Below are 144179 nucleotides of genomic sequence, written 5' to 3'. Positions count from 1 at the left end.
CAGTACAATACCAGTTTCTGCTAAGTCGGTATCACTGAGCGACTCCAATACAAGGTCTTGACAGCGGGGCCCTTGTTGTTGGGTTGTGGGTCTGTTTAACATATAATTCATACACATTTTGAAAACAATTATATATGGGCTCCCAGGCAATTTCAACTGAAGTTTGATTATATTTATTTGTAAAGTCTTTCTCACCTTGTATCTTCACTTGGTATGTTCTTCTGAGCTGGCTGAACCATAATGACTCTTGACCAGTGGCGTGCACAGGTAGACCTGAAGTGGTGCTGAAGCACCTGCCCTTTTCCCCTGGCCCAATCAAGTGCCCTTTTGAGAGAAAAGAAAAAAAATAAAAATCTGAAAGTTTTTATTTTTATTTTTTTACAGTGTATGTGGCCCATGCCGACATCTATACATGCTCAACGATTAAAAACGTTTGACAATAATGCCCCAATAAATATGCCCCCCCTCCTCCTCCGCACACACTTCCTTTGTCAACGTGCAGAGTGGACACAAACGGAGGCGCGTTGCCGCAGCAGTTCACAGCTGCTGCACACACACACCTACTCCCCAGCCTGCCCTGCCCCATCAGCGAGGTAACAGTCAAGAGTGTATTGTTTGCCCCCTAAGCCTCAGTTGCCAAGCTATAACTTGCATTTATTTGTCTCTGTTTTAAAGTAGCCACTATCATGCAGCGCCACACAGCTGAGCATAAATTAGCCGACTGTCCTGCTTAACAAGCTAGCCCCCCCAAAAAAAATAGGCCTAGTAGATATGACGTGATGAACACAACTAATGTCGGCGGAGTTTGTCATTGGTACAGCATGTGAATCTATCAGTATGCTGAATATTTAGTGTTGTTTAGGTTAACTTTAGGCTATATAATTAACACATACAGTAATTTATTTGCTAAATGACAAACAGGCAATTCCCAATGTCGGGCCGTAGTTTTTTTTGCATTTCTTAGTTAACCCACTAGTGCAGGGGTGTCAAACACTGATTGATTGGCCCGTGGCACATTTTAAAAATATAATGTAATATGGCGCTTTTAATTTTTAAATAATTTAAATGCACTCATTATATTACAGAGAAATATGTCCCATAAAAGAAAATGAGCAACAAGCCCATCCCAGAGGACCCTGCATAATATTTTATTTTAAATTAATATTATTATGGAAAATCTATGCGTCCTTCTCCAATAGCTTCTAATTCATCTGACACAGTGTCTCCATTTTTTTCATACAAAATTCCTCAGATTTAGCCTCTTAATTTCCCTCTCAAAGTGCACCAGATTCATGCATTTCGCTTTAAAAACTTAAAAAAATCTCCCGGGGGGGGCATACCCCGGACCCCCCTAGGAGGGTCGGGACCTCGGCTGGATACTATTTTCACCCTGCTGGACATTGGACGCAAAGGCAGAAAACACTGGGTGTATCATTGGCATATAAACAAGAGGGGAAATGTGTCTGTTTAATGTGCAAGGAAAGTGTTGCCGTGAAGAAGGATTACAATTTACGAAGACACTATGAAACTAAACATCAGAGCAGCTATGTCCTGATAAATGTGTTATTTTTGCAAAGTGGCCCGGCCCTTCATAGATTTTTCTGCATGTGGCCCTCAGTGAAAAAAGTTTGGGGACCCCTGGTCAAGACCATAAGTTATTTCTATGTTACAAGACTTGCAGTAATCTTGTATTTACCTTAATAGGATATTATTAGTACAGAGATCAGGGGCCTAACGAAGACTTCAAAGAGAGAATTCGGGATAAGGGATTATTTAAAAAAATCCGAAACTGACTTTTTTCTTTCTGCTTTTTGGTAATTCTGTGTCTCCAAATTATTCCAGAAAATATTACTAAATAGCCCACATTGACACAGGTGATTTAGCCATAGCTTTCTTCTCAAAGTGCACCTGATTGATGAATTTTACTTTAAAAGGTTAACATTTTTCTTCCGGGGGAGCATTCCCCTGGACCCCCCTAGAAGGTCCAGGGTCCCAAACACAGTCTCCCAAATTCCTTTGAGAAACACTCTATGTGTGGCCGGGTATTAAAAGTCATTGTGTATTGTGTGGAATTGTCCGAAAGAATAATAAATAAATAAATAAATAAATAAATTAGGCCAGGGGGGGATTTTGTACAAGTACCCTTAAAATGATTTGGTCATTCATCGATAGAATATATTGTGCCCTTTTTTTTGCAATGAGCACCTGCCCCCCAAAATGTCTGTGCACGCTACTGCTCTTGACCCAGCGTGTACAGAGCATCTGCTGGAGGGTTCACATGTAAGAGAGGTTCTACAGGTTAAAACAAGTATATATAAACTCACTCATTGTGCTGTAACGGTGCATATGACAATAAAGCTATCTATCTATCTATCTATCTATCTACCTGCCACTTTATTAGGTACAGCGGTTCAATTTCTTGTCAACACATATAACTTTACAGCCAATCACATGGCAGCTACTCAATGCATTTAGACATGTAGAGGTGGTCAAGACAACATGCTGAAGTTCAAACCGAGCATCAGAATGGGGAATAAAGGGGGTTTAAGCGACTTTGAACATGGCATGGTTGATGGTGCATGGCAGGATGGATCCATGCGTTCATGTTGTTTACGCCAAATTCTGACCCTATCATCTGAACTTACCTAATAAAGTGGCCGGTGAGTGTATATGCGTATATACACACACTCACATGCACTAAACTATATTGTGCTCCCCTTAAATGTGTTGTTCAGTAACATTAAGCTAATCCCCCCAGAGTCCGAAATGTGCTGATTGTAGAGCAAAATTGTTTCATAATGGCAGTACAACGAACGTGTCCTTACTGGCACATACTACAACTGAAAAGTCAAATGTATCACCTACCTGCGATCAGCCTTGGTCACTGTATTGTTCTTGGTGTGGCCGAGTACTTGATCCACGGTAGATGATTTAACGGCTGCAGATCCATTGCTACCAAATGACACATTTAGGATTTTATGGTACATACTGTATTTTTCACACTAGCCAGTAAAGTAATAAACAGACTTAAACACACACACACACACACACACACACACACACACACACACACTTACTGAGTGCTGAGGTATCTCCTTGTAATGAAAGGATGGGCCAGGATTTTCCTTGGAGTGATCCTGTTTTTGGGATCCATCTGGAGCATTTTCTTCAGCAGGTCGACACAAGCACTCCTTTCGGCAGCCGCCTCGCTATTTTTCGGGTGTGAGGTCTTATACTACATTTAAAAAAAAAAAAATCAGACCATTACATTCATTCAAAGCAGCCACAATAACATCCAGGCTTATGTAAGAAAACTGACTGTTTTTGGTGCTCTTCTGCAGGCATCATCATCTTGAGAACTTACTGTTTTCAGCTTCCCCAAAGAGGAAAAACGGCGATGCCTGGTGTCCACTGGCTTAATTTTTGTGTCTCTCTCAAACTCGGCTGGCGTCTATAAGAAGACCAAAATGTTCTTTTAGTATCTATTCCGTCAGAGTTCTATTCCATCTCTTATACTCTACAAATGCTCCTGTTTGGCCAGGGTGGAATATACCTTGAATGTCCAGTCCTTGCAGCAGTAGTACTTTTTCTTTCCGTTGTAGAATAGGTATGTTTTCTTCCCACGATTGAGCATATTTTTATTGGGTGTTCCGATGAGGTCAGTCATGAAACGTAGCTGAAGAAACAAAACACATCATAACATCATTATCGACTACTTTGTGATGATATGTTAGCAGCATTACAATATCGGACAATTTCTCTAGCCCAGACATAACTAGTCCGGGCATCCCACTTGGTTACATTTGAGTTATGTGATCCTATCCTGTAGCGCCACCACATGGTTGACATTTCTGGCTTTGATTGAAACGTCCCACCGACAAAACAACAGTAGGTAATAGTTTGAATTTGTGTACAATCTTAATGTTTTACTCAATACTGGCAAAACTAAGGGCGCTCATCAGATTTAGCCATACATTTAAGATGTCCTATTTACCATATGTTAGCATGCTAATATGGTGAACATGTTAAACATCATGTCTGCTTATCACTAACATTTTAGCATGGTCATTGCGAGCGTGTAAACAGTAGCTCACAGAGCTGCTAGCTAGAAAGTCTGTGTCTATGTTTGGTGTGGCTGCTCTTGGAGTAAGCTATAAATACACGTCAGAAACAATATAACATACATTAAGAACTGCGTAAAAGTGAACCAGGAAAAGTACTTACCAGATCATATTCACTTTTTGCTGGGAAAAGTGAAAAGCCCAGGAGCATCTCCAACATCACTGAGCCTAGAGACCAAATATCAATGGCCTCGGTGAATGGGACGCCCAGGACCACTTCAGGAGCCCTGAGTTTGAAAGAAAAATGATTAAACATTGTCATGTTTAAGGCAGAGGAAAATACACCGTGGCATTTGACTTGGCAAACATCTTTCAATAATTAAGTGTCCCCTTTTAAAGACCTGGCAGGGTTCAATGTAAAAGAAATTCCCAACTGGACCGCTTGGCCAGTAGATTATAGCCTTTTACTGTCCCCTTGTATATTTTCACTGGCCTGGCAGCCAAAAAACATAAAGTTTGTCTGAATGTTGGTGATTATGATATGTACTGCATTGAATTTCCCTTTAGATTTGTTTGTTTTCTTTTAGTTAATGAGATGAAATGTTGATATATTACAAATGATATACAGTTAACCACTTTGTATTTTACAAAAACGCACAAACTGCCCAGCCGTCAGTGGCCCTGGCAGGCCAGTGATTGGCCAATCAACTAGCCCTGCATATCACTTTACTGGCCCCGGGTTATGGGTTATGTTGAACCCTGCCTGGAAGTGAAAACCCAGCAAACACACCCTAGCAGAATGGTGTTTACATAGCCACTGTCAGCAAACTTGAACTGAAGCATTTCTGATAAAAAGGTGTAAAAGGTCTCACCTATACGGAAGGGGCTGAACACCTAGTCCTGGTACGACTTCCCATTTCTCCAGAGCCAAGCCAAAGTCAATGAGCTTGACCCTGAACGGCTGTCTCTTGTGATCCACCAACATTATGTTGTCAAGTTTCAAATCGGTGTGGATCAGCCCGACTTCCTTCAAGCCAAGAAATGCAATGGCCAGCTGCAAAGTAAAGTCAATCACAGAATATAATAATAATAATAATAATAATAATAATAATAATAATAATAATAATAATAATAATAATAATAATAATAATAATAATAATAATAATAATAATAATATCTTTATTTACATAGCACCTTTAAAAGCAGTGGTTTACAAAGTGCTTTTACTAAACTACATAGGAGCAATTGCAAATTAAATGAATACATAATCAAAAAAACACATATACAATTAGATAGATACACACACTCATATATACACACAATAAATCAAATGAGATCAATAGGTGCTGGATGTGAGTAAAAAAAAATAGTGCTTCAAATTCTACGTTCTATCCGTTGCTGTGTCCTTACATCTTGGATGATGGTCCTGATGCCATTCAAAGGGATCCGGGCACATTTGGTCTCAGTGATGTGATCGTAGATGCTCATGTCAAGAATCTCAAACACCATGAAGGTCCGGTCCATCTTGTGGAATGCTTCGTGGCACCTGACGATGTTGAAGCGATCAGGGTCCAAACATCTAAGCTTCTTCAGGATGGTCACCTGGGGATAAATCACACGTTTTGAAGCAGCTATGTGTCATCAACAGTTTATATGATAGAGTGTTTTGAGGATGACTCAGGCTCACCTCCCTAATCTTGTCCTGCTTTGTATTTCTCCGTTTGAGGACCTTAACGGCCACGGTCTCTTTAGTGTCTTTTTTTAGACATTTGATGACATGTCCAAAGCAACCATGTCCCAGAACTCTCAGCATCCTGTAGTTTGCTGAGATTTGGTTTTTCCTGATAGGTAGATTTTCCATTTCTGCGAAGAGAACTGAACGCAAAGTGTGTTCATGTTATTTGCTATAGCCTGCAGACAATTAAGCATTTAACAAAACATTGTAACATCTTAGTGTATGAGTGCCCGACTACTTCAAACAAAGTGGAACTTAAACAGTCGTTTTCCTTGAAAATATGGCCCTATATCTAACAGATAATGGAAACCGGCGGCTATTATTAGAAAGGTGGCTGTACACATGTCGAAAAAGCGAATTTTTGTTATTTAAAAACTCCTCCTTACTCATTTGAATGAGGTTACACTTTTTGTGTTCAGACAAAATACTTGTATTTTTCTATAGTAGTTTCCAGTAGGCAGTAATAACATAATATAAGCCAAACTATGTCCAATGTTGATTTGAGATGAACAATTTCCCAAATACCCTGTCACTCAGCAGATACATTGTGGTCATTTACAGCTGCTCTTCCTCCTACCATAACGTATTGATAATTAAACACTTAATTTAATTAACATTCACATAGACACTATTTCAGTCAACGTTCTTTTTGTGGTTAGAAGTTACAGTCTAGCTCGACCTCAGACACTTAGCTATCATGTCTAACAGACCATTTGATTTACCTGTATCGGTTGAAGAATGTACCAAGTTGTTGAGAAGTTCTCTTGTCGGTTGGATTACTACTTGGATTGGTTTGGTTCAGAGGTTGTGTTAATAGGTTGTGTCTCGTCCAGTAGATTGGAGTAGAATGACACCTTTTCCACACTGTCTGATGCATGGAACTACTGTAGAACACAGTAGTTCCATGTAGTTCTCTGTCTTTATGATCTGTGCTTGAACATTCCAAATTCCGATCCAGAATCATGCCCTTTGATCAGTGTCACTCTAGCAACATTGGATTATTTTAAAAGATGCAATCAACAAAGCAATTAAAAACATTTAGATTCCTTTGGGTTGGATTGCCACAATGTAAAATAAAATGCATTTAAAATCGTACTTACAGTTAGTGAAAGTACAGAAGTCTTATCAGCAAAAAATTCAAAAAGTATCAAACTCAATGTACTAAATCTAAATGATTCCAGTGAAGAACATATTTTAATATACTATATGACTTTATTAGCACTTACCTTTAACCACTTTGTATTGGTAGTAAATGTATTCCAGTGATACCCAACCTGAGGGCCAGGTACATCTCAGTAAGTAAGTAAGCTTTATTTATATAGCACCCTTCACAGACAAGGGTCACAAGGCGCTTCACAATACACATTTTTTATACATACACTCAAACACCGATGGCAGTAGCTGCCAAGCAAGGCGCTGTCTGAACCATCGGGAGGAATTTGGGGTTCAGTGTCTTGCCCAGGGACACTTCAACATGTGGGTAGGCGGGGAATCGAACCTCCGACCCTGCACTCCAGAGGCAGACTCCCTACCCACTTCGCCACTGCCGCCCCAGTGGAAGTGGCATTATGTATGTGAAGTGAATTGAGTTCTGATACACACATAACTCAACAATAAGATCGTTTGGACTTTCAGTTATCTTTCCATTCTGATGAATAAAGTTTGTTTTTTTGGTAGATTTCTAAAGCGGAATCCTACATTACCCATCATCCTTAGGGCTGGGTTGACAAATGGCAGTTGAAACTATTTTGACTAAAATATTTAAAATATAAAAGAACGTGTCTACTTTTTCTTACATGAATGGATGGGTGGATGTATTTATAGAGAGCATACTTTATTTATCCCCCAAAAGGGAAATGTCAGTGTCCCAGCCACAGTAATAATGTAAACAGTGTGAACGTTACATTTGCAGTAGTCCGTTGTAAAAGGATCTATGCTACTGTACGTCAGGGTCTGACACACACACACACACACACACACACACACACACACACACACACACACACACACACACACACACACACACACACACACACACACACACACACACACACACACACACACACACACACACACACACACACACACACACACACACACACACACACACACACACACGATCATTCTGGGACTCCACCCTGACACAGTATGTGGATGGAGCTCTGCCAGTCATGCCACTCCGATGCTTTTATTTTAAACTCAGACCCTGCCCTACCAAAAGACTGTCTCTATGCACTCCCCTAGCAATGGAAGAAAAACATGCAATATATCAGCCTCACTGCTAAGAGCTGTGAAAATGGAACAGTTGTGTTATATTTGCGCTAATCACAGAAAATGAGAAATGTGACATTATGGATGCTAAATGTAATCCATGCCGGTGATAGCTCATAGGTCCAAGTAGATAACGGTAAAGTAAATGTCATGAAACCATGTGACCACATACCTCGGGCAAAAGATCAATGATCCATATGTTTTTGGGTTGTCTGTCCATCCATCCGTACATCTTACTATCCGTACGTCTATCCGTCCAACGCTTTGAGGGATTTTCTTCAAACTTTGCGCAAATGTCAACTCTAATTCAAGATGAACTGTTTTTATTGCTTAACACAAGGGGTTAATAACCGTCTGGCTGTAGATAGTGTCAATTTGAATGTATATAGTTCCATGAGGAATTTCAAGCTCACCACCACAATACCTGATAGATGTATCAGACATGATCATGCTTTGAAAGATATTATTTCACAGTGCTCACATCTTCCTCATTTGGCTAAATGAACTATACAGTTGCATCCAGGAACATTGTATTCCACCTGATCTCATGACTGGTGTGGCTGTGTTCCTGTGGTGTCATTCACAGTGATATGGAGATGTATTTGGTAGATGTGTGGAGCTGAAAAGTCTTTCATACTTTCTTTATGTTGGCTTCACAATCAACAATCTCCACCGGAATCAGAAACACAAGTAGCCCATATTAACAGAGCACGGTTCTCATCTTCCTATCCACCACAGCACCAATATGGAGTTAAATATGAAAAACAACCCCCTTCTCCCAAAAGAGTTCAAACTAACAGTCCACCATGAACCATACCACCCTAACCTTGCCGAGCTCAGGCTGGCATTCCAGTGGCTTCTGACTCGCCCATGGCAAGAGCTTCTAAATACTGTTATCCTCTACTGTAAACGGAGAAGTGCTGCAAACCTTACATGTGACCTGCTGCATTGCTTTATTCTTTCACCTTTATTTAGTTTTCATCATACACCTCATCACTATCATTCAAAAACATACATGTATTAAAGATGACTACAAAGGCAATATTGATCCACATTGTGATTCGCTTTGGTGTGATACTGGGTTGGAGTAAAGCAGACTCAAACTTAAACTTTATTTTCTAGGAGACAAGATTCAGACTTTGGATCACAGTTTATTAGATTAGATACAGCAGCTCTTGCATTACTTAATCCAAAACTCAAAACAAAAGTGTTGTGTCATATTCTAGCAGGCCTGCAGCTCAGCAGTACTGTACCAAAGTAGCCTCCGGGGGCAAAAGCATTTAACACCTTTTTATGGAACACCATTAATTCCTTGGCAAGGAGCATCGTGGCCTATCAGATAACGTTACTTGTATGCAGCCCTTTGGAGTAACTTTGAGGATCAGCTATATATATATGGAATCATCTCACATAACTTCTCCTAATGCCTAATGTCTAATCACTGCCCTGAGGATAACCTCCCTGCTAAATGAAGCACATGAATTTCTGTGCTGATTTTTATAGATGGATATTAAGTTAGTTTGTGGATGTAAGGGAGAAGAACCACGTTTTTTTTTTCGCGGATGAGACTGCAGCCTCTTTGGGTAATGAGTCGGCCTATATACACTGTATACACTGGAGGATATAGTATATCCATTTACATTATGCATGGCTCACGGCAAAGGTATTTAACAGTATGTAGTCCAGCGGGAAATACTGTAGGATGATGATTTAAGAGAGCCACTTTAATTCCAAACTATATCTGTGTAATGAATTACATGGTATGGGAAAAAACTGTTACATTGACATGTGTGACCGTGACTATAGTCTTAAGTCTGAGTGCTCAAGCGAGTTGGTCCTTATTGTACTGTGTCGAAAATAATTTGAAAGGTCTTTAGCACTGTATTGAGTTAACGGGACAGTGTAGGTTGCTGTTCGAAATATTTTCAACGTGTTAAATTTAGCTGCTCTATTGCTGCTTGTATGAGCTCAGCTTTGCTTTCTTAATCAGGTGAAACACAGGAGACTCTCTGCCTTCCAGCGTATCAAGCAGTCAGCAGTAGTGGTGGGAAGTAAATAAGGTCATATACAGTATGCCATGCTCCGTGGTTCCTCAAAATACTATTTCTAAAACTTGTCAATGTCTTTTGTCAGTGTCAGTAGTTGTCCAACACCCTGAACATAGCCTGAGCCAAGGATTGCTTTAGCTTTGGCAGAATTTACTTGAAGCCAGCTTATCGCCCTCCTCCATAGCCTACCTGAACTTCTCCTACACCCAGGATTTGGCTTCAGTGACCACCGAATTTCACAACACCTATTGGCATCCCCAGAATCTGCTGATACGTCCACAATGGATGAGTTGATCTTTTGCCAAAGGTGTGTGTGGTCCCATGGTTTCATGACATAAACTCTTACATCATCTTGTTTGATCTATGGGCATCATGCAGGTGTTCTGGTATGAAGAAAGTGGCCCACTTTTAACTGGGGTCTGAATGAATGAATGAAAACCTTTATTTATACAAACTCGAAAGGCATTGAGGTTCCCCTCATTTACAACGCCGACGAGCGCACAACAAACACAACAACAACAACAACAGAGTGACAGAATAAAACAGAGAAACACAAAATCCTAGCAAGATAAAAAGATCAAAAGAAATAAAGAATTACAATAAAAGAGCTTAAAAAATTAATTCAGTTAAAACAAATGCAGTGGTGATGGTGAAAATTAGAAATCATAGATTTCTAGATAGGGTCTAGACAACCATTGTACAACATGCCAGCCACTGACCAATCGGATGACACATTTGAGCATTCGTGGAGCCTAATGGGGACAAAATAAAAGTTTGCAAGTAATTGACAAGTAAAAATGATAGTAGTGTATCACACTGAATACCTAATGAGTGTTGATTAGATTAGGCTATTGCCCTTTATCTGAAAACTGTAGATAGACTATTACAAGCCTGTACTTTCCTAAATCTTTCATATTAATTTCTAGGAAAAACAAAGAACCAACAGGAAACTTAATTGTTCACATATTTTGAATAGAATGCTAAAGTAATAACTGATTGGCCTTTTCAGCTGAAAGAAAAACACTGATTTAAGCTAGAACATGCTAAAACATTCAAGCTTCCTTTCTACAGTAAGGGCCATGTGTAGCGTATGAGCAGAACCAACTTTCGGGCTGCTTCTAATGATGACTCGTTTGACAGAAGAACTATCAAAGTATTTGTGGATGGACCTCTGAAGATAAATGGGCCATCATCCAGATAACCAATCAATTGTCCCATTTGTGCTGTTATGTCATTAAGGTTTTACATTTAAGAGTTTATATATTTATGGATATGATACAATCAATTCTGTGACTGTGAGCATGTTAACGAGGGGCCGCTGGTGCAGAATATAGGAGAGAGCTATTTGATTTATCTGGGTCCAGAGAGACTGTCACAACGGTTAAGTAAGCTGAGGCAAAGAGCCAAAGAGAAAAGTATGGCAGTCAGTAGTTTATTGCAACATTTAAAATGGTAGTAAAATAAATAAATAATGAAAATTCTGTTCCTATGTGAGGTCATGGTCTGAAATTATTGCAGGGGGGGAAACATTAGCCCCTTTTACACAGCCAGTGAAAGCCGGGAATATGCCGGCCTTTCGGCCCTCCGCCCTGCTGTATAAATGCGACCGTTGCGGAACGTTGCGGGAAGAAAGGTGCAAGAGATAGTTCCGGGAATTTTACTACCTCGGGGGGCAGTAAGATTGCCGACACAATCTGTTCCGCCTCTCTGTATAAATGCGGCCAGCTTGTTGTTGAGGAACAGGGGGGCGTTTCACGTTCCATAGCCTACGTTCTAAACATGCGACCATGGTAGCAGTTGAAGGACGTGGGTTTACATTAACCACGGCGGCCCGTAAAAATCACCAAATAAAAAGGAACGGCGTATAATCTAGCTGATCATAAGGTCCGCTGCTCAATCCAAACCCCCACGCTTCATTTCGCAGAGTTTATGAGTCTAGTTCTGCCCGGGGGAAGTTGTACAGTGAATGGGAAAGCTAGGCTAGGCTAAGCTAGGCTAGGCTAAGCTAGGCTGCGACAGGATCGCCACCGCTATTATTATCCTAAATCTGAGCGTATATCCACACTATATTTCTGTCTACAGTAACGTGACTTCACACACTGTGTGTATGTGTATGTCTGAATGGCAGAGCACTGCCCCCAAAGAGACTCGCTCACAGCCAACCTGTCACACAAACACACACACACACACACACACACACACACACACACTCAGACACACAGACAGTTGACGCAGTGAGACGAGTGATTTTGTCAGTTTGGTTAACTGTCCCAGAGATGTTGGACTCAGCGTGTCGCGAGATCAACCGGCACATCACGGGGACAGTAAAATACGGCCCTCTTACTGCAAGTTCCAGCACTCATCTGCTCTCAATTCACCTGCCAGTGTTGTTGTTGTAAAGCAGCTGACCGGCGCGGCGCTAAATGTTTACGTCACACCTGACGCTGCTTACAAGCACCTCTTTCATTCCGGAACGCTGTGTAAAAGGAGCTACTGATGCGCCGGCATGCCGGCGTTGCTTGGTTCTGTGTAAATAACACCTAACCAAGCAGAGCCGGCAAATTGCCGCTCTTTCGTTCCGTCAATATGCCGCAATCTCTGTGTAAAAGGGGCTATTGTGCACATAGTTCAACACATCTTTCTTTAGTTGGTACTGGACAGGTCATTATAAAATAAAAGTAATTATGACATCATATCTGTGCGACATTGTAGTACTCCCAAGAAGGTTTGAATGACAAAGCATATGAAGCATGTAGCCAGCAAATGTAAATGCATTGGCACCAATGCAAACATACCTAGGTCTAAACATTGTTAAAGTGACACCCTGAAGATAAATTGTCCAGTTAGGTTACTTTGTGTCTATTTCAACAACACTTTGCAGTCAAACGTCCGTCGATTGAAAACATTACTAATGTGCTCATGCTGATAGGAAATGTGAAAAGGCTACAGTTCCACACTATCATCTTCATATAAAGCACAATTTTGCATTTACATGTCCTTATTAGGACATTAATTAAGACCAGCCTGACCTTGCCTAAATCCCTCCCATTTAAAACTGGGGTATGTGATTTCTGATTGGTAAAAGTTAACATGAGCTGACACTTTGACCAATCAGAGCGAGTTTCCGATTCTCTGTTCTTATTGGCTGTTGGGACTGTCCATTCACTTTGGCACGACTTTGTTGATGTAGAGTGTGTCAGGGAGGGACCATAGGGGAGGGACCAAAGAGAACAAGTGGAGCAGTTGAGGTATTTGGATTTGAATCTCCATCCCGACTGCCATTTACTCCCCAAATCCTCCACCCCAGCTTTTACACACACACACACAACATTCAAAATAACCTTTATATTATTTATCCCCTTTTCCAGTGTTTGTCATACTTTTTCCACCGCAGAGCTCCACCTCAATGTCATCTTGCAAGTGCAAAGAACTCGTCAAAACATTTCAAAATCCAACATGAAAGTGAAATATTAAGCGTTAGCCTTTGAGGTAAAAAGTTAGTTTTTCCAATCGTCTCGGGACTCAAAGCAACGCTCAGTGATGATACATCCACACGCCACGGTTAAGTGCCAAACTACAGTGTAAACTGATCAAAGTTTAATGTGCTCTCAGTGACTTTGAAATTATTCATAGCACACTGGTTTGTCCCTTCAACACAAATCTGTTTTGCTGTCACTCTGTGTGATTGTGTGTGTGTGTGTGTGTGTGTGTGTGTGTGTGTGTGTGTGTGTGTGTGTGTGTGTTCCAGTCTGTGGCAATGCAAGTTTGCATACAAGTAATGTGACACTGTATCCCATTTAAGATATGAAAAATTCAGACTTTTGTTAAAGGGGCTACTGGTAAACAGTTCTTAAACAGTCTCATTTTTCCTCTGGTGATCATAAATGACATGTAACAGCAAATGAGATCATCAGTGCAAAGAACGCTATATTGTATAGTTTTTCTTACTGCCTTTTTCATGGGTTCCTCGCCCTGGAATTATAGCTGGTATAGTAAAAACACTACCGCATCAGTACAAAGGGGGTGCAAGAATGAACAAAAACTGAAAGTTCCTCGGAGCACCTTTAAATATATAAACAATCTTTCAGATGGTTTAAAAAGTGTATTCCTCTCAATAATATGACTATATTCCATCCATTAACATACAACACTAAGGACTTTTTGATGTGGCCTTATGTGGTAATCCTATTGTATAGTGTCTTGTCTATGGTCTTAGTTTGTGTTCTTTTTTTTTCTGTTGGTAGAGATATGTGGTGTGGTATGATTGCACTGTATCACTGTGATTATGTATTGTTATATGTGTGATGTGACCTTATGCTGAGTCCTACCATCATGTACCGAAAACAAATACCAATAACCCTGGATGTGTGGCAAATACAGATTCTATTCTATCCCCTCCACTCAGGAAGACACACCTGAAAGAAAAAACTGCAAAAAAAGAATGGTATGAAGTACACTCAACAATATAAACGCAACACTTTTGTTTTTGCTCCCAGTTTTCATGAGATGGACTTAAAGATCTAAAATTCATTCCAGATACACAATTGTACCATTTCTCTCAAACTTTGGTCACAAATCTGTCTAAATGTGTGATAGTGAGCACTTCTCAGATAATCCATCCCACCTCACAGGTGTGCCACATCAAGATGCTGATCTGACATCATGATTAGTGCACAGGTGTGCCTTAGACTGTCCACAATAAAAGGCCACCCTGAAATGTGCAGTTTTGTCTCACAGCAAAATGCCACGGATGCCACAAGCATTGAGGGAGCGTGCAATTGGCATGCTGACAGCAGGAATGTCAACCAGATCTGTTGCTCGTGCATTGAATGTTCATTTCTCCACCATAAGCCGTCTCCAGCAACTTCGCACAGCCATTGAAGAGGAGTGGACCAACATTCCACAGGCCACAATTGACAATCTGATAAACTCTATGCGAAGAAGATGTGTTGCACTGCATGAGGCAAATGGTGGTCACACCAGATACTGACTGGTTCTGAGTCCCCAGACCCCCAATAAAGCAAAAAAATGCACATTTCAGAGTGGCCTTTTATTGTGGACAGTCTAAGGCACACCTGTGCACTAATCATGATGTCAGATCAGCATCTTGATGTGGCACACCTGTGAGGTGGGATGGATTATCTCAGCAAAGCAGAAGTGCTCACTATCACACATTTAGACAGATTTGTGAACAATGTTTGAGAGAAATGGTACAATTGTGTATCTGGAATGAATTTTAGATCTTTAAGTCCATCTCATGAAAAATGGGAGCAAAAACAAAAGTGTTGCGTTTATATTTTTGTTGAGTGTATTTTCAGATGTTCCAAATCCAAACATATACAGTGAGTACAGTAAAATCAAATCAGAGCAACATCTGACAAATATCCACCTCATCTAACAGATGGCCTGAACTAAACATTTTTTTTTAATTCTGCAACTAGCAATGTCAAACGACTGAAGGGCAGGCGGTTCACCATTGGCTGGGCATCTGATTACGTGAGCAGGCCAATTAAAAAGAAACATCCAAAATTCTATTTCTATTTTATCAGTCATTTTGGATGGAATTCAATGATGGATCTACGAATGACTGATAATCCGAATTGAGTTCTGATGTGATTTTCTGATTTAATCATGATTTTGATTCTAGATTGTTCTCATTGTTTTAACAAAAAGAGTTTCTATACGATTTTAAAGGTGCAGGGCGTAATATTGGAATGTTTGGCGTCAAGATTGTAGATGTTAGCGAATATTTGCTAACCCCTCCTTTTGGGAGAATTTACAGAAGCTATGCTTCAAGGACAATAATCTAGTTTCTAAATTCAACAAACTGCACTTAAAGGTAAGAGCTTCTCTTTCATTTACAAGTCTTTCTCAACCAGCAGGGTTTTTCCCCCATTCCATTTCAATATCAATATCAGCTGGTAACTAACAAGCTCCTGAGGAAAGAGCCAGAGGTGGGAGTCCACTAGCTATTAAACCATGGCTCTGTTATCTTAAAGTCAAACAATCTTTGTCAGTTTGGCTCAGGAAAGTGCCGGTACAGTGTGTTCACTTCTAGATTCTGAAAGCAAATAAACACTGAAAACAAAGTGTGGATAGGATCAGTGTTGGTAATGAGAGGATCCAGCAGCAAGGTTTTTTGTTGTTGTTGCTTTCCATAGAGAGAAGCCTTGTGGGGGGCTGATAAGAGGAAGGCCCCTCCACCACACTCTACTACTCCGATCATGTGTCATACTCGCTGTTTGGGACTCCAGCCTGGGTTTCTCTCTCAGCTGAGATGTTTGTTGGCCCTTTATAAAAGAACTTCACGTCACACAAAACACAAAGCCCCACGGCGGCTATGGGCCAAATGGAGCCATGACTCAGCACTTTTTACTGCCAAAACCTCACAGCAGCTGATTGCACTGATGGATTCCCTCTCCCTACGGTCACAATGCTTGATAGCTATGGAAACATGCAGATTTGGGCCATGATACATATAGCAATTCAATATCCCAGATATACTGTATGAAGAATGTTATATTTTTATATATTTTTTTATACAAATATACGGTTTCTATTGAGAGGATACAGTGCTGTGTGAAAGTTTGTGAACCCCTTGAACCTTTTGGAATTTTATTTATTTTATCAGTATTTTTTATATGAAATAACAGATGTTTGTTTATCAATTCAACATTTTTCTTTTCCAGAAATCAATTGTTAAAACAGATAAACCAAATTATTTGACATGTGTTGTATGTGCAAAAGTTTGTGAACCCTGAGCTGCATTGCTTAAATCGAGCAAGTAAACACAATCAGATGGGCCAAATTGAGTCATGAAATGGACCAATGTAGTGAGAGATCTTTAGGGAAGAAATTGGGCGGCACTAGATAAAACCATAGATAGTAAATAATATGGATGTAGCATCCAGGCTGACCTCAGATATTCACACGGCATCCAATAATCCTGGTTTGTGCACGTCGCCATTTTGTGAGGGGGGAGGGAGATAGCTGACGTATACCTCCGAGGCAAAGTGAGGGACAACGGGCGGAGAGCTGTCACTCAAGAGATCGCGCCAATACATTTGAACCTCCAAAAGAATAAAAACTAGCGTGGTCCAAAAAAAATTCACCCCCCTCAGTGTTGTCATGGAGATATGACCTAAACATACAGACTAAAATGGTTTTGGGGCCCAGGCTGTAAATAGATTTAATAAGACTTTGAAAACGGCCTGTCTAACAAGTGAGTCAAAGAAAAACTGCTCGGTCTTGGCACCACCCCCCAGTGGCACTTCCGGTTACTACAGTTGTGGTCACTTCCTTATTGGATGCTGGTAAAAATCGCTGAGGTGGGGGCTTGGATAAAACAGATATAAAACCAGGTCAGTTTAGGCTCACCAAAGTGAACCCATACAGGTCAGACATGCTAAAAGGGAAAATAATCTTTGAGGATCTCAGGAATAGAGTTTTGATGTTGCACATTTGTCTGGGGACAGCTATAAATTATTTAAAACAAAGTTTGAGCTCCATCGGTCCACCGTGAGGCAAATCATCTACAAATGGAGAGCTTTAATAGTGAGTTAACATCTGCCTAGAAGTGGACTTCCTTCAAAAATATCCTCAAGCGCCACAAGAAAAGTGATTTTTCGGTTAAAAGCCAACCCAAACATTACATCTAGTGATTTGCAGACATCTCTTGCAGCATCTGGGACAGATGTGCATGGTTCCACAATAAGAAGAAAACTCAGTCAAAATGGCTTTCATGGGAGGGTTGCTGAAGAAGCCTCTGCTCTCAAAAAATAACAAAACTGCTTGTCACAACTTTGCCAGAGAGCACCTGGAGATACCTGAAGAATTATTCTGTGGACAGATTAGTCCAAAATGTAACTGTTTGGTCATAACCAAAACTGCCATGTTTGGGCAAAAACGCAACTCTGCCTACCACCAAGAGAACCTTCTCCCAAGTGAAGAATGGTGGTGTCAAATGGTCTGCAAATCTCCAGATGTAATGTTTGGGTTGGCTTTTACCTGAAAAATCACTTTTCTTGTGGCGCTTGAGGATATTTTTGAAGGAAGTCCACTTCTAGGCAGATGTTCAGTCACTCGTAAAGCTCTCCATTTGTAGATGATTTGCCTCACGGTGGACCGATGGAGCTCAATTTTTTTATATGAATTTATAGCTGTCCCCAGACAAATGTGCAACATCAAAACTCTATTCCTGAGATCCTCTGAGATTTTTTCCCCTTTTAGCATGTCTGACCTGTATGGGTTCACTTTGGTGAGCCTAAACTGACCTGGTTTTATCTCTGTTTTACCTTGTGCCACCCAATTTCTTCCCTAAAGATCTCTCATTACATTGGTCTATTTCATCAATCAGTTTGGCCCACCTGATTGTGTTAACCTGCTCGATTTAAGCAATGCAGCTCAGGGTTCACAAACTTTTGCACATACAACAGTTGGCAAATCATTTGTTTGATGTCTTTTAACAATTGATTTCTGTAAAAGAAAAATGTTGAATTGATAAGCAAACATCTGTTATTTCATATAAAAATACTGGTATTGATAAAAATGAATTAATAATGGTTAAAATACATAAAATTCCAAAAGGTTCAAGGGGTTCACAGACTTTCACACAGCACTGTATAGTGCTATTTCTATGGTGAACATCTGCAGGAAGATTGAGGGCGATTTTCACCTGCCATATTTGGTTTCGATTCAAATGAACTCTGGTTCGGTTCCACATTAGGTGCGGTTCGTCAGCAAATGTGCTCTGGTGTGCACTAAAAGCAGACCCAACAAGTGTACCAAACTAACTCTGGTACGGTCCGCAACGCTAAGCAACATCCAGGGTTTGATTCCCGATCAGAACGTTGCAAATCTAGTGAGGGCCGTTGTTTGTTAATATTAGTGTTAAATCACTCTATACAGTATTCATACAGCTATCACTTAAACAGTATGCATTTCATAACACAGCTCTCCCAGTCATTCAGCGTTGTAGAAATTGACAGATAACATTTTGAGTATCCCGCTCATGTTTAGCCAATCAGGAGACATAGCATTATAAAGAGGCGGGTCTCTGTGCCCGTGAACAATGACTCGCTGCTCTCCATCACGGCACTATCTGACGAATGTGGTGGTGACGTAGGTACGAGGAAGGGGACTGCTAACTGCAGTCATTGACAGGAAGTTAGCTAAAAAAGGACCAAATACTTCTCCTGTAATGACATGTTATGTAATAAACGTAGCATGCCGCATGTTCTGTGGTTTGTGTCAGCTGTTTTTGCTGCATCATTTCTGGAAGTGGATTTTAGATGAAATTAGTCCATCTATTTGTTTACTCCAAGAACGTCTGTTAAACGTCACATGACATTCCTGACCGAGACTGAATGTTACTGAATGCAGAATGCTTCTTATTAACTGCTCAATGGCTACAGTAAATCCACTTTGATATTTCCCGGTAGCAAAGGAAAACTAATAATCTGTCTAGCTCTTACTGCTACAGTACTGTGTGATAATGCAGATGAGTATGCTGGTCGTTTAATAAGACATTGCATTAAAACATTTCGTAGGGATAGTATACACTTGGGTCTTATGTTCCTGGTTTCAGACATGACTGCAGTGGAAGTGAAAGTCTTGTTAAAAGAAAACCACTCCACAGTACTAATGACAGTAGATTCAGATCAGGTTAGTGAGGCTCATATGTCAATGTAACAGCAGACTGGAGAAAAACGTTACATCGTTGAGTTCCCTCAGTGGCTTCTACAAGTATGTGTTAAAGCCTGCTGTTATGTGTATCCCTCATTGGACAATCATTTGCTATCAACTGTAATATCCTCTGCTGACTGAGCCACACACACACTCTGTAGAAATCTCCATTGTTTATCCCCGCCTTCCAGTATTTACACCCTGCCGTAACCTTTCCATTGGCCCAGTGTCAGTGATAGATGATCGCCTAAAGGCAAAGTACCTTGTAAAGACAACTTGCTAACATGATATTAGAGATTGTGATAGTTGAGTGTGGCACATTGCTGGTGTCAATCAAATGCTGGCAAACAGGGAAAGTTGTATTTCTTGGCCGCATTTCAAAGAGCCTTTGGAAAAGAACGTCTGATTCATTCATTCTTGAAATATACACCTCACAGGAGGAAATCCTAGGATTAGGAAACACCCAAAGATCTTATGGAGTCAGTCAGTGCGGTTACATGGCACAACTAGATTGGATTATCACATATATCGAACAAGACACTCGAACGGACCGTGTCACTTGTCTGAGTACACATGGCCTTTCAGAAATCGGATAAATGTCCGATGCATGGCTGTCTCCATTATGCTAGGTGGCGCTGTAGCCCTTTCAACCAGTGGTTTTAGAGCCACGTCCGGTTCTCTTCCGTCAATAACCCATGGTGTAGCCTATCACGCGCAGGCACACAAGCACAGAACGAGAAGTCCAATATGCGATGTCCGATCCCTGTATACATGCAGAGAGAAAGCCGACAATGAACAAATTATCTAGGTGTTCTTATCCGACTTCTCTTGTCCGTTATTGTGCCGATTTGTGTCCGAAGTAGATCGGATAAAGGTGTTTACATGCAGTTTAAAAGTCCTGTTGAGGTCTTATTCGTTTAGTTATCCGATTATAAGTCTGCATGTAAACGCGTGTCATGTCAAGAGAATCCCACTGCAGGTGCAGACACAACTGGTCATTGTTTTGGAGTTATGGTTTGAATGAGAGAGAACGGACCAATCAGAAGAGAGGAGAGTGGCAGACCAATCAGAAGACAGGACAAGGAACGGACTAATCAGAGATGAAGCTCAATATCAGGTTCACGTAATAATTATTTTAGATATTAAACACATATTGAATGTAAATTAACAGTTGTTCCTGAAGACCTTAGATTGTTTACAACAACCACCATTCAAACCAAAAGTGCACATAAGCAAGAGTAAATACAGCGGTGGAGTGATAGTAGCATATTTACTCAACTCCATATTACATTTTATGCTCCTTTTTACTATTGCTCTAATACATCTCAGATGCAGATACTTTCTACTCCATTACAGTCACTTACAGTTTTTCATACCCTTCGTGTCTTTTGAAAACCTTGTATTTACCCTATATTTAAAGTACATTTCACTGATGAAAGTTTCATACTTTTTCTTGAATAAGGTTATCTAGATCTTCTGATCTTCTTTAACAATGTGGTATAAGTACTTAAAGGCCTACTTCACCGGTGGGAATATGAAGGTGTATTGAATTCTGAGATCCTATGTAGTATAAATGTGCAAAAAAAAAAAATTGGTTCATCCTAGCCTGAGAAAAGGCAGAAAGAGTGTTTTTTTTAACCCTATATTAATCTTACTGTGACATCACAGTAAGATAAATATAGGGTTAAAAAAATAATTACTTTGTAAATATTACTGTGATGTCACAGTAAGATTAATATAGGGTTAAAAAAAACACTCTTTCTGCCTTTTCTCAGGCTAGGATGAACCAATTTCAATTTTTTTTGCACATTTATACTACATAGGATCTCAGAATTCAATACACCTTCATATTCAAACCGGTGAAGTAGGCCTTTAAGAAAAAGATCTGAGCGTCCCGAATAGCAAAGTCAAGTACACTTCATAAGCACACATGAAAGCATACTAATTAAGTACATTATTTAATGTGTTTTTTTTCCTTGTCCTTGTTCACTTCAAAGTCAACATGTTTAACATTAAAAAAGTATGAAAATATTACGTGTAATATTGAAGAGCTCCCATGTATTGACAGACTGTTTACTTTGACCTTTATTTCTACAGGTAAATCCCATTGAGACCGGAGACTCTTTTTCAAGGGAGATCTGTTCACATTCCCACGTTACCATTCACACACACATTCACACACCACAGGCTAACTATCGACATTCACACGAGGCAAGGTGGGTGAAGTGTCTTTGCCCAAGGACACAACAACCATGACACAGGTGGCAGGGCGGGGATCGAACAGCCAACCCTTCGATCATTGGTCGAACCGCTCTACCGCCTGAGCCACGGTCACCCCAACGTTTCTTGTAACCTACAGCTCATTAGTTAAACAGTATCTTATAGACGCCATTTCCTCTGCATCCTCACCAGATCCTTTGGTTTTTATCAGCAAACATTGTTAATTTATCTCCATCATTGTGCCAGATAAAGAGAATGTAAGCCAGGAAGAACATTTTAACATTCATTTTAAGCTTGGAGAGGAGCCAAGCAGCAAATACACATTTCAGTGATTTATGTACAGACTAAGGGGATGAAGAGACTCCGTATGAATTACTGAAAGTGTTATTCTACTGGGGTTTAAAACTTGTTCAGCACATTGCACTCTCACAGAGCCAGGGTGAAAGCAGTGATGCTCAGTCTTTAACCCCTAGGTCACAACCTTTTAGCTCACTGTCTTGACAGTGATTCTGCCTCAGTTTAATTGGTTTTGACATGAATTCAGTTTAATGAAGTCTATTGCCATGGCGGCCAGGAGGTTTTTATTAACCAATTTGTGTAACGCTTCATTATAATTCTGCGCTTTGCAACAGTTTAATTAAAAAAAATCCGATAAGAGCACACAACACCCTGGAAAAATTGGACCACAATGCACGCATAATCATGGTTTATGGCATGGTTATTGCTAAAAGATGTATCCTGAGACTGTGGAAGTCCGACTTGGCACCCCAGTTCGATACCTGGCTGAGGGAACTGGTGGGCATTCTACATGTGGAAAGGCTAAGAAATAAGCTGTCAGGTCACCCCCATAAATTCCCCGCTATATGGGGCCCAGTGCTGCGGCACTTAGTGTTACAGCTGGACAGGGAGGACACAGGCACGGAGACAGCACCATTTTAAGAAGGTTAATTTAACAAGAATCAGCTGGGGGGTTGGGACCAGAGCAGGCGGGCAGAGGAGTCTGGGGGGGGGGAGTGCTCGCTGGTGCAGGTTGGAGCCGGTGGGGGAGTCAGAGCTGTGGCAGGAAAAACAACAAAAATGAGAACGAGGCAAAAATGCAAACGGAGCTGCAACAGGTAGGTAATGAGAGATAGAGCTACTGACTGCGTGAACTGAAACTAGAATCTGGCAGTATCTGGAAGGTCGGCCGGGTATATGAAGGGCGGTAGATTGGTGATTGCTGGCAGCTGTGAGTGCTTGAACTGACTCCCACACACCTGCTCCAACCCTGCAATAAGCCAGACAAGCAGAAAGGGCAAACAACAAAACAGAGGCAAAGAGGCCCAGGCAGAATCATGACACTTAGGGAACCAGAAGGTGTGAGGTTTGCCCCAGGTTTGGTTTTGTTTTAGCTTTGTTTTGTTTCTTGTGTATTTATAGCTTATTTTCTTAATCATTTTGTCTTAGTTATTCATTTCACTTTTTTTCGGTATTTTTTTCGGGAGGGGGAGGGGAGAGGGGAGAGGGGGAGGGGAGAGGGGGTTGAGTGTTGTGTATGTATTGTATGTGTTACTCAAATAAAAGTTTAAAAAAAAGAGCACACAACACACTTCCCCACACTGACTGCAGATTTCTCCCATGATATAACTCAAGATTAATTCAATATTATTTGAGGCTCAGGAATTTGAAAAGAGAGAGAGAGAGAGAGAGAGAGAGAGAGAGAGAGAGAGAGAGAGAGAAGTTGCGCCAACTTAATACACGTGTCAACTGTGGTAAATAGCAACACTAACTGTCGGTGGCAATTACCGCTGGTCTCTGGGAATTAATTGGTATTTGCAACTATGCTCATTTGCACTCACCCAGGGCACTGTCTGCTTGGTAGTGCAGTTTCTGGCATTGCACCCTCTGCATGTGCTTTGTGAATTGGACATGAACTTTTTCTTTTATTTGGACAAGTTAAGCGTTAGGAAGAGCAGCACACACGTTTAGTGGATTTGTCCCTGTCTGTTCTCGGTTTGATTGTGTTTGTTTGTCCTTACATGCATTTTGACTTACTGCTTGTTGCTTGTTTGTTGTTAAGATTGCTTTCCAAGTTGGTTTGCCTTATATACTTTATTTAATTTTTTTGTATTGATCTGCCTGTGCCTGTTTGACAGTGGACTCAGCTGGATTCCCATTATTTTAGACATTGAACGGGACAAGACCTTTTCGCTCCCAGTAACACATCATCAATACCAATCTGATTCTGAACCTCGACACGTGAAATAAGGACGGTCACAGAGATGAGTCACATTACTTTTCCTCATGATTTTGAACTAACCGGTATTGTTTCAAATCGTTTTATAAAACCCTGGCCTACATGACAATCTTCCGTTAATTTTTTCTGTTGGCTGCATGCCTTCTCTTCCCCCAGTTTTGACTGTAAAAAAATAAAAAAATAAGTAGGTGGCGTAGTTGGTTTCAGTCATCCCCATTTTAAAATAGATCTAATTCTGTGTTATTTTACCGACATTATTAATATACCTATAACCCACGGTCCATGACATCAACCCCCAGTCATATCACGGTGCATTACAATCATAACTGCTTTTAATTGGCCACAAGCACACAAGCAAGAAGCAGTTTATAGCAGCAGTGTGTATATCGTCAGTGACAAAGCAGCTGCTACTCTAATGATTAAGCTGGTTTGTTTGTCACCAGGAGCTAAAAGCTTTAACTATGCACAATACATTGTTAAGTAGAGCCACTAAGACTATTTACTAATGGACTTTCTGATATAAATTTGCACTTGGGTTTTGCATTGTGTCTAGCACTCCCATTTCTGAAAGTGAAAGTGCATTAGCGTATTACCATTTGTATTGTACTGTTATAATATCACTTTTCTTAATTATTTACTTGTGTGTGGTTCCTTTTCTGACTTTGACTGTCCTCTCTGTCTGCATTTAAAAAGTTGTCCTTGCTTCAGTCTGTCTGTGAACATGTTGCCCGTGGATTCAGACAGTGACCTATGTGATGGTGAGGGATGTGTGGGTTACAGCTGGTGTCCAGGAGGCAGAAGGGACGCTCCTGATGGGGCCTATTGGAGCTGCTGGGCCCATTAACAGTCAGGGTATGGCAGGCAGAGGCAGCCTGGCCTGGTCAACAGGTGTGTGGAGGGGAGGGATGCGGGTCCAATATGGCTGCAATCTACCTATCGGATATCAGACTGACAAACTCCGATCCACATCCTGATCCAAATTCCATAGACTGTTTTTTCAATCAAGATATTTTTTCTTATTTTAACTATGGAAGAACATTTTATTGTAAGACCTAGCTATGTGATATAGCACACTGTTCTGAGTTCTGATATTATATTCAGACCGTTCAAAGCAGTTTTGATATATTTTTTGCTGTTTTCAATTCAAATTGCTGTGCTGCTTTAGCCTTCTTAACCTTACACATAACACCACCACCAGCATCAAAGAAATGTATAATAATTATGATGTCGGACATGTATCGGTTGATATCCAAAAACCAGATATCAGAATCAGATCGTACTGAAAAATAGTGGATCGGTTCATTTCTAGTAGAGGGGAGAGACAGGCAGCACCGATGATGAAGGGAGATTGGAATAGTCATAACATGGAGCTGCAATCAGCCCACGAGGAAGCCCCACAGCATCAATGGGTAATGAGACTGCTAATAAGTGGCTGAGAGGCCACTAGAGGTGGAGGGAGTCATCAACTTTTATTGGAAAGCAATTTGAACAGAGGACACATGTATGAAGCTGAAGACGCTCTGTTTCAGATGCGTGTTACTTACAATAGATAAACAATTCTCAGCAGCAGCACCGGAGATTACTTTTTGTAATACCATTTTATTCAGAAATGAATATACAGTATATGCAAATTTGGCAATATCTTACCTACTTAAAGGAGAAGTAAGTGATATTTTTGTTAATATGTGTTAAATCACTCTATATTAATACAGCAATCGTTTAAACAGTATGCACAGTTCATAACACAGCGCCATCTTAAGTGTCGTTCCAATTGTCTGGAAACTGAAGTGAACTTGGTGATATAGACCCTTGGAGGGCTGAGTGATCAAGTGAACATCCATGGTCACTCCGAGGTGGATATCACCCACAGTGCATTGCAGTTCGTCTTCTTCTTCTTCTCCTTTTATTTTCCGGTAGACTGTATGCTTTTAGGAACATCGCGGCCACCCGCAGGACAAATATATATAAATATATTCCAAAACGCCTCAATTAGGCTATCCTATTTCCATACGAACAATCCAGTGAATGTATTGCAGTTTACACATTGCTGCTATAACACAGATGGCTGCCAATTAGAGGACTATTTAAAACAAATGTTTTTGGTTGAAAGTATAAATAAGAAAATATGTCGGAGCAAACCATTTACATGTGTAAGTAACAATATCTTGATAATCTGAGTTACCATGTCGAAATTCAATGTTTGTTATGCTATGGAAATGGCTTTCTGCAACATAGGCTACCTTAGCAGAATGTTATAATTCTGTATTATTTGCAATCAGATTTACCTATGTAACTGACGGTCCATTGCGACTACAAGGGCAAGTGGGTTCCATTTAAATCCCCCGCTCCTCCCCCGCCCAGTCTCCCTCCGCGCTCCAAGTTCCCTCCGTGCAACGTATGCTGTTACGTCATACCAAGGGCTGAGGGTAAATGAACGAGGGGAAGTGCAACTACTATTGGAATGCAGCTCATATCGCTAACCTCTCCTTTAAGCATCCATTTGAAAAACAAAAATCCAGATGTTGGATAAATTCAGAGTTAAAATATTTTTTCACTTTAATAACATATTAAGCCTCGGTACCACCGAGCGGTGCGGCTCGGTTCGGTGTGGCTCAGCCCGCTTCTATTTGCGTTTCCACTGTCTAAAGTTGGGTAGGCTTCAAGAATAATCGAGCTGTGGAACTCCTATTTCGGGACCCTTCCTTTGGGGTACCAAGACGCCTGAAAGGGTGCCAAAAGGGTGGAGCTACACACAGTTGTCCGTTGATTGGTCGACAGAATCATTTCCGCTTTAAACTACTGTGTAGTCACCTCGGCAAGAGTGAAGAAAGTCTTGTGGTAAGAGAGAAAATGTATGTGTGCAGCACTGTTTATTGTGTGGCATTTTTCCTCTTCATTAACACCTGCAGTGTGTAGAATTTTGGGTTTTATTTCCTTGCAGATTTTGTAGAAAGTAATTATAATATCCATAAGCACATTTAATTTAGTGCATACTAGCTGAATTTTTTTTTTGGAATTATTGTTTTGTCCCTTAGAAAGGGTCTCATATATGTCCATATTTCTGCATATCTTGGACCAAGGCCTAGTGCCGCCATCTTGAAAGTGTCATAGCTGGAATGTCATCAGGTGCATTGTTTAGAATTTAGAATTGTTCTTGTCCTTGAAGGCCACTGTAGCTTCTGTTATTATTCAAAAGGGTTGGGGTTACCCAGGGAGTGTTGCATTCTAGAACTTTGTAGAACTTTCTTGATGATGTCATATTACACACTGCACCTTTAATGAGCGAGCTATAATGCTATGATGTCACCTTAGTCAAGACAAGGGAAACTGATTAAAATGTGTCTTTGAAAGTTTAGCAAGTACAAAAATGATGGATAGCAAGCAGTCAGAGACCAGAGAGGAATGGATAAACTAGAGCCTCTTCATTTAGTGGCTTTGTTGCACAAGAGACAAAGAATTACAGTCAGTGAAGTCAACAGGCTGTGTTCAGGATCATAACTCTTGGGGGGGAATTCCCCTTCTAGTATACTGAGGAAGGCATTCTTATCATCATGAGACCGGTGGGAACTCCCATAAACCAGAGGCTCCTGGCCCAACATTAATCTATCGGGGAAGTTTCATTGATAATTCAATTTCAGTTCCAGGTTCGGCAGAGTGTTACTGAGAGTTCAATACATTTATCTGCCAACACACAGTACACTACACATTCATTTTACTTCCTTATTATTATTATTATTATTATTTTGAAATATTAACCTCACATGCAACTGTATTTTACCTTCAGGACAGGTTATTTAGTCAATGCACAGAATACTGTCCTTCGTATAACTGATTACACATTACAGTGACATTGATATCAAATCAGATATCACCACTTTGCCTGTCTTCTTAGATATTGATGAGTAATACTTTATTTAATTAATTAATTTTAATTATAAGACACAGAAGATAAGGCTTGTATAGTGAGTGAAGTAACTGCACATATTTATGTCTCTTTAGAACTGACCTCAGAACAGAAGAATTAAGTAAAACATGAGGTCATTTGGACTTTAACTCATCCGATTGAAGTTGACAGGTCGTGTTCTATCCTTTATTGAACTGATAAGCAAAAAAATGCACAAACACTGTAATCATGCAGAGTCTTGTCATTCTATATTATGAAATGTCCACGGGCTCTCAAGGGAGAGTGCACCTGTCATGTTTATTCTGCCTGGTTGCCTCAGCCTGTAGGCTCAGTGTTACAGGAGCTAAACTGACAGAGGCTGACGTGTGCGTGGGAGATGCAAGGCCCCTGTTACACAACAGGGGCCTTGAAAACATCTTATTTATCTTAGGCTACATATTATTCAAAGGCGGCACAGCTCCATTGGTAGGCTGATGTTAAATGTCTGCACTTAAATTCTATTAAAAAATGCCCCGAGCCCTTTCTCCAAGGTCAACCTTTCCCATTTCATGGATAAACAAACACATAAAATGATATCTTACTTCCTCCAGACACCTTACTTTTTTTGTCATGGCAATTCTCAGTGGTGTAAAGAAAGCACTTTCAATGGGAGGTCCTGGTGCTTTATTCTCTTTCACTTTATACTTTCTATACTAGAACATGTTTGTACCTTTAACGTCACTAAATCTACTTGAGAGATAACCGGATAACAGTACAAATCAAGAAATGTATAAAATACAACATGTTGTTAAAGATGAAACCATGTTGGTCCGTGGCCCTCCACTAATGCCACAGTTCGGTCTGGCACAGCACGGTGTGGTAAGAACGGTAACCCTAGAGGTGACCTGCCTTACCACTACCCTTACTTGGTATAGAAACTACCGTGACATCATAGCAGTGTGACACAGTGTAGCCCACCAATAAATGAAATGAAGAGGGAACAACGCAAAAGTAAATAGCTGCGTGCCGACATTTATCCCTCAAATGGAAAATGACACAAATAAACTAAAAGAAAAAGGGTTCCTATAAGATAAGATACATTTTGATTGTTTTGTGATATGGCTACACATGGCTTTGTTTGTTTTTTGCTTTCCTCCTGAGATGAAATACTGATGGACGTGACGCAGACACTCCATATCTGCCTGTGTGCAATGAGGGAAAATACAACAGATTACTGGTGAATGCTGGAGTGAAAAGCCAAGGCTGAAGCCAAGGCTACTGCTGAGCTGTTCATGTCTGATAAAGAGCTTGGGTGACATCCATCTCCTAACACTTTTTACAGTATCATTCAGAGTGGGATGCTTTGTATCCTTCAAGAACTCCTGTGACCTACATTGTCCCCCCTGTTGGATTAATTTTAGCACTGCAAAGTAAAAATACAGTCATGATTTATTATATTGAGGACTATATGGGGGGGGGGGGGGGGGGTGGATTAGCCTGGTGCTACCAGACCATCGTACTTCATTTCATTTGTACAGAAGGTCTGGAACTGCTCTATTGGCAAACGTTCACTCACTTGGAGGCGGGTGTCTGCTGAAGTTTAAAACTATTGGATCTGCCCAGTGCCACTCTGGATCAGCCAACCAATCGCATAACGTTTGGTCGTGACGTATGTCATGAGCCGGCTTCTGACGGTGCGTTCCAGTTGTACTGGGAACTCGGAAATTTCCGACTTCACTACATATTGTAGTCTATGGATCTACCGGAACGTTTAGTTATTTGCATGAGAAAGGTTTTAGGCGTCCATACTTTCCCGAGCAGATGCACTGGAACCCAGAAAGGTCGGAACTCGGAAATTTCCGAGTTCCGAGTATAAAGGAATGCAGCATTCAACTGAAACTGCCGCGCGACTCTGACGTCATCGTTCTCAGCCACTCGCTCTGTTCTCTGATTGGACCGGTTTGAGCAGGAATCCATGAATACAACCACACACTGACTGAAGTGAAATGAAAATTGAGCGGAAGTAGGTAGGCGGGCGGTGCCAGGCTAGGGGGGGATTGTTTTCCTTTATTGATATTGGAGATGTTGATCCCATACCACTATGGCTACTTTTATGTTACTCGGTGTAGAGACGAGGCAGCAATCCATTTTTCACATCATTACTATCTATCGTATATTGCAGGGAAAACTAATTTCTCTCCCACACAACTGTTTTATTCAAGTTTCTCTAAAAACCGACATTTTCTATTTTCTTGATGTTACATTGGAACAATCATGACAAACTTGTATTTACCTTTGCCTAATACTCATTTTACTGAGCCAACCTGAACACATCACATCAGAAACCTTATGAAACCTTCAACACAGATATTGATTTTGAAGTCACTGAAGTGATTGGATTAAATGACGTGACTGGACTCAAGGTGTAACACTATGTTAAAGGACCCGTTGGTTACGAAGGAAGCATGAAATCAATAACGTAATAAGCCTGGATCCCTATACAGGGTCACATCAAGTTTGGTGCTTGGTCTGGAAGCTTTAGAAGTTTGGTGTTGTGATAGCTGTAAGAGCGCACCGGCATCACTCTTTCACATGTACTGGTTGTGTCCCACCTTGACTGAGTTCTGGACATCAGTTTTTCAAACAATTTCTGAAGTACTTCAGCATCAAATTGAGCCGAACCCTTTCACTGCAATTTTTGTCATTGCTCCAAATCCGGGCTTGCCTAAAGTGAAGCTAAAGGTACTGGCCTTTACTTCATTACTTGCTCGTAGGGTTATCTTACTCAAGTGGAAAGATCCTGCTCCTCCTTCCCACTCACATTGGATTAGAGACATTATGTCATGTATGAATTTAGAGAAAATACGTTATACTACCCAGGGATCCGAGAATACATTTGACAGAATTTGGCGCCCCTTCCTAAATTATTTAAAAAAAACAACAACAACAATAGAAGAGTAGCTACCTCCCCCCCTCTTTTATTTGATTTAATTTTCTTTCTTTATGTTTTTTTTTTCATATTGATTGTTTATTTTTGTTTCTTGTAGCGTGTATTTCGTTTATGTCATTTTTAACATTGTGTATTGTTTTTTGTGCTGATTTTTTGATGCAGGATTGTTTGTAGTGGGGGGGGGGGGTGGGGTGGGATATGGGCGGGGTGTGGGGGTGGGATATGGGCGGGGTGTGGGGGTGGGATATGGGCGGGGTGTGGGGGTGGGATATGGGCGGGGTGTGTTCGGGGGAAGAAAAAAAGGGGAAAAAACGTAATCATTGTACTGTATTTGTAAATCTTTTGATGAATAAAACAACCTTTGAAAGAAGTTTGGTGTTGCTAGTATTGAGTCAGGTCGGGGCCTGTTGAGAAAGGAAGCCAGTGGTAGTTCAGAACTGGAAAAATGTGATGTCCGGACCGGGCGCTGCTGAGCAAACAGGCAGTCACTTAGTTAGAGAATGCTGTTGCAGTAATTAAGCATGAATGTGTTGAAAGCAAAAAGTAGATTTTCTGCGGCATTAGATGCCTGGGCCAGAAGCAGGCAATGTTGCAATGTTGAGACAGAAAGAGAGACAGTTTTGGTGATTTGGTTAAAATAGGGAAGCATTAAAACTTGGGTTGCGTTCCGAATCGCATACTCTTTCTTTTTTCTATTCTACATACTACATCCGACGATAAAAATAATCTAGTTAGGATGCAGTAGGCATACTATTGGGACATACTTTTCTCTCTTATTTCATCATAACATTGCGCCTTGATCTTGCCTCTTGCTTTTATATCCGTCGCATCCCCGTTTGTTTTCATATGGAGGCTTCGTCGATGTTACGTCACTTCACGTGCGCACTGGATTGTGGGTCAGAATCGCCCAAATAGGATGCACTTTTCAACACTAACAATCTTGGCCGCATGAAGTAGGACATCCGGGTACTTCTAACCATCCTAAATCTGGCCACAAGAATCGGGACATCCTAAATCTTTTTTCTACATACTATATAGTAGAAAGTATGAGATTCAGAACGCAACCATAGTCCGACCAAGAGGTAGTACAGGGTGACATCTATCCCTGGGGGACACCATGGCCTGCTAACAGCATTTTTAACACATGAAGAATGTGCACAATACTTGAGAACTTTTTTCCCCTTAAGTGTTTTAGATTGTTAATGCCATACACTGATTTTGGCCTCTGCAGGTAACACTTCTATAAAAGACAGGGACGCAGGAGGCACAGGAAAGAAAAATACGTTTCAAGAATAAAAACCTTAACTCAGCAGTCCAGAGGTCACAGGTGTGAGTGGAAAACTGGCGGGAAAAACACAGGAAGTAACTCCAAACAAAATACAAGAACCAGGACTACAAAACAAAACAGGAAATGAGCACAAAAGACAACAAACCTGACATGGTAAATCACACTGCAGCCAGGGCATTGTACATCCATCGCACTACATGTCTTCTTTCCTGCCTGATACCTACCCTGCTCCAGTGAGCTATCTGCATCAAGACATATGGTGACGACAAGGTTTTGAGTTCCAGCTAAAAATGAAAGCTTCCTCCAAAAGAGATGTCCCAAGCCAATCCTAAAGAGCTGATCAGGAGCTCTGTTTGTGATAAAGCTTTTAGAAACAGAGACCAAACATTAATAGATCTTCATTTAGCTTCTTGTAATGTCAAACGTTAGCATCAACATGAGAACTCATTGGCAATATTAGGACAACTTAATGAACGCTCAGTCAATTTCTTCTGCACATTGAAATGTCAAAAAGTATTTCCCCTTTGATGATTTTCATTGGAGGCTTCTTAAGTGTCACTAGAGCACTGTAACTTTTGAATGAGCTTCCTATACTAAAACATAATTAGTAGTATTAGTTTTTTAGATTTGTGGTGAGAACGATGGAGATTAGCAGTTACTCACCTCGTAAACGAAACATTTGAGTAAATAAAACAAGAAAAACACAAGTCACCCTGACAGGCCAAGCCACAAGTGTTTGTGTGATATCACTGCAGTATGTACGGAGATCCATCTAACATCCCACAGGGCAGGATAAACTGCACTCATAAGATATATTGTGTTAACCAACTCGGCACACGATTGAAAGCCTCCTTCTCATCATACAAATGGGAGAAATTTCAAATACATGTTGATACTGGACTTCTCCGGAAACTTTGGCGAATTCCATCAACCACAATGCATTGCAGTAAGGATGTGACGAGGTGGTTTAAAAACAAAACACAGGAAAAAAAAAAGATAAGTTTTATTTTCTAATGTGAAAATATTGGTGCAAAACTAGGTTAATTTAGATTTTATTTTGTAGCCCCTACATCATCCCATTTGTGTAACCATTGACGCATACATAAGCTTGCAACCATGTGCAGCAGTGTCTTGGGGTTTATTACACCGGACTGCTTTCATCTTTGATCTCTTCCACTCCAGGAGATCACCTGAGAAAGAGTTGCATGTAGCTCACCTACCCGCAAGTGTTTGTATTCTGTGGATTAAAGATTTATGCCTGTGGTTCTCGGGCACACTTCTCTCAACCTGTTTTATTCTGAAAAGTTTGGAGCTGTAGGCAGAGAGAGGTTTGAATAACTTTGAGAACAATAGCATATACGTACCTGTGCAGGTCTAAGTTACTCTCCAGCATTGAGGCCATGTTTGGAAATGCTCACAATAGTCACTCTACCAGTTTATGAATATGGTTGTGTTGTTTGGTGCAGAAACTTTAACAATGGGTCTGATTTAATAAAAAAAAAAAAGCAAGTCCCATTGGGATTGCAGCGGTAAATCAACTATTCCGTTTGGATTCCAGGTGTGAAGGCTTAAGATCTGAGCTCGTGTCACTGAAACAAACATCAAAAAACACATTGTTGTATTGCTTTTTTCTTTATATTTCATAACATATGCATCCTGCTGACTTTCTTTTTCCAAATAGTTATTTTTTTTAAATTCGTGGCACGTTTTACAGAGACAAAAGCAGCGACGATGCGGATGAAAAATAACAACCACTCTATGAGCCTTATACAAAAGCATGGAGAAAATGAATGGGAGCTGATTGGACAGACTGCCTGAATGGTTTACATGCCCAATGGGGCGACTATTATACGCTCCACGACACTTCATTTACATCATATAATGAGATTCCTGCCAAACAAAATACTGTGCCTCTCAGCTTCCTGAGGGGCTGGCCAAGTTATCTGTTAAACACAACTTTTATTTTATGTTATTATAATGCTTGAATTGTTTTACATTTTTGGGAAAATTGCTGAATATCTTGAGTGTGAAATGAGAAGATGGATATCGGCCTCACATCTGTGATTTTTTAAATATGGAGCTGCTGGAGTCAGCATGTGGTTAGCTTAGCATTAAGACAACTAGCCTGGCTCTGTCCTACAACAACACAGCTCACTAAATGACTGGTCTGGCTAACCCCTCATCCAAGCAGACATTGTCATTTATAGAGTTTTCACTGTCTCACCAAAAAACAAAAATAAACAGGCAAATATGTAAGGAAGGGATATTAAGCAATGTCTGCTAGCGTACCCTCCTCACTAGTATTTACCCACACTAGTGTTAAGGTATAGATGGTTGGATTACATTAAGGATCCACTCAGTGTTATCATAGTCTTCTCCTGTGTCATGTTAAAGTGGATTATTTTAGATCATTGTTATTAATATTATTTTGTCATAGTTTGGAGATTACATGTTTTTCTTCTAATACCATATTAGGATTTACAAATGATATCCTTTGCTCCCACTTCCGGTGATGTATGTAAGCCAACCAATGCATATTTAAGACTCATCTGCAGGTTTGTAATCTCTCGCTTGTATAGATATTATTGCTCTGACAATTGTCTCACGGTAAAACTACAAATTGTTGTAGTTTTTCTCTTTAATTTTTTTGTAATTTCTAACAGGCATTTGGAATATTGAGCTAAAATAAGCTAACCATGACCTGACACCAGTAGCACACACACACCTACTCAATGAGCTGAATAAGGACCTTCTCATCTCTCTGTCAGAAACAAGGGGGAGTAAACAACTGGGTTCTGTCAGGTAAGAAATAATTCATCGGCAGCAGAAAAAGAAAGTCTTACATCTTTTAGTTTTTTTGTGTGTGACAAGAAATCGAAATTAAACACTTGAAGACGTACAAAATCTTTAAAAAAAAAGAAATAAGTAGGCAAGTACATGTTGGCTCCAGAAGACAGACACATAACAATACGTCATAATAATAATAATACAAATAATACTGATGGAGGAGCCGTGGTGAGGGTTCCCTGCTACAGAGCTGCCTAGCACGGTAATTCTGTTAGAGAAATGGGGGACACATTGTGCTGTACAGGCAGAGAGAGACAAACACATAGAGAGACACTATAATACATTCTGGAGTACAAAAAACAAACAACACTTCATAATTGTCATCATGCAATAAAATAATAAACTAGTTGTTTAAAAAAAACATGGCACATAGGTGATCGTTATCTCAACCCATTATCAGATACATATCAAATATAGAGACATTTTCGGAACACATATAAAGTTATTGCATTTTTTCATTTACTTCATATAATTATGCAAGGCATTACAGGCGGGGAGAATATTCTCTACCCATATTGGATTGTGGGCAGCGACTATCTTGATTGTCATTTTTTTCTCATTAAAATGGCTTGTAGTTCATATGTACAGACAGGAAGCATCACTTTGAATGCTTTCAGAGCTACAGGTCCGCACACATAGGGAGCACCGATCAAGGCTGTCTCTTTACACATGGGCAGTTCACTATTATCAGGGGGGAATGCTAGTATTGACTGTTGTAGAAAATGATTCTAATAAAATGAATTAGATAGATAGAACATTAATCTATTTAAAATAATTCTAGGATCAAATAATATAGGGACTAAGTCAGTTGGCCGATCACTGCTGCATAAATGTTGACCATTTTTTTTCGGATAGCAAAAAAGAAAAATTGTCAACATTGCTACAAGTCCCGCCTTACTGATGTTCCATTTCCCAAAGCATAAAGTCACATTTGTAACGATCTCCTGCCTTCCAGACAGACACGTTTAGTTGTTTTTCCAGTTCATTTCAGAGCATCATTCATTTTACATGACTATCATGTAGATGAAGTTTATTAAATATTGAAGTCTTCCTTCTCACATTATGTTTTATTTGTAATAGCATTTCAAAGTCTAGAGCATTTCTAAGTCAAAGTCAAATGAATTGGTGTAGCAATGAGCTCTTTGATTTCTCTTTTCAATCTGTTGAGTATTTGGGAGCAACTAGTGTCTAACCACTATGTCCTGACATGTCATAGACTAAACCCTAGTAGTTGATTTATTTACACAAAATATATCTTTAAAATAAATCAGGTTGATCATTTTTTAAATATTTGTGAGTTCTAAAATGAATTGAAAAATAGTAAAGAAATCCATGTAGGTAGTGGTGTTATGCTTTGGAACATGCTTGCAGTTATGAGGCTGGGGCTTTGCTGCTCCACTCTTCTAACGGCTCTTTTGTTGAATAATTAATGTTGCCGTTGCCTTAATACATCATGCTCTGTTATTTGTTATGCACGGCCTTCTAATGTACTTATAATACATTAATGATATTTCATGAGCACGAGGCAAGTCTTGAAGAAAAAGAAAGGGAAAAAAGTGACATCTTACCAATATTCTTAAGTTGTTTTTTGCTTCACTACACTGCTTGTGACGAACACAACAGAACCCTTGGCTCCCTTCATGGTTCCACTACTTAACTTTGGGACACTTGGTTTGGTCAATACTGTAGTTCCTTACCTAACTCTGTAGGCTGGGTTAGTTGTCATGTGAGCAGGGCTCAGTCCATGAGCATGGCACTAACACTGCTGAGGTTAGAGGTTCTATAGGTCAATATACACCTCACATGTATATACATCATGTAATGTGCTACTACACACTGTGCATTCTCATTTAAGTGAAAGACGCTTGGAAAGTTTCACTTAAAAAAATGCTGACAGGACTCCACCTAATACACGCTTTGCATAGAATGGATGTATACACTTGGATTCAGTGTAACCATCTCACTTTGTGAGCGCGTGTGGGAGTATGTGAGTGTGTGTGTGTGTGTGTGTGTGTGTGTGTGTGTGTGTGTGTGTGTGTGTGGCCGATTGAATTTCTGATCATTTGTCAGACAGATGTACCGCCAGACGGGATATCTTGTCCTTGACTGAAATTCAATCGGATACACACATGCACAGGCGCACACACACACACACACACACACACACACACACACACACACACACACACACACACACAAACATAAAACACACACACACACAAACATAAAACACACACACAAAGCCTTAGAACAAGACAGAGTGAGTCATGAAATGTTCATTCCCACCTACCAGCTTTCTGAATAAAGCTTACTGCTGGGACAAATGGATAACACTGCTGGTATTGCTTCTTAAAAGGTCAATCACACGCACACACACAGACACGCACTCACATACGCACACACACACACACACACACACACACACACACGCACACACAGTTGTGTTTCCATCACTTCCGAGGACATTACATACATACATTTTCTAGAGAATTACCCTCACTGTAAGCACTACTTGCCTAAACCCAACCCCAACCCCAACCCAAAATCCACCCTACCCATACCCTAACCTTTAACTAAGTCTTCACTTAAGATTGAATGATTTAAGTTGCGGGGAATTGCATTTTGTCCCCAAAAGGAAGGCAGGTCGATAGAGCGGTGTAACAAATGATAGTCGTCATAACATTAGTAAAACAAGTACACACACACACACACACACACACACACGCACACACACGCACACACACGCGCACACACACACACACACACACACACACACACACATACACACACACACTGAAGCCAACTTCACCGGAGCGGAACACACAACCGGAGTAGCTCTTCCACCGTATAACACTGTTCATACAAAAAGCTTTTTTCCATGTTAATAGCTTTTCCACCGGCTTGATTGTTTGACACGCAGAGTGAGTCAATAGGAATGATTGTCGAAAAAGGACGTTGGCTCGCCTGCTGCTTCCTGCTCCAGACACACTCACCTTATGACACCCCCCGTCAGCCCGGGATAAGAGGGAGGGAACGGGGGTCCTTTGGAGTGAGTGAGTGAGTGAAGGATGAGGGGACTGTTGGGGGATTGTGGGGACTTAGAGCTGCTGGAGGACAGGGGCCACGGCGGACATGAGTATGCCCAGGAGGAAGCACAGGCCTGGGGGTAGAGAGGACCGTGGGGCGCCCCCAGAGGAGCGGATGGTGGAGGTCTTGATCTCAGAGGTGAGCATGGCGGACAGGGGCACGTGGGAGACCAGAGTGGGGCTGCCATAGTTGATAAGGGAGTCGATCTTCTCGGCCTCCTTACTGCACGCTTCAATCTGGTACACAAAACAACACAGGAGCAGGCTTGAGTTCCTAAACTTCTCCATCTCATACAGAGGTGGACCATTAGACAAAGATAAGCAATTGCCCTGGGGCCCAAAGATACTAAAGGCCCCATAGAATACATAATACATGTATTATTATTATCCTGTAATACAATATAGAACATTAGACACGGTGCATAAATAGAATTTGATTACAAAATTTAATTTCTTCTTCCTTTTCATTACTATGAACTAGGGCTGTCAAAATTAAGCAGCTGCGCACGGCCAAACATAGCAGCACACCAGCCCATGCCATGTGTATAACTAACAGCCACGTCTGTGTCGCGGGCGGCAGTTGCTGTCGGGAGCAACAGGAGAAGAAACTTTGTCTGATCCGTTCAGAGCAAGGAAGGACACAAACCTCTGCAGTTTACAGAGGCGTGTGTGATTAATACGGTTGACAGTCCCCCAGCATGTGCGCGTGCAACACACACACACACACACACACACACACACACACACACACACACACACACACACACACACACACACACACACACACACACACACACACACACACACACACACACACACACACACACACACACACACACACACCGCAGACTGCAACAAAGTTGTATTCTGGAATGCAAAACCTATGGATTCACCATTCACCACTTGTTTCTGTTTCATATTATTACAAATTTAATATTTGAGCGTTTAATCTTCTTTACACAGATGTGTTTTTCTTTTTAAAACTTGTTGCTCATTTATTAGGTCTTTATATCAGTTCATACACTAAGCAGACCATTAGACCATTACAATATAGCTATACATGATGTCATGCTGTACATTGAAGATGTGTGCTTCAACTGTTGTGGTAGCATCTGTCCCTATCAAATCAACGTGAAATGGAAATGAAATGAAAAATGACAATTCCTGATCACACCCGACATGGCTACAAACACCTTGGGTTTGAATGAAAAAGACCATTACACGCTGTCTACATTGTACATGTGTTGAATACTAATGTCTTTTCTGGGATTTGCCAACAACGGTATTGTGTATTTTTCCAGATGGTAGCCTGTACCTTTAAATGAAAATGTTGTTCTTCTTAAGGAAGATTACCACACAATCAAGAGGGTTTCAATGTTTTTTCAAGATTTGTATGTTAGTTAAAGGTCCAAGGTAAGGTTATGTTATGTGCAATGCTTTTAGCCTGACCTTGATCAGTCCTCATCAAGTGATCTGACAACTCCTGGTCTCCTATTCAACTCATTTGTCACATAGCTATAGTGTAAGAGTATTTCAACTGGGACAACTCATTTGTCACATAGCTATAGTGTAAGAGTATTTCAACTGGGACAACTCCAGTGAATCAGTGAAAACATTTTTTTCTTCTTCAACAATTCAATGTTGTTGTGTACTGTATGCTTTTTCATGAAATAAATCACCCATCTGGTTTTATTTGGGGAAGTTGTGTGCACTGCTTTTGTCAACCTAGAACTAATATTAATTTTACTTCTCAAAGAAGTGGGGTTTTCAGCTGTTGCCTAGAAACAGATGAAACCAAATGCCTAGCGGAAGAATGTTTCCTTTAACCCGTTTGCTTTTAGTATGTTCATGTTTCTGATTTTCTTTTGTTGCTTTTCTGCTAAAAGCCGATTTTACCATTTCTGAGAGACTAGTTCTGCCTCTCGCACTCTCTATGTGGATTTAGTTTAATTTATCATCATTGTGGCTTCGTTGGAGCTAACAACAGCTAATATAGTTTTCATCAAGTATCCTCATTCTTTTCCTGCACTTTTAATTAAAATCTCAAAATCAGTCCTATACAGATTAAGTTCATTTTTACCAAAGAGTGCAAGGTTACAAAGTCAACATGAACTGTTATCTGCCCAGTAGAAAATACCAGATAGTTGAGGAGTAATGTAGACTCTGCATTATTCTTCAACTATCTTGCAAATTGTACGAGCAACATGTTTTTCTTTTCACTCTAGCTTAAAAATAACCTTGTAAATGGATTGCGTCCGTCTATTTCACTAGCAATCATATTCAGACTGTGAGGAGCAAAACCTGGGGAGGCTACAGCAATGTTGAGCTGCTAAAACAGAGACATGCTCATACCATATGCTATGTTTTTCTAACCAAATTGTTTTCAGCTACATTGCAACAGCGATAAAGTTAATAAAAAATAAACCTAGCATTGGAAGCATTCATTTCACACAATATCAACAACCTCCATCAACCATGATATTTCTATCAGTCTGCTGCTAATAATAAATTGTGATCCATGCTCTCTGTGACCTATCTTGGTACTAACCAAGATACCAGATAATTATTGTATCTGGGTGAGGAGAAAAGTCATTACTGCAGAGGGGATTGGTATCAGATAAGGCAGGACAGTTCAGTAGAACTTGTAATGGAGCCTTGGCTGTGAAGTGACTATGTCCTCATTGCAAGCTCTTGAATTTCCATATATATATATATATATATATATATATATATATATATATATATATATATATATATATATATATATATATATATATATATATATATTCCCTGTATTTTGTTTTTTCTTGTGTGTGCAGTGGTATTTTTTCCCTTTTCTGATTGTAGTCTTTATAAGAAAAATAGTGGCCTTTGGATCTGTCCAATATTACCAGTGCTATTTGTGTTAGTGCTTAACTAACTGTACATCTTTTTGTCTAAACAGCAACATTGCTTTTTGCATAGCCTTGTGTATCAGACTACTGTGTAGCTGTTAGGAAAGTTTTTTGTTGTCCTTTGACATGGGATTCTTTTTAATACAAATTGTTGAATGAAATCGTTCTATTTTTGGGGCCTCTTGTCCCGTTCATTATGGACTGTACCCGTTTGAGTGGTGAACTTAAAGGGGGAATTAATGACTGATTAGCCTTTTGAATCCTTACCACCACTAAACTTATACATACACAAATCACTTTAAAATGCAATGAAAAAGGACTGTACAAATACAGTAGGCTATTGTTTTTCTTGTTATATAAGCCTCGGCTAGCTAGACTGATTTATAAACAAACCAAACACATTGTCTCAGCGAATTTTCCCAAAACTTTCACACATTAACGATGTGTGCGTGTGTGTGTGTGTGTGTTTAGATGTTCAAAATAGGCACAGATGGCATAAAAAAAGACCAAACAATTGCGCCTCAAAACAGCCTGTATCCAACCTTCTAAGCATGCTGAAGTGAGATAGACACACTCTGGTTTTGGTCTGACTGGGCTGACTTCAGTGACCTCTGTGTACGAACTGGAATATGCAGAGAAATTAATATATACTGTATATACACTCACCGGCCACTTAGGTACACCTGTTCAATGGATTGGCTTATATAAACAAAAAGCTTACCAGCCAATCACATGGCAGCAATTTAATGCATTTAGGCGTGGTCAAGACAATGTACTGAAGTCAAACCGAGCATCAGAATGGGGCAGAAAGGGGGTTTAGGTGACTTTGAACATGGCATGGTTGATGGTGCACGGCAGGATGGATCCATACTTTCATGTTGTTAACGTCAAATTCTGAACCTGCCATCTGAATGTCGCAACTTAAATCGAGACTCATCAGACCAGGCATGATTTTTCAATCTTCTATTGTCCAACATTGTCACTACTTCAGCCACAATTTAGTTTTTTGTCACTTGTCTGTTCCCATATTAACTCTCTTGTCATTTCAGACCCGGCCACTCCCCCCTGCTCTGCACTCCCTGCTGATTACTTCCACCTGGTCTAACCACACTCACCTGCTCCCCATCAGCTATTAGCCCCACAGTATATATACCGGTTCATTCCCTCAGTTCCCTGCCAGATTGTCTTTGTGTTACATTGCTCTCCAGCCATTCTGAATTCCTGCCTGTTTACCTGCCCGCCTATTCGTGTTTTGACCCAGCCTTTTTGGATTTCGGATTATCCCTTTGCCTGCCCCTCTTGGACTTGTTGCCTCGCTACCACCTGGTTTGATTCCTTATTAAACTTTGTTGCAATACCTGAACTGTTTGTTGTCGTGCTATTGGGTTCTGGCCTGCCATTTTGGTACAATCCTGACAGTACAATCTGGCCATAAGATGAACCCAGCCGACACAAAGGCTCTTAAGGAAGAAGTGGCAGCACAAGGTGCCGCCCTACACCAGCATTCGAGACAGTTCACCGCTATGGAAGTGGCTTTCCAGGAAGCTTCGGAACGCCACAATCAGCATTTTGAGGTTCTGAGCGGCCAGCTCCAGCAGCTCACGCTGGACAGTCAGACCCCAGCGGTTCAACCACCCACCAGCCCTCCTGTCCCTGCTGTCTCCCGTCCAGAGCCCCGCTTAAGTGCTCTAGAGCGCTTTTCTGGAGCTCCAGATACCTGTCGCTCCTTTCTGACTCTGTGCTCATTGACTTTTGAACTACAACCTCTCACATATCCCACGGAGAGGTCGAGAGTGGCTTTCATGATCACCCAGCTTACTGGGCGGGCCCGGAACTGGGGTGCCGCCGAGTGGGAGAAGCAGTCGGCTCTCTGTTCTTCTGTGGCTGCCTTCTCTGAGGGTCTTCGGAAGGTGTTTGATCATGCTACCCCTGGTCGAGAGGCTGCTCGGGGTCTGTTTAACCTGGCTCAGGGGAGCCGGAGAGTGACTGATTATTCCATCGAGTTCCGGACTATCGCTGCAGAGAGTGACTGGAACTCTTCCTCCCTGGCTGACGCCTTTTACAACGGACTTTCTGATGCCATCAAGGACGAGCTGGCGGCCCGGGATCCTCCAGGGGATTTGGACGTTCTCATCGCCACCGCTATCCGCATCGATGGACGTATCCAGGAGAGGAGACGAGAGAAGGTACTGACCAGCACTTCCCGTAGCCTTCCACGTCTTCCAGTTTCACCTTCCACTTCAACGTGTTTTCCTACCGCTGCTGCCTCTAGTGACCCAGTTGAACCCATGCAGCTGGGCAGGACCAGGCTGTCAGCTGCTGAACGACAACGGCGCCAAAGGGAGAACTGTTGCATGTACTGTGGAGAGGGAGGCCATTACGTGTCATCCTGTCCAGTAAAAGACAGGGCTCACCAGGAATCCAGAGGGCGCTGGTGAGCCGCATCAAGAACTTTGAAGGTCCCTCTCGAGCACTACTTCATGCCCAGCTCAACTTTAATGGTCTGTCCCATACTGTCGCTGTCCTCATTGACTCGGGAGCTGACACCAACCTTCTGGATCGGGGCCTTGCCATGCAGCTGGGTGTTAACCAGGAACCCTTGGCCGAGCCTATTGAGGCTACTGCTCTCGATGGGCGCCTCCTCTGCACTGTAACCCATCGCACAGTTCCTATTCATCTGGGCATATCAGGTAACCACACTGAATCACTAACCTTTCACCTGATTAATGCACCTCAGCAGCCAGTTGTCTTGGGGTATCCTTGGTTAATTAAACATAATCCACACATTGACTGGAGAACCGGTTCCATTCTACAATGGAGTGATCAATGTCTTGCGGTCTGTCTGAAATCTGCCTTGTTACCTGCCTGCAGCACCTCTTCTTCTAATGAATTCCCAGATCTCTCAGGTGTCCCGTCGGAGTACTACGACTTAAAGGAGGTGTTTAACAAGGTACGGGCCACCTCTCTTCCCCCACACCGCCCGTATGATTGTGCCATTGACCTCCTCCCTGGCTCATCCCCACCCAGGGGGAGGCTCTACTCTCTGTCAGCCCCGGAAACCAGGACCATGGACGAATACATAAACAACTCACTGGCAGCAGGCCTCATCCGTCCCTCTTCATCACCTGCTGGAGCAGGGTTTTTCTTCGTGGGTAAGAAGGACAAATCCCTCCGGCCCTGCATCGATTACCGCGGTCTGAATGATGTCACCATTAAGAACAGGTACCCCCTCCCACTCGTCTCTTCTGCATTTGAACTTTTGCAAGGGGCCTCTGTGTTTACCAAGCTTGATCTCAGGAATGCCTATCACCTAGTTCGCATTCGGGAGGGGGATGAGTGGAAGACGGCGTTCAATACCCCTAGGGGCCACTACGAGTACCTGGTAATGCCTTTCGGACTCACAAATGCTCCTGCAGTATTCCAAGCCTTAGTGAATGATGTGCTCCGGGATTTTCTCAATGTATTTGTGTTTGTTTATCTTGATGACATCCTCATCTTCTCCAAGTCCGAACAGGACCATGTGCAGCATGTCCGCAGGGTTCTCCAGAGACTCCTAGAGAACCAGCTGTTCGTGAAGGTCGAGAAGTCCGAGTTCCATGCCACTGAGGTGTCGTTCCTGGGATACATAATTTCAGTCGGAAGTATTCACATGGATCCCACCAAGATTAAAGCGGTGGTGGATTGGCCGGTCCCCACCACTCGTAAGAAGCTTCAACAATTTCTGGGGTTTGCCAATTTCTATCGTAGGTTTATCCGCAACTATAGTTCTGTAGCAGCTCCCCTGACAGCCCTCACCTCCCAAAAGGTAGCCTTCCAATGGTCCCCTGCTGCAGGAAGGGTGTTCAGTGAGTTAAGGTCACGGTTCTCTTCTGCTCCCATCCTCATCCTACCAGATCCAGAACGCCAGTTTGTCGTTGAGGTGGATGCGTCAGACTCCGGGGTGGGGGCAGTCCTGTCTCAGCGGTCAGGTAAAGACCAAAAGTTACATCCATGTGCCTTTTTCTCCCGCAAATTGTCCCCAGCGGAGAGAAATTATGACGTTGGTAACCGGGAGCTATTGGCGGTTAAGATGGCTCTCGAGGAGTGGAGGCACTGGTTGGAGGGGGCGAAGAATCCGTTTGTGGTGTGGACGGACCACAAAAACCTGGAGTACATCCGGTCAGCCAAACGGTTGAACTCCCGTCAGGCCAGGTGGGCGTTGTTCTTTAATCGTTTTGATTTTACCCTGTCTTATCGCCCAGGTTCTAGGAACGTCAAACCAGATGCCCTGTCCCGTCAGTTCCAATCCGAACATGTTCCCACACATCCTGAGAGCATCCTCCCCACTAAGATGGTCATCGGCGCAGTTACCTGGGACATTGTGGACAAGGTAAAACGGGCCCAGGCCGACCACCCGGGCCCCAGTGCTTGCCCTGATAATCGTCTGTATGTGCCTGTGAATCTCCGCTCTCAGGTCCTCCAGTGGGGACATTCTTCTCGCCTTGCCTGTCATCCAGGGGTTAGGCGCACTCTAGCCCTGCTGAAGCAACGGTTCTGGTGGGCTACCATGGAAGAGGACGCCAAGGAGTTCATCGCTGCTTGCTGTGTTTGCTCCCAGCACAAGATCGCTCGCCATGCCCCTGCGGGTCTTCTTCAGCCACTGCCTGTTCCTCATCGTCCGTGGTCCCACATCTCGATCGACTTCGTCACCGGACTGCCTCCCTCCGAGGGTAACACCACTATTCTTACTATTGTGGACAGATTTTCTAAATCTGCTCAGTTTGTTCCGTTGCCCAAGTTACCATCTGCCAAGGAAACAGCTGAAATTATGTTGCATCATGTTTTCCGTCTGCACGGCCTTCCCTGTGACATTGTCTCCGACCGGGGGCCGCAGTTCACTTCTCGTTTCTGGACAGAGTTTTGTCAGCTGTTGGGGGCCACGGTCAGCTTATCCTCGGGTTTCCATCCTCAATCCAATGGCCAGACTGAGCGGATGAACCAGGAGATGGAGACTGCCTTGCGCTGCATCACATCCCAGAACCCGTCCTCCTGGTCCAAGCAGCTCCTATGGGTGGAGTATGCTCACAACACACTTCCAAGTTCAGCAACAGGTCTTTCCCCCTTCCAGTGCTCTCGAGGATATCAACCTCCATTGTTCCCTGAGCAGGAGCGAGAGGCCAGTGTCCCGTCTGTCCAGGCGTTCGTCCAGCGATGTCGGCGCACCTGGGTGCGGGCCCGTGCTGCTCTCCTGCGCTCGTCCGACCGATACCAGAGATATGCCAATCGCCGTCGGACCCCTGCACCCGGTTACACTCCGGGTCAGAAGGTTTGGTTGTCTACACGGGACCTTCCGCTCCGGGTGGAGTCTAGGAAGTTGGCTCCCAGGTTTGTGGGTCCGTTCTCCATCAATAAAGTCATCAATCCTGCTGCAGTCCGTCTCCGTCTTCCTCGCTCCATGAGGATCCATCCCACCTTCCATGTATCCAAGATCAAACCCGTTAAAGAGTCCCAGCTCCAGCCCTCCTCCAGACCCCCGCCGCCCCCCCAGCTCATTGATGGAGGGCCTGCCTACTCGGTTCATCGTCTCATCAGGTCGCGACGACGGGGAAGGGGTTTCCAATACTTGGTTGATTGGGAGGGTTATGGCCCTGAGGAGCGCTCGTGGGTCCCGGCTCGCCACATCCTGGACCCCGACCTCATCACCACATTCCATAGGGACCATCCTGATCAGCCTGGTGGGACGTCAGGAGCCGTCCCTAGAGGGGGGGGTTCTGTCACTACTTCAGCCACAATTTAGTTTTTTGTCACTTGTCTGTTCCCATATTAACTCTCTTGTCATTTCAGACCCGGCCACTCCCCCCTGCTCTGCACTCCCTGCTGATTACTTCCACCTGGTCTAACCACACTCACCTGCTCCCCATCAGCTATTAGCCCCACAGTATATATACCGGTTCATTCCCTCAGTTCCCTGCCAGATTGTCTTTGTGTTACATTGCTCTCCAGCCATTCTGAATTCCTGCCTGTTTACCTGCCCGCCTATTCGTGTTTTGACCCAGCCTTTTTGGATTTCGGATTATCCCTTTGCCTGCCCCTCTTGGACTTGTTGCCTCGCTACCACCTGGTTTGATTCCTTATTAAACTTTGTTGCAATACCTGAACTGTTTGTTGTCGTGCTATTGGGTTCTGGCCTGCCATTTTGGTACAATCCTGACAAACATTGCTGTTCCTGTGAGAATTGTAGAGTCATTTTCCTGTTTTTAGCTGACAGGAGTGGCACCCGGTGGGGTCTTCTGTTGCTGTAGCCCATCTGCTTCAAGGTTGGTCGTGTTTTGCGTTCAGAGATGGTATTCTGCATACCCTGGTTGTAACGAGTGGTTATTTGAGTTACTGTTGCCTTTCTATCATCTCAAACCAGTATGCCCATCCTCCACTGACCCCTGACTTCAACAAGGCATTTTACGTCCACACAAATGCCGCTCACTGGATATTTTTTTCTTTTTCGGACCATTCTCTGTAAACCCTAGAGATGGTTTAGAGCAAAAATCCCAGTAGATCAGCAGTTTCTGAAATACTCATACCAGCCCTCCTGGCACCCTCAACATTGCCATGTTCAAAGTCACTTAAAACCCCTTTATTCCTCATTCTGTTGCTAGGTTTCAGCGTCAATAAGTTGTCCCGTCCAGGTATACATGCCTAAATGCATTGAGATGCTGAAATGTGATTGGCTGATTAGTTACTGTATATGTGTTAACAAGAAAATTTACCGCTGTACCTAATAAAGTGGCCGGTGAGTGTATAAGTGTCACTATTGCTTGGTTCCATAACTTTGCCTCTACCAGTATCTGTGTTCATGAATTGTATGGTTGAAATGTAAATGCAGATAAAGATGTTAGGCCTAAATGTATATGTGTGAGTTCAATGTCATCCTTAAGGGCTCAAGCAACATACACGTTATATATTGGATCCGAGGTATTGCATATACAGTGGTATAGGCAAAGCACTGAACTATTTATTGAAATGTCAAATTTGCAGGGAGGCAAAAAATGAATCAACAAATCTGAATGTAATCTTGCCTCTTGATTTTCTGATGAAGGACATATAGTGTATATACAGTTTATTCAATAAGAGACAGGAGGAGCCTCACAATCATGCATTTCTTAATCACTGAGGTTGATCGTCATCTCAAATACTCTTTACGCTATATTTATAATTTTCTCATTGGAAAATTCTTGCTATGAGGTCACAGTGTTCTTTGCATTGTTCACCAGAACGGAAAGACCTTGAGCTAGAAAAAGACTCGAACAATAATGAAAATATCCGTGCTGTCGTATCAGTAGGTTTCTACCACAGGCCTTCATGTTTCATACAAGGATTCAATTCATGATTTTATCAATTTCCATAGAAATGACCGGCTGATCATTTTATACTGGTAATACATCCTTTCAAAAAGGTTGTGGGAATGATTCATTCTGCTGTAAGTGATGCTTTTTATAGTTTCAATAAAACCTTTTTCTGCATGTTATTCTGAAAAAAGCAGTGAAGGAAAACAAATAGGTAGAGAATGGCTTGTCTAAGTCAGGCCGATCTGATGCAGTTGGTTATATCCATAAACGCATATCAAGTAAGTGTATGTTGAATTAAAGATGCAGAACTTTGAAACCAACTTTTGTAAATAGAAAATAGAAAGAACTGGCCAGACCTCAACAGTTAAACTATGCTAAATATTGTCCTGTTCAACTCAAACAGATGTAGGCTACTTATAATAAAACATCCACAAGTCTTTTCCTGCGGACAGCTGTCCTGATGTTGGAATTCATCAACTTTTGGTCAATACTTCTTCTGGCAGTGAGAGTGAATGTTTGATTCCCTATTTCAAACATGCCCTGTGTTCTAATCCTCATACTTTTTGCAATTTAGTATGTTGGAAATACGATTTAGGATGTCCCAATTATTGTGGTCAGATTTAGCATGCATAAACATAGACAGGTGTCTACTACATCATGCCGACATTTTAAGTATTGAAATCAGCATGCTATTTGGGCAATTCTGACCCTTAATCCAGTGCACACCGGAAGTGACGCCACATCGATGGAGGCCTCCGTATGAAAACAACCAGGGATGCGACGGATACATTAGATTAGAATGAGGCAAGTTTAAGGCGCAATGTTATGATGAAATAAGTAAAAGTATGTCCCAATTGTAACATACTGCATGCTAACTAGATTCTATTTAAGATTGTCTGTAGTATGTAGAATAGGGAAAGAAATGGTAAGTCTCTACTGTCTGGTTACTCCCTTTGATTCTTCCAGTACAAAGCATTAGTCCATCAACAGCTGTTGTATGAAGCATGTTTGATGCTTTGGGCACGGTTCCATTTTGATCTTTTTAGATTATAAATAGGTCGTTACTGGGAGTAGCGGTTAAACACCAGCCTAAAGACATCCAAGCTCTAGAGAGAGAGGCCTGCCATACTTCAGTGTTTTTAACCCACTTACTGGGTGACACACATATAGTAACCGTCATAGTGGAACAACTTCAAAATGAGTCCCTTTCATAACTTCAGGGCACCAGTTGTAGGCTCAGCGATTTGTATATTTGTATGTCATTTACAATTAAAGTCAATTAGTAGATCACTCCTCTCGGGGCCAAAGATGAAGCACTAGTAATGGCTAAAGGATGCTGCTGTCAGTAGAGGTACAGTCTCAACAATGTAAAGGTTGCACCCTGCATCTGGAACAGGACATGGGTGTTCAACACACCTGGATGTAGCAAATCATAATTAGAGATGAACCAATTCACTATTTGTCAGTACGATCCGATTCCAATATCTGGGTCCGATAACGATACTGTCCGATATCATATTTATTATACATTTATTTGTTGGTGGTGATGTTATGTGTAAGGTTAGGAAGGCTTAAGCGATACAGCAATTCTAATTTAAATGTTTAAATAAACCAAATGCATAAAGGTTTTATCTGAAGTGCTTTGAACGGTTTGAATACAGAAGTGGATCATAGTTGTCAGTCTGATATCCGATAAGTAGATTGCAGCCATATGGTATATTGGATCGGTTCCATCCCTTATACTCCCTTACACTTTAAAAGTTTTATATTGCATGAGATATAAAGTTTGGCAAATGAAGATAAGTTATGTACAGAGAGCTTGTTGAAGAACAATCATTATGAAACCACTTAAGATGTGGAGGATAGTCTGATGTAATGTCTGTGGCATTGTCCACTGGAAGGAAAGTGCTTCGATACTGAGAAGCGTCTTTAGGGTTTTCAGACTGTTATGTCAAAGCAAAGAGCTGGATCAGTCCTCCCAAGCCATTTATACAAGGTTGAATACAAATACAGAGATGTCTGGTTCCACTGTTATGAGTGTTATTCATTATGCTGAAATAAATACTATGGCTTTGATGAACCAGTTAAGAGCACTAATGAGCCAATTTGGAGTGTTTGATGAGATACTTCTCATGTCACATCATCATTCCATACAAAGTGATTAACATTGTTTCCAGCCTCAGCCAGGTTTGGTAAAGATTGGATAAAGCAAAATGTTGGCATTAGTGAGGAGCAGTGGCAGCCTGGAAATCCAGACCTGCCGATGGCAAATTAAAATGTTCTCAACCTGTTGGTCTGGACACGATCCATTGGAGCTCATTAACTATGTTGGAAGATTCTGACTTACCAATCAAATCTTTCTATCTGATATGAGCCGACAAGAGACCTATGTGTGGGGATCTGGGGCGGATGTAACTGGATGACCAAAGTGCTGTGCATGCGCCGTCGAAGCCGTGATAGTAAACAACAAAGATGGATGCGGATACGTGGTTTGAGTTTGAGACTGCTTTGGCCTCGACACTTAATGATTTAGAAGACGACACTCAAATCTTTCATTAGCAAGAAAGAAGAATTTTCTGTTTTGCCGACCGACCACGGCAAAAGTTTAATTTACCAGTTAACCTGCTGTTCGCTATACAAACAGGGCTTAATATTAATATGTCACCTTGTTCATTGCTCTGATTGGTCGTAGTGCTATCCAATTGCGTGCAGTGGTATTTGAAATTCAGGCGTAGGCAAAGGTGCCTTCAGTTGGGAAGGTATATTGATCGTGGCCAGACCCTATATTGTTCTAGATGTGGGTCTGGATTTCCAGGCTAGATCAGTAGCCTACGGTATATACAGATAGATGCCATCACTAGAAAAAGGGAATCCAAAATCTTATCAAGTATTGTTTTTTTTAACATGGGTAGTACTTGAAATATACCTGCTTATCTACAAACTCCCTTAGACCATTATTGGAAAAGAAGAAACTGTGATTGGTTAAATGAAATGTAACCAATCATTAACCAAATTAAGATTCCCTATTATGCAAAATGCACTTTTTCATGATTTTCTAACATTAATATTGGTCCCCGGTGTGACTAGAGACTCCCAAAGTATGAGAAAAAACCAACCTCTCTTGTTCTTCACCTCCACCTTTCTGAAAACCTCTGTTCAAAAACCCTAGTCCGATTAATCATAATTAGTATGAAAAATAACTATCATACATTGTAAGGATTTTATATGATATAAAGTAAAGTATGTAGTTATGGTTGAGGTTTGGAAATGTTTATATGTGCTGCATATACAGTAGATGCAGCATTTTTCCGTTCTATCTTAAGTACATACATATATAAACAATAATGACAAGAGAATATTTCAAATGAAGTGGGGAACAATTGCTGTGCGTCACCAAAGAAGACACACACACGCCCTCGCCCTCACTTTAACACTGCAATCACCTTGAGCATGAATATTCATATTATTCATATGCAGACAGACGGAGGGAGGAGGGTGATTAGCACAACTAAACGTGCCTGGGAGTTTGTGGCGGAGTTCATGTGTAAAATTAAATGGGAGGTCGAAAGAGCTCAGGCAAAAACTGTGCAACCTGGAAAATTCACTTCTTTTGATAACACAATTGCACTGAATTTAGAGTGCCTGGGATTGACTGTAATGCTCTCCCCTAAAATGAAATTCAACATTGTTGTGCTTTATAATCCCCCATCTCATGATGCAAATGTCTACAATGAACTGAAGAATCTTCTCTCTGTTGTCGATAACTGTCATGAATGTATGTTGTTTGGGGATTTTAACATCAACTGGTTGGATAAAAGTGGTAAATCAAAATTAAAATCAACAATGGAGCAATTTAAATACAAACAGCTGATCAGTAGACCTACTCGAATCACTAGGAAAAGTGAGACCCTCATAGATATGATTTTTACAAACAGGCCAGAGCGGGTAACAAAAACATATAATCTAATAACTGGCCTTTCAGATCATAATATGACACTGATGGTACGAAAGCTAACAAAAAAACGCCTAGTACACCACAACAAAACAGAAAATCTAATTCTAACAACTGCAATTCCCAAGTCAAAAGTTGGTGACTTTGAACATGACTTGAGTGAAATTAATTGGGAAAAGGTAACTAAAGAGCCAGATCTAAACCACAGTGCCAACAACTTTGTATCAACCCTTTGTATTCTAATTGATAAATACACACAAACCTGGAAAAGCAGACCCAAGAAATGATCTCTTCCATGGGTCAACAGTGATATCCTTCAGATCATTAAAAAGTGAGATCTTGCTCTTAAAAGGTCTTTAATAACAAAAAACAAAACTAACCACCTTATCTTCACAGGCCTGAGGAACAAAGTAGTGTCTGAATTACGAAAGGCCAAGACCAATTACTTCTCTAAACTCATTGAAGAGGCCAATGGTAATAGTTCAAAACTGTGGCAACATATTAACAAACTAACCAACTCCAGCAAGCATAAGCACCCCAAAATAACCGGTCTGAAAGTAGGTGATACTTTTATCCATAGCAATGAGTCCATTGCAAATGTTTTTAATTTTTTATTGAGTCTGTACAAGAGCTGGCAAGTCATTTTAAAGCTACAGAGTCATCTACTGAAGAACTTGACAATGCTCAGTCTGACTCCTTTTATATTAAATTGGTATCTCATGATAAAGTTAAAAAGGTGATCACAAACATGAGTAACTCCAAGACAAAAGATATTCATAATCTTCATGCTGCATTAATCAAGAAACACCAGAGCTACCTGTTAGAGCCAATCACTTACCTAGTTAACCTGTCTATACAAACCAAAATATTCCCAGAAAGCTGGAAAACTGCAATAATGACCCCTGTTTATAAATCAGGAGACAAGGACATAGCGAGTTATTATAGGCCTATTGCTATCCTCCCTGTTGTCTCAAAGGTTCTGGAGAAAATTATAGCTGAGCAACTAATGGAACATATTGGGCCGGTTTCGTAGACATGGATTAAGCCTAGTCCTTGACTAAATGGAATTTTGAATGGAGATTGTTCATTGAAAGTCAAATTTAGTCCGAGACTACGCTCAGTCCATGTCTGTGAAACTGGCCCTTAGAGTCTAACCAGCTGCTTCATCCACAGCAGTTTGGGTTTAGACAGAAATACTCAACTGAAACAGCTAATTATTATTTGCTTGAAAACATAAAAGCTTCAATGGATAAAGGAAATGTTGTTGGGGCAGTGTTCCTAGACCTAAAAAAGGCCTTTGACACGGTAAACCACAGTACTCTAATGAACAAGTTAAAACAGTTCAAAATGTCATCAGAAGCTCTGCAGTGGTTTACATCTTACCTGGAGGGGAGAGAGCAATGTGTCAGGGTCAATGGGGTCAGGTCCCATCTGCGTGCCAGCAGCATGGGAGTACCGCAAGGGTCTGTACTTGGTCCACTGTTGTTTTCTATGTATATCAATGACCTACCAAACTGCTGTCCGGGGTCCAACTGTCAAATGTATGCTGATGACACTGTTATCCATGTGTCCAGTAAAACACCCAGCTTAGCAGGTGAGCACCTGACACAAGCATTACTCAGCATTTCAAAATGGCTTGAGCTGTCTCAGTTGACCATTAATGTGAAGAAAACCGTCTCTATGTGCTTCTCCATCCGTAATAGACCTATTACCGATGTTTTTGAGGTACGGATCAAAAATGAATGAATTGAATCAGTAAATGAAGTAAAATATCTGGGCATCATCCTGGATAAGAATTTAAAATTTGTTACGCAGGTTAAGTATGTTGCAAAGAAGGTCAAACTAAATCTAAACTGTTTCCGTTTCATAAGAAGGGACTTGTCATGTCAAACAGCCAAATTATTTATGCACGCTATGATTTTTTCTCATTTGTCATACTGTATCACATCATGGTCACAAACTTCTTCTACCACATTAAAACCTATATTTTCAATATACAAACAGACAATAAAAGTCATGGACCGGAAACCCATGAGATGGCATCACTGTGGCATTCTAAAAAAGCACAACCTTCTCACCTTTGATAACTTTATTAATTTGAGTAATCTTAAATTGTTTTTCAAGTGTGTAAATAACCATGTGTCACCACTGTTCTCTGAATTGGCCATCAGACGTCAGAGCTCTCGTCGGGCAAATACACGAGCCTGGTGATGGTGATTGTCTTGTTCCAATGCACAAGACATCTTTCGGTCAGTCTGTTTTCTCTGCAAAGGGGGCAAAACTGTGGAACCTCTTGCCCACTAGTCTAAAACTAGAGACTAATAGTAACACTTTTAACAGAGAACTTAAACAACGGCTCAAATCAAATCAGCAGTGCTCACACAAATAATTTACAACTGGTTTATTGTTTGATCATGCTGCCTTTGTTTTACTCTACGTAGCCTATATATATATACATTTGACTCATTATATTGCTGCTCTGTACTCTATTGTATACTGCATTTTTACTCTTTTAATTTTTTTATCAGTATTTGATCTTGTTTCTGTTTTGTTTAGTTTATTTTGTTGTTTTTAAAAAGCCTCCTGTGGACAGGTGTTGTAAACTAGCATTTATGCTAACACACTGTAAACAATGCATCTGGTTTGTCCAATGACATTGTCATGTCCATGTCCAAATAAAATCTACTATACTATACAAAATATTTAAAAAAACATTTTTAGGTAAAGGATATTCATGATGATAAGGGATTTATTTATTAGAACACACAGTGGAGTATGCAGAAAAATGTGAAAGGGCAGAAGGGTTTTGCTCTCTCTCTCTACAAATGATGTATTGCGTATAGTATGTCAATACAATGGAGCTGAAAGCATCTTGTCCTTGTGTTGCTGTAGTGAGTATTTGAGGCAGTTGGTATGGTGTATTTGGGCCTGAACTAAAACTAATCTACAGAGTGTGTGTACATGTCACCCAGTGCAAGAGTTTGACTCACATTCTTACAGTACTCGTTAGTAGATATAGTTATTGTTGTTTAGGGTCTTTCCATAAGATCAACTGACTGAAAAATAACACAATCCATATTGTGATTTTTGTCTGCGCAATACCAGAGGTACTTTTCCATCATACGATTTTGCAGTGCCCGTAGGTTCACATATTATTGGAAAAGGTGTCAAGTATCTAGTCAAACAAACTAACTAACTAGAAATGACAGGTGCCTCTTATTAGCATGGCCACACTGCAGCTAACAGATAAATTGTCAGTGAAGGGATGGCTCTATTTTTACCGGGATATCGCACAGCTGGAAATTATTTCTTGGTCAAAGCTACTAGAGAAAATCAATGCTTAATTATTATAGAAATGTATGGATTTTTTCTGGCAATTATGGTTTAATGTATTCAGCTCGTTTCTTGACTTATTTATTCAGAATATTAAATATACTATACCAATGAAACTGGTATTAAATGTACTTTCTTTGGTCACTTCATGTATACACATATATTGTTATGTATGTAAGCCATTTCTTTGTGTGTGAATCATTTTGGTATGTCTAGGCTGTGTTTATTATGGGGGGTTGAGGGTGGGTGGGATAGGGATAGGGTTTTTTTTTTTCTCCTTGTGTATGTTGAATGTTTTATGAGTAATGAACACTGTTTTGTTCTACCTTGTCAGGGGTTTGGGGTTGGGAGTGGAGTGGAGTGTTTATGGGAGGGGGGGGGGGGTCGCTAGAGAAAATAATATCTCTCAATTTGCTTTATGTCATCTATATGAATGTAACAGTGCTCCCCTTAGTGTAAGGCTCCTCCCAGTATGTAGTTATGAAACAAAGAATAATAATTAAAACATTTCATATTACCAGCATCATTCTTTAGTGCCCATCAGATACACTGCAGGTTGACTTTTTTACTATCATTTATTATTACACTTTTCTTTTTTTTAAACAACCAGAGCTCCCTTTCATTCTACAATGGTCTACAGTATTGTATATTGACAATACATCTGACTATATGATTTCTAGTCAGGTTTGCTTTTTATCCTTCTCAATGCGACATTCCTACCTAAAATTGATCATTTCTAAATTCAGTGGAGTGCTCTAATGCTCTGAATGCTGTGAGTTTTAGAAAGTGAATCAACCTTGTTGAGGAAAGTCTCAACAAGACATCAAATATTGCCTATTCTCTACTCTAGTATGCTTTTCAGCCATTATAATCTCTGCTTCACTACATAAATGACCATGTACTCAAATTTAGAAAATTAATATGAAAGAAAGGCGAAGTTATTGAATCTGTTGTGCTTGTGTGTGTGTGTTTGAGAGAGAGAGAGAGAGTGTGAGTCTTTGTTTGCGTGTGTGTGTGTGTGTGTGCGTGTGTGCGTGTGTGTGCTTGCACGTATCAAGTGTGTTTCTGTGTGTTACTTGCAGCGGTGTTGGCTGCTGGTCCACTGGAGCTGTGTGAGTGTGTTTGTGTCTGTGTGTGTGTTTTTGCATGTATGTTTTCATTTGGGTGTGTTTGAGTTTGCACGTATGGTATTTTGTGCATATGTGTGTGTTTGCGCGTATGTGTGTGTGTGTGTATGTTTGCCTTTGTGTGTGTGTTTGCACATATGTGTGTGTATATTTGCGTTTGTGTGTGTTTAAGCGTGTGCTTATGTTACCTGCAGTGTTGTTGGCTGCTGGTCCACTGGAGCTGTGTGTTTGCGTTTGTGTGTGTGTGTTTGCACATGTTTGTGTGTGTGTTTGCACGTGTATGTTTTTGTGTTTGTGTGTGAGTTTGTTCATATTTGTGTATGTTTGCTTGTGTGTGTGTGTTTGTTTGCGCATGTGTGTGTATCACCTGCAGTGTTGTTGGCTGCTGGTCCACTGGAGCTGTGTGTTTGCGTTTGTGTGTGTGTTTGCACATGTTTGTGTGTGTGTTTGCACGTGTATGTTTTTGTGTTTGTGTGTGAGTTTGTTCATATTTGTGTATGTTTGCTTGTGTGTGTGTGTGTGTTTGTTTGCGCATGTGTGTGTATCACCTGCAGTGGTGTTGGCTGCTGGTCTACTGGAGCTACCAGCACCACCAGCTCATGGTGGATGCTCAGGTATCCAAAGACGTCACACTGAGGCACGGACACCTGGAGGCGGATGTGATGCAGCACGTCATGGACCGTCACTGGCTGGTTCTTATTCAACTGTACACACACAGAGGGTCAAAGGGTCAACACACTATGTTAACATTAATGCTGATGTGTAACTCTCTCTCAAAAGGAACTTTTCAAAAGGTCAGTAAATGAATACTGCACTTTGGATGCATTTTAAATCAGTGACACAACTTATTGAACATGCTTTCTGAATGTAGAACATAGCTAGTTAAAACTGCGTCTTCCCATGATAATATGACATTTTCTTGTGTTTTTCACCAGACAACCCTTCACATAGCTGAGCATTACATTTTATTTAATTGAAAAGATAAAGCAAAGCACACTAAAAAGTGTCCTTCCTTCATTCCACACTCTTTCACTAAGCGCAGAACCCTGTAAAGTGGACTGAGCAGCACTTAGGAAGACAGACAGTTGAGAATGATTGGGTGTACGCGGCTCAAATACTTAAATGGGGCATTTATCTCCCCAGACTCCCTTCCATCTTTGACAATTGCTTTCATATTTGGAGGCTGCAAATTAGTCATGAGCAACTCCTCCACAGCGCTCACATTCTAACTAGCCTGACCACTTAATCAGACTACTTCATTGCTGCCCACATCTCAGAGTTTTTCTTGATGCAATAAGTCTTGGTGATAAGTGGAATGCAAAATTACAATGAAGGAGCTGGGAGGAGCAGTGGTAGGGTAGAATGAACTACTAAAACTGCAGTATACAGCAGATACAGGGGGATGCATCATTTTCAGTGTCCAAAATGTCCAGTTCAAAAACATTTACAGTAAGTTACTATAGGCGCGCATGCGCGCGCGTGTGTGTGTGTGTGTCTGTGTGTGTGTGTGTGTGTTTGTAAGTGCTCACCCAGGGACTACAGCTGGCATAGTAAAAACACTACAGTTTTTGTCCAAAAGGGGTAAAAGATTGAAATGTAAAAATGTAGTAAAAACATTTGTCAACTCAGCTGATTTCCTTCATGAATCAGATTCATTATGATTGTTATGATCATTTATATGATTATTATTGTTTTATGGGAATACAGTATGTTATAGACGGACTCCAATACATTGTTGACTATTGAAAACACCTTCTTTCAGTCTAACAAATAAAGAATACTTTCTGCTCCAGATAAGTATTCATTGGCATTGTGCAGACATCATGTCCAGACAACCGGCAATATAACCTGAATTCATTTAATATTAGAGATTGAATGTTTGTGGTTGTGTGTGTGGTTATGTATGTGTGTGTGTGTGTGTGTGTGTGTGTGTGTGTGTGTGTGTGTGTGTGTAGTATCAAATCAATTATTTACAGCAGGCAGTGGGAAGGTTGGCAAAGAGCAACATGATCCTGGGGGTAAAAAAATGCAACGATGCCTCACACAACACAACCTGTCTACTTTCTTCCAAACATTCTAGTTCCTTGTCAAAACCTGGCGCCAACATGACCCACAATCCAACAGTTCAGTGGGAGACTGGGGTGTGTGTGTGTGTGTGTGTGTGTGTGTGTGATGCTGGGGTAGTAGTGTCTAATGTAGCCTGCAGCAGAGATGAAGACAGGGCCACAAAGGTCTTGTAAGCTCACTCCATTCTAACTCTACAGCTTAAGGTATTTTTCATTTCACAAACTTCAGCCCCAAACCAACACTCAAGTGAACTGATATCCCGGGATCAGACTGGTGTTATAACAGCAGCCTGTCAGGGTATAAAGCTAAGGCTAAGCTTAAGCACTGTAATGCTGTTAAACTCAGAAGCCTCGTTTCCACTTAGCGGTGCGGTTCGGTTCAATGCGGACCCATGGACTGTATATTCTCTCACACCCAGGTCTACCAAGTATGGGTACAGTCGGCAGTGGAAACGCAAGCCAGATCTAAGGAGATGCACCGATCCACAGCGACACAGCTGTTTTAATTTAAAGAGCAACAAATATACACAAATGCATTAAGGTTTATATGAGTTGCTTCGAACGGTTTGAATGCCGAACATCAGAACTTCTAAATTCTAATATTAATGTGTGCTATATCACATAGCTAATCATTTAGATTTAAAAAAGAGAAAGTAGATTGCAGCCATATTGGAGCGATACTGATATTGGATTGGATCGGCCCCATCCCCAGATCTAGGGTTACCATGCTGACCCCAACCGAAGCGCTTAGTAGAAAACAAGGCTTAAAACTCATATTCTAATGTATTCTATCAGCCTCAGATCAGACGGGCTCTCTGCTTGTGTGCGTTTGGTATTAACAGGCTTACATCTTGAGACTTACTATGATGTTGCTTGTGCTTGGGGGGTTGAGGGGGGGGGGAGGGGGAACACAGCCAAGTTGACAAGCAGCCAAACAGGCTTTAAGGGGCATAATTAAGCTGATCAGAAAGAGATGCCAGTGGGGCTGATTAGCTGCTAACGTGTAGGCGCTTAGACCTCAGCAGGCATCAGGCTATCTGCTGCTGTTTTTAAAAAGGCTGGGCACACATCCAGGCAGGCTCCATGGAGGCAGACAGCCAAGAGGTGCAAGGAAGTATAAGCAGTGCTACATGTTGCTATGAATGTTTGGTCATTTTTCACTTTGGAACTACAGTATGTTCTTTTATTTTCAGAAAAGTATTTTAACTAAGTAACACTTATCAACACTCATACTTGTAACTTGAGTAACACATAGCAAAAGTCCTCTGATACATGCATTAGAGTAGTAGCATGAAGTAGCATACAATGGAAATATACCACCAGTAGCCTAAAGCAAAAGTAACTCAGAAGTGTACATCACTTGAGCGATTGTATTTACTGGGCATGGGGCATTTATCAGGCATGGTCTCAGCAGGCTATTCGTCAGAAATAAAGGCATCATATATATGCAGTAACACCTGTCATGTGTGAGTGATGCCTGGCCTCATTGTCTTGACACAGTGTGATGGATGAACTGCCAGATAGTGATTAAATGTCTTGATTCAAAGAGCCACATCATCTTGACTGTTGGACTCTTCAACACTCTGTGATGTTAATGAGGGTCAACAGTCAAACGTTACCTCTGCTGGAATTGTGTTTGACACTTTACTGTACTCCAGTAATAGCATTCACACTATATTTAGCTAGCAGCGCTGTGTTCTAGCTGCAGTAAGGGGACTTTATATAGGGGAATTATAGGGGATGGACAGCTCACCCAAGTGGCCAACACCTGTAATTACACCCTACACCAGTACCATCACCAGCGACAGACGCCTAGAGAACACTCAGTGCGTTTACATGCACTCATAATCGGATAAATAAACGAATAAGACTTCAACAGGACTTGTAAAAATGCATGTAAACACCTTTATCCGATCTACTTCGCACACAAATCGGCACATTAACGGACAAGCGAAGTCGGATAAGAACACCTAGATAACTCGTTCATATTCGGCATTCTCTCTGCATGTATACAGGGATCGGATATCGCATATCGGACTTCTCGTTCTGCGCTTGTGTGCCAGCGCGTTATAGGCTACTACCGGCTACTACACCATGGGTTATTGCCGGAAGGGAACCGGACGTGGCTCTATAACCACTTGTTGAAAGGGCTACAGCATAGTGGAGACAGCCATGCATCGGACATTTATCCGATTCCTGAAAGGCCATGTATACTCAGACAAGTGACACGTTCGTTCGAGTGTCTAGTTCGGTATATGTCTTAATCCAATCTAGTTGTGCCATGGAAACGCACTGACTGTTATACCTAGTTTAAGTAGAGATTTTCCCTCTGATGATCATAAATGACATGTAACAGCAAACGAGACCATCAGTGCAAAAAATGCTATTTTTATATAGTTTTGCTTAAAGATCTCCTATCATACTACTTTTCTGGTTCTTGTTAAAAACTGCTATAGAGCAACCTGACACGAATCACATCACAAAAAACTATGTAGATTTTCGGGAACTCTTCCTCTCATCTGAGCGAGCACAGCAGTCTTTCTCCACACTTGGCTCTGTGCTTCTCCGCCCCCTCCCCCCCTCCCCCCCTCCTGCAAACCCCACTCCGTTGTGATCGGTTACCTTCCTTCCGGAACACATTCAGCAGCGCGCGGGGAGATTTGAGAGCAGGGAGTTGGGGGCATGGCTGGAGCTTGCCTGAGCAGCAGGTTACCATACATGGAAACATCCGCTTTTCGTGACGACAAGAATATCAGGAAATTCTGAACCGATTTGAACACGTGATTTCTCGACCGGCTGCCATAGTGTTTAGTGCTCTGCACAGCCACCCCAGACGGTCAGCAGGGAATACATCTAAATGCATGTACGTCATTATTTGATAAGCTAGTATGGTTAAACATGACTATAAATCATTATAACAACGTTTATAGGTCATAAAAGTCAAAAAGTATCATAGGTCCTCTTTAATACAATGCCTTTGTCACGGGTACGTTCACCCAGGAACGACAGCTGGCTTAGTAAAAACACTACCGCTTTCATCCAAAGGGGGTGCAAGAATGAACACAAACTGAAAGTTCCTCACAGTACCTTTAAACACATTTTTTGATTTTTTTAAATTTTATAGTTAATTCTTTACAATTGTTTTTAGAACAATACTTAGTTTGAATTTAGCTCTCACCATTATGTTACCCTCTGTCAACCACACTGATGAAAGACTGCAGTACTTTTGATATTGTCTTACATCAACACATTATGTATTATTACATCAATGCATATATTAAAGTGGAGAGTGATGAATATAAAGTGCCATACCTTAGAGAAGGTGTTCATCTGCTCTTTGCTCCATAGGATCTGCAGCATGCTGGCACATATGGGACAGCAGGCTCCTGGTAGAAAGAGGGTCAGACAACATGGGTTAGTTCAATAGAACATCCACAAACCAATGATGAGTGACATTAGGAAAAAGACATTAAAGTTGGGTGAAAATCTCTATATAGATAACCGTTTTGCTTCTTATGCTCAGCTTCAGACAAAATTCAATCTCCCTTCTACTCATTTTTTTCGTTACTTGCAAATTAGGAATTTTGTGAAGACATTTTCTCCTCGTCTTGATACGATTCCAGCGCAGCACGTCTTCTATGACATCATGACCAAACCTCCCACCTCCAAACATTTGATCTCTCGGTTTGTTAATCTATTTTCTATGGCGACCCCCTCTCTCCATATCAAAGAGGCATGGATCAAGGACACTGGTGAAGCAATATCTGATGAGCTGTGGGAGAAAGGGCTTAGTGAGGATAAAAGTATGCTCTATTAATGCTAGGCTTCAGCTTATTCAGTTTAAAGTAATTCATCGGTTGCACTTTTCCAAAACCAAGCTGAATAGAATTTTCCCTTCTGTTTCTGCTACCTGTGATGAATGTAAGTCTGCGGATGGAACTCTCGGGCATCTTTTCTGGTCCTGCTCAAAGCTCACAAGGATTTGGACTGACATTTTTGATCTGTACAATATCATATATGTTTCCTGACTGTCTCCTGGTGGTATTGGCCTGCTCCGACTATTCCCTGACTCTTCCCTACGTTTTACAACAAGCTCTCATGTTTGGTATAGTCATTGCAAAGCGGGTTGTTTTAAGAGAATGCTAGTTCGAATTCTGTCTTTTGTATGTACTTGTCTTTCTGTGCATTGTTACAAATTTGTATTAAAAATGTGTATAAATAAAATATATAAAAAAAAAAAGTTTGGTGAACATTGTTTGAAACTTTTAAGATGAAACAGTGCTACAGTGGTCATTTGTGTCTATTGTCTCTTCACATTTTAATGTTAACGCTGAACATATTTATAATGTTAAGCTATATTAAGTCTTCATTTACATCCGTAGAAATCGTGTGTACATATTTTACATTTAAATTGGAGTGACATGCAGAGAACGACCGCAGGCTGGAATCGAACCCGGATCCGCTGCTGGCCGAGGCCCATGGGGGGGACGCCCTACCAACTGAGCTAAGGGCGCCCCCAAATTTAAATTATATTTAACATTATTCCATAACATATTTCATATACACAACATATATTTCACTACAGGCATTCTTTTTATTGTTATTTCCATTGACAGTATTCCATTTCTTTTACATTTTATTGTGCATTCTAAATGTATATTTATATGGTTCACCTTATCTCCACACTTTTTATCTGCACTGTGTCCTTGCACTACTTTTGTGTTTATTTGTGTTTCAAGTGCTCTCTTCACTTTTGTAAGTTTCTATTATACAGTACATTTTTTCTTCTATATTGCATTGTTGAGAGAGGAGCCTGGGACTCCATAGCCAATGACTGCTGCTGTAATAGTTGTGCATAGGACAAGTAAACCATTTTTATTGTATCAGCGTTAAAGTTGGTGATTTTGAGTGAGCAGTAAACTGGGGCTCAGGTGGTAGGGCGGGTCTGCCAATGATCCAAGGATTGGCGGTTCGATCCCCGCCCTGCCACTTGTGTCATGGTTGTTGTGTCCTTGTGCAAGACACTTTACCCACCTTGCCTCGTGTGAATGTTGAGTGTTAGCCTGCTATCGGTGTATGAATGTCTGTGTAAATGGGAACAGGTCTCCCTTGAAAAAGAGTCACCGGTCTCAGTGGGATTTACCTGTATAAATAAAAGTAAAATCAATAAAAACTGACCGGGTGGGGTGATGGGCTGGCAGCCTGGGGTGGACAGAGGCTGACAGGGGATCCCACTGCAGGCCATGTCCGGCCCCAGGTCAGACACAGAGCCCACGGCGTGACAGGGGCCCTGGTAGTCCACAGCCATGCGGTCAGAGAAGGCGTCGCACACCGTGTTGTAGGTCTCACCGTTATGACCACACACTCGCTGAGGCTTCCTACAGGCGTCCTGACAACACAACACACACAGCTGCATGTTTATACTGCACATTTACATACTGTATGTATATGTATACACACTACATATAGGCAGACAGACAGACAGAAAGATACACAGACACACATTATATACTGTACATTTGTACATATTTCATATGCGCTTATTTTTGTTTTCCCCATTAACTTATTTTACTGACACCTTCAATGTTTCAACACTGGGGTGACCAAAACCGGTACGGCACGGTACGCTTATTTTGGTACCCTTCCCAACTTTTGAGGATGGAAACACAAATGTAATGCTGTGCCGTTTCGAACCGCACCGCTCAGTGGAAACAGGACTTCTACTTACAGTTAAATCATGATTCCTTGTGTGGGCTAGACATAACAAATAAATGCTCAACTGACAATATGACCACCATCATTCGTCTGCACTTTCATTCACACCCAACGAGCACAGGAATAGAGCTAGTGATTTGATGACTGTAAGAACATTCCCTTTTGTGTGATTGCTCGTCCCCTACCTCACCCCGTGTTGACTCTGATGCTGTGTAACTACCTCACTGAGAGCCATATTACACCCTGATGGAGGACTGCTTTCTATGTTGAGTGCTCTTAGCTTAAACAACACTGGAGGCTGGACATGGTTTGCTCGCTGGTTCTGATTTTCGTATGCTTTGACCCCCAGACACAAGCTGGCTCTAAGGGTCCTGTGTTCTGACCCCCAGACTGTGTTCTAATCTAACTGGTTCTATCTTTCATTTGAATCTTATTAAAACCTTTTGAATTATAATATGTTGTATTTGATTTTGTTCAGAGTTACTTTCAAGTGTTTAGAAAATTTGCTTTGCTTAATTGACCAAACCCCATCATTCTTTTACTAGTCCGACATTAGTTCTGGAATGTTAGCTTTCAGGATTCTAACTGTTACAATATGTGTGTTGTTATGGTAGTTTCAGAGTGGAAAAAGTAAGTGGATCAGTTTACCCCCTTGATTTTTCTGGTCTGTCTCAGTTTACCCCACAGCTGGGGTAAAGTGAGCCACATTACAACTTTTTTTAAACAATCATATTTTCACTGCCCTTTGTCTTGAAAACATTCTGCTAATGCCCATTTCTAGGAAACATCCTGAATTAATTGGAAATGTGTACATTTGAGTGATAAATAATTTTAGCTCGCTTAGAGGGGAGCAAATGTAAAAAGTGGCTCAGATTACCCCGTTCTCCCCTATATATAAAATAAAAATTATAAAAAAAAATTCTTTCAATTTTAATTGAATCGCACGGAGGGGATGCGTCCCCCGTAACAGTAAAACCAGTACAGGGGTCGAAACACTTAAATATTCCTCCTAATTGTTTATATTTATTAGCCAATTATTAATAATAACACCCCTACAGTGGACCGTACCATCTTAAACTTGCCTACGTTCGGCTGGCCTCTGTAGTGTAGTGGTCCCAATGTAAGTTGTTTGATAGTGAGCTTGTTAAGCCCAATACGATGCACTTTCTCACATTCAAGGTGAATTAGATTAGGTCAAGTGTCTAAGGATGGATGCTAACATTATCTGGTTTCTAACTCTTTTGCCTAAGTTTAGCTAACAAGCTAACGTTAGCTAGCTGCTGATAGCCATGGAACTATCTGCCTAGTTGACTGCTGATAGCCCACCCTGTTTATTTCCAATGTATAGTGTCATAATAGTTAACACTGCTGCTGCATCATGAGTAGTGAGTCCTACAAAAAAACACTCCAAAAGGTGATACGTTTTCAATGTGAAGAAAGTTTTGAACAATAAAGTAGAATAAATATTTTAATGCAATACAGAATGCCTCAGTGCCTTACTGATTTATATTCCATTATATTTGCGTCAATGGGAGCTAGTTGTCTTTTCCTTAACATTTCCACCATAAATAAATACAGAAGACACAAATTACTGCATAAAAATCAACCAGAATGCACAAAATGAAGTGTTTGAACCTCAAATTCTTTTATGTGTACCCCCCAATGTTGAAATGAAACCAAGCCCTTCATTAATTAATTAAACTTTGTTAATTACACATTACTGGATGCAGACCAATACATGTAAACTGTAAAGACGCAACCTGGTCATTGAAATGATTTCAGTTTGTTATTTTTTTTTCCTTCGGCGGCCCTCGGTCCAATGTTGGGTTCCTAAATTGGCCCTCAACTATCAAAAGTTTGAGAACCCCTGCACTATGCCATCTACACCTTTCCCAAGTACGTTTCTCCCCAAAAGGCCAGTTCGTTAGACCAGTGTGAGTGCACCATCTGTATCCAAGCATTAAAAATGAGTGCTGTCAAACGATTAAAATATTTAATCGCGAATAATCGCATTAATGTCATAGTTAACTCGCGATTAATCGCACATTTTTATCTATTCTAGCCTAAATGTCCCGCTGCTGCAGCCGAGGCTTAAATCACCCTTGATAGCGAAAATTTTAGTGAAAATGAATGACTGTGTGTCTCTGCTGTGTGTGTGTGTGTGTGTGTGTGTGAATCCTACCTGGCAGTGTCCCATGTAGGCCAGGGTCTTGCCGCTCTGCTGCAGTGTGCACACAGAGGAGTGGACCAGGCCGTCTGAGTCACAGGCTGGCTCCACACTGCTCCGGTCACAGGCTGCAGACCGGCCCACACACTCATACTGCAGGCAGTCTGAAGAGTCACTCAGACACACGCGGTAGTTTGGGATGCACCTGGTAAACACACACACACACACACACACACACACACACACACACACACACACACACACACACACACACACACACACACACACACACACACACACACACATACACACAAACATCCCTTTAAGTTAGGTAAAGTTATCTTTATTAGTCAATTTACAGGAGGCGCATTGAAAGTTGTCTTTTTCGCATACCCCCTCTCAAGTTACCACACTTCGGAGGGGGTCAGAGCGATAGTACACAGCATTGTACCCTGGAGCAGTTTTGGGGTCAAATCTGGGTGAAGGTAGCAACCAACATGCCTGTGTTAAATAAAAGCCTTGCTGTAGCTGATCTAAATAGATCAGGGGTTTTCAAAGTGTGAGAGAGTGAGCCCCCCCCTCAGAGAACAAATTTCAGCTGAGCCCCCCCCCCCAAAAAAAGGTTCTAAATCCCTGTGTTTTGAAAGATCTTTTAATGATTGTACACATTTTAAACAACTCTGTTCCTATTTTACACATTTTAAACATATTGTTGAAACATTCTAAACATCTTTGTGCGTTTAAAAAAAAAGTTAAAACATTTAAAAAAAAAATTCAAGTATGTCTTTGTTTTGCTTTTTTAAAATACATTTGAACATCTTAATCCAGTGTTTTAATCCTGCTTCCTTTAAGCATGGATAGCAATGACTGAGTGTGCAGCGGAGTGAGAAAGATAGGCAGACAGACTTATAGTATAAAATAGTAGCCAGCGGAGAACCAGACCCTCCTGAGATTTTTTTTTTACCTTTTTAAAGTGAAATGCATGAATCTGGTGCACTTTGAGAGGAAAATTAAGAGGTTAAATATGAGGAATTTTGTGTGAACAAATAATTTGGAGACACTGGGTCGGATGAATTAGAAGCTATTGAAGAAAGACACATGAATTTTCCATAAAAATATTAATTTAAAATAAAATATTATGCAGGGTCGTCTGGGTTGGGCTTGGAGCTCTTTTTCTTTAACGAGACATATTTCTTTGTAATATAGTGAATGCATTTAAATGCAGTGAGAGGAACGAAGTAGAAGAACTCTTGTCCAGCTATCTTTATTTCCACAGACAAGGCTGAAAGGCTGAAGGCTAATAGACTATACACATTTCCAAATGTTTTTGAATAAACTCAATACACACTGTGCTAGGACATGAACGTGACATCACGTGATCAGTTAACCTCGGATTATCTCCCAGATGTCTGGCTTTGCGAGGCTATTTTTTTAATTTTTTTATTCACATATTCATCTGCGCCCCCCCCCCCCCCCCCCTGCCATAACTCCGTGCCCCACAGTTTGAAAACCACTGAAATAGATAATTAACAGAAAGCTTGAATTTACATTTATGAGAGGTACATTTGTTTCCCCCTTCCAAAAGAATATGTTTGACAAAAATGATTCTTAAGGTTTGGAACATCTGGCTCATAGAGAATACAGAGAAAAGTCTACTGTATATATGAGATTTCAGGGAAAGCAAAGGAGTTTAAACAAATGTGGCAGCCTTCCCTGGACTATATAACAGTAACAGTACTGAAGAGACACCGCATTGACTTTTTATATTCTGTTTAAAATTTGACATAATAAACCTGTATGGTACAGTAGGTGTTTGATGTTTTGCGCCCTCATTGGAGCCTTCAAGGCAGCGCTGCCTGTTTAAGGTTAGGGTTGGAGTTAAGGTTAGGGCCTCCCAGGCAGCGCTGCCTTGAAGGCTACGTTTGGGGGGGGGGGGCACAAAACACCATGAGCAGTTCAGTACGCCATGTTTGTTGTTCATTTTATTTCATCTTTTTTTTATCCTTTTGTGTGAGTGTTATTTTCAGTGTGCTTGTTCATCAAAAGAAATCTATAGATAAAGTATCTAAACATGTGAAACAGAAGCCTACCTCTGGTTCCTCTGGCAGGGCTTGTTGGTACAGGGGTTACTGAGGCGGCACAGGCCAAAGGCAAACTGCTGGTCCTTGAAGCCCATGCAGCGAGCCACACACGCACTGGGGTAGGTCCGCCCGTTAGAGGCACACACCGGGACAAACCGGTCCGGACAACTGCAGGGGAGGCCTGGGAGCAAGACAGGAATGAGATGCATGCATTATTAAAGGTGCATTATGCAGCTTCAGGGAACAGGGATTTGTTTACCAGGGTATGCATATCATTTTGTTTTTGTTTTTTCAGTTATGAGAATATATCTAAGAAAATGTTCACTTCTTATACACAAACTGGTAATCCTGGTAATGTAGAAAATGATCTATTCTATTGCAATGGTCGGGCCAACATTATCTGAAATGGTCAAACCTAGTTGGATCCATCACATCCCTGCTAGACAAACACACACACACACACACAGACACACAGACACACACGTACCGGTAAAGTGTTGGCGGTTCTCGTTGGTGCTGTCAAAAGAGAGACATTCTCTGGTGGAGCAGATGGTGTCACCAGCGAAGCAGTAACAGGTGTCGCAGTTGATCATGAATGATGTTCCGTGGTCTGGTGGTAACACAAAACAACACACACACACACACACACACACACACACACACACACACACACACACACACACACACACACACACACACACACACACACACACACACACACACACACACACACACACACACACACACACACACACACACACACACACACACACACACACACACACACACACACACACACACACACACACACACACAGAAAACAGAGGGCCACATTAACAATAGGTTGCTGTTTGTTTACCATGGAATGATTTACATTATCACTTGAAACAGGGGTAGATTGATAGACATTTGTGGAAAAACTGAGAGTGGGAGAATTTACAGAAGCTACGGTGGCCTTCAAGGACAAGAAGCTACTTTCTAAAGAAGGCATCACCCCACCACTGCCTCAAGTCTTTCCACAATATCAAGTGATGAAGTAAAGATGTGTTATTTATGCTATAGTACTTCTTCTTGGTCTTCCAACATGTACATTTTCCCCAAGGACGCCTACTATATATAAAAACACATAAGGTCGTTCAGTTTGTCCGTTCTGTGCTACTGTAGAAACATGCCAGTGCAACATGGCGGCCTCAGCGCCCCGCTCCTATGTAGATATAAAAGGCTCATTCTAAGCTCATAAAAAAACCATTGATTTTCAAGTGATTATACACTAATTAAAAAGTACAGTAGGGGAGAACGGGGTAAGTAGGCACACTTTTTACTCTAGTGAGAATTGCTCATCACCAAAACATCTGTCAATAGCCATTCCTACATTAAATTGAAGCTTAAGGTGTTGGCTAGAAATGTGTGTCCCTCTTTTTTTCCAACTTATTGTAATGAAGAAGTAATTTACCATCAAAGACACTCTGACACATTGTGACAACCAACCCCATCAAGGGGTCGGTTGTCACACACTATGAGGTTGTTTGTCACAATGTTATCTTAATGGGAAAAATCTTAAAAATAAGGCAAGGAGGCAGGACCAAATTTGAATGTTTAATTGCATTGTCAAGTTGACAAATAGGCCTACATAACGTTCTGTAGCCTTGGCAGCTGGTCTAGTTTGGGATGCACTGGGTTGTTTTGATTTTGTTGCCCTTTTTTCTTTTGCTTGCTAGCTGCCTTTTCCTGCTCTATTATTTCCTTCTCTGGGGTGTCAGTGAGGATACAGCTTGACAATTTCTTTCGTTATTGGGTTCCTTTTCTGGCTGCAGCCTTGAGATAACATGACAACCAACCCCCCAAAAAATTTGACGACCAACCCCAACTTGAATTTCTTGCTAGCATCAAGGCCAACAACCATCTGACAACTAATTAGCTTGCTAACCACAATCTAAACTATAGTTTACCCTTCACACTTTCTGAGGGTAACAAGTGTTTTGTTATAAACCCATTGTGTAAAAGCCTAGAAGAAAAATACTGAGAAGCAAAATATTTTGAATTTGACATGAAAAACACAAAACATCCTCTCACCTGAAATGCAGCAGTCTAACTCCAAGGAAGTCTATGTATGTGACCTCTGATCCCAATTCTGGACCTTTTTTATATCAACATTTCAGAGCTAGCGCGCTCTGGTGGCGAGATATAACGAATGTGACATCCAACCCATGTGACAAATTACCCCGTTCTCCCCTACTATATGTGAATATTATATTCCATTTCTACCAGGTCTGTTCTGAAAAACACTAATTCCCTTCACACAATGCACCTTTAAGACACCTGGTCTAATGACTACTAATATTCTATTTAGTACCTTTTTATTGTGTTTGCATGCTCAAAATGCATATAGAGTTTACTGTTGTGTTGAGCTTACCTATCTCTACATCATTCTTTCTTCTCCCTCTGCCTCTATGACATTTAAATTTCCCTGCATGTTATAAATTAGGTTTGTTATCAGAAATGCTTTGTTTTTAGGAGGAAAAAATGTATTGAAAAGTAGCTACCACAAACCAGTGGGCTAATATACTAAAATAAAACATCATATAAACAAATAAGTAGATAGGAAAAAGTGTGAACCAAAATGAATATGTTGAAAGCCCCCCCTCGCCCATACAGTAGTAGTATGAACACAATAAATCTAGTGCACTACTTGTTTTTGACTCGGGGTGTCAAAATTGCTTATTAATTATTTTCTGGTTCCCCACATAAGAGCAGTGATTTACTGCCACCATTATCTGCCCTCTTGACTGTTGCTGCTTCTTTTTCTATTACATTAAAAATTCATCAGTTTAGAAAAATCCTGATGAGCCTCTGGAATATAATTAATAATATTTAATATTTAACATGCAGAGAAAGCCAACCCACCTCCCATACCTATACGGTATACGGAACTGCGGCCATTTCCATAAAGATCTTGTGAAAGAAATAGTGCACTATAATAAAAAACCCGCCTAGTATTGGGGCCTGTTTACACTGTAACAATTTCAACACAAACGCACAAGTATTTTTTTTAGGTTTGGGCCCGAGTCTTGTGCAGGGCTCAAATATATAACACTGGTCAAATGCGGGTACAATTAGTCAAAGCGAGTAGTAAGTTATTGAGACCACCCGCCACTTTGGCTGGTGAAAGATGTGTGCTCTGCCGGCTTTTGTCGTAAATAAACTTGTGTCACCACCGGTAATGCCCAGGACACGGCTTTTTCTACATGACAAAAAAAACACTTTCTATAGATCAGCGCGCAGCAGTTAAGTTACTGTTAAAACAAACAGAGCATTAAGGCTGCGGCTTCACATTAAAAGCATTTCACTGGCCAAACGTGAGTTGACATTTATTTTGAAGCAGAATGTAACAGGAAGGTAGCCACTGACACAGCCCCTTCACAGCCCCGCAGCGCACCAGTCACTAACAGCATGTCATTCTGTTTTCAGAGTTCTACGCGGTAAAAAAAGGGGACAGAAAGCTTGTCATTAGTCAGTATACTAAAAGCTTCACAGCACTCAGAATCTAGAATAAATGTGTCCATCGCAACAAGTTTTACTGTGGCGTCAACAGTCTATTAGAAATGACTGCAGATCAATCCCATTCAAAGGATCAGATAAAGAGAAGGTGGGTTAGGACAAAGCCTCTATCTGTCGTCCTTGGCTACCTCTTTAGTGTGAACTTGCAAAGGTACACGTCAATCAATTTCTCATTGAAACATAAATTGCTTGTTTGGAAGTTTTAATGCTTTCAAATTGAATAGCGGGCTCTGAGAAGTCTCTGTAAAGATGCTGGTATTTCTATATGATGTGTTTTTGTTCTTCGCTGTTAGACAAGGGCACGTTAGAATAAATTGCATGCCGGACTATTGAATGGAAGTCTGGCACTTTGAAAAAAAAAAACAGATCAGTCGTGTGTCCTATTCAAAGAAAAACGACAACACAGCCTTCAATAGAGACGAAGGCAGCTCCTTTCTCCTTGGAAGTGCAGGTAAAAAAACATGTCATTATATAAAGTTAGAAAAGCAATAAGCCTGTTGGTGAGAGGAGGCAGTGATACACCAAGAGAAAGCACAAAAAAAAAATTGCATTTGTTTTTTCTAAATGGTGAAAAAATATGAATTGTAAAAATGATATGACTGATTGAAGGTGTATTGATTACAGTATGTGATAGCCACCGTGTGAGGACTTGGAAAGTTTTTATTCACTTTGGTGCCCCCACGTGGCTGTATAAAAAATGACAACAAACACAGATGCACTGGGATGAAATGTCTAACACCCTCTTTTTCCCCGTAACGAAAATATACCACTTAAATACTAGCTTCTTTTCTTTGGAGGGCACCGTAGCTTAAGACGAAAAATTTAAAAAAACAAACAAACGATTGTTTTAATGAAAAAGAAAAACCCAATACATTACTAGACATTTTCAAATTCGGGGCGCCCTTAGCTCAGTTGGTAGGGTGTCCACCCCCCGTGTCCACCCCCCCACCCCCCCCCAGCAGCAGACCCGGGTTCGATTCTCTGCATGTCTCTGCCCCATTTCACCTCTGTCTCTCTGCACTATCAATAAAGCATAAAAATGCCTAAAAAATATCTTCAAAAAATTCAAATTCACAATTTCAAATGTCGTGGATAAGTGACCCATGGAGACTGCTCATGCCAATTTTTCACTTGTATCATCGACTAGAAGAAGAAGATTCTGAAGAAATAAAATCAGTTAGCCGCTCCACTATTAGGGGTGTGTGTGTGTCTTACTCTTCCTCTGCCCTCCTACGATGCATGCCTTGCTGGTGTCCACACAGGGCATGTCCACACAGTTCTCCAGCCGGCCGCTCACCCCACAGCTACACACCTCGAAGCAGCCGGACGGACCCATACGAGTGGGCACCTGGATACGGGAGTCCTGCTGCACTAGGAACTCTGAGGCCTCGCCAAGTTTACAGCCTGAAGAGACAGACAGACAGACACACACACACACATACAGACACACACACACACAAGCACACAGAGTGACTACCATGTCTACCATGAATATCTCCTCACGATCAGCAACCTGTCTGTGTGTGTGTGTGTGTGTGTGTGTGTGTGTGTGTGTGTGTGCACTGAAATAAAATGTGCTAGTGGTACTACACAGCCTAGGCTCTGTAAACTGATATGTAAACAAAAAAGGCAATGAACAAAATGCTCTCTTCTTTTTTTTTTTTTTTTTTTTTTTTTTAGGTATTTATTTATTTGCACACACTCAACACACTCAACAAATACATTAACACATGTAAAGATTAAAAGAGTATGTGCTGGAGAGGTCAGAAACCCGAATGGGCTTATCGAGTGACCTCACCAGGTTACATATAAACAAAAAAATATATATAAAAAAACAAAAACAAAAAATATATATATATATAAAAAGAAAACAATTACCTAAACCTAATTCTATTATTTGTTTTCTATTATACATTTTTTTCTTCTTCAGTGTATTGTTGAGAGGAGCCTGGGACTTCATAATGTCTTTGGCCAATGACTGCTGCTGTTATTGTTTTGCATATGACAAATAAACCATCCTAAATCTTGAGTAGAGCTGTGTATTAGTGTAGCGGTGTAGTGGTTGGTACCTGGCACACAGAGGTAAGGCAGACAGTTGAGTTCATCCAGGCAGCCCTTGCGGTTGACCTGACACAGGTGGTTGCTGGGGCAGGGGTTGGGGTTACATGGATGGATCACCTCCTCCACAATGTCATTGCCGTGGGGACTGGGGGCTGGAGGCAGTGTGTGTGAAAGGGGGAGGGGATAAGGGTGGATGCATATGGAAATATGAAAAACAGGATTCAAATATATAATATATCAATCATAGCAGTATTTTCTTGCTGAGGGCACTGTCAACATGAGCACCCCCTTGTTCTCATATGGAGGCTCCGTCGATGTGACGTCACTTCCGGTGTGAACTGGATTATGGTTCAGAATCTCCCAAATAGGATGCTGTTCTCTACAATTAAATGCCAGTGGTGTCTGAGCCTCTGTGTTCCTCTGCCCCCTGGTGGCCACCCATTTATTTCCTTGCAGATGCGACTGTATGAGCTTTTCCAAGGACTGAAAGCATTCAACAATATGTGGTTGGCAAATGGCCAAAAGTCACTAACTGAGCTCTTTTCGATGCCACTGCAGGAGACAGTGAGACCTTGACAGACATCCCCTGTGTTCCAATTGCCATACTATACACTATTTAGTATGGTTGAAAAAAAGATTTAGGATGTCTCGATTCTTGTGGCCAGATTTAGGATGGTTAGAAAGACCCGGATGTCTACTACTTCCGGCCGAGATATTTAGATTTGAAAACAGCATCCTATTTGGGCGATTCTGAGCCACAGTGCAGTGTGCACCGGAAGTGACGTCACATCGACGGAGCCCTCCGTATGTAAAACAACCAGGGGATGCCATGGATATAAAAGCAAGAGGCAAGATCAATGTTATGGTGAAATAAATAAGTCAAAGTATGTCCCAAGTGTATGCCTACTGCATGCTAACTAGATTCTTTTTATGATCAGATGTAGTGTGTAGAATAAAAAAAGAAAGCGTATGTGGTTTGGAAGGCAGGGCTTATGTGCTGTGCTTGGTGGTCTCTGTGACTCACTGAGGTATCTGTGCAGGGGGACACAGCGGGCAGGGTCGTCGATGGGGGACAGCAGCTCACAGATCCTCTCTGGAGTCTGTCCTTCATGGAAACGCTTCCTGTCCCCACACTGTGTCAGGATGTCCAAACAATCTGACCTGAGGACAGATTTACACAACAATATAAAAAAAAAGCCTGTGTAACATACTGCTTGAAACACATCTATGAGAAAATATAAAGTGTGTTAAAGTAGCCTGGCACCGCCCGCCTACATACTTTTGCTCAATTTTCATTTCCCTTCAGTAGTCAGTCTGGGTGTGAGGTATATTAGTGGGTTCTATTCAGCCAGATTTCTGCCGGTCCAATCAGCGAACAAAAGGAGTGGCTCAGAAGCCAGTGCATGATATACGTACGTCACAACCAAACGTTATGCGATTGGTTGGCAGTTCCAGAGTGGCACTGGGCAGATCAAAAAGTTTTCAACTTCAACAGACACCTGTTTTCAAGTGAGGGAACGTTTGTCAATTGAGTGATTCCAGACCTTCTGTACAAATAAAATGAAGTACGATGGTCTGGTAGAACCAGGCTAAATGAAGTACGATGGTCTGGTAGAACCAGGCTAAATGAAGTACGATGGTCTGGTAGAACCAGGCTAAATGAAGTACGATGGTCTGGTAGGACCAGGCTAGTTTTAAAGCCCCTTGTAAACCCAAATCCACAAAATCCTTTTTAACTATGTATATCATTTGGGGAATCAGTTGCATGATAGCAAGCATCTGAAAAGAGTAATTAGGCATAGTTATCAATCCAAATGATAGATATTAAAGATATTGTCATTTAAGTTTGATAAACTTTACGGACATTCTGTTAGATGAGGGCGGGCCTATGCTCTGGTTCTTATGACACTATAAATATTTTGAACCAATCACAGCAGTTCTCCGCCCCAACGTTCTATAAAAACAATGACTGTTGCCATAGAGACTGTTTGATACAGCCAGGCCCCGCACAGTTCTGTTAAGCCGTCTAGACAGTAAAAACAAAAAGAGACTTTTTAAACGAGGAGATGTGTGTTCACGTCCCTGATCACTGACTGCACAGCTTTGATTCTATGCACACCCAGAGGATAGAACACATAAGCAATGAAATTTAATGTAAATAGATAAACTTGCCAAGACAAATGAAAAACCACAAAAGTAATGTAGAAAAATAAATGATTAAAACTACCATGGGTACTATTCGTTGCACTCAAGACAAAAATTATTTAATAGAAATATATATTTTTTCTTTTGGTGCATTTTCATTCATGTTTTTGTTGTTCAGTGAAAAAATGGATTCTTCAATAAAATAATCAAAACTTGATTAAGTTTTACTTACAAATAAAATCTGTTGAAATGTAATGTTTTTAAATGTTTTATTTTGCATGGATGTCTGCCTATATGACAAAACATAATGTTTATATTTATGTTTTGGATATGATACAGATCATTTAAATGAACCCTCATTTCTAGTTTATTCCCATAATTCCTGATAATAATGAATATTTCCAATATGTGATAGCAAGCGCGATGTGTGCTCATATCCGCGCAAAAGGCCGCAATTTGCAGTAAATAAATGTCCACATGTGTCTCTGTAGGCTATTTAAAAAGAAATCAAGCAAGTAGACTAATAATAACATTAATTAATTATTGGTTATCTCATCACAGAAGGCCTATTGGCCTATAATAATTACAAAAACACCACCTTAACTATGTTTACAGTTTAATTTTTTTTTTAATTAAATGCAAACCTCAGTGAATCATTTGCTCTTGTTTCTCTGTCCTGGCGCGAAAAAAATTCTGTCCCCTAGGGGGGGCATGACAGAAAATATTTGAGAACCACTGACTTAAACCATGGAAAGTTTCTGGAAAAGTTTCCGAAACTTCAACTGGAAATGGTCCACCCCTTTGCCACCCTATCAGTAACACATGGACATTCAGCAGGACTGCCTCCATTTAGATAAAATAAAATAATAACTAATTCCACACTGAGCTGCTAATGGAAGGCAAAAAGCAAAAGTACAAAAAGTCCTTCCTGCAGACAAAACCTTCCAATAACAAGTGCATGCTGTAACTCCGGATGAGACTTAAATTACAGGGGGATACAACAGCTATCATTATTACTGTTGTTGTGATGTGAAAGACTGGATTCATATGAGTGACCAGCACAGGACATGTTAGGATCAGCCCTGCTCATATAACCATAAACCCCCATGAAATGAGTCATTAGATTCATCCTTTCCCGTGGACAGGGGAAAATACATTTGGACGGTGTGTGATTAAAGGACAGCATCTCAATCAGAGCAGGGTGGGCACTGCTACATGCCATTGATACACTACATATATCTTTAGGTTTGACTGTTACTGAAAACGATAAGGAACTAAACATACTGACTTTTACCTGCTTGAGAAATAAATCCATTCTGAACAGATAACCTCAAAGCAACAATATTGATGCATATGGTTTGGTGTGCTTTGGCGCCATCTAAAGGCGCCAAGAGTGCAACTGTACTGTCATGAAACAAACTTTGTACGAAATTCCATTAAAAAAAGTGTTGAAAGTGCACTCTGTTATTCATTAACTTTGGACAATAGACAGGCCTGTGTTCACCTAATACTATTCTGTGTTGTTTGTTTAAGTAGCCTATACAGGTCATTGCCATGGACTACTAGACCTACTTGCATATGATGCTGCCCCTGGCCTTGCTGTGGCAGGGTTTGATCTGCAGGGCACAGGCCACAGCCTTCCACATGTCAGGCAGACACTTCCTGATGTCTAACACGGGGATGTTCATGAAGGGCATCTTGATGCTGCCATTGGACCACAGCTTCATGTCATTCATAGCCCCCTGGTCTGACTGCACGTTACAGCTCCGGAACAGCTCCGTAGGCCTGCGGGCGGACACACACACACACACACACACACACACACACACACACGCAGACAGACAGACACGCACGCAGACAGACAGATGCACACAGACAGACAGACACAGACGCACGCACAGACGCACACACAGACAGACACAGGCGCAGACACACACACACAAACACACAGACAGACATACACAGATGCAGACACAAACACATAGACAGACAGACACAGATGCAGATACACACACACACACACACACACACACACACACACACACACACACACACACACACACACACACACACACACACACACACACACACACACACACACACACACACACACACACACACACACACACACACACACACACACACACACACACACACACACACACACACACACACACACACACACACACACACAGATTAAGAATGTATTTTATTAATTCAGTGATTTTTTCTTCTTGTATTTCATTTAACCTTTATTTACATTACATTGACAAGTCAAACGAAACACTGCAAAGCAAATACAACACAAACACAATGCAAATACATCAAAAAACAAAACAAGCTGAATAGAAAAGCACACACACACAATTGGAACATTTAGATAGTGAAAATAACGTGGCTGAAAGTACAAAATTTGATTTGCAATACAGCCTACGATGTAGCCTATTTAAGACTGTTGCGGGTGGAGTTTGGCAGCTATCTAGCTATTTGTTGCTTTAGTTAGTTGTTCTAGGAGTCAGGGAGCACTGAAGCTAAAAAGCTGTCTTTAATATACCATGAGCATGTCAGTGAAGCGGGTCTGATAAAGCCCATATGAAATGTGTAGCATCGCTGTTAGGTAATATACAGACAGAGGGGACTACAAAAAGTCAAGAGTCAAATACCTTTACAAGTTAAACTAATAAGGGTGCTCTGGAGGCATAGTGGATAAAGCGCGTACCATATTGAAGTTGAAGTGGTCGTGGGTTCAAATCTGACCCGTGGACCTCTCTCTCTCTCTGTCTCCCCATTTTAACTCTTTAAAAAAATAAAGTTATATCAAAATAAGTGTGCTAGAGAAAGGGGTGTGGTAAGGGTCATTCACAGAAGGTTTGGTTTTAACTGCAGCCTTTTAACCCTGCAGCAGCTATAGTCCCTGTGGGTCATGTGAGGATTGTTTTCCTACTTCTCCACCACACCAGGATGTGTCTTTGATGTCTGATTGGTGGCTCTGGTCTCCAGTGAGTCAGCTAATTGGTGGTTTTAAAGAGGAGAAGGTTCAAGGCAGCAGTTCTGGGGTGTGGTCCCGTCATTTCCAATTGGTGTGTGTGTGTGTGTGTGTGTGTGTGTGTGCGTGCGTGCGTGTGTGTGTGTAAAAACCCTAGAACGTTAAGTTGAGTTCACCACAATGGTCAACAGTGGCTTTCCTCTCAAACCAATAACCAAACCAATCCTAATCAGTGGAGAGTCACTACAGCTCTGTCCTAACCTCACATGTGGAGACTGGCAGTCGCAGAAGTGCATTAAAAAAAACTTACTTTGTAAATATTACTGTGATGTCTTTTACTGTGACATCACAGTAATATTTACAAAGTAAGTTTTTTTTTTTAACCCTATATTTCTCTTTCTGTGATGACACGAGAAAGAGAAATATAGGGTTAAAAAAACACTCTTTCTGCCTTTTCTCAGGCTAGGATGAACCGATTTTAATTTTTTTTGCACATTTATACTACATAGGATCTCAGAATTCAATACACCTTCATATTCAAACCGGTGAAGTAGGCCTTTAACTGTATGGCGCACCGGAGCTAAAAAGCTAGAGCAACAGATGAGGCTTCTTCTGTTGAGGGTAGAGAAGCTGTATTGCAGCCCAGAACTCTGCTGCAGAGCCCCCGTGTGGCGCGGCGGTGTAACTGCAGTGTAACTGTAGGGACTCGGAGGGACAGCTGCCTCCCGCTCTATCTAAGCTCCCGCCACATGAACTTTTTTTCTCCGCGGTATAAACGGTATGGCCAAATCTCTCCCGGTAGACACTTTCATATCGTCCACGATATCGTTTCATATCGTCCACGACCGCCACGGGGTCAATTTGACCCATGGCGGTTTTTCAACTGCCCATAACTATACTTTTACGAAATATTGAAGCCCCCAACTCTTTGACTTTTCCTAAAATTGTGTTGTGATGCTCTCCCTGTGGTTAAATAAAGTCACAATTAAACTGGATTAAAAAACAGGCATGTATACCTAGAACCGCCACACTGGGTCAATTTGACCCGCACAGGAAAATGAAATATTTTCGAGCAGGTTGCTAGGCAACGGCATTGTTTGGGGTCCGCGATCTGACAACTGTAGGCTACGTGCAGTCATTCATAAACACTTACAATAAATTAGAGATGAAGATAAATACCTAACAACATTAGAGTTACTAAGTGAAATGAGTGATGCAAGTCTGATAGTGGAGAGATCAGAACTGAGCGCTGTCTTCCACACACCGCGGCTCGCAGCTCAACTGACAGACAGCTGAGTGCTGTCTGTGAGCCGGACAGAGAGCGACGGAGGGATCCTCCGCCTCAAAACATGTCAACGTGGGAAAAAATGATTGAATAATCAATTAGAGCTTACCTAAAAATAAGTTTGCCATGTTACTGTTTATTGTATTTAGGATTTTAGCTCATTTGGACGCTGTTTTGACCTTCGGTTTTCATTACTATACTTGCGATATTATATCTACTTTCAGTTTCATTACTGAGTCGCTACGAAACGTGATTAGTGTTCTTAAAGATACTTAGATTATAAAACAAGAGGTCCAAAACACAGATGATTATTAAACAAACTAATTTATGACTTTATTTCACACTAGAAATGCACGGGTCAATTTGACCCGCCTGGCGGTTCTAGGTATAAATAGAATGCTGGCGGTTCTAGTGTTAATAACTAAGCAACAGTTATTGAATGCTCAATAAGAATAAAGAATGCATTACCTAACTGTCAATATCATTAACTAAACATTAACCAACAGGTAATGAATGTACCCTTATTGTAAAGTGTTACCCAAAAAAGAATACAGGTTTCAGCACCACACCTGTTTTCCCGCTGCATGTTATTCATTCAAAAACAGGCAAACTAAAATGATTGGAGTAAATGCGCAGTAATAACACAATATACTTAAGATCTGTTCTCAGCCCTTAGCCAGCCCCTTTTGAACTCTGAACAAGAACCAGGGATTATCGCTATATGCATCGGTACATTTGCTTACATAATTAGAATAGGGAGAGGGGGAGGGGGGGGGGGGGGATCAGAATATATCTGATTTTGAATGATTTATCTCTCTGAGGCTACACCACAATGGCTGACTATATAACTTATGAGCATGCGTAGGCCTACTCCTCTCTGGCTCAGTAAAGGCTTTGGTGTCTAGATATCCATCCATTCATCAGTGTTGGTGTGATGGATGGAAGGATTTGTATCTAATTCAAGGTTCAAGAACATTTTGTTTGCCTTCCACCCACACAGACACACAGCAAGACAGATAAGCATACACACAGCTATTAGCTCCATGAAACTACCCCATCCAGAGCACTGTTTGTCTTCCATGCTGCTCCCGGCTACACAGCCCGCCGTTTGAACCCCTCAGGGGGGGAGAGAGAGAGCCATACCAGCCCCCTCCTGGTCCCCATCAAAGAGCCGCCTTACACTCTTGTTTGTTTGCCTGGATTTCAAATCCCCACAATGCAACGCAGCATGGCCTCCACTGCCATCATGATCTAAAAACCACAATATGTCAAATGAAGTTTTTTGTGAGTAGCAACAGCAAGCTTAATGTAACTTCTTCCCTTATTTGAACAGCACATTGAAATGCTTTAGAATATTTCATTCATCCAATCATAATATTTTTCACTTCGATAAGGCTGTGTTGAAGTGTTGTACCAATGTCAACATAACACATTGAGAATGAATCAGACTCAGAAGTAGATCCTAACATAACTGCTAACCTCGGTGTAGACTGGGGTGAATGACACATCCAATCAGATATACTCTAACATGAGTAACATGTAACATGAAGCTGTGGTGTTGTGGCTTGTGTCACCATGTGGTGAAGACTTCTGCGTGTGTGTGCCTTATTGTTGAAGTCAAATAAGTACACTGCAAAACCACAAACATCACTGACATGCATCGGAATGCAAACAGGGTGCAGAGTGAGTGAGCCGATGATAAAAGAACAGAGGTCATTTTCTTAACACGTTCAGAGGCGCCTGTGTAATTTACAGGAATTCATTAATACACAAATACCAAAGCGTCAACAAACTACACAGTAGGGGTGGGAATCTCTTGGCACCTCACGATTTGATTCGATTCAGAGGTCAACGATTCGATTCAAAATCGATCATCAATGCATCTCGATGCAATTTTTTTTTACGTACATACCCATGTGTGACTTTCAAAAATATATTTATACACACATCTGAGTTTGCTACTCAGAGTTTGCTAATCACTTCCTGCTTTTGTGATGATCATTAAAGACAATCAACAGATGAATTGCCTTCACTAATATTGTATTAGAGAAAAAGCTTTTCTTGTCACAAATATGACTTTCTATGACCAGTGCAATAATCAATGCAGCTTGCATTTCAACACAATATGGAAGTATGTAAAAACTAAACCGATTCAGTTTAATTTTCTTTCTACTCTTGTAAATCATGTTTCTATAGGATTTCTATTCAATTATTTTCTATGTCATTTCAACACAATGTGCAAAAAGTATGGCTTGGAATTCAGCTCTCATACAAAAACGTAAACAGAAACAAAGCCGGTGCAGGTCATATGGGTTTGCTGCTCTTTGCCCTTTTGTCGCCACTTTTACCAACTGGCACTTGTGTGGTGTGAATGCGCATTGGCGCAGGAACTACTATTATTTACGAATTGAATTAATAAAATAATAATAAAAAAATTCCGATTATGAATCGATTTGGAATCGTTCTAGAGAGAATCGCGATGCATCGCAGAATCGATTATTTTTCCCACCCCTACCACACAGTACTGTAGGGATTTATAATATAAAATGTTAAATGTTATTTTCATCTAATTGAACCTCAGGGGATAAAACAATCTGATGAGAAAAATCTATCAATCGTCCAATCTATTGCAGTTGCCTCACTCACCAGGTGACATGCAGACCGCTGTGTGTATGTGAAGTATATTTGAGTGTGTTCTGATGTGTGTTAGTGTGTGTGTGTGTGTGTGTGTGTGTGTGTGTGTGTGTGTGCAAGTGTAAGTGTGGCCTCCCAGAGCTGCCTTTGAAGCTGCTCCATTTGGCTCTGTGACCCCGCCTATAGACAGTGTGTGTGTTTTAAACATGCTGTGCTTCTGATAACTACAGGGTCACACTGGGGTCTTCTTTCTTACTGTGCAGGCTCTAAATGATGCATTTACACACAGTGGCATGGCGATACAAATGCATGCAATGTCTGTAGTGTGTAGGCACTACTGTAAAAGCAGTAAGAGTCAACTCACAGCACACTTGTAGTGTTTAAGTGTTAAGAGATGAAAGCAGCTGAAATGCCAGTCAAGTGTACAAGCCTTGAAATATCAGTCTAAGCACTAAGCTGAATCACCACTTGGAGTGCAATACATCCACACACTGACCCTGTGTTTCAAATCTCATACTCTATCTTATTTCTATTCTACATACTACATCTGATCAGAAAAAGTATCTAGTTGGCATGCAGTAGGCATACAATTGGGACATCATTTTACTTATTTATTTTATCATAACATTGTGCCTTAATCTTGCCTCTTGCTTATATATCCGTCGCATCCCCTGGTTGTTTTCGTACGGAGACTCCGTCGATGTGACGTCACTACCGGTGCACAGTGGATTGTGGGTCAAAATCGCCCCAAATAGCATGCTGATTTCAACACTAAAAAATCTCAACCGGATGTACAGTAGTAGGGGATGCAGGTATTTTTTAAGCATGCTAAATGTGACCACAAGAATCGGGACATCCTAAATCGTTTTTTCTACCATACTAAATAGCAGGGAAGTATGGATATTAGAAAGGCAGGGTGAGTTAATACCTGTTGTTGAAGTTGGTGCAGTAGGCCAGGTCCTTACAGCCGAGCTGGCAGGGCTCCCTGACGTCAGACAGACAGTTGATGAGCTCAGTCTCCACCATGTTGTACTCACACAGCTGGTCAAAGTCCTGCCACGTCTGGCTGCCCCAGTTAGTGCTGATCTCCTGACACATGTCTCTGTCAGTGCAAGGGTTAGAACAAGGTAAAACTAGTACACTTCACCTCACAATATATGACAGAAATGTACTGCTTCCACTAAGGGTGCACTCACACTACTATAGGCAATCCGTACCGTGCCACACACACAAGCTTGACACATAAAGTATAGTTTGTTTGATCAGTGTGAGTGCGTGGTACTGTTCTCAAGCACGGTAGGATGGCCAAGAGGAAAGAGGGCCCGACCAATAACCATGAGGTCGCTAGTTTGATCCCGGCACCGGACAGGAGAGTGTTAGTAAAACTAGTGGTGGCTGCAATTACATGTACTGTACAGTGCCCACCATCTCTACTATTGTGTCTTTGAGGACACACTGATCCTAGTGTGAATGTGCCCTCAGCAGTGGCTGGCCTTTGAGAAGGCCTGTCAAGTCAATGTCAGTTTTATTGTCAATTTCAAAATATGTGCCAGTCAGACACACAGAGGAGTCCAAATTACGTTTCTCTCCGACCCACTGTGCAATGAGAACCAATGGATGAAATAAGATAAAATAAGTAATATTTACAATAAATACATTCTGAATAGTGCAAAAAGGGAAGGCAAAACAAAACAGTAAAGAAATAATAAGAAAAGAAGTGTGCTGTATGTGTTGTACCTGCAGAGTGAGGTGTTGGCCTTGGCGCAGCAGTGCAGCTTGGCACAGTCCATCTTGGCGGGGTGCTGGGTCTCCTCTTCAGGGGGGGAGGGAGGGTGAGCGCTGCCCAGGAAACACTGCCACATGGGCTCCTGGGGCAGAGGCTGGGAGCCACACTCATCGATCAGACCCTCCATGATCTCATGCTCCGTGCTCATGGTGCGCAGGATCCGCCGGCACGCCACCTGGCAGTGGGTGGCCTCGGCCCGGTCACAGCAGTACAGGCCTGGATGGAAGGAGGGAGGGAGGGAGGGAGGGAGGGAGGGAAAGAGGGAGGGAGGGAAAGAGGGAGGGAGGGATGGAGGGAGGGATGGAGGGAGGGAAGGAGGGAGGGAAGGAGGGAGGGAGGGAGGGAGGAAGGGAGGGAGGGAAGGAGGGAAACACATCATGGAAGGATGAGTGCTGGAAAAATGTGCACTATGAGGAGATGCTGTATATGGTCTGAGTTGGCGGGGATACAGCACCTGAGCAAAGGCATTAATAATAACTAGATAAAAACAGCATTCCTTTCACTGATGGTCTCGTTCAATAACTGTTTCATAAACATTTAAACATTTCCCAGTACTCTCCGTACTCTCTCCTAGTTCAATAAAATTAACTTAGTTTTTGTAAATGTTTGTCTTTTTCATTTTAAACAGACTTGATGGTCTGCATGGTCTTAACCAGCTCAATAGGTCTGTGTCTGTGTATGTGTGTGTGCATGTGTATGCACGTGTCGTACTGTATATGTGTCTGTGTGTGTGCCTGTGTGTCTGTCTATCTGTGTGTGTGTCCATGGTGGCCAGCCTTACTGTCTATGGGGCTGCGTATGGGGTATGACTTGGTGAAGTTGCTGACGCAGCCCAGCAGCTGAGGGCTGTGGCTCTGGCAGTACTCTCTGACAGCGGTGATCTGGGACACGGTGGGAGTGGAGTCCGTCCTGAAGATGGCCTGGCAGTACTCCCTACAGGTGGTGTGACGGCCCGCATAGCTGCAGCATGTGGAGCCCACTGGAAGCAAAAACAAACACACACACACACACACACACACACACACACACACACAAACACACACAGGTTACATACTTCAAAACACAGCAGGGGCTTTTTGTGAGGAATCAGCTAAATTTTAAAGTTAGCCAATTACATTTTGTCCCCAAAAAGGATGGCGAGTCAATGTAACAGAGCAACACATTATAGTCTTCACAACATCAGTAATACAGGTTTGCGCGCACTCTCGCGCGCACACACACACACACACACACACACACACACACACACACACACACACACACACACACACACACACACACACACACACACACACACACACACACACACACACACACACACACACACACACACACACACACACACACACACACACACACACACACACACACACACACACACACACACACACACACACAACTTGGTAAAACTATTCTATTATATGTTTAAGGTCTGTCATGCAGGAAGCATGAGCAAATTGAAAAAGTCAATAACTGGAGCCATGATGTACTGTAGGTTAAATGCAGGGCACATAAACACTCCTCAGATTTCATTATCCTGCTAACACTGAACAACAAACATCTTGAGACGTCTCAACAGGAAGTACTGAAAACAAATAGCATGGCCCTGGTATTTGTGCGTGTGTGTGTGTGCGTGCGTTTGTGTGTGTGTGTGTGTGTGTGTGCGCAGTGTGTGTCTGCGTATGTGTTGTGTTGTGTAGCGCAGTGCGAGAATGAGACAAGAAAAGAAAGAATACAAACAAGCCTGTCTATTGGCCCAACTAGCTGTGTGCCAGAGGGGTTTATTTATGTTCTGGCTGGAGATGAGATCAGTGTGTTTGTAATGGCTGGGCTTCTCCCTCCCCCTGTCCATCCTGAGAGTATCCTGTGTGTGTGAGCAACAGCAACAACTTACTTTCATTTTTGGTGATGCAGCTGTAGAGGGAGTTCTAGAACGACAAGAGAGAAACAAGCTGTGGTGACATGGACCACATAGGCTGCTGCGCTAACTCAATCAATACTTTTACAACACTCTTCTATCTCCTAGGGCTTTCACACCAACACGGTTCTGGTTCTCATACTTGTACTTATTTATTTCATCATAACATTGCGCCTTGATCTTGGCTCTTGCTTTAATATCCGTCGCATCCCCGTTTGTTGTCATGTGGAGGCTCCGTTGATGTGACGTCACTTCAGGTTCGCATTGGATTATGGGTCAGAATCGAACCAGAATCGCCCAAATAGCATGCTGTTTTCAACACAAAAAAACTTGGCCGGATGTAGTAGACATCCGGGTCTTTCTAACCATCCTAAATCTGGCCACAAGAATCGGGACATACTAAATCTTTTTTCGACCATACTTAATAGTAGAAAGTATGCGATTCGGAACGCAGGGATTGTCTCTTCCTTCTTCTTCTTCTTCTTCTTGTCTTCACAGCTTAGACACGCCCCTTGATGACATCACGGTTCAGAACCAATTTATTTTAGGTGTGAACACGCCGGCCGGTTCAAAAGTATGTGTCTGGAACAGGAACCGGCACAGAACCTTGCTGATGTGAAAGCCTTTACAGTGCTTCCTAACCTTTTTAGGCAAGTGGCTCTGAGGGTGAGGCACTGCAGGTGAATACGTACAGTTGTGAAATACAGGTGTCACAATCAGTTAACCCTGGTGGACTCACCTCTGTGACTTTTTTGCATACTTTCGTTATGTCATTTTTAGATGATGCCTACAAAGGAAAAAGGAAATCAAATTTTAAAAAGACAGGTCAAATCTGTTATGAAACGTCAAGAGAGAAAGCCAGCGTTGGATGGATGTGCAGGGGTGTCTCACCTGTTTGCATTCCCTGCGACACTCGGCTGAGATGGCCAGCTCACAGCAGCCCAGCCCCACCCAGCCCTCTGACTTCCTGGATACTCCTGAGGACAAATCAAACGCACACACATTGTTGGTACACTGACTACACCATGAAAACAGTTTCTAGTAGAACACCCACATTTTCCATTTTGAACCTGAAAATTAGCATAATATGAAAGACGCCTTTAAACAAGTATTTGAATTTAATGTGACACCCTTTTCTATTAAGAACAGAACTACAAGGAGAAATATATACGGTCCCTCTCGTGCTCTTAACAGAATCCTGAACAGTTCCAGAGGCAACAGCTCAAAGCAATCCAATCCAATAGATCAAGTTTAGAGAGGCAGCAAAATTTAAATATTAAAGGAATACTATGGGTAGGTATCAAAGCCTCAAGTCCAACTAGTTTACAGTAAGCTTATCATCAATCAAATATCCTTCACTTGTCTTATTTTACATTTCGGCCAAATCCCGGTTCTATTTTTTTCGGAACTACCCCTAGCAACTGCTCCTCAAGAGAGTGTCAAGGGGTATGAAATGGGACCCCACTAAAAGACTGCTATGTGTATGAACTACATCAATCTGTTCAGAGGAGAAGTCAATCATGTCAATGAATGTATGCCAACCGTCAGCGTGGTACAGTACAAAATGTAAAATATAAACTGCAACGTATTGTTTCCATTTTTTCAAAAAAGTGATGACAAAATGGATCCCTTGGATTTGCCTTTTGGTTCTTTCTCCTTCTATACTACTACATGTACAACATCACGTGTTGAGAGCACCAACAAGGTCCACAGCAGAGTTGACTTTTAGTCTTTTCCAAGAAGAGGAGGAAATCGGTAATTGAAGTAGGCGTGTTGAGGAGAAGTGGTTAGATCATCAGCGTAAATCCCTTAAAAGCTTGTTGGAATGCAGTGATCTCCAGATAATGGCTTGATATCTCAGAGTCTTCAGAGGGATCTTAAAGGGGAGACTTGTTTCGGGCTGTCTGGACACCAGTGTTCAGTGCGGGTCCATAAAGGTAAAAATAACAATGGCTCCCAAATCTGGAGGCTATTAGGGCTGCTGACAGGTAGATTTGTTTCCCAAGCCTTTGATCCACCGCCTGCTCTGGTCATTCTTCCAGCTCACCTCACGGCTTTAACGGCTGTATCCCTCACTACCATCACTTCTCATGCCACCAGATACACACAGGAGATAACAGGCGGGGTTTGGATGTAATGTGTCATGTCGTTTTTCTAGAGTCAAGATGTCTCCATTTGATGTATTAAGAGGCATTTTGTTCAGTCAGGCAGATATGCTGAGCACTGAGTTGGGGCCTTCCAATAAAAAAAAAGCTATACATATCTACAAGTCATTCTTCACATTTAAATTAAAAAAAAAATCTAAATGACCTGATTTAGAAAATGTTAATATATAATATCATTGAGACGTCCTACATATGGCATATATGACTTAAGCCTTGTTTACACTGAGTGGTGTAGTTCGGTTCAGTACAGCGCGCAAATACTTGCGTTCCCACTGACAAAAGTTGGGAAGGGTACCACGGACGTACCTTGCCGAACCTCATTTTGTCACCCTTTCATTGTGGTTACAAGTGGTTCAAAAAGGGTGGAGCTACACACTGCTGTATGTTGATTGGTCAACAGAGTCATCATTGTTCTTTCTCTTCAATGAATTAATCAGCAAGGCTACACTGTGTCCCACTGCCATGAGGTCACAACGTATGTAGCAGCCACAGCCAGAGCATAGACTGTTTATAAGGGCCAGTACCTGGCATAAACCCCTTATACCAAGTAAGGGTACTGTCTGCAGTGGAAACACAAGCCTGATCGGGGGTTACTGTTCCTTACCAAACCATACCGTACCAAACCAAACTGTACAGCTCAGTGTAAGCCAACGAGGCTTTATTGTTGTAATAAAAATGTATTGACATGTCTTTAAAACTGTATTCCTCTTGGTACAGGTCCAGTTTACACTCTTCCTTTTAGCTCTTGTTTGGTCTACAACAACTAGTGAGGAAGTGTACACTGGCTTTGTCAGGACCTTGTAGTTGAAATAGCACTTTCGTCAAGCCAGTGGTAAAGAGACTAAAGTGTTACATGTGTATTGTGCAGGGTTTAGTATCAGTGAACATCTCTTACCTGGAAGTGTAGAGTTGATGCACGTCCAAAGTTCATTCTAGAAGACAAACAGATGAAAGGGTCATATTACAGATCAGCTGGTAGTGTAAGGTTGGTTAGTTAGGTCTAAAGGCAAAGGTGTATCAACCAATCAGGTTTGCATCTGATCAGATGGTGCACTGTCATGATACACAAAGGGCCCGACACAAACTTGCTATGCTCCATCCACTACCGAACATAAGACTGTGGATTTAACCACAGTTCCCTGAAGGGAAAGCTTGATTTGAGTAGCCAACCATCCATCCTGAAATTCCATATTTGATGCACTGATTATGTAAAATATGTAGGGGGAAATCAGACATATGTTTTATTAGTTAAGCTTTTGAAATCATGCTCAAAATCGCGCATTTAATATCAAATAATCCTGTTGATGGTCCATTTGCTTTTAGACCACAAAGAGTCTGATTGGAGGTGGACTCAGTTGACCCTCTTTCAATGCACACACTCTATTGAGCCATGGTAGTGGACACATGGCAGTCACAATAGTATGTCATCATCATATAAAGCTATTTTTTAAGAATTTTGTTATTGTTAGGTGCATATCATTTACTGTCATTTTTGTTGGTTACGGATGGACTATTTATCGAGTAATAACCTTGGCTTAGAACAAATCTGTATCAATGTTAAAAGAGATGTTGAAAAGTCAATAGGGAAGTTTCTCTCATGTCACACTTGACACAACAGAACAAAAATGACATTCCTGATTTCCTGGGATCAAAACAGTGTTGGAAAAAAAAGAAAGAGGAAAACACATGAATCCTATGTGAAAGTGGTCCGGGTTTGTGGTGATAAAATGTGGGATCGATCATCACAAACAAGCCCATGTGTATGCTGGTCTATGGGACAGAGACATAGAAGACATGGAAGTGTGGTAGAAAAAAGGAGCTCTTTCATGCTCATGTGCTTGTACAGGACAGTCATTTTTAGATGTTAACACCCCCTCCCCCCACCACGTGTCTCTTGGCTGGGGAACAAAGGTTTTACATCAGTGGGACTCAGAATCATTTATGAGGGTCGGCCCAAGGAGTAACTGTCCTTACATGAAGCATAAACATGATTTGTGATGAAGTGAGGGGGGGGGGGCGATAAAGCAAAAACAAAAAAACATGACAGAAAGAATAATGCTGAATTCCAGATGAGTGAAAGTCTTCCAGTCTTCTGCCCAGAGAAGCCAGGCTAGTAGCGTATGAACATGTCTTTTTTGATTTTTGATTTTTTCCCAGAGGATTAGCCTGGAAATCCAGACCCTGATATCTTGAACGATAGAGGGTCTTGGCCACGATCAATAGTAATTTCCAACTCAAGGGGCGCCTCCTACTTGTGCATTTCAAATGCCACTGCACGCAGTTGGATAGCACTACAACCAATCAGAGCGATGCACAAGGTGACGTATTAAGCCCCGTTCGTTTGGCGAACAGCTGTTAAACTGTTAAATTAAACGTTTGCCGTGGTCGGTCGGCAAAACAGAACATTCCACTTACTTGCTAATGAAATATTTGAGTGCCGTCTTCCAAATCATAAAGGGTCGAGGCCAAAGCAGTCTCAAACTCAAACAACATATCCGCAGCCATCTTTGATGTTTACTATCACAGCTTTGAGGCGCATGCACGTCACTGTCGTCATCCGGTTACGTCCTCCCCAGGGCACCATACAAAGGCCTCTGTCGCGCCCATATTAGATAGAACCAATTGAAACGTGAGTCAGGATTTCTGGACTTTTTGAAAAAGCTTCAACGGAGAGTGTCCAGACCAACAGGCGCAGCAAATTTAATTTGCCAGCGCCTAGTGGCAGGTCTGGAAATGCCAGGCTACCAGATGATATCATTGAAGGTCGTTACATTACACCCAACTAACCAGTGTTTATGTCATTGTCTTTCTCTAGCAAGGTCCTTTTCTACTGGTCACACAGAGGCAGAGAACACAGCAGGACCAGAGAGTTCACACAGGCATTGTGTATAGTGCTGTATGTCAATAGCTGTTATTTTTTTGCATCAGTTCAGATGAATGAGAACAAGACCCATGTTCAAATAAGAGCAAACGTTTAAGGTTCTAATAGGCTGCTTGGACAGAGACCAAACATGCGCCAAACCAGCCTCTCTGCTTTGTAATTAGCCTGTGTGTGTGTGTGTGTGTGTGTGTGTGTGTGTGTGTGTGTGTGTGTGTGTGTGTGTTTGACAAAGTGTGGTTTACCCAGGTGCTCCGGTATTCTGGTAACCCCAACCACCCAACCCTCTTCCTGCACTAGTCTAATTAGAGCTCTTTTGCTACTAATTTTGCCTTAACGTAATCTGGCCAAGACATAACTGTCGGCAACAAAACAAGACTTCAGACCATTACATTTCCCCTTAGTTTAACCAAAAAAATTGCATTTCCCATCCAAAATAATATCATAATGAAATACACTGTCGCTTATTCAAAAACATGTTTACAGTGAAATTTCAAAAAAACGACAACATGACTCAATCTTGTTTGTCTGTGCGCCACAACAACCACCAACATTTCTCCCACATTCAAAATTTGATGGGAAAATATGCAATTACATTTAGTACATTTTCAGGCAGATTAACATGTTTACGAGTAGTTCAAGAAGTTTGGTTTCAGTCGGACAATGGCAAGAAATCAACTTTCTCTAACATCATGTACTGAATCACTTTAAAGTAATGTGTGGAAGACACATTTCGGGCTGTCCTATGCAAAAGACTGTAGACCAATAAACAACAGTAGGACTCACCATGGACTCTGGACAGTAACCTGGTAACCTTTGGAGGAGATGCTTTAGACGAGACTCACTCTTTATAGTAGCGAGCTGCAAGAAGAAAAAAATCACATAATTAATACAACACTCTCTTAATCCGTGTGTGTGTGTGTGTGTGTGTGTGTGTGTGTGTGGTCTATGCAGGATTCTTGAGCAGGATGCGGTGTAGTTGTGTTTTAGCAGTAGTGTGATGAACAGTATGAGATAGAGAGAGTGAACTTGCTTCAATACAACTGAAATGGGAGATAATAATGAGTGTGTGGGGTCCTGAAAGCTCATACTGTTGCAATGCTTTTCTGCGTACTGTGCATTATGCACGGACCAGTTGAGTGTGATCAGAGTCATTCTTAAACAGCAGCTAGGAGTGATTTAAGGATTGAACATATTGTCTCTGATTTCTTAGGTAATAATGACATTCACAGGTCATTCTCAACCCTGTTCTATTTTAGATAAAGCTCTAAGTGGTAAAACATGTGGCTTTCATAATACATCCACAGACACTGCTAGATGTGTTACACTGTATGTGCCTACACCTACACATGTTCTAGTGGCATTCATCAAGTTAAAGCAAGACATCTCCAACAATGTTTTGCAGTTCAGTGGGTTTGCTAAAATTACAATTAAAACAGTGTGTTGGAACACATAGTTATCTAAAAAAAAGATACTCTAAAAAGAGAGGGAAATCCCACTACTAAAATAATGTTAACACAATATGACTACAAGGCATAGTGTGCAATGAATATGGAGCAAAAGACAAGCAGTTTAACAGGGTAAACAGAAAAACTTTCAGGTTGTAGGTCAAGATGTATTGAGTAATATAGAATAGAAGAAAATACTAGAAACAGAGATCACTCTCACACTTAAGTCTATTATTGAGTCAATGCTTCTGATTCAAATCAATCTTCTGAATCTGATCACAGATCTGCGAGACAGTCAAATGTTGCACCTTTGGCCATGGCGTGTATTATGTTGTTTTGCTACACAGAGGAATGTGTTCTGGCCATGGGAAAGGCTTGGATAACGTAGTCTGTCCCAACACTTCTGAGCTATGTATGCTCACTTAGACAGCAATATGGCATCCAAGTGTGTGGTGTGCTTCCACAAACACACACACACGTACACAGACACACTTACGCCATAACCCGTCCATGTGTTGTGTGAACATACAAGGCGAGAGCCTGGGAGAATGCAGTCACTGCCAACCGTCTCTGGCTAAAGTGTGAAGTCATGAAACGGAGAGAGTGAGATTTACAGTTTCACACACTCAGAGTGCTGGGAGGGCTGTGTGTGTGTGTGTGTGTGTGTGTGTGTGTGTGTGTGTGTGTGTGTGTGTGTGTGTGTGTGTGTGTGTGTGTGTGTGTGTGTGTGTGTGTGTGTGTGTGTGTGTGTGTGTGTGTGTGTGTGTGGATCGTCTCGGTTGTTCCACAGCTATTAAGACATTACAGTCATTCCAAACACTGCCTGTTGAAAGCTAATAGGCATAGAACAGCAAATATGCTTGATGTCAGAGTGCACAGTGTCCTCATGTATGTTATCTCCTCTGAGGAATTTGAAAAGAAAAACACTTTTTCACTTGACTTTGCCCCTGTCCCTGTGCCCTGGTGGGAATATGAAAGCCTAAGCCAATAAACAAACAGTGATGAGTCTCCACTGAGTGTCCTCTGGCCCTCTGCTGTGTATTGTTTCAAAATGTGAGGCAGGGAAAAGTGGTTTACATACCCCCCCCACAAAAAAAAGGCATTATGGGAACTTTATTAACATTGAGTATGATTATTCCCCCCCCAAACTTAACATAGCATATGAGTTAATCATTTAATATGAACGTTGTCATATCTACACCTTCATACACACACATTTGCACACAAAAAGTAGAAAACATGTTGCACAAATAGACAGAAAACTCAATTCATTTATTTTATTTAGCTTATTATTTGATTTAAACGTTGGCCTCGGGGTCACATGGGGGTTGACTTGTGTCATATGCAGAAATTGACAGATTTACAGTCGTTTCAAACATAACTGACCATATCGAATCTGACTTCATAATGACATTTTTTTTCTCTCCAATTAATATCATTATTATATATGCAAAACCAATGTTTTGAAGATTCAAGAGATCAGCCTATATTATCAGTGATAAAAAAAAGACAATCTCTCTGACGCAACAAAAGGCCAACTCTGTAAAACCCAAGTAGCCAAGCAGGCCATGTGTACGACTTAGTCAGAGTCAGTGTGTATGAAAAGTACATAAGTACTGTTTGGCAGACTGACTGGCTCCTTCTCTAGTGCCTTGGCCCATTCAACAGTGCACGCCTTAGATATAATACTTTAGTACTACAGCGGGATTCAATCATGTGCCCTTAAGGCCTAAACGTTTGCAGGGTTTAGACTTCAGACAAAAGGGTCAAAAACAGCTGATTGTGTTTAAAGGAATCCTCTACTCTATGTCTGAAGGTGTGTCAGGCAGTAAAATGAAGTGTGCTTAGTCAGAATCAAATCCCTTAGACTTTTAAAGATTTGTTGGCTGAAAGGAAGTGTTCCCTATACAGTATCAGCATGTGCACAGAGATCTTCACAGGGCGTTTGAGAAGCTGCTAAAATGAGACTGTTTCTGTTGTATTGGCCACATTCTGATACTTTATCTGTGGGAGTTTGATAGGGTTTGTGAGGACTTAAATCACCACACAAATCCACAAATATCATTGTTTGACTTTGCTTGTATATGTATATTAAACATTCTTTTGATGATATTCTTTCTGATCTCGTGTCTTTCGTTGGCATGCATTAGTAATTGTTGGTGTTTGGTTTTGGAAGTTATAACTTCCAAAACCAAAACACCAACAATTACTAATGTTGTTCAGTTAAATACTACCTGGTTCTAGGGTTCAGGATGGTTTGGGTGAAAACACTGACTTTGTTACGGTTAGGAAATCTTATGGACAACTCATTTAAAGTTATAGAAAAGTTACAACTCTCTGTCTGTAACTACTCATGACACTTTCTATGTGTATAGCTGAGTGCAACTCCATGAATGCCTTTCAGAGAGACTGTCTGAAAGATGCTGTTATGCCCATTTCTAGAATCTTTTCCCTGGAGACTACACATCTACACAGTATTGTTGTTGGCCTGCCTTTCAGTGGTTACATATAGGTTTCAGAAGACACAAACCAGGTGATAGGACAAACAGGTTCATTTAATACATCAAAGATTCTAAACTGTATGTCCCCACTGTGTGGATTAGACTGGAATAATTCCATTGTACAAAGCAGCGGCTGATTTGACTTAAGTAAGTATTATTTGGTCAAACAAAATGTGACAAATTAACCCAAATATAATCGGTGCAAACATAATTGTGAGTACACAAAATACACTGCTAAATCAGTGGAGCACCCTTTTACAGATACGCCCCTATGATAACATTTAACCCTTCTTATTCAGGTCAATGGTAATATATTTTTACATCCCCATACAATACCAATATTTCTCAGGCCAGAGGCTGAATGTGCCAGGGCAGCAGTATGAAAGAGCTCAGAGCCACATTAGATCTTTAGTCTTACTGAAAAACAGACTCATTTGGACTTCATTGTGGCTCTATATACAGTGTAACCACCACAACTGTTGAAGAACAGCTCGTTTTGTGTAACCAGGCACGAGGCAGCAGCTTCTATTGGAGCTAAAATGGTCCTGGTGATTACAACATGTGTCTGACACCCTTTCCCTACACCCTAACACCCACACACCCACACACACACACACACACACACACACACACACACACACAAGACCCCAACCACTCCCCGACCCATTACACTTTTCCATCCTTTTCATCTTCATCACTCTCTGTTACTTCTATTTTAGTCCCTTACTTTTTTCAGCTTTTGTCCTCCCATTCCTTCACTACTTTTGTACCCCATTTTCATTATTCTTTCTTTTAATGTCTTTTTTTCTATCTGTTCGCTTTCATTCTTTGGCTAGCAAAATGATGATGTCAGCCAATGAGTGCACACTACATTCTTTACCAACTCTCCTTTACAGTGCCCCCTCCTCCCCCCCCCACACACACACTTCAAAAGTAGGAGTTCCATAAAGAAAGACATTGGGGTTTCAGAGAGAGAAAGAGAGAGAGTGTGTCACCTGCTCCCAATTGAAACACAGAGAGACTGAAACTTGTATTCTTCCATTCAAAGAGCCGAGAGACAAACATTTTTTACACCAGCCGCCTTCAAAAACCTCTATTCATAGGCCAACTGAAATGGACTGAGTGAGGAGTAGCAAGTGGTTGTCTGTGTGTGTGTTTGTGTGTGTGTGTGTGTGTGTGTGTGTGTGTGCGTGCGCGTGTGTGGAAAAGTGTGTGTGTGTGTGTGTGTTTGTTTGCGTGCGTATGTGTATGCATTTCTGAGTGTGTACCTGGTCACAAGCTTCTTTGCAGGGCGAGAACTCGGCAGCATGGTTGCAGCAGGAGGGATCTGCAGACAGAGGCATCATGTTAGTTGAGAGATAGCAGTTAGGACGTGAACATTCATTTGGAGCATTATCATTAGAGTAGGTAATCATGTAATGTTTGTGCTGAAGATGGCGGGAGAGGAAAGTTCAGAATGGAAGGAGAGTAAAACATGGAAAGGTTTTATCCTCTGAAGATAAACTTTGATTGTACAGTTAATGCCCAATGTTGAAGTGGACATTTTGATCTGGTGTTGATGTTAGGAGAAGGTGGGTGCTTTCACAACGGTCGTTTTCAAATCTATTGAAACAAACTGGGGTACTTTTTGAGATTCTGATGCGCAAACAAAAGTGTAGAAAACAAGTGTAACAGAAGACCTAGTTGAAGAGGAGGTCTTGGTCTTGGTACTGTGGTTCGTTTGTGGTGAAAACGTGAGTGGACCGAGTCTAACCCAACTGCAGGAAGCACTGTGTAACGAGCTCCAGTACCCAGCTACGCTATGCATTATGGGATGAAGAAGACCATCTACTTCCAGTAGTTTTCCTGCATGGACATTGTCCAATTGCAGTTCAGGAATTTCATTTTCGCCCCCCCCCCCCCCCCTATTTTCAGGCCATTTTAATATTGTATGAAGGAAAATGATTGGCCACTTTTTAATCCTGCCGACATAGCTCTGACTGGAGGACTGTTTCTCTGACTGAGTAAACAAGCGCCATTGGGCACAGAACCAAACGTATTTCATTGAAGGGATGTTGGTGATGATTCAGAGTTCTGAAACCAGGCTACTTTACTTATTTTTTTTTTATTTTGTTGAGTCATTGCAAAACAAGCGGTCCTAGGGTAGCATTAAGTAGTATTTCAACCATTAACTCATGACTCACAAGTGACTGCAGAACCGTGACTCTTGTTTTTACTCCATAAGAGGGGAGTTGAATGTCCAGGTGCCACACAGCTGATATGAGAGCATTCTTAACGTAGGGGGACTCTCCGTACCTTCAAAGCTCACCACTGTTATTATGATAGTTTGGGTTTGATGTGTCAACACTTGAAAGTGGAACTACCATACGCGAACAAATGTTGGTGTGAACCCCCCGTAGAAAGTTCAAATGTAAGGGAACTGGCTGAGAAGGTATTGACGATATATTTGAAAAGTCACCTATTACACAAAAGAAACATCCAACATTTATATGGGTGTGAGAAAAAATGCACTTCATACCAACCTAACTTAGAAACATTAGCCGTGTCAATATTGCCTGAACCTGTAAACAGATGATGTCTCCTCCGAAGATACGAGAAAGATTCACTGAAAATCCAACTGTGGCATGATGTTTGGAGATATCATCATCCTCTCTACAAACAAGCAGAGCAAGGCAGAAATCACCCCGATTATAAAATCTCTACTTGTCTCATAGCTGAACACAAGTAAATAAACACACAAGAGACAAGATGTTGGCTGGCAGCACAGCTCCCAAACCACAGCCCTGCCCAGGCTTCCAGTAAGTCACTTGGCTCGGTTTTAACTGTCAAGAAAGAAACTGCTTTCACCTCCTCCAAAATGTGGACTTCACATCACTTCTCTTCACAACGCGCTACAGCTGGATGACTGGGCCTGACTTCCAGCATGGAAGGAAAAGATAGATTGATTCTGAAGTGATTCTTTATTGAAACAGATAGAAGGTGTGGGAGTATTCAGTATTATGATGTTTTTTTACTTCAAAAAAGTATTAATTTGCTCATGTGTTACAGTCTGTACGAGAATAAACATATGAAAGTGTTATTTAGTGATAGACTTTAACGGATACTTTTTTCTAATTTTATTGGAGAACAGAAGTTGCTCAATGTGTTTTGAAGATAAAATTAAGACAAAAGCAAATAGGACATTAGCTGGCTATCACCCCGTGTGCTTCAACGTTAGGACCAGTAAAGCCCAACCATACCCACAATGCTCTGCAGCAGCTTCATGGCTTTTGAATTGAAACAGACTGTTGTTGGCCTGAATAAATATTACTTTCTCCTGATGAAGAGATGCAGTGTGTGTGTGTGTGTGTGTGTGTGGGTGGGTGGGTGTGTGTGTGTGTGTGTGTGTGTGTGTGTGTGTGTGTGTTCATTACTTCCCAGGTGTACACTTATACAATAATTCCTTAGTGATATAATGAACCAATTTAACATGAGTTATTTCATTTATTTTCTTCTCTTGTCCATTATGAGCAGATGAGATTCCTAGCTACAATAGCTACTAGCAGTGGTGACAGTGTTTGCAACAGTGTTTTAGCTCCACCCTTTTAGGAACCATTTGGATGGAGTGGTACCCCATGGAAAGGGTGACAAAAATAGGTATGGCACGGTACGCATATTTAGGTATTGGTACCCTTCCCAACTTTTGACAGTGATAACGCTTATAGGGACATGCCATACCTACCGAACTGAACCGCTCAGTGGAAAAGAGGCTTTACTCTGGCTTTTGAATCCAGCTGAAACCAGTGTAACTGTTTCAAACAAGTGTTCAAATGTACCTTGTTGAGAGAATAATGAGTAGGGCCTTATTCTGCTCTATGATCCTCTCCTCCTTTAGAGCTCTCTATTCCAGACCCTTTTTATATTTGTCCCATATTGACCATTATGAGATACAGTGTACTTGACAGGCCTGACACAGGCCGATGAAAACCACAACACCCACTTATCAGTATGTCGTGTGTGTGTGTGTGTGTGTGTGTGTGTGTGTGTTGAGGACACAGGAGTTTCTGGATTCCATCAGTGGTTCTGTTACACTTACACTTATCTTTGATGCTCTAAAGAACAGTGTCTGTGTGTGTGTGTGTGTGTGTGTGTGTGTGTGTGTGTGTGTGTGTGTGTGTGTGGATAGAGTGCATAATGAATGGAGTGAATTACAATAAAACTGAACCCTGCTTTGAACGCTGAATTGAGCCTTTTAGGGGTCGCAGCGTTTTTTATGTGGTCATTCATTTTTAAAGAATGAAAAAAAGTGTGAAAGTGTGTCCCTGTGTGCAGATCACTGGGTTGATTGTGAACTCTGATTCTATGTTCTTTTCATTTGTCTTCCTTTCCCTTACTTTAAATGTTTAAGTCAGGATTTGATCACGTCTGAATTCTTCTCAATGTTGTTAAATCATTCAGTTATGTTGCTGTCCACAGGAGGGCAGCCTAACAAGTTTAAAAAACAATGGCTGCATTCCAATACCCATACTATCTTCTATTTAGTATGATAGAAAAAAGATTTAGGATGTCCCGATTCTTGTGGACAGATTTAGTATGGTTGGAAATACCTGAATGACTACTAAATCCGGCCGAGATCTTTAATGTTGAAAACAGCATGCTATTTTGGCGATTCTGACCCACAATCCAGCGTGCAACGGAAGTGACGTCAAATCGACGGAGCCTGCACATGCAGCAAGAGGCAGGATCAAGGCGCAGTGTTATGATCAAATAAATAAGTAAAGGGAATGTCCCAATGGTATGCCTATACTGCATCCTAACAATTAAGAATTGTGTTTGTGGTCAGATGTAGTATGTAGAAAAGAAAAAAGAAAGAGTAAGCGATTTGGAACGCAGGGAAGATTTGACATTGGTTTTGTTTTGGTTTCCTTAGAGAAATATGTGGCTCTTTTGCATGCTAAATGCTCCAGTGTGCTTTCATTTTGACCTGCTAATGGTGCTGGAGGAAAAGGTCAGAGGATCAACAAGTCCTTACTATGCATCGTGAGGTGGATACAAAGGCCTGCACCAACAAAAAACACACAAAATGTCAACGTGTTTCATGATGGCAGAAATGAATGTCATCTGGGAACCATGCATTTCTGAACAGCATTTCGTGCCAATCCATCTGGTCCATGTCGAGGATCCATCATCTCAGCACCATGTGAATAGAAATGTATTAATGCCATGGGAATCTCCATGTGACAGTTGGTTGAGATGTTTCTTAATCAGAACCAGAGTGGTTGGGACCCACAAATTCACACTTTGACTTTGTGCTGTCTAAAACGTGCTCTTTGGAATGAGGGAACTGAGAACCAAATGAACTCTCTCTCACACACGCGCACAAGGACACACACACACACACACACACACACACACACAGAAACAGCATTTCAGAACAATGGCAGGTGACATAATAATTTGAGTGTGTGGGGGGGAGAGGGGGGGGAGTGATTGAGGCCATTCAGTCATGTACAGTGTGAGGCCCCTGGCTGGCTGCTAATGAGCACTGGCCCCATTCTGCCTGAGCATACACACCACAGGAACAAGGACTCCCCCCTCACATGCATTGTTACATTCAGCAGTGTGGACAGCCTCCAAGGCAACAATGTTCAACTCCATGCAGCACTCCAAATAGCACTTTAAACTTTCTTGTGTACTACTAGCATGACTAGGCATAAACTAGTGTGACAGCACAGGTGGGTGTTACTTGGCAATGAGGACTGCAGGGATTTTCAATAAAGTTCTAAATTATGACCCAAACGGTTAGGTAAAGAACCTCCTTTAAAATGGTTATTCAAATGTTTTTTTAATTAAATTCTTTTAGCATTTCTAATTGACACTATGAAGTATTAAGCCATCACAATTTGAAGCCAGCAGCTTCAATATTATTAGCTGATGGAAAAAAGAATTAAAGCAAATGCTATGCCATTGGCCATCATCTGTTGATCTCTATTGGTCCATTGGCCGTCTATGTTGGGTCAACACAAGTGATCAAACAGGATCAAAACTCTTTGGATAAATGTGTGGCCATGTCATAACTGGTGGTGTGTCCTGACTACTCTAGGCCTGGCAACTATTTCCATAAACTTCCAACACGACACACAAGTCTGGATCGCGTGTCTTCTACACTGACACGAGCAATGCGGTTAAACACATGGAGAGAGAGTCAATGTTATTCTGCCCTCTTGAAAACAATGTAATAAATTATCACCTCAGAGAGGATATTTGTTTAATCATTCCCCAGATGCTGTAAATGAGAATTCTGCTCATGTCAAGTGAGTCAATAAATACTGTATATTGACTCTAGCTGAATGACAGCTGAATGACAATGACAACAGGGGCTTTTGAAACATGAACCTTTGACAACACAAACACAAACGAACACACACACACACACACACACACACACACACACACACACACACACACACACACACACACACACACACACACACAAACACACACACAAACACACACACACACCCCTTGCTTCTAGAGATAAGGGACATGTCACCATGTGGTCTGAGGGAACATGTGGCCCAACAGTGGGGGGGTTACTCTAAACACTAGGGGGGTAAATGGCATCTTTTGTGTGTGTGTTCAAAGTTGCACCTGCCAATCACTTCAGCAGTTTATTTTCCTTTGAAACTCCCAATGGTCAACGGTGTTGTCTCAACCCACAACTGTCAGCATCAGTCCCACTGACTGCATCTGTGCCATGTTGTTAAAAGAAATAGTTCAACATTTTACATTTTTAGCTTTTTTTCCTCACTCGAAAAGGCGAAAGAAACAGTTCCTGTAACTGAGCTTGCTTTTTTTTTTTATAGAAATGGTCACACAGGAGCATTAAGTGATGTTGTAAAGGTCTATCTTTTGACCTGCTCCCACTGACTACCAGTGTTTGAGGTAAGCTAACCTGGATGAGCAAACCCTTGCCCATTTCTATATCACAAACGGACACACAGTTACAGGAACGGTTTACGTCACCTTTTTCTTGAGCCGGAAAGTGAGGCAAATAGCTAAAAAAAAATCAAAAAAGTTGAACTATTCCTTTAAGAACCCCAAACCAACAACATCACATCCAAACCAGATACCACCTACGACACAGAAAGAGAGAAACACAGGAAAACAATGGTGCATTAGAACTCGCCCAACAACTCCAATTGTGAACTCTCCATGGAGCCTATGGTGGCATGGATGTGGTACAGTGTGGTGTGTGTGAGATGGTGAGCCAGGCCAGCTGGTGTCCATCTAAGGACCAAACTAGATGCAGGAACACGATCTGCTCCCTGATGGAAAAACACTGTGTGGTTTCTCTACAGTGGTAATATAGCGTGGAAGTTAGCTAGGCATGGAACAGATTTCACATAGTGTTGTTGTGCAACATGGACGCCCCAACAATGTCAGATTCAGACTTGACAACTCATCAATAGGTTTTGTCAGTGGTAGGTTTGGGTTTTGCGAGCTGCTGTTGAATTGATAGAATTTATTAAATAATAGTTTAATCGATTAAATAAATTGAGTCCTTAAACCATGGATAAGTGAATAAATGTGCCAATAAAAAAACAAAGAAATCAGAAACCATTTGGATAGCAACAAGAGATGCACACCTAGTGTCACACATTGTATTGTCAATGAGCTAAGCTGTGGTCACTTTTTTTAGACATAAAAAGGAACCATAGATTGAGTTGATGAGTTCCCCTATGACTAATTTTCAGCATAAGGTTCAAACTTAAGGGATCGTATTTTATATATGTATTATCATCCGCCCATTAAACAGTAAGGTCAGCGACAACCAATGTACCATCGTCCAGCTTGTTAATACATCAATACTGTTCCTAAAACCATGGCTCTGGTGAAATTATATTGCACTTAATCAAATGACTAATATTTTTGGACGTAAATGATGAACTGACTAGCCATTTTAAAGACTATGCCACAACTACATGCACCTTTATTATCACACACACACAAAAGCACCAAAATCTTCCAAAACTATCATTTTAGTTTTTTGATGGATAAAGCTAAGTCCAAAAGAAGCTGTGCACAATTTGAACACAGTCACATCATCATCAATTTCAAATCAAACTGCTACTCACTTAAGAAACAGAAGTGATCTGCAGCACACGTTTACAGTCAACCACAGTCTTAATTGTTTTAGTAAAAAGAGGAGTGAAATGCTTCATCCACATAGTTGTTTAGCGTTCCACTGCATTGCACTGAGGCAAAACAATCTTCTGGCTTCCTCCTTTGCCACAACTCCACCACCCACATCCCACTCTAACCACACAATCACTAATCAGTGAATATCAATCATTGATCAACTGGCAAAGTTTCATGATGATATCTAAGCTAAACATGTTGTTAACCCTATTTACCTCCAGTGTCTCGCCCTAATATCACAGTACAGGAGAAACATGTCAAATATTTAGAAAAGAAACCAGAGCAGGGCGGTGTTGAATAGACTGGCAGCATTTAGAGAATAGTAGAATTTCAATATACTTCAACTTTGAAAGTCTCTCTCTTGTCCGACTCATCGTGGCGTGTGTGTAGACCATAATGGAAAGCAATTTTCTGCTAGTTTGTTTTTGCTCCGGTGAAGTGCCAGTGGGCTGCCTGCCCCACATCAAATGGCTGGGCTATAAAAGTACTGTTTTAACTATTTTAACCATGACAAACAATGTGGAAACAGCCATCCCCACGCTCAGGACTGGGAGCCAGCTGCTTGGACGATAAGGTGAAGGAATGTCAGTGCGCCCCCTTCTATTTAAATGTAACATTACCCTGGGTTTCCTGCCACTCTGTTTCCTGTGAGTGTGTATGTTTGACTGGACATAGCACTCACTCAATGCCCTTTTTCTGATCCAACAACAGCCAGCTAAATGTATGTACAACTTTGGCAAAAGAAAATGAAGAGACCACACCAAATTTGTCTTCAATCGGCATCTCTACATTGATGTAAATGCTCTAAATGAAAATATATTTTTTGGGGGAATGCTCCAGGCCGTACCGGACCGAACCACACCCTATGTAGTTATGGCATAAATAGCGTCAAGCGGATGCAAATATGCCAAATGTACAGGTTTGTTTGGATTACTGTGCGAAACTTGCACTTTTATTTGAGAAGTATTTTATTTATTGGAGACCTTAGAATAGTATTTAATAGTAGTTAATGCTGCATGCAGTTTTTTGTTGTTGTTGCATTTTTCCTCCTAACTGAGAACCATAGGGGAGAACGGGGTAATGTGAGACACTTTTTACATCTGCTTCCCTCTAAGGGAGCTAAAATGATTTATCAGTCAAATATACACATATCCCATTAATTCAGGATGTTTCCTAGAAAAGGGCATTAGCAGAATTTATTCATGACAAAGGGCAGTGAAAATATGATTGTTTAAAAAAAAGTTGTCTTGTGTCTCAGTTTACCGTGGGGTAAACTGAGACAGACCAGAAAAATCAAGGAGGTAAACTGATCCACTTACTTTTTCCACTCTGAAACTACCATAACAACAAATGTTGTAACAATTACAATCCTAACAGCTAGCCTGAAAACCAAATATTCCAAAACTAATGTCGGACAAGTAACCGAATCATGGGGTTTGGTCAATTAAAAGAAAAACATTTTCTAAACACTTGAAAGTAACTCTGATCAAAACCACCATATAATTCATTTTCAATAATTAACATTCAAATGACAGATAGAACCAGTTTAGACCAGTTAAAACACAGTCTGGGGGTCAGAACACAGGACCCTTAGAGCCAGCTAGTGTCTGGGGGTCAGAGCAAAGAACAATCAGAACCAGCTAGAACAGCCTGGGACACAGAACACAGGACTAGACCCAGCTGTCATTTTCCATCTTTTGAGTCTTTGATTAATTTTTTTCTGCATTTGTTTTATTGGAATCATTCATTGAATAAAAACATTTTACTTAGAGTCTATTGGTGTTAAAGGTCACTCTCCTGTCCCCGGGACCCCCACATGCATACGTACCAAACCATGCCCTTGCTGACACCCCTTCAACCATTAACCCCCACCTCCAGCCCACATTGTCTTTTTGTCTTATTCAAACTAGTCTCCTTGCTACCTCAAATATAATGGATTCCTTAAAAGAGGGCACAGACACTGTCTCACTTTACCCCACAGCATTTGTCTCACTTCACCCCACTGCCACAATTTGAGAAAAAACTACCTCTCTCAGCAAATCAGGCTAATCTTCAGTTATCATCATCACATGGTTTCATGTGTTGGTAGTTCATCAACATGTATGATAGAAGTTTTTCTCCCTGAATCAATTTGCTTTGGCACAACAATTGATTAAGTTGACAGCAAGAAAATGTACTTTTACATGCAAAAAAGAAATTCTTGTGAAAAAAACATGCTTACAACATCACCATTAGGCCTTTCACACCAAAAAGAACCATGAGTCAGTTCCGGGCTGGTGCTGGGGCCAGTTCAAAACTGGTTACAGCCTTATACCAGTTATGAACCGGTTGGTTTCACAACGACCAGAGCCAGCCATGGAGCCGGCAAGAGAGCAACGTCATGACGTCACTGTAAACGTGTGTGTACGTCGCCCGACGCCGCTGCTCTCGTGGCCAACGCTAAAGCTAGCGCTAGCTTTAAGCACAACAACAGCGGCGAATACGTCTTATTTTTACACGTGTTGGCTCTCACTTTATCTGTGTGTGTGTGTGTGTGTGTGTGTGTGTGTGTGTGTGTGTGTGTGTGTGTGTGTGTGTGTGTGTGTGTGTCCGTGTGTGTGTGTGTGTCTCTGTTTGTCGCGCTGCTCGGCTCAGTGGGCTCTGTGTTGATATGTCCATGCTGTGAAGGTGCTGCCTGCTTCAGCGTTTACTTTCATGTTACTTCAAAATAAAAGCCAACTCACGTTTGTCCAGTGTTAATGTGAAGCCAGTGAAATGCTTTTAATGTGAAGCCGCAGCCTTAATGCTCTATTTGTTTAACAGTAACTTAACTGCTGCGCTGCACGCTGATCTAAAGATAGTGTTTTTCAATATAGAAAGCCGTGTCTCTGGCATTACCGGTGGTGACACAAGTTTATTTTGCTAAAACAGGACCCATACAGCATATTTTCGCCGGTCAATTTGATCGCTACGTTCGGTAATTATGTTATGTTTACGTCTCGTAGTAGCGGTGTTTTTAAATATGGCGGGCATGAGGTTTGAGTTAGTCTGGTTGGTCAGGATAATCCCTCCCCCGGCCGCTGGCGCAAGCAGTTCTTACCTCAAACCCTGCTCAATCCTGGGGTTTGAGTTGAACCGGTTTTTACAGCCCGGAGCCGGCTCTCTGGCGTTGTGAAACCAAAACACTTGCTCTAGCTCCGAACTAGCCCGGAACTAGCTCCGATTTTGCGGCGGTGTGAAAGGCCTACATGAGGTCCTCTCTTTCATGGCCAAGGGGAAATGAGAGGGGCTTGAAAACATATATCTCACTTGACCAAAAATGTGTTAAATTGCCTAGATACAGGGGGTGTCTCACATTACCCGATGGCTCACATTCCCCCGTTCTCCCCTACCGTACAGAACCGAACCGTGACTTCAAATCCGAGGTACGTACTGAACCGTGACCCCAAACTGGTTCCAAAAACTGGTTTTATTCTAACCTTAACTGCACACAAAAACCCATTCATTTGAGCATTGGCTCATTAAAAAGCACCACTGTGGTTTTGTCCATTTGTATACCCTGGAAATATACTGTATGTTAGACTGCTATTATACAGGATATGAATTCAGGGAGCAGGAACAACAGGGGGCCAATATCCCTACAAGTTGAGTGTTGCCCTGAGGAGCCATAGTGCTTTAATATGGCGGGCCTGGTCTCCTGATATGAAGAGTAATTAAAAGCCATGACCCGACTTGGGAAAGGCAGGATATACAGCAGAATAAAGCTCAAAGACATTAAGAACAGTATGCTTTGGAGAATGTATATGCATGATGTGTAGTGACTGGTCTGAAACAGGCAAACTTTGACTCTAGTATACTATGGGCTAGCTCTAACTGTCAATTAGTACTCCAGAATTGATCCTGCTCTTTACTTTACTGGGACATTTAGGCATAGACAGGTCTAGGGATGCACCGATCCACTATTTTTAGATTTAGTATGCTTAAACAATAAAGATACCCGGATGCCTCCTACAGCCGATCGAGATTTTTGGCATTGAAATCAGCATGCCATTTGGGCGATTCTGACCCACAATCCAGTGCGCACCGGAAGTGATGTCACATCGACGGAGCCTCCGTATGAAAATGGATGAGATGGATATATAAGCAAGAGGCAAGATCAAGGTGCGATGTTATGTTATGTGATGAAATAAATAAGTAAAAGTAGGTCCGAATTGTATGCCTATACTGAATGCTAACTAGACTATTTTTATGATCAGCTGTAGTATGGAGAATAGAAAAAAGAAAAGAGTATTCGATTTGGAACACAGTCTTGATCTCAAGTATGTCTTATAGCAACACTCAGGTGACCAAACCATGTCTTGCATCATAACTGAAAGGGGTATTTTCATGGTCGGTATATTGATGACTACAGGAAGCAATAAGTCATCAGCCACAAAGAGCAATGGAAATGAATAGCAGAAAAATGGTTAGCAAATCAAGCCACGGTGTCTTAATTTCAACCGCACTTAACATGATTTTGACTAAATGAATTGCCAGATTTCAGCTTTACACTTTCGGTGAAGGCAAATACAACAGTGAACATGAATTTTTCTCTTACGGTTTTTCAGTGCCATGCATGTTGGTGAACACAAACACAAACACACACACACACACACACACACACACACACACACACACACACACACACACACACACACACACACACACACACACACACACACACACACACACACACACACACACACACACACACACACACACACAGTCCCACAAAGAGGAGAGAAGCCCGCTGTATGCTCCCCGCTCTCCCCTCCTGCATTCCTCACAGCCTCTGCAGACTCCGGTGGGGGGAGAGAGTTTTTAGTGGACGCAGGTCAAAGGTCACTTCCTGTTCATTGATTAATTGAGATTTTTGCCATAAGGAGCAGAGCCTTAAAGGACCAGCACAGCATGGCTTTGGTAAGAGAACAAGAGAGACAAGAGGAAAACATCAAAAAAAGATTGTTCCTATGCATTGTCATTTATCATGTTAAAGCATTTTATCGTTGGTGTGGGTCTATGTAGGGCTGGGCGATATATCGAATATATGCGATGTATCGCAAGATGTTCTCCAGGGGATGTATAAAATGACCCTATCGCGACCATCGAATACAAACTGGCACATAATGTGTTTCTTTTTGCCACCGCCGCCACCGGCAAACTCGCTGGTGTTCGGCTCTCTTGCTCTTTCCTGTGGTTCTCTGCCTCACAGACTCACATGCATTGGCAACTCACTCACTCCCCCCTCCCAACCAGAGTCTCCTGGGTGCGCACCTGTGACGTAGTCTGCAGTGCGCGCTGTATGTGTGTTTACTTTTACCGCTATGTGAAAACAACGAGAAGGGGAGAAAAAAAAAGACGAGACGGCTCTCATGAGACGCGAGCAAGCCTTTCTTTATATGTCCATGGAACGAACGGGGGAGGCGGGCATGCATGACGGCGATAGCATCCGCCCTACATATCATGGACCTTATGAGAGGTAGGCTCAGTAGGCTACACAGGCGAACGAGCGCCGGGGGGCGGACGATTACTCTGACTTCACGGAGAGTTTTTGGTCCGACATTACACAACCACGGCAGTAGGCCTACATTTATTATGATCGGCCTCTTATAAAAGGTCCATGGCAGCACCAAGGGAGGTGCACACCGTTCATTGTGAACAATTAACTAAAAGTCTATTAAAAGTAAATGTGCCTGTATTTTTTATAAAATAAAACATAGGGGAGAACGGGGTAATCTGAGCCACTTTTTACATTTGCTCCCCTCTAAGGGAGCTAAAATTATTTATCACTCAAATTTACACATTTCCCATTAATTCAGGATGTTTCCTAGAAATGGGCATTAGCAGAATTTTTTCAAGACAAAGGGCAGTGAAAATATGATTGTTTTAAAAAAAGTTGTCATGTGGCTCACTTTACCCCAGCTGTGGGCTAAACTGATACACTTACTTTTTCGACTCTGAAACTACCATAACAACACATATTGTAACAGTAAGAATCCTGAAAGCTAGCCACACATTCCAGAACTAATGTCGGACTAGTAAAAGAATGATGGGGTTTGGTCAATTAAGCAAAGCAAATTTTCTAAACACTTGAAAGTAACTCTGAACAAAATCAAATACAACATATTATAATTCATAAGGTTTTAATAAGATTCAAACGAAAGATAGAACCAGTTAGATTAGAACACAGTCTGGGGGTCAGAACACAGGACCCTTAGAGCCAGCTAGTGTCTGGGGGTCAAAGCATAGGAAAATCAGAACCAGCGAGAACAGCCTGGGACTCAGAACACAGGCGAAGACCCAACTGGATTATAACATCAGCCTGTCATACTCTTCAACTAGGCCTACTCTACATTCCAGCCCTGAAGGTTACAGGGAAAGATGAGAAGGTGCTCTTTCCGTGTGGTTGCCCCAGGTCGTCTTCCTGGTGTATTTCCTTGGCATGATGGCTTTTCTACAATGTGTATGACATTAAAATAAAACATATCTTATGTAATATTACATCAAAATATGTTTAAGACTAAACTTAACTTGTGCCTCATGGTGGGGGAAAGTGAGACAGTGGCTCACTTTCCCCCACAGCATTTGGCTCACTTTCCCCCACCACCACAATTTGAGAAAAAACTACCTCTCTTAGCATTTCAGGCTATTCTTCAGTTATCAGCATCACATGGTTTCATATGTTGGTAGTTCATCAACACGTATGATAGAAGTTTTTCTACGTGAATACATTTGCTTTGGCACAACAGTTGATTAAGTTGACAGCAAGAAAATTTACTTTTACATGCAAAATACCTATTTTGGTGAACAAAAACATGCTTACCACCAAGGGGAAATGAGAGGGGCTTGAAAACATATATCTCACATGACCACAAATGTTTTCCGTTGCCTAGATACAGGGGGTGGCTCACATTACCGATGCCATTCCCCCGTTCTCCCCTACTATTATGGAGCAAAACCTGTTCTGCATGTAAAGTGATGCTGCTATCTTCACGGGGTTAGTGGTGATAAACAATAAGTAAGTGGTTGTAATGAGTCATAATTAATGTTCCCAGTTTACAGATTAAAAGAAGATTGAAAAATACACATTTGTTTTCAAAAAAAATAGTGCTGGATATGGTATGGGAGTGATGAAGGATGTGGAATAATCAATAAAATGTGCAAACTCTTTGCCATGAGCAAGTTTCAAATTGTTCCAATGGAAAGCACTAAAGAATATAAACAAGATGTTGTTTCATGTAGCCTAATGCATCATTAGTGCAGACACATTTTGCAGAGACTACTTAAATCATATTACTGGTGTGATGTTATGCAAAAAAAATTGAGCATTTAGGATGTGCTCTAGAGGAGATTTGAAATATATCGAGATATATATCGTGTATCGAGATATACTCAAAAATATATTGAGATATTGATTTTAGCCCATATCGCCCAGCCCTAGTCTTTTGTGGCCAATAATGAGTTTAAGATATTCTATTATGTGTGCAGGTTGTCCTATACATATACTGTACATTTTGAGGGGTAGTAAGAATTGTTAGTGGTCCCTACGTATCCCTACCCACCAAAGTGAGATAACAAGAAATCAAGAGGCGAAATGTGGTGTTTGGTAACATCTGGTGACATGTGAGACTGAAAGATGTTTGTTGTTCTATGAAGACTCCCTGTCCGCGTCCTGCTATGTCTGAATACTGCCATGTGCTGGACTAAGACAGGATCCAGAGGGGCTCTTACTATCAGTGTGCCTAAATACAACAATACAGCCAGTGTTACACCAGTAGCATCACTTTACTAAAGGAGTGGGGTAGTTGGGCCAATCTCAAGTTGACTCTCATTGGGAGATGGCTATAAAAACTTCATTGGTTGACTACGTGTGTGACACTTTTAAAGGTGCACCATGCATTATGTTACCAGCTGCTGAGAGGGAAAAGCTGCGTCCACAGTAACTTATAGCAAGTCCAACAGACAGCCACAGATCAGAAAAATCCTCAGCAGGGAACATCATTAACTTCCAGACACAAGAATCTGTACATTGTGTTGTGTGTGTGTGTGTGTGTGTGTGTGTGTGTGTGTGTGTGTGTGTGTGTGTGTGTGTGTGTGTGTGTGTGTGTGTGTGTGTGTGTGTGTGTGTGTGTGTGTGTGTGTGTGTGTGTGTGTGTGTGTGTGTGTGTGTGTGTGTGTGTGTGTGTGTGATTACATAAGGAGCTGGAGTTAGTATGACCACATGCTGACCAGGTGTGTGCTAGGTAACAAACGGTCACACACACACAAACACACACACACACACACACATACCAGCCACACGTTCACAAAACCTCTGGACCACCTGAATCCTATCAGAGGAAGAGCAGATTTCAAACACACACACACACACACACACACACACACACACACACACACACACACACACACACAAACACACACACACCTCCAGAAGGAAGTGTGTGTGTGTCCGGCCCACTCATTTCATATTCAATTAGCAGACTCAAAGGCGGATGCAGACCTGAGCTGCTGTAATGGGAAATGACATAATGAGGCTCATAAGGCCACATAGAGAGGAGAAGGCAGGGGGGGAGGACACAGAACAGGGCACAGTGCTGACCAAATGACCTTCAATTCATTCTTCTCCTACATTCTGAATGTCAACTGAATGTTTTTATAACTGTAATGTTTATTCAAATGTGAATATTTACTGCTTTTCTTTTTCATTGTTTTCATGCAATACTGTTGAGCTCTGGACTACTGGTTGGAGACAACAGTCACTATGAAGGTGTCACTTTGGCCTTTAGGACGATAAACTAATTATATGGTAATAGTACAAGTATCATATTTATAGATTATTTTCCCTCTCCCCTTATGATGTCATAAGGGTAGACAGATGCTCAAAAGAGGAGATTCAGCAATACTACTACTAATAATACTCTGTATTTGTATAGCACCCTTCATTCGTGCAGCTCAGAGTTAGAATTAGACCTATACACGTTTTTTTGGACACTTCAACCCATATTACATTTTGGCAGCTGGAAAAGACTATAATATGTGAACCTGAACTGTTCCTCCACCACTATTTGCATGTTGGCTCAGCTGTGTACATCTGGTTGGGCAGCCTAACTTTTCTGCTCCTTCATCCACTGCTATTCTTATATCCCCGGAGCAGACCTGAGCCCCACACTGAATGATGGACATCAGGAGACTGCTGTACTACTGTTCTCTGCACCAGTAGTGTGACTGTGAAGCAAAGGTTACAGACAGGTTTGAGACAGATAAAGGGGCTGGGGAAGGAGGAGGGACATTAGATGTGATGTAGCCACTAGCCTGGCACTGTGGACTGGTTCTTCTAATATGACCACAATCAACTAGTGCTCCAAAACCACCCTGGGGCCTGTTGCATAAAACTAAGATAAGGGATTAACCTAGGATATTTCGGTTATCCTGGCTTGCATTAGCCATGATCCGGTTGCATAAAAGCGGAGGGACATAAGTTACCATGGAGATTTATCCTTTACGTTTAGCCTGGTCGGGACCAGGCTAAACGTAAAGGATAAACTTATTCTGTTGCCTGATTGGCTCAGTCAGCTGTCACTCCAATCTGAAATCAAGGTGTTTAACAGTTATTCCATGATCTTCTGCGTACTGCTTTATTTTCATTAGCCTGTTTTAAAGTACCACATAAGAGACTGCATTGTCATTTAGTTAAATAGTTCCTCTTTTTTATTTATTTAACCTGAACCATTCATAATTAACTTAATTATAATTAGATTAAGAGGAAATTATATAAATTATAATAATTTATGTGATAGTCCGTTCATATTGCAGGCTATATTTATTTAATTGATTATCGATGGCAGATGATGTTGCAAATGTGGGTCAAATAAATTCACTTTGTTTGTACTTATCAAGGCATTGTAAGAAAATGGGCCGTCTTTTCCATTTTTACATCAGTAAATCTGTGTTCGATATCTGGGTCTACTTCTGAAAGCTGTGGGCTGGCACTCAACAGAATTACTTACACCTGGCTTGACAAAGCGGCCCCTTTTCACCCTGGATTAGCGTTTATTCAATTGACTAATCCAAAGTGCCCAGGCTAGGCTTTGTCAAGGCTGGGTTTATCAATCATCCTGGATATCTTTATTCCACTTTTATGCAACAGGCCCCTGGTCCCATTGTTACATCAACAGTAGCTTTTTATTTATGAGGTCTGCTCAAACTCTATGAAATCAAATCTGAAGACTTTTCCGCTTCCCTTTTAACCTGTCATTTAAAAAAAAATACAATTCATTTTGTAGTTGCTTGTTTTTATTGTCTGTTAAAGGCAATCAGTGCATGAGAAATAAAATATTTCCAGTGATGGGAGATTGAAGAAATCCGTCTTTAAACTGCCACCAGTGCACGAGAAATACAATGTTCCTGGCAATTTGTCTGCCTGTATTACTTTGTTTTTATCATCTCTTAAATGCAATTACTAATGTATAATCTTGATGTATTTTATGTGAAGCACATTGAATTACCTTGTGTCTGACTTCTGCTTTATTTATTTTTTTACTTCCACTCAAAATGTATCAAACAAGTGATAAAAGTTATCTGGAACACGCTGACAGGCCTTCACATTTGGAAAGCAGCGACACATACAGTATCTCACAAAAGTGAGTACACCCCTAACATTTCTTCAAATATTTCATTATATCTTTCCATGCGACAACACTGAATAAATGACACTTTGATACAATGTCAAGTAGTCAGTGTACAGCTTGTATAACAGTGTAAATTTACTGTCCCCTCAAAATAACTCGACACACAGCCATTAATGTCTAAACTGTTGGCAACAAAAGTGAGTACACCCCTAAGAAAAAATGTCCAAATTGGGCCCAAAGTGTACATTTTTTGTTTTGCCATCATTATTTTCTAGCGCTGCCTTAACCCTCTTGGGCATGTAGTTCAGTAGAGCTTCCCAGGTTGCAACTGGAACCCTCTTCTACCCATTCATGACGACATCAAGGAGCTGGTGGATATTAGAGTCCTTGCGCTCCTCCATCTCCCGTTTGAGGATGCCCCAAAGATGCTCAATAGGGTTTAAGACTGGTGACATGCTTGGCCAGTCCATAACCTTTACCCTCAGCTTCTTTAGCAAGCCAGTGGTTGTTCGGAGGTGTGTTTGGGGTCGTTATCATGTTGCAGTACTGCCCTGCGGCCCAGTTTATGAAGGGAGGGGATCATGCTCTGCTTCAGTATGTCACAGTACATGTTAGAATTCAATGAACTGTAGATCCCCAGTGCTGGCAGCACTCATGCAGCCCCAGACCATGACACTCCAACCACCATGCTTGACTCTAGGCAAGACACACTTGTCTTTGTACTCCTCACCTGGTTGCCGCTCCACACTCTTAACACCATCTGAACCAAATAAATGTATCTTGGTCTCATCAGACCACAGGACATGGTTGCAGTAATCCATGTCCGTAGTCTGTTTGTCTTCAGCAAACTTTTTGTGGGGTTTCTTGTGCATCATCTTTAGAATAGGCTTCCTTCTGGGATGACAGCCATGCAGACCAGTATGATGCAGAGTGCGGCGTATGGTCTGAGCACTGACAGGTTGACCCCCCCACCCCTTCAAGCCCTTCAGCAATGCTGGCAGCACTCATACGTCTATTTTCCAAAGCCAACCTCTGTGTACGACGCTGACCACGTGCACTCAACCTTCGTAAACTGGGCCGCAGGGTGGTATTGCAACATGATAACGACCCCAAACACACCTCCAAGACGACCAGTGGCTTGCTAAAAAAGCTGAGGGTAAAGGTTATGGCTTGGCCAAGCATGTCTCCAGACCTAACCCCTATTGAGCATCTTTGGGGCATCCTCAAACAGAAGGTGGAGGAGCGCAAGGTCTTTAATATCCACCAGCTCTGTGATGCTGTCATAAATGGGTGGAAGAGGGTTCCAGTTGCAACCTGTGAAGCTCTAGTGAACTACATGCCCAAGAGGGTTAAGGCAGTGCTGGAAAATAATGGTGGCCACACAAAATATTTACACTTTGGGCCCAATTTGTAAATTTTTTCTAAGGGGTGTACTCACTTTTGTTGCCGGCAGTTTAGACATTAATGGCTGCGTGTCGAGTTATTTTGAGGGAACAGTAAATTTACACTGTTATACAAGCTGTACACTGACTACTTTACATTGTATCAAAGTGTCATTTCTTCAGTGTTGTCCCATGGAAAGATATAAAGAAAAATGTGAAGAAATGTGAGGGGTGTACTCACTTTTGTGAGATACTGTAAATCACGAATAGGGGCTATGAGAGTTGTGTCTCACTCTCATTTGATATGGACAACATGATGTTGATGTTATGGTTATAAAATGTCAGGGAGAATATTCTGTCTACCAGTTGTCAAAATATGAATTGCTGCAGTATGTAGTCCTTGAAAGGCCAGTATTACAAGGATTGGCTCTGATAGGGTGCATGCATACTAGGCAGTCTGTATGCCTGAAGTCTAGTTGGTTGGACTAGAGTGAGTGCTCTACACACACTGCTTTGGCAGATTTTTGCATTCGCGTTGGTCTGATTAGAAATGGAATTTTTGCTGCAGATTTGGCCGGAGGAAAATATATTTAAAAAACAACCATACAACCATGGACTCTATGTAACACACAACAACCCAAACCCGCGTGTCTTCAAAACAGAAAGACACGTTGTAACGATGTCAATCAATGCATTTGAATGGTATTACGACGCAATGTGCGTATATGGGGAAACTGGTGTGTTTCTTTCTGACTCACTCCTTTTCTGAATTATATCATTCATTTATATGTATTAATATTGCTTTATAAAATTCAATATAAACACAGATTAGATCGAATACATACTTGTTCGATATCAAATATACAGTCATTCACAGTATATCTTTGCTATGTTGGATTTTCACAATGTAGCTGTACATTTACTGTCATATAAACTATGTCTACATTAAGCTGTCATAACTGTCAAAGACCGTAACATGTGGAAATGATTATTTGTATTGTTTGTTTTTTTCAGGTTGTTTTTCTACAGAGCTCTCTCCACAGTGGAAACACCTGAATCACATAAAAACAACTTTTCATCGGGCAGACAACTATAGTGCATCACAGCCAACATGTGCTGAGGACTGGCACTGGCACTGACAGCTCACATCATCCATCATTAGTTCATGGCTGCCATGCCCTTTGACTTTAAAACCAAGCAAGGTTAATGTACCATCAGCTATTTCTATGTTAAAAATGAATGCTCACAGAGTTAGCCCCGTCTTACACACATTATTCCTCACTAATACTGTGTCAAAATACAGTATAATACTATAGTCATTTGACCCATACACAATAACCATTGTTTTATAATTACAATATGTCTGACAAAATGAAGATGAATCCAGGTTAATGACACGTTGACAGCTCTGCAGTGTTGTCATTTAGAATGATGGATCCCAGTGTACTGTCACGCCTACCCTGACCCTCACTGGACAGGTTATGTCATGGTTTCACCCTTAAACCCTGTGCACACTCTGATACAGCAGGCTACAGTTTGTCTGATTGAAAAAGCTGTGTTTCAGTCTGGCAGAGAAAATACATCTTAACAAATGTAACCTGCTTAATGTGGACTTCAATACAAGCTGGTGACACAGCTGTTGAGAAACTATAGCATCAGTTGCATGCAGTATATTTTAAAGCATCATTGCTTGCATAGCTTTACTTGCCTATTACCTCCACCTTGACTTGAACTAGTCTTTTTTCAATGCTCTGCACTCTAGCAGTCACTCTGTTGCTCCGTGCTGTTTACTTGCATGTAATGCTCCAGACTGCTGATGCTGCCTTTGATAGCAAAGCGCTTTGAACTCGGCGCCCCAAAGGGAGACACAGCCGGGTCAGCAGTCTCCATCTAAACTAAACTCTGTTCAACTAGATTAGAATATCCTAAAACCTTCCAAGTTTAACATGGAACGCATTTGACCCAAAATGAAACGCTTGTCCATCAAAAAAAAACCTGACCTCCAAACTCTTTTTATAAATTCACTGGGTGGGGATTTCTCTCTCTTTTCTTTATATTTAGCCCAGCTGCTGGTTGGAAAACGAGGCTTATATTTCATAGTCAATTTCAACAATCACTATATACCAAAAAGGGATGGCCAAGTAATTCAACTGTGAATTAAATGCTGCTCGCTGCACTTTAGTCTTGTGTTTTGCCAAGAAAAAAAACTATAATTAGGTTTTTGCGGGACACAGGCCCACGCCATGCTCACAGTGGACAACACGGAAGAGAAAAAAGGGGCTGCCGTTCACTTCCCTCCTTCCCCTCTTCTTTCCCCCCGGTGCTCTGAGCGCTTAAATTGGTTCCAGATGCATTCTCTCACGGCTATAGCCTCCACCACCAGATCCACGCAACATGAAAGAAATGAAGGAGGCACGTTTAACAAAAAAGACTAGCCAGAGTAGAAAAATGTATGGAATTCTTTTTCCTTTTGAGTGGAGGGAGGAAGTTGGGAGAAGAAGCCCACTGTTGTTGTCATCCTAAGAGCAAAAGCCAGCTGATTATTTTCACTCGTGGCACTGTTTAAAACACCTTCTTTTGGAAACCTTTCTCTAACTGTCACACAAGCCTCTTGGAAGACAATGTGCACCCCAAATGAGGATCTAAAGAGCTGTGATTCTTTCATGTTCCTAGCAGATGTGTCAGAGCTAGAGAGAGAGAGAGAGAAAAAAAACACACTGTACAGAGTGATATTTAGCCAGAGCAAATCCACATCCTGCACCCATGTGGACCCGAACATCAAAAGAGCGACCCACCAGCATGTTAGACCAATTTACAACCCTGCCCATGAAGAGCCCTCGACACACACACACACACACACACACACACACACACACACACACACACACACACACACACACACACACACACACACACACACACACACACACACACACACACACACACACACACACACACACATACACACACACACACACACACAATATTAGGATATGCATTGGCCAACATGATATTAAAGAGGGACTACAGCTGAAGACACCACCTTGCCAAATGGTTGAAGAATGTAGCAACAGGGTACAAAGAGGCATGGCCATGTTGACTCAGTCAATTAACAAGTGAAAGCCTTTTGGAGGCCAGTTGTCCTACAGCACCAAAACACACCTCTGTGTTTGTCTAAGTCCTTTTAACAAGTTGCTCCGAATTCATTAGCTCCCCGGAAAGCAAATACGCCATTCATTCAGACACAATTTGCTTACATGCAGTTCATTATTTAGGCAACCAGACTCCATTCAAAACTGATGGCTTTTTTATTTCCTACTTTCCCTTTTTCTCAGATAAGGAAGCAAGCAGTCCATGTAGAATAGTAAATAATTGGACACATGATTTGGTATAGCCTGCCCACACATCAATACTTAGGCCTAGCCTACTTGGTATGAATTTAAATAACTTTATGCCCGAAGCTTGCTGTATTTTGAAGAGAGGATGATATTGAATAACGAGCCAACCGGTTAAAACATGAGGTGTGTTATGGAAGTAAACGTGTTTCTAGGTACAGGGATGGAAGCCGATTTACAGAATAGGTCCTACTTATTCTAAAAATATTTTTGCAATTATTTTTGTTGCAGTGTAGGCTACATTTGTCAAGAACCTAGGAGATAAACAATTGCTAATGTATGACGTTTGCCAGCGAGGTAACGGTCCCTTTTTTACTTTTTCTTTTTTTTACTGGTCCGCTATGTCAGCTCTTATTCCTTCCTATCCCCGGCTTAGTCACACAAGGGAACGACTACATTTACTTTCATAACTGTTACAGCCTTCCGGCAGCAAAATAACAAAGAAGGGGGACATTTCTATTAACTACGCCACACTGAAAACTTCAAAGGCTCATTGAAAACATGTCCATGTTCCCAGAAAAACGCTACACAGGATGCTAGTCCCATACGTTGCGCTCTCCGAGACGGACAGAGCGTCATGCTAACTTTTATTCCAATAAAAGATGAATTCCTGATATTGACGTTGTGTTTTTCGGCAAAAGTGTCCTACAAACAAAAATCACTTAATGTTTTTCTTGAGAAAGTCACCGTTCCTTTCGGCGTGCAATGAATACACCACAAATGATTCACTCCGAACTTTTACTATAGCTTTTTTGTTGTCCCGTTATTCCCACAGTCATTATTTCACACCATCTACACTCAGTGGTGGGCGGTAGCTAGCGCGGTGAACAAGTTTAAACGTCTGGTTTAATGGAAATAAAATAATCCCTGCTGAATATTTCGACGCCCGAATTTACCAGAGGACTCTAATCATTCAGAATGCATCTCAATGACTAGTGTACGGGGTGTTTAAGTTCACTCATAAGCACGGAGTTGTCACATTGTGTGGTTTGTGAATGGAGTCTGGCTTGACGTTCTCACAAGAGCGAACATCTAGCGGTGCAACAGGATGCCAAGCTGTCACTGAATCAACAAGTTATTCTGCAGCGTCCCGAGGAAAAGACAGCCTTAACCTTGACTTATATACTAGACATTTTTCAGCAAGTTAAACAATATATGAGAGATAGAGAGAGAGCAGGCGGTAACATGGACATTGGACACAGTTACAGTTGTGAGGTTGAAATCATACACAGAGAGACATTGGGGACTCACCCTGAGCTCGGAGCGGCTGGCAGTAAAAGTTCACGGCGAGGAAGAAACTGGTTATCTGGAAACACACACGCATCTTATTGCAATCCTAAAGTGCATCGTGGACAAGAAGACATAGAAAACACTGGTGCTGTGACATGCTCCATGGATCCCCGCTGAACTCTCTCTCTCTCTCTCTCTCTCTCTCTCTCTCTCTCTCTCTCTCTCTCTCTCTCTCTCTCTCTCTCTCTCTCTCTCTCTCTCTCTCTCTCTCTCTCTCTCAGCCCACGGTTCTGTCTGTGTAGTGTAGACCGCAGAGGACATGCGCAGAACGGAGTAGCCTACGAGTCCGGTTATTAACGGTGACAAAAGTAGCCTAGATGTCAAAAGTATTTTTGAAACATTATTATTTAATAGTGGCCATTATAGACATTATGGTCAGGTGTGCGATACAGTTCTGGAGTATGCTAACAATTATGTAGGGTAGGCTATGCATTCTCTTGAATTCAAAGGCCTACTACCACCACTCATCCTGTTGTGCATCACTTTTCTTATTCATAATGTCATGGTTTCTTTGTTTAGCGAGACAGTTTTACTTTATATTTGATTACTTCTCCAGAAAGATATTATGGCTCTTTAATTAGTATACAATTAATATCACAAAGGTGATCTTGAATAGTGAAAAAGAAAAAAGCAAGACCAAGAAAGAAGGAACTCTTGCTTGGTTTAATAGCCTTCGCTAACATTGGGTTCTTTCACACATAGTTCCAGAGATCCATTCGTTTTCCATACCAGCTCAGTCCCATTCAGAGTCCCAGTGCGTGCTGGAATCTATCCCAGAATGCACTGGAAAATAAATAACTTGGAAACACTTTGCACAGGTAGCAAGTCCACTGAGTTAACACACAGACACACAAACCTGTGCACGTAAAAGCAATGCCAAGGTTTACATTTACAATTCACACGGAATGTATGTCTGAAAAGTAGAGAGAGAGGATACCCATAGAGACAAAGGGCTCAATCAGTAAATTATTTCTGCATTCTGTCACAGTTATACACACAGAACAGCTTTTGTTCATGTAAAGCATAAGTGTTTTAAAAGAAGTCATTGCACCACTGTACATAACCCTGGAGATTTCTTATGAATCAGCTGTAGACCACAGAGGCTATATGGGAACACCACAAACAGACACAGAGCTACTGTGAGTAATGAAACGTGGACTTCACATGACATGAGTATTGTAATTGTAGGCTACATTTCCTTCACATTGTAATTTTACATTTCCTTTGCTTATCTATCATCTATCTATCTATCTATCTATCTATCTATCTATCTATCTATCTATCTATCTATCTATCTATCTATCTATCTATCTATCTATCTATCTATCTATCTATCTATCTATCTATCTATCTATCTATCTATCTATCTATCTATCTATCTATCTATCCCTCCATCCATCCATCCATCCAACTGTCTATCTAAACACATTATAGGATCAGTGTCAACCTGCCCTGCATGTTACTGAATATTAGCATTTCTTGATTTGAAATTAATGTAAACATAGCTTAAAATATTTGCTCCTTAGAATGCATCATTGTGTAAACATGTATTCATCCAAGAATGGTCCCCAGGCATCATGATACATGGTGGGGTAAAACTTTGTATTGTCAAGTGAAGTGAAACATGATTTCAATCTGCAGTACAACAATATAGGAATAGGGTTGCTTCTTCTTCCACACACATTGGCTCGTCACATGTTGCATTTGTCCACAAGCTGTGGCCAGTTCAAGAAAAGAGTTTTTAGAAGCCTGAAGACATACAATTCCCCAAATAATTAATAAGAAAAAGTCTGAAATATTAAAACCTTATTTATGTTTTTCCTGTTAACAAACATATGAGCCTTTAGATTGACACTAGTCCCATTGGGTCTGTTATGACCCCCGGGCTGGGAACCACTGTTCCAGATAGACCAAACATACAGTAAAACTATATCAAATATTTGCCTCACTATAAACGTTAACGATAAAATGAACTGAAAACAGGGATGTGTGAAGTCGCTAACTCTATAATAAAATGTAAATAGTTTTCAGACATAGCATTTGGTCTCTGATCAGTATTATACGTAGTAAAATCAAGTGTCAAAAGAAAAAAGAAAAACGTAGCTTAAAGTCTATTTCCAATATTTTCTTTCCCGATGTTTGGACCTCATCCCACGGTCTTCATGAACTAGATGGAATTTCTTCATTATCTTCTCATGACCTAAGTATGGAAGTTGGGTCGTGGGAGAAGAACGTTCACATCCTACACCAAAACTAGCCTTGGACATCCATGAAAACTCAATCAACTCCATCCACTAGTGCAAACGGTGAGATGGGGTTAAAGATGCGGGTCTTTATGTAGCCTGCATCCAACATCAGGGGACATCCAACGGACAATATGTCAGCACGAATATCTACGTTCCCCTTTTCCACCAACGCAAACCAGGTTACAGTTTCAGGTTCCAGGTTCCTGAGCTAATGCTGGTTCTCATTGGTTCAACTTAGGAACCTCTTAGGAACCGGTTTGCTTTTCCACGGGCTAGACAGCCATGGCATGACTTCACTGTAAACGACTGTGTACGTTGCCCAACGTCGCCGCTCTCCTGGCTAACACTAGCGCTAGCTTTAAGCACTACCACATTAACAGTGGCGGATACGTCGTATTTTTACTAATTAATACCCCCTCTCGCAGTGGAAAAGCAAATGGTTTCCCCAATTAGCACTGGCTCCGAACCGGCCCCAATAATAAAAAAAAAATGTTTAGATAATTTGTTGGCATTTTTTTTGCTTTTATTAGACCGTTAGGAGAGATAGAGATGAAATGGGGTAGAGAGGGGAATGGCATGCAGACAACAACTCGGCTGGATTCGAACCCGTGGTCTGCTGCTTCTGAGGACTGAGCCTCTATTGAGGGGGTGGGAGGGGGGGGGGGGTGCTCTATCCACTACAAAATTGTCACTAACATAACTATGATAGTTTGTAAAAGTTGAACATTTTCAACATGAAAGATGGGCATACGGGTAAGACATGGATGGTGATTTGGGGTGTTTTGCCAATATACCCATCCATTGACAGGAAGTGTTGTCTTCCATGGGATGTGTTGGGGGGCTCCCAGTCTGTCGCCTATTCATTGTCCCTCCCTAATGCCCATGTCATCGGGGCCAGGCGGTGGGTTTTGTCAAGCAGCAGGGAGATGTGTGTCCACAGAGACAGACTCTTTGTGATGGGTGAGAGGGCGGCAGTGAGGAGGATGTCAGGGGGGCTGCTCTCAGCACTTTGGCCCCATGTGGCTACATCATGCTGTCCACTGGCATGAATAGTGAGGGGCCCCGAATGAATCATTGATTCATACACATGTTCCAGGGGTCATACAAGACATATAGATGCTCCTTTCATTTCAAAACATATGACATGCCACTCTGTCTCCTACAATGTATCATTATATCACCCACTGAAACAGACTATACTTATACTATATGAAAGCCACTATAACGTATGGCCATATTCCTATACCTTTGCAGTATAATGTAGGATTTAATAATACACTATTCAAATACTATACTTATATAATAAGAACATGTCCACCCACATTTTGAGTGTGCCTGCTGCAACTGTATGTGTATCCTCACCCTTGTTATACTGTACTGTACAGTGTGTGCATGGGGAAAACATCTTTAAACGGGCATGTTGCTAGCTACGGTGGCGGTGGGCCCCCTTTGTTTACAAACCCTTCATTTACATACTCGTTTATAGAGCCTAGGCTGTATATTACAGTTTTTCTCAGTCGCTTTGGTGCTTTTCTCACATCACTATTAACATTTGCACAGCAGTTAGTGCATTTCTCAAAACAATTAGTGCAAACTGCAAAACCTAGTGGATAACCTGCAAAAGTACATCACTTGCTCAAAATGGATAGTCTATTCCTCAAAAGCAAGTATTCATGTCAATGAAACTGCCAGTGTCATCAAAATGAGAAGTCTTGACACCATCGTTTATGAACAAGATAGTCAAATGGCTTTGTCATGTTTTCATTATGACAGTTTATTCTCTCAGTGTTTTCCAATGCAAAAAAAAGGTCAGAACTCGGTGACACTACCTGAAAATGCTCAAGACAGCACTATACACTACTTGTAAAGCCATTTGAAAACTACAGTAAAGTTACACATTGCTGTAGTTAGGGGAGTAAGTGAGTACAAGACACTGAATACGTATGTTTCACATTTTTACTGTATATGCTCTTTGCAATTCTACAGCATTGTGCAAAAGAAAAATACACTTCAGTCACTTATTTAGAACAAACATAAAAAAACACCCTTTTGGTAGAGCTGTGCACAAATGTGAACAATATAACAGGACATATTGTAACTGAACATATATAGGTAAATCATTCTGGCACATCCAGACGTCCCTGTCTGTCTGGCCACATATTTTCATCTACATCACAACGGATATTATCCCTTGCAATGCAGCGAGGAAAGTCATTGGTTACAACTAATACTTCACACACCTCCTCGTGAGTGAAAGCTGAAGTCCACCTGAGAGCAATTGTTCAATTTAAGAGACATTTCCAGGAAAAATTATAAAGAAAGGTATAAAATTTGCTGGACAGAATTTGATAACTAGTTCAACAATTGTGTATGTAATGACTCAAGCAATGAAATGAAGACTACTAGTTTTATTGGGAACGACTATTCAGCATCCATAAGTATAGTTAATTTTGACTGACATGATATAAGCAAATGACAATGTTATAAAACAGCAGAGAATTGTATGAAAGCAACTGATATGTATCCAAAAGCATTTGCAATTTGTTCAGAGGAAGGAGAAATTGCTACTATGATGTGCTCAAATGACTAAATGTTGCGGAGGTTGAACTAATAGTTAGAATTTTCATTCTGATCTGAGAAAAGCACCAAAGCAACTGAGAAAAACTGTAACACCAGATTTCTTTCAGTGCGCACATAGGTAGTGGATCAGTTGTGTGCCAATCCATTGTCTAAAAGTCATTAAGTTCTCGTCAATTTAGGACATTCAGTGGGTGCATTTTAGGTTAGGTGGGGCATTGTATTTAAAGGTCAATAATTTGTATTTCCCACTGATTTTAAAATCACAAAAAATAACTATGCGAGTACACTTATTCACACAAACGTACCCCAGCAGCAGCTCAGTAAACAGCAGCGTGGAAGATATTAAAGTGTATGTTAAAGTCAAGGCCTGTAGTTTGTACCCTGAGGCCTGAGGCTTGCTCCGTCGCTGACTCCCAGCTCCAGCATAGAGCTCCTTTGTCATCCTGGCAGATGAACCGTGATGAATTCACTGTTGTTGTTGTTCATCAGGTCTGTCTCCGCTAACCATGTTTAATTTCACATATTACACAACTTTACAGATGTCTGCTTTGGTGTGTGTGTGTGTGTGTGTGTGTGTGTGTGTGTGTGTAGATGGGATCCAGTCAGTGCTTTGAAATGAAGCATAATGATTTATTAGTTGGACAAGGTTCATCTAGTTGAAATGTTTTGTACTCAACATGCACACTCGTTCCAGCACTATGTGAAGCAACACACTTCACAGACATGATGTGATGTAGCTTGGTTGTTCAAATGGAGATAAAAATGCATGGCCAACGTTATTGGGGCTCACTGATTTCAGAAATTAGAATCATAAATATTTGAAACATAGGGCTGTCTATAAGCCAAGTGATATTAGATTGCCGTACTGAAATGTTACAGATATGGTTTGGGTAGTTTTCAGCTGTAAATTTGCATATGTCCTGGTCTTAAAAGCTAATAAACAAACTACATATTTATTTTAAAAATTAATATCGTCTCATAAATTTGTATCTGTTTTTTTAAACTCTCAAATAGGGATTTTGGCCCTCGAAAAATAGTATTGTTTAACTGCTAGTACACTTTGGTTTCTTGGGCTTTCACAGACATTCGATTTGTAAAAAATAAAATGAAGCAATAAACACATGTCTGATAATGTGGCATTGGTTAACATGATCTCTATTACACTTTAATAATAAAGTGACTGTACACAAAACCTTTCCATAAGTGCATCGATTACTAATTGATACCACGTATGTAAGTAAGAATTCAAGTGCACAATGAATTGATTTATCTTTCCATGACACCTGACAGGCTGGAAACATAAGGGCCAGAGTTCTATTTTAGTTAGCGTTAGCAACTAGTGGCCATTAGAGGAACAGCAGCTTTATGTTCTGTCACAATGACTTCAGCTGATAGCTACAGTGTGTTCTGCTTGCTTCTCTGTGTCTGTTTTGATGTTAAAACTTTAAGCCCTTCAGTGCTACAGGCCTACTACTGTTGACTCCATGTTGATTAAAGGTGTGTGTGTGTGTGTGTGTGTGTGTGTGTGTGTGTGTGTGTGTCCATGCATGCGTGTGTGTGTGTGATTGTGTGTGTTAAGACAACCAATGCTATGTTTCTGTGTATGTCCCCCAGGCAGCATTGCATGGTTGCTCGCCACCTGTCAGTAAGCGGAAACACACCGCACGCGCACACACACACACACACACACACACACACACACACACACATAGACTAAGACCTGGGTTTACAATGAAGGTGTGAATGGAAACCCTACATTTCCCAAAGCAAACAACATCTGTCAAGTTCACACTAGCTGCTCATGCAGCGTTCATACTTGCTCCATGGTTGAAGTGGCACACACACACACACGCACACGCACACACACACACACACACACGCACACGCACACGCACACGCACACACACACACACACACACACACACACACACACACACACACACACACACACACACACATTGGAAAGTCTGTGTGTGTGTGTCAAAGAGTGAGAAAAGACAGAGATGGAGAAGAGAGGAGGCTCTGTCAGTGTGTTGGTGTCTGCCATGATGGATGAGAAACAGGAACATATGCTTTGCTATTGTGACCCAGTAAATCCCCCTTCACTATTGAGCTGTTTGCTTGGGTTTCCAGGCACTGGCTTTGACGTGGCTGAGATAGGCCATGACTCACAGTGCCATTCAATGTAGAATGCAGGAGAAAATAACATAAGCCACCTGTGCGCACCCACCGTGTAGCCAAGACCATCAGCTGAGAGCACTTTGTGTGTGTGTGTGTGTGTGTGTGCTTGTCGTTGTTGTGTTTTCAAGTAACCAAACACACACACTTTCCAAAACCATTTCCGTTGCATGTCAGGTATGTAAGTAAAATCAATGCGTTTGTGCCCCCCCCCCCCCACCCTTTATTCTGCACACTATATCCGACACTACTTTACTATTGTAAACCGTGTCTGTGAAAAAGATGGCGGCATTTACGCAATCACACACACACACACACACACACACACACACACACACACACACACACAGTTCATGTGTTGTATATGACATGCCGCTAACACATTTTGCCAAAACAACATTAGAAAGTGGCAAGACATCAAAGTGAAGTTTACAGATTTTCCGCAAATGTGGACTAAAATACATTTTATTGCTGCTTTGATGTGACTCATGTTGACTGTTTGGTCCACATGGAGGCCCATCCTCAACAACCAGATGACAAACGGTATTTTTTAATTTTTATGTAGGCTTAGCAAGTACACAGACAAATTATAATAAAGAACTTTGAACCTTGTAAACTCACACCCTGACATATTATAATATATTATTATAACAATAAAGTTCTTATGGTCATGTTTCTGCTCACCTGACAAATGTCAAACCAAATGTCCTCTGTTTTCACCACCACCAACTTCAGGTTTTTTTTCATCAGCTAATTACTAACTTTTATGAGCTCTATGCTGGGAATGGGGTTAAAGGTGCAGTGTGTGAAGGGAATTGTCATTTTTCAGAACAGACTGGGTGGAAATATAATATAATCTTCATAACTATGTTTAAATTAGTGTATTATCACTTGAAAATAGAAGTAGTTGGTTCATTTCTCATAGGAGTAGGGTGTGCCACCATTTCGCACCGCCATGTTTCTACAGTAGCACATAACAGACAAACTTAATGGCCTTTTGTTTTTATCAAGTGGCCTGCAGTGTCTAGCCTAAAACATTACAATTCCATTAACAGGAATTATCTATATTATTCATTGTATATATAAGTGTCCTAGCCATCACACACACAATGTCAGACTGTGTAGCTTGAACATAAGAACAAGGGCCAGTAAACATGTTCTATTTTCCAAAGCAAGCGGGATGCAAAAAAAAAAACTCCCAGACACCGGAACTTTACATCAGGAAATATAAACACCGTAATCGACAGCCCACACCAGAGGTTCTTAACCATGGGGGGGGGACTTCAAATACAGGTGGACCAGCGGGGAGTCAGCAGGACATTTTAATATGTTTTGTATTAAATTGTTTTTGTTTTTTCCACAATGTCATATAATGTGACATCCATTCTACATAACAGTTTTGGGGCTTCTTTGATTTCTCTCTCTCGAAAAAAAAATCAAGTTTACAAACACTTTATATGACAGCTTGAGCTCTAGAAATGGAGCCAGGTAGTTTGAGACAGAGCCATGCAGGGTTGAAGCTTATTACAGAAGTGTGTGTGTGTGGGGGGGCTTAAGCAATGTAGGGGAGGGGGGGGGGGGGATTTACATTGTGCAATTGAAAACAAGACACATTCATAGTTTTTAGGCTAATTGTTACACAGTATAGTATATTGAGCAGTACTTGATAAAGGAGATGTTAATGTATCATGTCATTTTACATGTGAATCACAAGTGGAGCACCTTCTTATGTGAAAAAGTCACATATATTTGAGCATGTACTATAGTTTCTAGACATGGTAAACCAGCTTATCAGGTCACTTACAAATGTCTTCCATTACGACAGTACCGGATATCAATGAATGGTTTGCAAGAAAACAAAAATATAATTGCAACATTCAGTAAAATACCACTGCTTTTCTTTTGTTTTATTCTTACTACAAAAGCAATAACAAAAGGCATATGCTCATTCTAACAAATGGAGAATTGATTCATTCAAGATTCAAGATTCAAGAATGTCTATTTGTCATATGCACAACTATTACAGCAGCAGTCATTGGCTATGCAATTCTTAAGTCCCAGGCTCCTCTCTCAACAATGCAATATAGAAGAAGAAAATGTAAATGTATAATAGAAACACACAAGTGAAGAGAGCAACACTTGAGACACAAATAATACACACCACAGTAGTGCAAGGACACAAGAGATAAGGTGCACCATGTAAATATTTGAAAAAAATAAAGAAATAGGAACAAAAATTATAGGAAAAACATTCATCAAAGTGTCATTCAAATCTAATCAGCAGAGAAATATCAGACAAGAGATTGATCTATGGCCCCTGAATAATAAGTGCAGGAAGAGGAAGCTGGAGCACACATACACACACACACACACAAGCACACACACAGTTACGACCTCAACTCATTGCGTTGTATCAGATGAAATGAGAGTTTCTGGCTCATTAATTGGCATCCTGTAACCACACACAGCACAGGGGCCACATTATGGTGTGCATGCGGGCGGCCTCTACCTATGTTTGTGTGTGTGTGTGTGTGTGTGTGTGCATTTGTGTTTTTTTACACATCTGCACATGGCATATCTGAGCACATTGGGTTCACATATGGCCTCAAGGTGTGTACTCCACCCTGACCCCCCCCCCCAATTCACACACACACACACACACACACACACACACACACACACACACACACACGTGCACACACACACACACACACACACACACACACACACACACACACTGTACCCACATACATCTCCTAGTGATTACTCTTGAGGAGTTTGAGGTAAAAATAAGCTCTTTAGCTTTATTCATATACGGGCCATTCATTTACAGTATTAAAGCTGCAAGTGGTTAAACATATGAGTCATGTGTAATGTTAAAAGGTGTCACTCACAATCACACACCGCAAGCTTTCATTGAAGGTGTATTTTGGCATCATCTAGTTATAGATGTCAACGCTCCCTTGCTAACCCCTCCCTTTGGCAGAATTTACAGAAGCTACGGTGGCCTTAAAAGACAAAGGGCCGGTTTCACAGACAGGGCCTAGATTAAGCCAGGAGTAGGCCTTAATGTGGACTAGTTAAACTGGGACGTTTAAGTCACTTTCATGAATATGGCTTAAGTTTGGTTTAGTTAGTCTGAGACTATGAAGTCCTGGAGTAAGGTAAGTAAGCCTGATTGTTAACACCTGTCCATGAGCACATGCTGCTGGTCCAGCGGTGATCATAAAAACCCGGAGTGGAGCAGAAACACCATTGCTTGTGAGAAAAAACAATGGCAGAGGCTAAAAAAATCCCGTCAATAAACTTTAATGAATTTGGAAAAAATCTCTTAAAAAAATAGTTTGAAACCATCCGGTTATTGAATCTAAAAGCCATACTGCTGGGACTGAGCAAATAAATAGTTGGGCCGCAATTTGCAAGAAATTCAATTCTAATGAAAATGTTACTAAGAGAACAATACACCAACTTCAGGTTATCTTCATTATTATCTGTATTTCCCATCTTTCTCATTTATAATTTTGACATTATATTTAATGATATCTGCACTGGTAGACTCTGTAGAAAAACCAGGATCTCGCTTTAAAGAAGAGCTTGCCACAACCTTTCAACAAAGGACAAAAAGATGACGTTGCATGAAAGTTAGCCTGAGAATGCCATGAACAGAAAATGCAATATCTATATATATATGAAGGAAGTATATGACATGAAAATGAAAATTCTACAGGTGGAATTGGACATGAAGTTGGAAGAGAGAGCTATGATTCAAACAAGATACAGTACTGAGACAATTGTGATTAGTAATCACAGTGAAGATATAAGTAATTTTGTTATTCATGTATTTTTAATCACAACAACCACATTTGAAAACAGAATTGTTTTAGACACTCATTTTATTATGCTGAATATGTCTTCAATTTAAATGCATCCATCTAATAAACTCAAGCTAAGTTGTTATTTTCAGTGCATTTTCCATATTGAAAGCGATCTCAAAATGTAAGTTCATCAAATAAATGTTTTGGATAAGACCTATCCACAAGTATCCTCTTCTGGCTGGCCTCTGCAGTGGGAGTTGGTCTTCATTTAGATATTCCAAATAGTCCATGCTCTCTCTCAAACACCACTAAACTGAAGTTAAACCTGCCTCTTTGGAGGATTCATTTAAGATAAATTTAGACCTAGAGTAGCTCTAGTCGTCCGTCTTGCAGTTGGCTTTGTTTATTCCAGAATATCTTTAACCTAGGACTATTTTAAACTGAGTCTGTGCAAGCAGCTTTGAATTAATCCAGCTCAACAGGCATTTTAGTCTCGGACTAGGCTTAAGCCTTGTCTGTGAAACCGGCCCAATACGCTAGTTACTAAAGATGGCATCATCCACTTCTCCCTCAGGTCTTTCCACAATATCAAGTGATGAGGTGAAGATGTATTTAGTTATTTATTCTATAGTACTTCTCATTGGCCTTCCAACAGGTGCATTTCCCCAGGACGCCCACTACTAGTAAAACTATTATTTTTTTGTTTAACTATTCTTTCAGAAATGTTCGAATAAATATGCAAATTTGGTAATATCTAATTCATTATGCATACATGTGTATCTCTCAATATCTAATTCATTATGCATACATGTGTATCTCTCAATATCTAATTCATTATGCATACATGTGTATCTCTCAATATCTAATTCATTATGCATACATGTGTATCTCTTTAAAAACTAAAAATCAACATGTTGGATTAAGTAAAAAGAGTTAAAATTCTCATTACAAATTTACAAAATGTATGCTTCGAAAACAACCAGGGATGTGACGGATATAAAAGCAAGAAACAAGAGCAAGGCGCAATGTTATGATGAAAGAAATTAGTAAAAGAATGTCCCAATTGTAGGCATACTGCATCCTGACTAGATTATGTTTGTGGTCAGATGTAGTATGTAGAATAGAAAAAAGAACGCATGGAAAGTTATTATTTTTCAAGTTTAACTTTGAGACACCGCAGGCAAATACATAGTTATTTCAGGCACTGCTCAATTCAGAGATGTTTGTCTGTTTTGCTTCCATGACATGTCCTCTTTCATACTTGTACAAATCAAGGATCAAAAATGTTACATTAAGGTGTTCATTTGACCAAACTATATGTCTTGTTTTCTTTACCAGGCCGGGTTGAAAAAACACCACAGGCTCATGAAAGCCATGAAAAAAAAAATCAAAGCACATTTGATATTAACTGAGAACAGAAACACAACTGGCTCCATTTGCAATGACCCAAACCTACTTGTCTTTGTCTGTATGTCCTGTCCTGTGTAAAGTGATCTGATGATCTTAACACAACCAATTGATCCTCCAAATGGCTTGTCTTCCATCAAGATGTTAGGGATTCAATCCAATCATATTTTTTCCCAACTTTTATAATAACAAAATTAGAGTTAAGATCAATCCCTGTGATGTGAGGTTATGAAGTTGAGTTCAAAGCTGACAAACCTAATCAAAGCAGTGTATTCAGCCCATAATCTGGCAAAGACAATGAGTACAAAAATACTGAGTAGGAGAGGCATGTGGGAGTGAAAAGTGGATTGAGTGGACTTGTGTGGTTTTGATCCCTCTATTCTTCATGTAGAAAAACTGGTCACTGCAAATAATCTATCATAACTGACATTACATGGTTACAAGCTGACCACAGGATGAAGGATGAAACTGTAGGGTAATGTTACAGCCTGTTTCAAGCCTACAGTGATGGTGAACACAACAAAAATAAAGTCATTTGACAATAATGAAATTGTAATTTTACATGAACAAATGTAATATTATGCCAATCACGAGAAGATAACTCATTTTGACACCAAGGCAAATATCCTTATGATCTTCTGAACTACTTTTTTTAGCCTTCCTGTCTTGCTGTCATATCACCATGTCTTTCCACTAGTATGTTTTTGGTTATTACCTTCCTTTATGCTATGCTGGTTAAAGGAGCTACGAGGAACTTTGAAATATTTCAGTTTTCCTCTGATGATAATAAATGACATGTAACAGCAAACGAGATCACCAGTGCAAAGAATGCTATTTTGATATCGTTTTCCTTAATGCCTTATGTCATGGGTACGATCACCCAGGAACAACAGCTGGAGTAGTAAAAACACTTCCGCCTTTGACCAAAGAAGGTGCAAGAATGAACACATACTGAAAGTTCCTCAGAGCACCTTTAAGCTAAACATTTGGCTTCCATGATGCAACTAAGCAAATACTCGGCCTAACGTCTCACTAGTTTTGAGGAGACGTTCAATGGATTATTTCCTAATCAAATGCAAACAAATAAGAAACAGCCATCACTCTCTGTAGCAGCACACTGAAACATGGTGTAGAAGGATTACATTTTTCTGAGGCCCCACATCTGCTTACGTGTGTGTGTGTGTGTGTGTGTGTGTGTGTGTGTGTGTGTTGGTGTGTGTGTGTGTGTATGTGGGTGTGTGTGTGTGTGGGGGTGTGTGTCCGTGTGTGTGGTATGCATGCTTAATAAATACCTCCTTACATGTGCGTGCTGCACTCCAAAACAGCTATTTGGGCAGCACATACGGCATGTAGACATACACACATGGCCTCCATTCATACTGAGGCAACAGTGGGGATCAGAGGCTGTCCACTGCAAACAGCATGTGATTCTCAACTGTTACGCAACACACATCAGTAATGAATACAAGAGATGGAGGTAGTTGTGGCCCCAGTCATTAAATAACTTGATAGAGAGGGAGAGTTTCATATCCATATTCGATTCGAAGTTTACTTAGTATCGGCTGTGTTCCAATCCCCATACTGTCTGCTATTTAGTATGGTAGAACAAAAGATTTATGTCCCAATTTGTGGGACTTGTGGCTCGATTTAGTATGCATAAAAATACCCGGATGACAGCAATCCAGAGCTCACCAGAACTGACGTCACATCGACGGAGCCTCCAGGTCATTTATTTACCCATGTTGTAAACATATAGCTTGTGAATCAAAACCATTCACAACAAAGTAAACAATAACAGTTACTTTTGTATTCTATGACTTCCATATGTACCACTACCCTGGCTCCGCCTGCCCGCCTACTTCCGCCCAAATTTCATTTTCCCTTCAGTAGTCAGTCTGGGGATGGGGCGTATTAGTGGGATTCTGCTCGTCCAGAGTTTTGGTTGTCCAATCAGCGAACAGAGGAAGTGGCTGAGAACGATGACGTCGAAGTCGCGCTCCAGTTTCAGTTGAATGCTGCGTTCCTTTATACTCGGAATTCGGAAATTTCCGACTTGGTAGTTCCGAGTTCCGACCTGTCTGTGTTCCAGTGCATCTGCTCGCGAAAGTATGGACGCCTACAACCTTTATCATCCAAATAACTAAACGTTAGGCTCTAACAAGTTACTGTTGCCAGGTACCGGTAGATCCATAGACTACAATATGTAGTGAAGTCGGAAATTTCCGAGTTTCCAGTACAACTGGAACGCACCGTCAGAAGCCGGCTCATGACGTACGTACGGCACGACCAAACGTTATGCGATTGGTTGGCTGATCCAGAGTGGCACTGGGCAGATCCAATAGTTTTAAACTTCAACAGACACCCGCCTCCAAGTGAGTGAACATTTGCCAATTACAGCAGTTCCAGACCTTCTGTACAAATGAAATGAAGTACGATGGTCTGGTAGCGCCAGGCTAATGTACCACAACACTGACATTGAAATAAGGCTGTATTATAGATGTGTCTTATAACATCTGTTTTCTTGATGGCTAACTCAAATGTAGATGTGTTGATTATCCATTCAGGTGGTTGAAGGCAGTGCTGGCCTCAGCCTTTAAACCCTGACAAATCCCTTTCAGCATTATCATAACAGATGACATCATCAGCCTGCCTGTCTGTTTTATCTATTCAGTGGAGCAAGTCATTCACATTGCCAGGGAGTCATTGCCCTCTCTTCTGAAAAACATCTATAAAAAGACTCTTGTAACGCCACAATTACCAGTTCTCGGCTCTGTGTGGCTATATTTAACCCACTATACTGTTTAAATAGGCTGGATACAGCTGGCTGGCTACACCTCTTTATGGAACACATATACTGACTTAATGCAGTGTGTAGAAATGTGGATGGTGCAAGATGAATGTCTGTTATGTGTGTATTTCTTGCTTCTAAAATGATGTCTTAAAAAGATGGAGTCAGCCATTCGGGAGAATTCTTGTTGGTTGTCTAAATCACTTTTTTTTGTGGGGGGGTTTACAGAGCCTAGTCCGTTCATCAACACTGGGTTTATTTTCAGGCAGGGTAGCGGATCGTGAGGATATATTATATATTCATTGATTTGGACCAACATTTGATTTTGATAACGTTTGATAGAGTTTCAGGTTGTGAAAGATTTATTCTTGAATACTTTTTATTTAAGTAAAAAGGTCAAATGGGTCAATTTGACTCGAAAACCACATGACAGATATCAGTGATTCTTGAGAAGTGGGACAAAACAGGGTGCAATGTTGAAAAAATACAAACCCTATGTTTAGGCAAATTAAATTACATGTATGTATCCAACATATACTGAGCTAAGCTTTGACAAAACCTCCCAGCTTTTGTTTTTTTACCGTCACCACTGTCAGATGTCAACTCTGTCAGATTTCCTGTCTGACGGTGATGACATATTTAACGTATCTTAAACATAACAAATGGAATTTATCTAGTAGCCATTTGGTTTTTCTGTTGATGTTAGGTGATGTTAGATGAACTACTTCAGGAAAATAAAATGATCAAAAAATTCAAATAACTTCTTCAGAAAGTATACGTCGGTGTTGACATATTATGGTTGTGACGCAGGACTTTCAAGATTTGGAATGAAAAATATTCTAAAACTACAACACTTATCAGACCCTGTCTGACTCTAATGTGCTTTGCAGAGGTATAATTTGACAAGAGGTCCTTTAAAGTGACAGCTGCCCCTTATTTCGCCTGATTTTATTACATTTTAAAGGATTGTCTGACGGTGTATAAACCTTATAAAAATACAATACAAGATATTACTTAGTGTTGCTTCTGATGGAAAAAACACTTTTTAATCATAAAAGTACATTTTTAACAGGTTTTATTGCATATGAAAGATTGAAACCTTCTCTGTGGACACACTGTTTTGGACGTTGTGAGAAGATAACAGGTGTCATATATTTGACATAATAATGATAAAATTGCATTTCAAATGGATAATTGTGCTCTGGACATTCGATTCTTAATCCCTAATAACATTAAAAAATAATAGATTTTTATTTTTAAAGATAACAGCAGTTACATATACAAGACGGCCTTTTGTCCCGCTTCTCAAGAGTCACTGATATAGTGTATATACAATACATTGGTAAAATACTGTTGTGGCTTTGGCAGTTGTTAACTCATTATTTAAGCCACTTAAGAATTTCATGACACTAGTAAAGATGTTGAAAATCAAAGTAGAGCTGAAGAAATGGCAGAGTTAGTATTAAATATCTGTTTTTAAAAGAAACGCTTTTTAAATTATGCATTCAGTCAATTTACTCTGCAGTTCAGCAGAAATCCATATCTGGACCCTTTAACATTGCTAGTCCTCTACTGTTGGCTTTGCGGGCATCTCATTTCTATTTCAGTTTTTCTCTAAATCAACAATACTTATGTAAAATAGATGCTGTCATGCTTACATAAGCAAAGCGCTACATTTTCTTGTGGTGCTGCGCATTTCTTCTCAGCCAAAACCGTGTGGTCCTCAGGGCTGCCCGCCACTGACAACACACACCAGCTATACTTTCCAGCTAAAACCAGGACCATCCCAAACCAGCATCCCATTTAGATACAAACCCTCAGTCTGTGGTATGAAGCCATAGCCAGACCGCTTTAAACCAGAAATAATCCAAAAACAAATTGTGTTTTTTTTCCCATTGTGTGTTTATATCAGTGGAGGTCAATGGGTGGCGACTGTCAGAAACCTAGAACTTAAAGGGAAGTGATTAGCATGCATAACTTAAAATGTAATGGTTAATAGTAAAATAAAAACTTAAAATTAAAAATGTTTGAACTGTTCCTTTAAGAAACCAAACAAAAAAACTTCTCTGTGATTTTACAAGTGACAACTCCTCACTATCTGTGAATCTGGATGTCAGTCCTATCTCCAGTTTGCTTTTCCCCAACCCACAGTTCCATACTGCTTCTTTTGCCTTGATGTCCTGCTAGTCCCTCCTCCCCTCTCCTCACCTGTCCCTCAGCATGACAATCTGTCCACTCTCTCAAACAGTGTCTGCTCTGGGGCTGAGGTAGAGGGGCAGCTGGTAAAGCCTCACCCAGCAGGGAAGCTTGTCTGTGGGATCCCTCTATCTGATGTGTGCCTTGCTGTGTTGTTGTTGCTGCTGATAACACCTCCCCCCTGGTGCTTTCAACACCAAAAACAGCAGTATGTTGATTTTGGTTGTCGAGATCTCTCCGTACTACATTAACTGATATTTAAATTAATGTTGCCATTTGTGTATATACTCGGAGAGCACCTGTGCTGAAGTTAATTAAAATCTACCTTTTTTTTCAGCATAAAAGTTAAACTCCAATACTAAATGACATATTATTGAATAGCTAGCTGCACTATAAGGCTAGACTAGATAATCACAATATACAGTGTATTGATGTCACCAGGTGAAACATTGTTTAGAGAGTATCTCATTGTAACGTCAATAATATAAAAAAAACTAAAGAAAAAATAATAATAAAAAAGAAAAAGAGAAAGTAATATATGTAATACTGTATACATACATAATGTATATATGTAAAAGAAAAGGAGATTTATACTTTCTTTTTACACGAGTACATACACATATATTTAAGAACACATAGGTCTGCATACACATACCGTATATACATGAGTAGGCCTACCTACCCAGAGTTTGAGCTTAAACTTCTTCCACTTCACAGAACATTCCACTCCATCTCTGCTCAGCTTGATGTGGGACACTGCTAGAGCACATACAAGGCATGAGCAGTTCTTCTGCCACTAAGCAGAAACAGAAGAACCTCCTCGATTAAAGGGAAAAACACAGTATGCTATGTGGCAAACCCTTCTGAAGAATCATTAAGTGAATTTCCAGCAGCTAAATTACAGACCCCAAGCCAATTGTAAGGCAGAGAATCTCCCATAAGGTCCACCGACCCCTCGCTGCTTGTACCCGTGTGAAGGTTATTGCTATCAAACCCATTCTCTTGGTTGTGGCAGCTGAACGGTGTGAGACAATGGAAAGAAAATGGATGTGTAGAGTGATTCATTTATTTTACCGAAAGTGCCAACTAATTACAGAAACCTGATTATCTTTAGTTACGAGTTCTAATCATCCAGTCATTAACATCGCACTAGAATAGCCATTGACTTTAACCAGAACAGAATACACCCCAGGATTATATAGTGTTGCATGATGATCTTAAAGGTCACCTAATGTGGAAAAAGGACCTTTTCATGTTCTTTTCAACATTAATATGGGTCCCCGGTGAGATCGGACCCCTTATGATGTCACAAGGGGAGATCCGAAGCTCCCTCATTACCAACCTAACTCAGCACTACTCCACCTGTGATAAGTCATATACACCCAAATACCCCTGGATCTAACTGACAGCTAGATTCAAACCGGCAGTTAGATTCAGAGCAGACTGGGCTTTTTGGAAGGCGGGGCATAAAGAGACAGGCTCTGAAATGCAGAGTTTCAGACAGAGGCTGAAAAGAGGAGATTCAGCAATGGCATTGTGGGAAATATAAAGGGTTTTTTGGACACTTCACCGTGAAGACAGTTTCTAGTAGAAACCCAAATTACAATTTTGAACTTGGAAATGAGCATAAAATGTGACTCTTAAAAATAGACCCATTCTAAGAGTTACAGACATGGCCTAAAAGCAATGGAATAGGATGCACAATTACATCCTTTTGCAGTTTTACAAAACCCTGATGTATTGCAACATAAATCCATAAATGAAAAGGTTGCAAGATACATGTGTCGACTTCTTTGATGCTTGATTTGTGGCAAGACATAAAAACTTGCTGATGTTGGAATTCTCTGGCTCTCACTTCTGCCTTTAAAACAATATATAATCCAGGTCATTTTTTTCCCTTTCTATTGGGGCTCCTACAGTATTTCATAGCCCCCCCCCCCCCCCCCATCCTCTAAAGGGCCCAGCCTGCGTAAATACACGAGCTCCAGTTGAGATTGTCCAGCAGTAACCGAGAGGTGCCTGTCCTCTCATGTGCCTTGATCAAAGCCAGGACGGCGGGGGAAAGAAAAACAGATAAAAGACAGACTGAGTGAAGGAAACAGCTCAGAAACAGCCAGCAAGAGAAACAAAAGCACACACACATTCATCATCACCCATTGCAGGCGCCAGCTGTTGTGGACGCACTGGAGTTAATCAGGAGTACAAAGCCACGCTAAAAAACAAAAGTCTCCTGTGACGCAGGCCCCCAAAAAGAGGCCTAGCACTAACTTCAACTGCATCCCTGTTGTGTTTACAGGCTGCTTTAAAAACACTTTGACATTTACCAAATACTGTACAGCTGATCACGTTGACAGTGTGCAACCCACAGAAGATCCAACTCTTAAAGGAAAAGGTGAGAGCAAAAGGGTTACATGCCTAAAAAAAACATTTCATATTTTTCTATGGTGCATCATCAATATTTTGGTATCGACACTGGATCAAATGACTGTGTAATGTAATAGGTTATTGGGGCCCTTTTGAAGGATTATGTTTAAAATAGTACATTGGTCAATAGGTCTTTACAATTTAATGGTGGTGTCAAACTACGCCATATCAGTGGGTCAGAATCGCCCAAATGGATGCTGTTTTCGACACTAAAAAACTCGGCCAGATCTAGTAGACATCCGGGTATTTTTAAGCATACTAAATCTGACCACAAGAATTGGGACAGCCTCTCTTTTTTTCTACCATACTAAATAGTAGAAAGTATGGCAATTGGAAATCTAACTGGGCTTTTTGGAAGGTGGGGCTAACAGAGACAGGCTCAGAAGCAGCGTTTCAGACAGAGGTTGATAAGAGGAAATTCAACAATGGCGTCCTGAATATGAGTCCTCCTGAATAAGTCACAATTTATCTGTCTGCCAGGTACTTCATCTGTCATATAACAAGTGCATTATGGTTCATTTGGTTTTATACTATATTCTAAAAAGCTGTTTCGTGCCATTGAGAATGCTTTAAAACAGGGGTTTTCAAAGTGTGAGAGAGTGAGCCCCCCTCAGAGAACAAATTTCAGCGGACCCCCCCCAAATTTTTTTTTTCTAAATCCCTGTGTGTTTTGAAAGATCTTTTAAATATTTTACAAATTTAAACATATTTTTGAAACATTCTAAAACATTTTGTGCGTTTTTAAACACATTTTTTAATACATTTGAACATCTTAATCCAGTGTTTTAACCCTGCTTCCTTTACAGTTTTTGCCTAATGCTTACACACTAATAGTGGTTGCTAGGCCTAAAGCATCACAACCTCTAACTTTGGTGACCATGCCCTAAACACAAGCACCAACCCTACAAACACAATAAGTGCTTTGCACTGTGTTTGAAATTCTCCAACACACTTTTTGCAAAACACTACACACAGTGTTTTACATAAGACACATTGGTCAAAAAGGAAATCACCTGCAATCCTTTGGAAAACACATCTATTTAAAATACAAAACACAACTAAAATTGGAAAATCACACAGATTCACACACATGAAAAATAAAAAATAAAGCTAATATAATACCAATCAGTATCTGCCTTAGCATTACACATAGACCTCAGGTGAGCTCAGCTCCTTTGTGAGACAGTAAGAGTCAGGGGAAGAGGACAAGAGAGAGAGGCAGGAGGACGATGACAAAGGAGACAACAGACGGAGACAGGGTCACTATAGTGGACCATGTTATAGATCATGGCCTAACAATATAGGAGGCTGGTCTGAGATTCCAGCCCAACAACACAATAGCTCCATAATTAGGACATTTAGACTGGATATCAGGAATATTTTTGCTGTTGCTTCTCAAAGGATGACATTGCATGTGATGTCGATGAGGTGATGTAGCCAGACGCAAACGGGAGGCGGTAACCAAAGGATTCATAATCCACTCGCCCCATTCCTTACAACACATCTTTTTTTTTACTGTAATTGTTTCAGAGTTCATAGTGACACACTGAATTGCTTGTTGAACTGCGATCCTTCCTATTCGTTGTGTTTTTTTCTTTTGTTGGCCAAAACCATGAAATTGCAATATAAACTTGTTTTCTTTTCTAATTGAAAATATAGTGGATCAATCTTTCCAAAAAATTCTGCAAAAGGTTGGATACGGCACGCAAGGCGATATTTCCCCCGTTGCTTGGCAAGGGAGGACATTGCCTGTGACGTGGATGAGGTGATGTGGCCAGATGCCAACAGGAGACAGGATTCATAGCCTAAATGTCTTCCAATCATTCCCTTAGAACACTATGTTTTGTAGAATATTCTAGTTGTACCATTTCTTTTTTTACTTTTGCAAAAACCTGAAATGGCAAAATAAAATAATAAATCTGAAGCGTTTACATTTTGTTTTCATGTGTCTAGATCAACTGTAGTGGATCAATCTTTCACAAGAAAAATCTGTATGAGACTTTTAAAGTCAAAAACCATCCAAAGTACTGAATACAGCTGTGTTTTGCATAAAGCACATCTGTGTGTTGTTGCTGCTAGGAAAGAGTAATTCAAAGGTGCATGTGTGTATTGTTTTGATGCTAAAAACAGTTTTGAAATGGGATTGTTAGGTTTTGTTTCAAGAGTTTTGTTTTGCCGTATAAGTTAGAAGTTTATCTCCATGTGCTTTGTCCTATTCGGCCTGTGTGTTAAGTTTTGACACAGTGGGCCAAAGTCTGCAACATGTGTGTAAGCATTCGGCAAAAACTGTAAGCATGGATAGTAGTGACTGAGTGTGCAGCGGAGTGGGAAAGATAGGCAGACAGACTTGCCCAAATTATTGACTAGTTACAGTTTTTGCCGATTGCTTACACACATGTTGCAGACTTTGGCCCACTGTGTCAAAACTTAACACACAGGCCGAATAGGACAAAGCACATGGAGATAAACTTCTAATTTATACGGCAAAATGAAACTCTTGAAACAAAACCTAACAATCCCATTTCAAAACTGTTTTTAGCATCAAAACAATACACACAGGCACTTTTGAATTACTCTTTCCTAGCAGCAACAACACACAGAGGTGCTTTATGCAAAACACAGCTGTAGTCAGTACTTTGGATGGTTTTTGACTTTACAAGTCTCATAAAGATTTTTTTTGTGAAAGATTGATCCACTACAGTTGATCTAGACACATGAAAACAAAATGTAAACGCTTCAGATCTTTTATTTTATTTTATTTTGCCATTTCAGGTTTTTGCAAAAGTAAAAAAAAACACAAAGAAACACAAGAAATGGTACCACTAGAATGTTCGACAATGGGCAACCGTGGCTCAGGTGGTTAGCGGGTTGGCCAATGATCCAAGGGTTGGCGGTTCGATCCCCGCTCTGCCACCAGTGTCATGGTTGTTGTGTCCTTGGGCAATACACTTCACCCACCTTGCCTAGTGTGAATGTGTATGACTGCTGTATGTTTGAGGTGGTGGTCGGAGGGGCCGTAGGCGCTGAATGTTAGCCACGCTTCCGTCAGTCTGCCCCAGGGCAGCTGTGGCTACTATGGTAGTTTACCACCACCAGTATGACTGTGTGTGAATGAATGGAACCTGGAACCCTGTAAAGCGTCTTTGAGTGCCTTGAAAAGCGCTATATAAATCCAATCCATTATTATTAATTATTACAAAACATAGTGTTGTAGGGGAATGATTGGAAGACATTTAGGCTATGGATCCTGTCTCCTGTTGGCATTTGACCAGATCACCTCATCCACGTCACAGGCAATGTCCTCCCTTGCCAAGCAACGG

General features: G+C 41.1%; 1 protein-coding gene across 1 annotated transcript; it reads right to left on the bottom strand.

The window, feature by feature from the left end:
* Positions 1–34033: 34033 nt before the first annotated feature.
* On the bottom strand, positions 34034–121342 carry reck (reversion-inducing-cysteine-rich protein with kazal motifs). Its single transcript, XM_080050133.1, has 21 exons — positions 121187–121342; positions 97600–97658; positions 93169–93243; positions 90400–90436; positions 88231–88316; positions 88079–88126; positions 87316–87349; positions 86203–86400; positions 85373–85637; positions 84564–84737; positions 78303–78515; positions 75610–75746; positions 74594–74737; positions 73740–73928; positions 69454–69576; positions 68976–69147; positions 66901–67090; positions 64182–64392; positions 62316–62389; positions 57486–57641; positions 34034–38546 (listed from the first exon to the last, which is right to left on the bottom strand). The coding sequence occupies exons 1-21, from the start codon at positions 121257–121259 to the stop codon at positions 38322–38324; spliced, it is 2883 nt and encodes a 960-aa protein (XP_079906259.1). The 5' UTR covers positions 121260–121342; the 3' UTR covers positions 34034–38321.
* Between the last annotated feature and the right edge of the window lie 22837 nt (positions 121343–144179).

Source organism: Ammodytes marinus (assembly GCF_949987685.1).
Source record: "Ammodytes marinus genome assembly, chromosome: 21".
In the NCBI taxonomy this organism is placed as follows: Eukaryota; Metazoa; Chordata; class Actinopteri; order Uranoscopiformes; family Ammodytidae; genus Ammodytes; species Ammodytes marinus.
The sequence above is the reverse complement of the archived record's forward strand: the minus strand, read 5'-3'. Positions and strand labels throughout refer to the sequence as shown.

Bases quoted from the DNA above. Each gene is read 5' to 3' on its own strand.
- reck (XM_080050133.1), bottom strand. From the start codon at position 121,259: ATGCGTGTGTGTTTCCAGATAACCAGTTTCTTCCTCGCCGTGAACTTT. The intron at 67,091-68,975 runs GTAGGCTTCTGT...TGTGTTTACCAG, and splicing joins CCCTGCCAGAGGAACCAGAG to GTGCATCCCAAACTACCGCG. The intron at 64,393-66,900 runs GTAGGATTCACA...TTGTGTTGTCAG, and splicing joins CCTACATGGGACACTGCCAG to GACGCCTGTAGGAAGCCTCA.